Below are 144,179 nucleotides of genomic sequence, written 5' to 3'. Positions count from 1 at the left end.
CATATAAGTCTGAACAGCACCAAGATTTTTGTGAGATGCAGGTTTTGAGCCTGTTTAGGTAGTGATTTCAGTTTTTCTTCAATCCACTCCTCTTTTTTTTATCAATAACAAAGATTTCATTAAGAAACAGATAAAGATACAAGGGGAAGATAACCTTTCTTATCTCCCCCAACAAGAAACAAAACAAGCTAAAACATTACAGTTGTGCCCAAAACAATGTATCCCTGTTTACCCCTTGTTTTGCTAACCCATTAGCAAAGGAGTTAGCACACCTCTTGACCCAATTTACTTCAATTTCCATGTTTCTGGTTAACCACTTGAATCTCTTCTTTTCATTGTTGTACCTCCACATTCCATTTTTATCTTCTTTCAGCCACTCCACCACCAGCTTGGAGTCCGCTTCAATGATCAACTTTTGTAAGTTTAACTCCTTAGCTCTCTGAACACCTTCCAATGCCACCAAGATCTCAGCTCTAAGAGAGCCACCAGGTTCAATTGGACCAGAGAACAAGGCAATTATTGTCCCTTTCTCATCTCTTAGAACACCCCCAATACCCGATGGCCCGGGGTTGCCGAAACTGCTTCCATCAAAGTTCAGTTTGTAGCAGCCACTAGGAGGGGGGCCCAAAATGGAACTACTACTTGACCCAGGACTGAAAATGCAACTTCTCTCCATTTTCTTAACAGGTCATCCAATGACACTATTGAATAGCTCCTTAGATTTAAGCCAATGTATTACCCAGATACAAATTACCTCTAGAATAGCTTCCTTGCCCCTCTCCTTTCAAGAGAATATTCTGGAATTTCTTTCTTCCCAAATGGTCCGAATGACAGCAGCCCTTACACAACGCCACATCATTCTTCCCCTTTTCTTTGGCAGTCTGAAAAACAAATGTGCAAACAACCTTTTCATATCTGGTGGTGGGTTCCACCTGCATCCAAACAACGAGGGAAACCATTCTCATAAACCTTTAACTGAAGTACAGGAGATTAGTAAATGGTAGCAATTCTCACTGTCGACCTTACAGAGATAGCGCCAGTAAGGGGACAGACAGCTCTTTGGTCTTTTCTTTTGAAGTAAGTCACAAGGATTAATTTTTTCCAGGTATGCTTCCCAACAGAAACTTCCAATCTTAGGCAGGATAGGTTTACTCCACACCTCTTTAACAGGGAAGGATGGACCTCCGTTAGCTACCAGAAGGGTTAGGGCATTGAAAAAGGAAGAGCAAGTAAACAACCCATGAGTAGGAGTCCAGATTCTTTTATCAGGTTGAGAAGGGTCCAAATACACCCCATCAAGGATGCCCATCAAAGACAAGGTACTATTTAATTCAGAATCCCTAATAGCCCTCCTCAAACCCAGATTCCAATTAAACCCCATCCCATAATTAGTCCCATAATTAGAGGGTGTAGTGATACAGTGGACCAAACATGATGTTTCTTGTTTATGTGGTCCCATAAGTTCAGTCTTATTTCTTATTTCTTGTCTTTATACTTAGTTACTTGTACTATTATAGGTAGCAGGGCATTTTTTGTCCTTTAACCTAATGTTATGTTTAACATATAAATAATACTGCCTTGGGCAGCAGTAAGTGATTTTGCCCATCACTCTCTTGCTCTTCCTTTGCTCTCTTCTCCTTCTTTCTTCCTTTTCTCTTATTCTCTTCTCTCTTCTTCTTCTTTGATTTCTGTTTTTATTTTGAACCCAGAAGTTCTGCTAACAGCAGTAACTTCAAGTAAGGGAACCAACAAGGAAGAATTAGGCTCATTTTTGTACGAAGTTAATGCAAACAATGAAGGAAATTGATCCCTCAAGGGGGTGTCCCCTACCCATACTTGTTCCCAAAACTTAATAGAGTTTCCAGAGTGTCCCCTACCCATACTTCTTCAATCCACTCCTCAACAACCATATGTTATGGCTTGTTGTGTATGAAATCTGGGTTAATACCTATCTGGGCCGTAAGCCATACAGCTTGTGGCTTTTGAAGAACACATGTTCCCATGATTCCTCATATTGCTTACAGAAATAGAAAAATTTCTCCTCTTTATTAAGAGATTTTATCTTGGATTTTGTTTTTATCCCTGTCACGATGCCTTCCACATAAAGGTTTGGAATCTCATAGAGACTCTAGTCTTCCAGATGATTTTCCAGTCCATAGACTGATGGAATGATGAGGGTAAATGATTAGTGAACATTTTATAACCAGATTTGACATCGTATGTGGTCTTTTTGGATCTTTTCCATTGTAGAGTATCTGCTGTTATGTTAGATGAGATTATGATTTGAGAGATGTGTTGTACACATTCTTCATTAAAGAACAGGTTTAATTTGGGTAGATCCCAGCTTCCCGTAGGATCAATTAGTTCACAAACTTTCCTGGGAGGTTCCTCATTAACATAACCTCTGACTGTGGGAGAGCCACCATGAATAGTGGGAATCCATTTATCTGAGATGAATATTGAGGTCCCATCTTTAACTTGCCAGATCATGCTACCTTTAATCAGGTTCACAACTTCAACAACTTGCTTCCACCATGGGGAATCACTTGCTCTCTTTTTTACATAGAAAATCGAGGTATCCTTTATATATTTCTCCTTTAATATTTGTATCCACAGTCCTTTATCTCCCGTGAATAGTCACCATGCTTGCTTTGAAAATAAGGCTAACTTGAATTCTCTTAGCCTTCTGAAGCCTAAACCCCCTTCTGCTTTTGGTTTACATAGTTTATCCCAAGCTATGGTATGTAAGCATTTCCTTTCCTGTGCACCATTCCACCAGAAGTTATTTTGAATTTGCTCCAAGTTTTTAATAATGGTGAAAGGAAGTACAGGGATGCCCATCGAATAAGTTGGGATAGCTTGCATGACAGCTTTCACCATTGTGGTCCTACCTGCTTAGGATAACAACTTAGCCTTCCAAAGAGCTAGTCTTGCTTGCATTTCCATAATTTCTTGTTGTTTGTGGGCCATAGCTCTTTTGAAGTTAAGGCTAGCCCCTAGGTGTTTTTCTTTTTCTTTTTATTTTTTTTTTGAGAAAAATTTAACCAGATTTTATTAAAGAAAGAAGAAGTACATGAGAATTACAGAGGAGGAAGCTTGTCGCTATACAATTGATCCAAAAACATGCCACATTTGGCTAAACCATCTGCTATATGATTTAGTTCCCTAGGAATCAAGCTAATTTTACAATTAAACAGTCCAAAGAGTCCCTTGCCTCTGCTAAGTAGGGACTCAATCTCCAAGGTCCCCCTCTTTGTCCCTTAACCATTTTATAATATTTGCTAAATCACCTATAATGATTAAGTTCTGAATTCCCAGATTTCTTATTAATCTGATTCCTGTGAGAGAGCAGCCAGCACTTCAGCCTTTGTGGAATCAGCCAATCCAATTGGACCACTGAAAGTCTGGAAAGTGTTGCCCCTTTCATCCCTAACTATGCCTCCAAGGCTCCAATTCCAGCTAAACCAGGTGTTAAGATGTGCCGAATAGGGGTAGTTTAGTCTTCTTCTATTTATTAAGTAACTTGCTTATGTGGCAGTGTTATTAGAGTTACTCTGCCCCACACTTAAGTAAGGTCATTTCTGTCTTTGTAACCATGATTAGAATCTAATATAGATTAAGGGGGTCGACTGAATGGGTTAACCATCAGATTTTCGACAGACCCTTCTTCTTCTTCTTCTTCTTCTCCTCCTCTTCCTATTCGGACTACTGTAGCAACAGTCGAAACATGGTATCAGAGCCATGCTCCTGACCTAAGTCAGTTGGTAAAGCACCTCAGCATTGTTCGTGACTCTTCACCTTCGTTTCTGATCAGTCGATGGAGAGAACTGGTTTGCCCTAGGTCAGAAACATTACAGCTTGTCTCTCTGCTGCGCATAGCCTTCTTCAACAAGGAAAGTGACTCCAGCAGTGAATGGTTGATTGATATTCTCAAAGGAAGGTCGGTTCTCTCTTCTTCTAGTGTTACTTATATTTCTGGGTAGAAACCCTACAAGAAGCTGTTGTACTGAGTAGAACCTAGAGAACTAGGTTCATTGTTTCCCTAGAAGGGCTGTGTGTGCAGTAGCCGAATGGTGTAGGGCTGCTGTAAGTTGTTGAATGGTGTTAGGGCTGCTGTAAGTGGCCAAGTGGTGTAAGGTAGAATGCAGTGACCTTGCCGAACTCATTGTGGTTGTGTAATGCCCTCTTAAGTGTGTTAAACAAGTCTGAACTGGGTGCAGCAGATTTGGCTGTGTTGCGGTGCTTGAGTGGTTGTAAGAGGGCCTCTACTTGTGATTAGTGAATGGTAAACTGATGCTTATGTGGGACGTAAGTGTGTGAAGTCTGCAGTAGTGTGAATAAGAACAAGTGTGTGAAGTCAGCAGTGGTGTTTAGAGGCTGCAATAGGTGCTGAAATATCAAACTGTGAACAACATCAATAAGCTTGTAGCTTAGAAGTAAAGTTAGAGACAACTGTGAAAGGGTACAGTGGCAGCAATAGGAGATGGCTACAATGATCAGAAACCTAGAGTAGTAATTTCCTCCGACTACCTAGGAGTACAAATGACCTCAATTAAGCTAAATGGGGAGAACTATGTTCCATGGGCTAAATCAGTGGAAGTTTTTCTCAAGGCAAGGAAGAAAACAAAGCATGTTAGAGATGAGAAGCCACCGGTTGACTCTCCAGGGTTTGATGATTGGGAACAAGAAGATGCTCAAATCATGACTTGGCTGTGGAATAGTATGGAACCCAAAATCAGTGCCAACTTCATGTTCCTTGATACGGCTAAGGATATATGGGAGCATGCTAAGAAGCTATATTCTGGACAAGATAACACTACAAGAGTATATCAGCTGTATCGGGAGTACTTTGATTTACAACAAGGAACCAAAACACTAGAAGAGTACTATGCCTGTATGAAGAATATAAGGAATGAACTCAATGTCTATCATCCCCTTACTCCAGATATTCAAGTTCAGCAACAGCAAAGGGAGCAACTAGATGTTATAAGATTTTTAGTGGGGCTGAAGTCGGAATATGAACCAGTTAGAGCTCAAATATTGGGGGGCTCTACTCTTCCTACACTTGAGGAAATTTCTCAAGACTTCATAGAATCTCTTTGGGCCAGACAGAGAACTCCACACAGTATGATAGATCAACACTTGTGACAGCTAGAGGTGGTGGACATAGTACAAGAGGGGGAGGTCATTCCAGAGGGGGCCGTGGCAATTCCATGATTGGTAGGGGTGGCCGTGACTCAGGGGGAGGCCGTGGCAGAGGAAAAAATAACTCTACAAGGAAGTGTACTCATTGTGGTAGGGATGGACACACAGTGAATTTCTGTTATGATCTACATGGCCCTCCCTCTAAATGGGCTAATCATGCTGTAGCAGGCGAGGTTGCTATTAGTGACAGTAAACTGGCAGACCTAACACCTCCCACATCTACATCTACTTCTGGGAGGGAGATGGTGAGTGTTCCGCGTGATGAGTATGAACGGTTCCTTCAAAGTACTTCACAGCATACCACTGCCACATATGCCCAATCAGGTATCGCTTGCATGTCATCTAAAACTCCTTCCTGGATTTTCTCATTAATCGGATGCCCTCTTTTATTCTTCATGGTCGGTCCCCCTTCTCCATCTTGTTTTCCACTTTATCTCCGTTTCCATTAACTCCTCGTGTCTTTGGTTGTGTGTGCTTTGTTCATAATCTGAGTCCTGGAATAGACAAGCTAGATGCACGCTCAATTAAATGTGTCTTCCTTGGCTACTCTCAGACTCAAAAAGGGTACAAGTGTTATAATCCCATTGCCCGAAAGTGCTATGTCTGCCCTGATGTCACATTTTGAGTCTGTCCCCTTCTTCTCCAGTCATGAAGCACCCTTGTCCTCACCCTTACCTCCTCTTCCTCTTCCTGTCAGTGATTCAGTTCCAGAGGCTGTTGTTGGAGTAGACTCATCTCCTCATTCAGTGCAAGTCACCACTAAACGGCCACCGATCCGACAAGTGTATACACGTCGAACGACACCGGCCCCTCCTCCTGCTTCTACCTCATCTGCGGATCCTCTCATGGCTCCTATTGCTGAACCTTCAGATCTTGACCTACCCATTGCCTTACGGAAAGGTAAACGTAGTTCCACACTCCATCCCATTTCCAATTTTGTTTCATTATCTCGTCTTTCTACCTCACATCGCCAGTTTGTTTCACTTTTGTCTTCTATTTCCCTACCTAACAATGTTCAAGCTCTTAGTTCACCTGGATGGCGGCGGGCAATGGAGGAGGAACTTTCTGCTCTTCAACATACTCAAACGTGGGAACTTACTACTCTTCCACCTGGGAAGCATGCTGTGGGCTGTAAATGGGTGTATACTGTGAAATACTTGCCAGATGGTAGTGTGGAGCGTCTGAAGGCTAGACTTGTTGCTAAAGTCTCCGGTGGCTAAAATTGGTTCCGTTCGTGTCCTAATTTCCTTGGCAGTTATGTATGATTGGCCTCTCCTTCAACTTGACATAAAGAATGCCTTCCCCCATGGTGATCTAGTGGAGGAGGTATATATGGAGCAACCACCTGGGTTTGTTGCTCAGGGGGAGGGTGGTAAGGTGTGCAGGCTGAAGAAAGCAATTTATGGGTTGAAGCAATCTCCACGTGCTTGGTTTGGGAAGTTCAGCGAAGTGGTGAAGAGTTTTGGAATGAAGCAATGCCAGGTTGATCACTCAGTGTTCAGCTATGACTCAGAAGCTGGGAAGATTTTATTAGTGGTCTATGTGGATGATATTGTCATCACTGGTAGTGATAAATTGGGGATTGGCAAACTAAAGGTATTTCTGCAAAATCATTTTCAAACAAAGGACCTTGGAACATTAAAATATTTCTTGGGAATAGAGGTTGCCAGGTCAAAACAAGGTGTGAATCTGTGCCAAAGGAAATATGTCCTTGATCTATTGGAAGAAACAGGACTGTTAGGTGCAAAACCGGCTGAGACCCCTATGGAACCAAATGTTAAGTTGAGCAGTGATACAGGAGAAGTATTTGAAGATCCTGGAAGGTATAGACGACTAGTGGGAAAGCTGAACTATCTGACTATCACGAGACCCGGCATCTCCTTTGCAGTCAGTGTGGTGAGCCAATTCATGTAGAACCCTCGTATACCTCACTGGGATGCAGTCCTTAGAATTGTGAGGTATCTGAAAGGAGCTCCAGGCCGTGGGCTATTGTATAAACCAGGAGGAAAACTTGAAGTAGTTGGGTATACAGATGCAGACTGGGCATGCTCAGTGAGTGACAGAAGATCTACTACAGGCTATTGCACATTTCTGGGAGAAAATCTTGTGACATGAAAGAGTAAAAAAGCAGACGGTTGTAACTAGAAGCAGTGCTGAAGCTGAATATAGGGCCATGGCTCACACTACCTATGAATTAGTGTGGCTGAGGAATCTCCTACAAGAAATTGGGTTTCACATGGATAAACCTATGAAATTGTACTGTGACAACCAAGCTGCACTACATATCTCATCCAATCCTATCTTTCATGAGAGAACAAAGCACATAGAGGTTGATTGCCACTTAGTGAGAGAGAAGGTTCTTGCCAAAGAGATAAATACAGAACATGTGGGCTCCAATGACCAGTGGGCAGATTTGTTTACAAAAGCTCTAAGCTCAGGGAAAGTGAACTATCTATGTAACAAGCTGGGATTATATGTCATATATTCTCCAGCTTGAGGGGGAGTGTTAAGATGTGCCGAATAGGGGTAGTTTAGTCTTCTTCTATTTATTAAGTAACTTGCTTATGTGGCAGTGTTATTAGAGTTACTCTGCCCCACACTTAAGTAAGGTCATTTCTGACTTTGTAACCATGATTAGAATCTAATATAGATTAAGGGGGTCGACTGAATGGGTTAACCATCAGATTTTCGACAGACCCTTCTTCTTCTTCTTCTTCTTCTTCTTCGGACTACTGTAGCAACAGTCGAAACACCAAGGTTACCTAAAGCACTTCCATCGGAGTTTAAGGTCATCACTCCTTCACTGATAGGATCTGGATGTCTCAAGGTTGCTCGATAAGGGTGAGGGAGAAATAGGGAGGGGTGGGCATCTCTATTGAGGTCATTGATTGAGAGTCCTTTGAACAGATTTGAGTTAACAGTCCAAAGATTGTAGAGGTAAGTTATGTCTGAAATTAACTCCTCCAGGGGACTGAATTTGTTGTTGAAGAGATGTTTGCTTCTTTCATCCTAGATTCCCCACAACACTGCATGTAGCACAGATTGCCAATAAATTTTACCCCTTTTCCTTAAACTTGTTCCTTGCCACTGATGCAGAAAGTCCAGAATGCGCTCTGATATAACCCAGCTGTAACATGCCATTTTCAAGAAGTGGAACCAATTGTTTTGGGTGACCTTGCAATGAAGAAATATATGATCTGCTGATTCACCTTAGTAGAAATCTGCTGAATTAAAAAATATGAAAGAAAAGTAGTTTCTTGAAGAGAGAAGGAAAAGAAGATAAGAAGAGACCTTGAAAAGAAAAGAGAGCGGTGATCTGGCCGCCCCCTCACTTATTATTTATACTAAAAATAATAGAGCAGTACAAAGATGACTATGCCCTTATAGGGCAGCAAGACATAAAACAACATGTATAAGACTCAAAAACATAACAAAATTTGGACTCACATAAATACTGTGGCACCGACCTCCTATCTAACAACTAACATAGAACAACTACTCTGGAAAACATCATAAAACTGATTAATCTTCAACACTCCCCATCAAGTTGGGAGTAAATGTCACACATTCCCAACTTGTGTAGATAATGTTCAAGCTTGTTCTTTGCCACCCCTTTAGTGAGAACATCAGCCAGCTACAACTCCGAAGAGACATAAGGCAAACAGACTTCTCCGGTCGTTACCCTTTCTCTTATAAATTATCTATCAACTTCAATGTGTTTTGTCTATCATGCTGAATTGGATTGTGGGCAATATTGATTTTTGCTTGATTGTCACAGTACAACATCATAAGTTCCTCTGCTTTCACTTCGATCTCACTCAAAAGAGATCTAACCCAAAGAAGTTCTGAGACACCATGAGCCATGGATCTATACTCAACCTCTGCACTTGACCTTGCCACAACTGCTTGCTTCTTGCTCTTCCAGGAGATCAAGTTTCCACCTACAAAGGTACACACTCCTGATGTAGACCTCCTGTCATCTAAGCATCCTGTCCAGTCTGCATCTGTATAGGATTCTAGCTTCAGATTTTCATGATTTGAGAAAAGAGTGCCTCTGCTAGAGTGCTTTTTCAGATATGCAAGTAATCTCTCAATATCTTCCCAGTATTGAACCCAAGGTGCATGCATGTACTGACTCACAACACTGTCAACATAAGAAATATCTAGTCGTGTCATACACAAATACAGCAGTCGGCCTACCATTATTTGATATCTCCCCACATCTTTTACCAACTCACCATCCACACCATTAATTCTGTGATTTGGATCAATAGAAGTTTCTGCTAGTTTGGTCCCCAACTTCCTAGTCTCCCGTAGTAGGTCAAGTACATACTTTCTCTGTGAAATGAAGATCCCCTGCTTGAATCTTACAACTTCAATCCCCAAGAAGTAATTGAGCTCACCAAGATCTTTGATCTCAAATTCTTTCTGCAATGATTTTTTGAGATCATCAATCTCCTCCAAATCACTTCCTATCGCCACTATATCATCCACATACACAATCAAAATTGACACCAGAGAATCTCTCCTATTTGTGAAAAGGGTGTGATCAGACTGGGTCTGTGTGTATCCAAAACGGATGAGTGCCCCTCTGAACCTATCAAACTAAGCCCTAAGTGACTGTTTCAGTCCATACAGAGATTTTTTGAGTTTGCACACCTTTCCTTTACCAACATTTTCATAAAAGCCTGCTGGAATGTCCATATATACCTCCTGTAAATCACCACTGAGGAAAGCATTTTTGACATCAAGCTGAAACAAGGGCCATGAATAGGTGGTTGTTAGAGATAAAAGGATACGAACTGAACTCATCTTAGCAATTGGTGCAAAGGTTTCCATATAATCAACACCGTAGGTCTGAGTATACCCTTTTGTTACCAACCCTTCCTTGTACCTCTCTATCTTGCCATCGGCCCTATACTTCACTGTGAATACCCATCTACATCCGAATGTCTCCTTGTCTGGGGGGAGATCAACTATTTCCCAAGTTTGGTTTTTAACCAAAGCATCCATCTCATCTTGCATGGCTATTTTCCGCTCAAGTTTGGAGAGAGCCTCAGTAACATTCATGGGTATAGACACAAAATCCAGGAAAGAAAGAAAAGCATGGTAGGAGGGTGATAAGGCACTGTACGAAAGATGGTGTAAAATGCAATGGGTTGTACACTTTCTCTTCCCCTTACGAAGTGCAATGGGAAGATCAAGGTCAATAGGATCAGCTGCAACAATAGTGTTAGGGACAGGAACATTATCATTAGAAAACATAATAAACTCGGGCTCAAGAGGAATACCTGGAACTGTATCTACCAAATCTGGAATTTCGGAAGGACTGATAGAGAGTGGTGTGGGTTGATGATGTGTGGAGTCAAACATCGTCTGTCGGCGTTGATATTTCTGTGAGGCTGCTTGTAGTGGCTCAGATAATGAAATTGGATGTGCAGGTGCTGGCTGAACTGATGGAGGCACCAAAGAAATAGGAAGAGGAACAAATTGTGAGTTCTCCTCCCCAAAGCTCTCCCCTTGAGGAGAACCACTCAAGAAGAAGGTGGATTCAAAGAGGTAACATCCATGGTGACAAATCTGCTCCTCGACACTGGGTCATAACAGCAATACCCCTTATGCCTGCCCGGATAAGGAACAAGAAGGGAAATGCAAATCAGGCCACTATAGGAGACTCTTCGGCCCCTCTTTCCCAAATTGATTGGGAATCCATTGCAATAGTCACAGTGAGAAAAAAATTGGAGAGGTTTGGACAGTTTATGTGTAAGAAAGATTCACCTAGCTCTAGACTTCTAGATGGACAGCAGAATGCAGGAGCCAACTACACCAATTTCTTTGCACATACAGGTAGTTCATATGCAACTGCAAATCTTGCATCCACTTTAGGTAAGGAGGAACCTCCCCGGGTTATAGACTCAGGAGCATCTAAGCACATGACTAATGCCCCTACCCTTCTCAGTTCCTATTAGTTGTGCTCTGGTAGAGATAGTCTCTACAGCAGATGGTTCACATATTCCCATTGCTGGGAAGGGGACAGTTAGAGTGACCAAAGATATAACTCTATCTTCTGCTTTGCATGTCCCTAGACTTCATACCAACCTACTATTTGTTAGTTCTTTAACAAAAAATTTGAATTGTTCCGTGACCTTTCTTCCTAGTAATTGCATTTTACAGGATCTAGAGTCAAAGAAGATGATTGGGAGTGATCGTGAGGTGAATGGAGTCTACCTTTTGGATGAGATTCCGAGACATCGGGGCCATCATGTTAGCAGTAGCAGTAGTAGTAGGTCAGAGTCAGTGAACCAAATTATGCTTTGGCACAATCGCTTAAGACATCTCTCTTTTACTTCTTTGAAATGTCTTTTCCCAAAGCTGCTTGAGTTTGTTCAGTTATCTACTTTGGAGTGTGAGAGTTGCTAGTTAGGAAAGCATTGTAGACAGTCTTTTAAACCAAGTAATAAAAGAAGTATTTTTTCTTTTAATATTGTTTACATTGATGTATGGGGGCCATATCACATCCCTTCCATGGGAGGATTCCATTACATTCTCTTGTTTGTGGATGATTATACACGATATTCTTGGATATATTTGATGAGATCACATGATGAGGTTCCTAACTTGGTACGACAATTCCACCAGATGGTTCTCGCACAATTTGGAGTGAGAGCTAAGGTTTTTAGATCAGATAATGCCAGAGAGTACTTTGCGAAGGACCTGACCACGTATCTCTTAGAACATGGTGTAATTCATCAGAGTAGTTGTGCATATACACTGCAACAGAATGGAGTTGCTGAGAGGAAAAACACACACATTGTGGAGGTGGCAAGGAGTCTTATGGTGTGTGCTTCAGTTCCCATACCACAGTTTCTAAGTGATCTATTTCCTACCATAGGGTTTTCAGCATGGAGAAATACACAGCAAGAGGTTTTTCTCCCTGCTTCATACTTATCACCTGATTCCTTAACTAATAGGCTTTGGCTTCATTTTGCTTATGAGAGTAAGTTTCAGTCACTACATCCCAAATCTCCTTAGCAGTATTAGCCCATAGGAAATTTTTGCAATATGAGGTAACATAAAATTATACAGCTAGGACATTACCATGTAATTCTACTGCACCCATTGGGAAGAGTCTATATCAAGTTTCCTCTCCTCCCCAGTAATGTGCCCTAATTTTCTACAAGCACCAATAGCCATCTTGGCTGATTGTGCCTACACCAAATAATTTGTACTATCAAGTCTAACTGTAGTAATGATTCCAGACCCAAAGATATCACTACTACCAACACCTAGTCCCATAATATCGGTGGATTTCACCTTAGTATTCCAACTCTCCATGCAATCCAACAGTAAGATAAAAAAAAGACTGGAGACCTTTCAGAAACAATTTAATATCACACACATAGAAGCCAACTCTTTCGGAAGAAGAAAACCCTATTCGGAGATAAATCTCTCTCCTCCCCACGCCTCCCAACAGAGAGAAGAGTGAATCGATCACTCTAGGAGGCTCAGAAAATTCTAGAAACTTAACCGCCCTCTTCAGAAAATAAAAAAAAAAGGTAACAATACCTGGGCGCCCAAGATTTGATCAAAAACAAAGAGTCCAACTTTTTTGGAACTCTTCCCTGTACTCCAGTTCTTCCTGATTTTGATGTCGAACAGTAGATCACCTTTCTGATGACTAGATCCCACCAAAAAATCCAAGAACTGGGCAATCTATAGTAGATCGATCAGCCCTTTATTACTTCATGCAGTCGGCCGATCTAGGGCTGCATGAGTATGCTTCAAGAAACCCTACCCGATGCTCTGATACCAAGTAGAAATCTGCTGAATTAAAAAATATGAAAGAAAATTAGTTTCTTGAAGAGAGAAGAGAGAAAGAAAAGAAGAGAAGAGACCTTGAAACGAAAAGAGAGCAATGATCTGGTTGCCCCCTTCACTTATAGGGCAGTAAGACATAAAACAACATATATAAAACTCAAAAACATAATAAAATTTGGACTCACATAACTACTGTGGTCCCCACCTCTTATCTAACAACTAACTTAGAACAACTATTCAGAAAACATCATAAAATTGATTAATATTCAACAACCTTCACTGAGGCAATAAAATGCAAACATGAGGAGAGAGAGACAATCTTCCCAAATACTTCTTTTGTAAAAGATCACGAGTATTTAATTTTTGAATGCAAGCTTCCCAGACAAAGAAGTAGACTCTTGAAGAGATATGGCTGCACTAGATCTTCTTGAAGGGGAAGGAGTGATGTTCATCAGACTTGAAAGAATTAAACCAGAAAATAGATTTTTCTTGGTTCAATTTAGTAGAAAAAGAAGAGAAAAAGAGGGTCACGAATAGAAGAGGGAAGAGAGAGGAAGAGAAGAAGAAAAAGAAGAAAGGGTTCGGCTGAATAATAATCTCTAGCAGCCCATTAAGTCTTATTTATATTGAACCTTATTACAATGACTAGTTACCTTAATACCCTTACTTTAAAAAAAAAGACAAATAAGATTCTAATTTAAAAGAAGATAAACAACAAATATAAAATGTAGGGTTGGAACTCCACACACTCTAGTAGCCTATCAGCTATCTCTACACTCCCCCTCAAGTTGGGAGTAGATATTTGTCATACCCAACTTGCGTAAATCCATCTCCAACCTGAATTTTGTGACTGCTTTAGTAAAGAGATCAGCTAGCTGCATGTCGGAGGTAACATAGGAAGACACACTTCTTGAGATGCAACTCGCTCTTAGATAAAATGCCTGTCCACCTCGATATGTTTAGTCCTGGCATGTTGTATTGGGTTATGGGCAATGTTAATTGCTGCTTGATTATCACAATAAGCATCAAAGGTTTCTCATAGTCAATTCCAACTTCATCTAGCAAAGATTTCAGCCATAACACTTCTGCAACACCATTGGCCATGGACCTGTATTCAACTTCAGCACTAGAGCGAACAACAACATTTTGTTCCTTGCTTCTCCAAGAAACAAGGTTCCCCCCTACAAATGCACAATACCCAGAAGCAGATCTTCTGTCATCAATGGATCCAACCCAATCAGCATCTGTACACACCTCTATCTTCATGTGTCTACTGTTCTTGAAAAGTATGCCTCTCCCTAAGCATCTTTTCAAGTAAGCAAGTATCCTTTCCACCGCAAGAAGGTGAGTGGTCCTAGGAGAATGCATGTACTAACTGACAACACTAACAACATATGAAATGTCTGGTCATGTTAGGCAAAGATAAAAAAGTTTTCCAACCAACCTTTGATACATAGCCCTATCCTCAAAAGGTTCTCCTCCTTCTGCACTTATCTTATGGTTCAACTCAATGGGTGTGTCAGCAGGCTTTACTCCTAACTTTCCAGTTTCCTCCAATAAGTCCAGGACATACTTTCTTTGAAGATGAAAATGCCATGCTTAGATTGAGCTACCTCAGTTCCTAGGAAATAACGCAGTTCTCGTCACCAATATCACTTCCAATAAGTCCAGGACATACTCCTAACTTTGTGAAAATTCTGCTTAAGATCATCTATCTCACTAATATCACTTCCGGTCACCACAATGTCATCCACATAGATAGCAAGTAAGGTCAAAGAGGAGTTTGTCTTCTTAAAGAAGAGAGTGTGATCTGATTGAGCCTACATGTAACCAAACTTTTCCAAAGCCTGTCTAAACCTATCAAACAAAGCTCTCGAAGATTGTTTTAGCCCATGTAAAGCCTACTTTAGTCGACAAACTTTCTTTCTTGCTTTTGTACTGTAAAAGTCAGGAGGTAACTCCATGTACACCTCCTGCAAAGGTTTCTTCCCCATGTAGGACCTTGATAGTGTTCATTTTGGCAACTGGTGCAAAGGTTTCCATATAGTCTATGCCATAAGTTTGTGTGAAAATCTTTGCAACCAATCTGGCTTATATCTCTCTACAAAGCTATCAACATTATATTTCACTATAAATACCCATCTGCACCCAACAGGTTTCTTCCCCTTAGACAGGTCAACTAGTTCCCAAGTGTTGTTCTTAACAAGTGTATCCATCTCTACTTTCATTGCTTCCTTCCATTTAGGTATCAGAAGAGCTTCTTGCACTATTCTGCGTATAGGAATGGTAGTAATAGATGCTAGGAATGATCTACAAGATTCTGAGAGACGATCATAGGAGAAACTAGGAGATACAATGAGCAGTAGATGAAGTACAACGACGCTTCCCTTTACGAATTGCAATTGGGAGATCAAGGTCATCTGAAGGAAGAGACTGAGGCTCAACAGTGTTAGGCAAAGTATCTGCAACAGTGGGCTCAACAGTGGGTGTAATGCCTAGATCTGAAGTTGTAGGAGGTGTCGGGATCAGTTTGGACTGCTGAGAAGGAGAATCAACCTGCCTCCACCACTATTTGTGATACACTCTCAACTCCCTGCACTTCTGACAACCCTCTTCACGACACTCCCCCTCAATAATTGGGATAGGTAATGGAACTTTGGAGGCTGAAATCCCTTTCTCACAACTCTCCCCCTGAGGATAAGCCCTATGATAGTAGGGCATATCCTCAAAAAAGATGACATCCATGGACACGAAATGCCTTCCCGAAACATGCTCATAACAACAATACCCCTTTTGGTTTTGTGCATACCCAAGGAAAATACATTTAGCAACTTTGGGATCAAATTTGGAGCGATGAGGTCCCAAGATTTGAACAAAACAAGTACACCCAAAGGTTTTAAGGGGAATAGTGAACAAATCCTTGTTTGGATACAGAAGGTTAAATGGTCTTTTCATGTCTAAAACCCGTGAAGGAATTCGGTTAATAAGGTAAACAGCAATACGGATTGCACCCCCTTAGAAGCATATGGGAACACAAGAGTCGAGTGTAACGCTTCTTACTACTTCCAAAATATGTCTGTTTTTTCTCTCAGTAACCCCATTCTGCTAAGGTGTACGGGGACAAGTACTCTGATGAATAACTCCATGATCTAGGAGATATGATGCCAAAGGTTTTGCAAAGTACTCCTTGGCATTATTAGATTTGAGAATTTTCATCTTGATTTCAAATTGGGTTAGTACCATCTGATGAAAAGCTTGGGTCAGTGAAGGGACCTCATCTCGAGAGTGCATAAGGTAAATCCACGAGAAACAGGTAAAATCATCAACAAATAACAAGAAGTATTTGTACCCCCCCCCCCTAGCAGTGAGTATGATATGGCCCCCAAACATCAGTATGCACAATTTCAAAAGGAATATTGCTTCTTTTATTGCTCAAAGAATAAGTTGACCTGGAATGTTTTGCAAGTTCACAGCTTTCACACCTCAAACCAAACACTTGGACTGACTCAAACAAACTTGGAAACAGACACTTCAAAGACCCGAAAGACAAATGACCTAATTTGTTATGCCAAAGCATAATCTGACCCAAAGACTGAGAAACAAACAATCTCCCAATTTCACTCTCCTTCCCCTGTGAATGTTCAAGCAGGTAGACTCCATTCATCTCACGGCCAATCCCAATCACCTTCCTCGTTTCCAGATCCTAAAAAACACAATGGTTAGGAAAAAAAGTCACTAAACAGTTTTGATTCTTAGTAATAATACTAATTGAAAGCAAGTTAGCACTAAGCTTAGGGACATGCAAAACTGAGGACAAGGAGATGGCATCAGACAGTTTGATGTCTCCCTTGCTAGATATAGGCACAAGAGAGCCATCAGCAATAGATACTTTGTCTCTGCCAGAGGATAAATACTAAGTGGTAAACAAGGTGGATAAACTAGTCATATGGTCAGAAGCACCTGAGCCTATTACCTAGAAGGGTCTAGTGTTACTTGGGGTTGAAGTGTGATATGTTGTAGCTCTTGTACCTGAGGAAGCAAAAGTTGAAGTAGGATTGGCAAGAGTGGCGACTAAAGATTGAGATGATGACCCAGAAATACCACCTTCATTCTCTAATTGTGTCAAGGCGGCCCAGACAGCAGCTAAGGCATCTAGAGATGTAACTTCCTTTCTTATTTCTGAGTCTTGCTGGAACAAGATGATGATGCAACTTCTAACAAGTGTCCCTAGTATGCTTGGGTTTCTTACGATGATCACAAAACATCTCCTTTTTATCTTCCTTATTTATTTTTTTTCCTGATCTCTCCCAAATTTCTGTTTTTGTTGCTGCTAGGGCTGATTCCATGGGCTGAACATGTAACATCACTTTTCTCCTACTCTTTTCACTATGTACTAGTGAATAAGCCTGAGACAAGGTCACACTATCCCTGGTAATTAGTTGCTGTCTTACTATGTCAAATTCTGAATTCAGACCTGCTAAGAACTTAAAAACTCCGTTTGTTTCAATCAGCTTGCTATAAGTAGTTGCCTCTCTAACTCTCCCATTCAATAGTTTCCAAATGGTTGATTTCATGCCACAAAGATTTCAAGGTAGCAAAGTAAACGGAGACTGACTTCTCCCCTTGCTTGAGATTATTCACTTCACACTTCAATTCATAAGCCCTAGCAACATTAAGGGGTTGGGAGTAGGTCTCTTTCATATTATCCCAGATTTCCTTGGCCATTTTTGCCCATAAATAATTTCAGCTAATGTGGAGCTGCATTGAATTGCACAGCCATATCATCACCAAATAGTTCTCTTGAACCCATTTGGCAAGTTATGTGTCTTCTTTGGCTGGTTTCTTTATATCCCCAGTCACAGCCTAATTTGCCTCTACCTCCAATAGCCATCATGGCTGATTGTGCCCACTCCAAGTAATTTGTTCCATCGAACCTAACAGTTGTAATCTGAAAAGAACTTTCAGTCATGCTTCCAGCCCCCAAAATACCTTCCCCTTGAGTCTTGAATTCACTTCCAACCTTCTCCATTCTCCATTTTAAAGAAGATGTTAATAGTCACTACTTTGATTAAAGAAAGCTTGAGCTCCTTCCTATATACAAAAGAAACTTCTTTTTTGTAAACAGTCTTTGCTGAATTAGGAAAAAAAAAAAAACTCACAGCCGAGAATCACCACAAGAACCAACCACTCCTCAGTCGAGAAGTATTACCCAGAAATCAATTTCAGACTATTAATAACTTCCAAGAAATACTCCTCAGTCAACAAGGATCACCCAGAAATCAAAAATCTGATTACTGTAGTTGCCCAAGAACCAACCACAGTCACAGAAAAGATGTCGGAGCAAGAACTAACCGAGGGAATTCAAAAAAGCCTCAGAGAAACTAACAGAAAAATCAGAAAACTGTCAAAACCCTAAAGAAATGGCAAGGGAGACAGAATTCTATTAACTGCTGCTTCCAGAAGGTTAAAAAAACTGCTCTTTTTCAGGACGATCCCAATAAGGTTAGATCTTTTGCAGAAAGAATTTGATCGCCACCTTTAATCTTCAGATTAAGCCCTAATTGTTGACTTACCTGACTTCTCTGATCCTTCCTGGTCACCGGAAACTCTCCAAAGGTCAAGAAACCCCTTGGGCACAATTCAAAACTCCAGTGACCCTCTAAGAATAAGGCGAAGATGCAAAACTCCAGATTCAGTAACCTCTCATGCTGCCGACCGGATTACGCTCACATGAGATCCCTAAACTGCCCTAGTTTTGGCTCTGATACCAACTTGAAAGAATTAAATCAGAAAATAGACTTTTCTGGGTTCAATTCAGTAGAAAAAAAAAAGAGAAAAAGAGGGTCACAAATAGAAGAGGGAAGAGAGAGGAAGAGAAGAAGAAGAAAAAGAAGTAAGGGTTCGGCTGAATAATAATCTCTAGCCGCTCACCAAGTCTGATTTATATTTAATCTTATTACAATGACTAGTTACCTTAATACCGTTACTTAAAAAAAAAAAAAAAAAAGACAAATAAGGCCCAACTATTCTAATTTAAAAGAAGATAAACAGAAAATATTAAATGTGGGGTTGGAACCCCACACACTCTAGTAGCCTATCAGCTATCTCTACAGTCAGAAATCAAAACCTTGAACATAGACTTGGAAGAAAATTCGCCAATAGGGTGAAGGGTCCATATTCGGAGGAGGGGGGGATGTACACTTCTTTAAGGGACTGAATTTAAGTCTATTAGTTCAGAAATCTCCAGTCCCTTAGAAGAAACAGTGGCTTCTTGGTCAGGGGTGAGGTTGAGAAGTCTGGGGAATGAGGTTGCAAGGGTAGTTTCTCCCCACCATAGGTCTTTCCAAAACTTTATTTTTGAACCATTTCCCACTTTATATCTTATAAAAGGAAAGAAAGAAGTGTGGGCTGAGATGATACCTTTCCAAGGATTTGTTAGCTTTATCCTGTTCAAATGGAAATTGCTATCCCACCCGTTTGCATTTGATCCATATTTGCTTGAGATTATAGCTGTCCAAAGAGTATTGGATTCTTTAGGGAACCTCCACAGCCATTTACCTAAGAGGGAGGATTTTTTCTCTTTTAAGTGCCCAATTCCCAATTCCCCTTCCTCTTTAGGCTTGCAAACTTGTTCCCAACTAAGTGGCTTCTTTTCTCCCCACCTCCTTCCCAAAGAAAGTTCCTTCGAAGCTTCTCAATCTGATTTCTGACTTTGGTTGGGATTTGGAAGACTGAAAGGAAGTAGTAGACTAGCAGATTTGTTGAGGCCTTCAAAAGGGTAAGCCTTCCCCCTTTTGAAAGATAACACTTCTACACTAATTTTTTCTCACATTTCTCCAGCACCGACCTCCAGAAGTTGAGAGATTTGGATTCCCTCCAGGAGGTGTCCCTAGATAGGAAGCTTTCCAAAAGCTCCTCTTCCACTAAGTTAAGAGCTACTATGCTACTTTTGCAGAAGTTAATCCTCAAGCCAGTGATAAGCTCAAAACATTCAATTATCCTTTTTGTGCTTGTGATGTTGGCGCAGTACGGAAAAGAAACACGTTGAGAAAAGCTTCAAAGAAAAGAGCAGAAGTCGAACTACCAGGAAGAAGAATTCTTCATTGAATAATTAAGAGAAAATTCAATATGAAAAACTGTCTTAGCCTTCCCCTAGCTACTTTTTATATAGGCATACACCCTTATGGCTCCTACAAGAAAGTTTCCTAATCTATGAAAACACTCTGTAATAGAATCCTACTAAAACTCCTAAAAAAAAAAAGCCTTAACTGATCAATCCTAATCTAAGAAAACACTCCATAATAGAATCCTGCTAAAACTCTTCAAAAAGAAAGTCCATAATAGAATCCCATCTCTGCTTCTTATGTGTCTTGGAATGGTCCCAATTTGCATATAACTTATTACTTTCCTTCAGTGCTTTATCATCCTCTCCCTATATGTACTAAGATGGGTCTTCGAAAACCAACTTTGTAAATGTTTACTCAGTTGGTCCGAATCCCGTACTGCATCATCCTCCCCGGGTTGGAGAGAATCCATCATCGGATTCATGCTACTATGTGAGAGTTCTCCAACATTACATATTGTGCATCGTTTGTGCTTCCCTGCTTCCAACTTTCTAATAGACAACTAGTGGTGTAACCCTCCAATACGAATTGGAATATCTTCATTACATCTCTTAACTTTTGAATCATAGTTGCTGATCTTCAAATAAATTAGTTCTCCCTTTACTGACCATTCTGAACTTAGCAAAAATGATTGCCAATATGGATCCTCATAGACTTGTATGAAGACAATGCTATCAAAGCCTCCAGAATGATAAATATTGTCTTCATCTTCTTGAAAATCATGATGAAGGATAACATATTCTTCTTGAGCAATGGGTTCTTCATCATAGATTGGAGGTTTGCTCCAATCAACATGTTCTTCAATAGATGTTGTTGACGAGAATGGCCACGCAAGATTCTCGTAACAATCCTCAACAATATTAAAGCAATCAACAAAGTAATAAGATTTGATTTTACCTTCTGACTCTAAAACTAATAACTCCTCCATGGAACTCCAATCCATGAATTCATTTGAAGATATACTTCCATTAAACTCCGGGAACTCAAACTTGAGATCTGTTTCCCATCGTTTCTGCTCACTACTTGCAACTACAACCGGTTTGGTTGCTTGCCGAGTAGAGAAACCTTTATGAAACTTTGGGATCTCGATATTGAAACCCGTTTTCCACTGTTTCTGGTCACCACCTACAACTATAACTGTCTTGGATGCTTGTCTTGATGATGGAAAGGAACGAGTGGAGACACTTGCATCGGAGTCGGTGTCCCCTTGTAGTGGTTTCAACTCTTCAGCAAGTGTAATGACTTGTCTTCTCAACTTCGCGTTGTTGGGATCCAACTCCATGATGTGAACTACTTGTTTCTTCTTAGGAGCCATAATTCAAAGAAGGGTCAAACATGAGCTCTGATACCAAATGGTACAGTACGGAAATGAAACACGTTGAAAAAAGGTTCAAAGAAAAGAGCATAAGTCGAACTACCATGAAGAAGAATTCTTCACTGAATTCTTAAGAGAAAATTCAATATAAAAAACTGTCTTAGCCTTCCCCTAGTTGCTCTATATAGGTACACCCTTATGGCTCCTACAAGAAGATCCATATTGGCAATCATTTTTGCAAAGTTCAGAATGGTCATTAAAGGAGAACTAAATTATTTGAAGATCAACAATTGTGTTTCAAAAGTAAAGAGAGGTAATGAAGACATTCCAATTCGTATTGGAGGGTTACACCACTAGTTGTCTCTTAGAAAGTGGGACACAGAGAAGCATAAATGAAGCACAACACATAATGTTGGAGGATTCTCACATAGTAGCATGAATCTGAGGACGAATTCTCTCCAACCCAGGGAGGATGATGCAGTATGGGATTCGGACCAACTTAGTAAACATTTACAAAGTTGGTTTCCGAAGAACCCTCTTAATACATGTACGGAGAGGATGATGCAACACAAAAGGAAGCTAATAAGTTCTATGCAAGTTGGGACCATTCCAAGACAAATAAGAAGCAGAGTTGACACCACCAACCCAACTTAGTAAATATTTACTGTTGAGCAAGTGAGAGACAAGAGGAGAGAAGAGAGGGAGAGAGGAGAGGAGTGCCGAGAGGACTGAAAGCCCAACTTGTCACAAAGATCATGATGTCTGGAAAGGTTTAAACCCTTTGTAAAGATGTCTGCAAGCTGGTTCTCAAAAGTGACATAGGGGGTACACACTTCGCCTGTGATAACTTTATCTCTGATAAAATGCTTGTCAACTTCGATGTGTTTTGTTCTATCATGTAGCACCGGATTGGCAGCAATGCTTATAGCTGCTTTGTTATCACAAAATAGAGATATAGGTTTGGTCACTGGGAAACCCAACTCCCCCAACAAATTCTTTATCCACATGCCTTCAGCAACCCCGTGGGCCATAGCACGATATTCAGCTTCAGCACTAGATCTAGCTACCACATTTTGCTTTTTACTTCTCCATGTAACAAGGTTCCCTCCTATAAATGTGCAGTAGCCACTAGTAGACTTTCTGTCACTTTGGGATCCAGCCCAATCTGCATTTGTATAAATTTCAACTTTCAAATGTCTGTGCTTTTGAAACAACAAACCAGTACCCAGATACTTCTTCAAATATCGGAGGATTCTCTCTGCTGCTTCAAGATGAGAAGACCTAGGAGCATGCATGAATTGACTGAGAACACCAACAGCATATGCAATGTTTGGGCGAGTCATAGAAAGGTATAACAATCTCCCTACAAGCCTCTGAAACTGTTTCACATCCTCAAGTGATTCACCACTGTTGTCACCTAATTTATGGTTGGGGTCAATGGGAGAGTCAACTGGCTTCACCCCCATCTTTCTAGTGTCCTGAAGTAAATCTAGGACGTATTTCCTTTGAGAAATGAAGATACCCTTCTTTGATCGGGCAACTTCAATTCCAAGGAAGTATCTGGCGAGTCCTAGATCCTTCACTTCAAACTGAGTTGCAGGGAAAAGTTTCAATTTCTGAATTTCATCCTCCCAATCACCAGTAACAATTATGTCATCCACATAAACAATTAGAGCAGCAATTTTACCTTCTCCTTTTTTCACGAACAGTGTGTGATCTGATTGACATTGCTTGTATCCTTTCTGCTGAACTGCCACATGGAATCTACTGAACCAAGCTCTTGGTGATTGTTTCAGCCCGTATAAGGACTTCTTCAACTTGCACACTTTCTTTTCATTGCCTTGGGCTAGAAACCCAAAAGGTTTAATCATGTACATTTCCTCTTCAAGGTCACCATTCAAGAATGCATTCTTGATGTCCAGTTGGTGTAAAACCCAGTCCAGATTGGCTGCAAGAGAGAAAAGGATTCTAATGGAATTCATCTTGGCGACGAGGGCAAAAGTTTCAACATAATCAACTCCATACACTTGAATGAATCCCTTTGCCACTAAGCGAGCTTTATACCTTTCCACTGTTCCATCAGCCTTATGCTTGACTGTGAACACCCATTTACATCCAACTGGAACCTTTCCCTTGGGAAGATCAACAAGTTCCCATGTGCCATTTTTGTGAAGGGCATTAACTTCTTCCCTCATGGCATTTGTCCATTCAAGAACTGAAAGAGCTTCTGCCACATTTTTAGGGATAGGGACACTGTCAATAAAGGTAAGGAAGGCACGGAATGAGGGTGAAGTATTCTCATAGGAGACAAAGTTGGAAATGGGATGTTTTGTGGTGCACAATCTAACACCCTTCCTGTGAGCAATAGGACGGTCAAGATCATTAGTAGTAGAGGAATCATTTTCAATAGATTCAAGGACATCATTGGGAGCTAAAATACCTGAGTGAGAATGATCCTCCCTCGAGGAGTCTGGTGGCACTGGAGTTACAGCTTCCGGATTCTCTACAGCTCTTGGATTTGGCTGGCCTTTGCGACGACGAGAAAAAACACGAAAAGGTGGAGGATCAGGGAGAGAGAGAAGCTGAACTAGTTTCTCCTCATGTTTACACTCCCCCTGAGGAGAAACAGGATAGAAGGGTTCATCTTCAAAGAAAGAAACATCCATGGAGACATAGAATTTATGAGAAACATGATCAAAAACACGGTAGCCCTTTTGAGTGAAGGAGTAACCAAGAAATATGCAAGGTATAGCACGAGAGTCCAATTTCCCACGGGTGGGAGACAGATTTTGGACAAAACACCGACAACCAAAGACACGAGGAGGAATAGAAAGAAGGGGAGCCTTAGGAAAGAGAAGCTGATGTGGGGCTTTGTACTCTAACCGACGAGAGGGCATACAGTTTATAAGGTAAGTGGAACAAAGAACAGCTTCAAGTCAAAACCGTTTGGGAACATTCATATGAAGTAGTAGACCTCGAGCCACTTCAAGGAGATGTCGGTTCTTCCGTTCGGCCACACCATTTTGTTGTGGTGTGCGGGCACAAGAGCTACGGTGAAGGGAACCATGCGAAGCAAAAAATTCCGTGAGGTCACTATGAAAAAATTCTTTTGCATTATCTGATTGGAAAATTTGGATTTCAGTTTGAAATTGAGTGAAGACCATCCGCTGGAAATCTTGAATGATTTTTGGTACTTCTTCCTTGGTTCGCATGGGGTATACCCACATAAATCTAGAATAATCATCAATGAGGGTAATGAAATACTTGTAGCCACTCTCAGATGGTAAAGTAACAGAGCCCCACACATCAGAATGAACAATGTGAAATGGAGATTCAGATTTACTATGCCTTTGAAGAAAATGAGTTCTACAATGTTTACTCAACTAACACGTTTGACAAGAAAAGTCAGAGACAGACATTGACTTAAACAGTTCTGGGAATACAACTTTCAAAGACTCAAAAAACACATGACCAAGACAACAATGCCATAAATAGACTTTTTTCTTACAGGACTGACTCATAGACTCTGTAACATGAAGACCAGCCTTATTCTCCAGCATGTAAAGTCCATCAGCCATACGACCCCTACCAATCGTCCTCCCTGAGGCTAGATCCTGAATCACACAATGAGAAAGGAAAAAAGTCACTGAGCAATTCAAGGAATTAGTAACACTACTAACAGAGAACAAATTAATGGAAAAGTTTGGAACATGAAGAACATCAGAGAGGGTAAGGCCAAGAGGAAGAGAGATAGTTCCTTGACCAGCTATGGAAGAGTATGATCCATCGGCTAGTCACACCTTGTCTCTTCCAGAAAGAGGGTGATAGGTTTGAAAGTAAGAGGACGTACCAGTCATATGTTTTGATGCTCCAGAATCAATGACCCATGGAGAGTCACGGGTGTGAGAAGCAACATGAAAGGCAGTGGCAGGGTTACCTGACGTAGATGCAAATGAGGTTGAAGGAGGAGTATCCATCTGACGAATTGCTCTACCATAGAGCTCTAAATGGTCATGGAAGGAATTCATAATGTCCTCCCTCGGGTCAAGTCCAGTGAGATGTGTCTGAGTCACAGTAGAAATGGTAGGCTAATGCTCCCGGGTAGCCATGTTGGCCATGTGATGTTTCTTTGTATTTTGCTGCCCGTACTTCTTATTCACCTCTGAACTATGCTTCTTAGTCAAATCTTGAGACCATTTTGGTTTTCCATGAAGATCCGAACAGGTATCTTTGGTGTGTCGGGGTTTCTGGCAATGAGTGCACCACAATTTTTCCTTATCTTCTGTTTTTTTCTGGAGATCTCCTTTCCGGGAAGAAGATCCCCCACTAGTAGATACACCCCCTTTTGCAACTAACACAACAGCATCCCCACCAGGGTTGTTCATCAAATTTCTCCTACTTTCTTCTGATTGTACAAGAGCATAGACTTCCTGAACAGAAAGGAGATCCTTAGAGCTGAGAATTTGAACTCTGATAGATTCATACATAGGATTCAGACCATGTAAGAATGCAAACACCCTTTGCTGGGAGACAATCTGTTTGTACTTCTTAGCATCCTCATCACACTTCCAATCCACACTCTGGTAGTGATCCAACTCCTTCCAGGCAGATGTTAAGTCAGAGTAAAAGACCGATAAACACCTCTCCCCCTGTCTACAAGTAGAAGATGCTGCCTGCAGTTGATAAATTTTGGCATAGTGTCTCAATTCTGAATATGTAGACTTTGCTTGTTCCCATATTTCATTCGCAGTTTCAGCCCACATGAAATCCTTCCTGATTTGAGGTTGCATGGAAACCAAGAGCCAGGACATAACAATACTGTTCTCCTGATTCCATCTATCATATTCAGCACTCCTGGAGGATGGTTCTTTTATCCTCCCATTAATGTAGCCTATCTTCCCTCTTGCAGTGATGTATAACTTGATCCCTCTTGACCACTCTAGGTAATTTAAACCATCAAGAGGGACAACAGCCATAGGAAGGGATAGGTCACCCCCACCCATTCCATTCGGCATTGAGGAAACTCCAGATGAGGTTGAATCTTCACTACTCATGATTCCTGGTTTAAAAAAAAACAACCAAAGGAGTACTTCCGTACACAGCTATTATAGAAACAGGTCCTTCTGACCTATGGAACAGGTCTGTATAACCTACGGTCTTGTAGGAATCCAAGAAGAGAACACTGCAGTTGCAGTACACAATCAGGTCTGTATGACCTACAGTTGTATAGATGTCATATGACCCTCCAACAGAATAGAAAAAACAGGTGAAGATCACCACACTCCTAATCGGCAGGTCTGGTAGCCGAACAGTCAATGACTGAGATCAATACAAAAATCTGTTTTAGGACATCAACAGTCCATCGAAGGGGTAAAGGACTACAAAACAAAGTTGAATACAACTACTTTGTTAAAAAAACACAGTCCCTCAATAGTCCATCAATCGGCTGAATAGTCAATCAATAAACAACCAATCCGTAGGGCAGCCGAACAATAAATGAACAGTACCTCTTTTAACTTCAGATGATAGCCTCTCTGTAAGCCAAAAAACTCCCTCTACGAACCTCAGATGATAGCCTCTCTACAGTCGAATCGACAATGAATACCACTTCTGGGCTGGAAGATGAAAAGTGTCTACAACTTCTGGGTCGAACTGAATACAACTGATTAGCAGTTCGATGGATACAGCCTTGGGAGATGAAAGGACTATCTGCTACTGTTTGCTTGACACCACCCTTCAAGCATGGACGACTTGCTCTGATACCATGTTGAGCAAGAGCGAGAGCAAGTGAGAGACAAGAGGAGAGAAGAGAGGGAGAGAGGAGAGGAGTGCTGAGAGGACTGAAAGCCCCTATTGAACTTAGGGGGCGAAAGAATGATCTATTATTATTTATACTAGTACAGCCGAACAATGAAATCAAAGAGGAAATTACAACAGTACCCTTATGGCACTAAACCTGAATACATAAACATAAACAACTGACAACTAAGAAGCAGAGTTGGTTTTCGAAGACCCCTCTTAATACATGTATGGAGAGGATGATGCAGCACAAAAGGAAGCTAATAAGTTCTATGCAAGTTGGGACCATTCCAAGACAAATAAGAAGCAGAGTTGGCACCACCAACCCAACTTAGTAAAGATTTACCAATATAGCATCATCACAAAATTTCTATCTTAGTTCATTTTTACCAAGTTGGCGCCATCGCAAAGTTTCTATCTTAGTTCGTAATTACCAAGTTAGTGTTATAGCGAGATTTCAAATTTGTATTCAATTAGGACTTTCGTTTTGAAGAGCTTTAGTAGGATTCTATTATAGTGTGTTTTCTTAGATTAGGATTGCTCAATTAAGACTTTATTTTTGAGGAGTTTTAATAGGATTCTATTATGGAGTGTTTTCATAGATTAGGAAACTTTCTTTTAGGAGCTATAAGGGTGTATGCCTATATAAAGAGTGGTTAGGGAAGGCTAAGACATTTTTTTATATTGAATTTTCTCTTAATTAATCAGTGAAGAATTCTTCTTCCCGGTAGTTCGACTTTTGCTCTTTTCTTTGAAGCTTTTCTCAACGTGTTTTGTTTCCGTACTACGCCAATTTATCTTTGATCACCAACATCCGATTTGAACCCAATCACCAAAGACAAAGATTGATTTAATCTTAATCCAGGATAAGACTAGGTCTTCCGTAGGGGCAAAACCCATTGCTTTGTTTTTCTTTTCAAAAGGGCGTAGTTTCAATAGGGTTTTGAGTGTAGGTTCGCAAAAAACCCTAACTCAACTTCTTTCCAACTCAACGAGGGTGATTTTGAATACACAAAGGCCAGCTTCTAGTTTCTGAATGGAATGTCATAGGAACACAAAACCCCGAGTTTTAATTATCCTACTTTTGGTTTCCAATGAGGGGAAGAGGTCAAGCAAAAGGTATTCAAGACGGGGGTTCACTTTGGGAGGAAAAAAGCACTCCAATAGTTGGATGAAAGATTTCCAACCTCCGGTGGCTGGCTCTTCTGGGATACAAATGTTCCTTACCTTGTCTAATTTTTCCCATCTACTAAGACGAACGAATCTCCCCCATTTATTTTCTTTAAGTTGTAGGCACAGGATTCTTCCTTTGTTAACTCTCTTGTGGTCTGCTAACTGTCTTCACTTGTTTTCCAAAGCCTCCTAAGTGTAAGTTCTGGTCCAAAGAACGTCCTCTTGAGACAGGACTATTTGTGTCCAAGCTCCCTTACCTCTTTCCATTAATGCGAAATCGTCTTCATGGTTGAGGCGTCATTCTATTACAAAGGATTTTGATCCAACTGCCGCAAATCTCCTTTCCATGATCATCGACCTAGCAACTCCAAGGATTGTGAAGAGAGACTACCATGGTTTATAGGTATCTGCTTTCTGCATTAATGTTTATAGGTATCTGTATTTGGATATCTTAGCTTCTCTTTTCATGCTCGAATGAACAGGGGTCGGTGCTGGCTTGGATATCTCCCAATCGAAAGAAATTTTTCCCCTTCTTAAGCGAAGAACGAACAAAGGTTGATGCTGGTTTGGAGTCACACACCACTTGTAACCCTAGATTTCCTTCTCAATGCCTATTCGAACAATGATTCTCCCTATTATTCTTGTTCATCAAAAAAGCTATTCTTCCCCCTAGGTGTTATAGCAAAAACCAGGTTGGCCACCCTAATTTTACCATCGCCCCCTTTTTACTATTACAGATTACAACATTTCCCAAAATAAAGAGGATTTGTCCCTGTTTTGCTAGGACATCTGCCAGCCCATTTGCTGTTCTTTTTACCCATCCAAAGCTAGTGTTACAATTTTTGCGAGGAAGTCAATTTCCCTAAAGGCAATTTTATATTTCCAAGGATCTGAATTGATTTGAAATAACCAATAAGGAGTCTGATTCCACTTCAAGCTCTCTAACAACCAGCTGTGTTGCCAGTCTTAGTCCTTGTAAAAGAGACATTATCTCAGCCTTAACCGAATATCCAACTCCAATTGGCCTAGAGAATAAGGCCACTACTACACCTTGATGGTTTCTGAAGACTCCCCCTAGACCCGCCCTCCCCGGATTACTAAAGGAGCTCCCATCATAATTTAGTTTCAGTTTGTTTGGCCTTAGAGGTTTCCATTCCATTATCACTACTGCTCTGTGTATATCTGCTTGTACAACTTTGGAGGTGTAAAACGGGCCTGTGCAAAGTGCAATCCATGTCATGCTGGCCCACAGGCCGTCCTGAGTCATGCCACCCTCCCCATGGATAATTTGGGGGGTTGGCCCACAGCCCAAGCCCATGCGGACCCATGTCGTGTCATGCCACGCTATAGGCCTAGGCTGGGTGGGCTGCAAGCCGAGCCGATCTGGGCCATAGGATGGGCTTTGGCATGGGCCGAACAGAGCCAGACTATTTTTTTTTACATTTTTTATTTTTTTCTTTGCTAAGTAAAACTAAAATATTTAACTTTCCTTTGGGAACTATTTGAAAAAATAAGAAATCTAACAAAGAAATGAAAAAAAAAAAAAAACTTAACCAAATAAGAAGTGAATAGCAAATTAGAAGAAAAATAGGAATTTTATTTCATTTAAATTTGAATGATACAAAGCAAACAATGGTTGGATGAATGAAATATGAATATTGGAAAGTGGAACAAATTAATAAAATATAAAAAATACAATATAGTTACAAATTGAAAATAAAAAATTGTTATTAAAAAATATCGAATAAATTAAATAAAATTAAAACAAAATTTACAATAATTTGAAAAAATGCCATACAACTATTGGGAGGGGTATTTTAGTCATTGTAAATTTTTTATCACTTTACCCAAAATGCCCCCCAAACTAGCTGTTAGGGGCATTTGTGTCATTCTTTCTCCCCCCAAAACCAAAATACATAAATATCCCCTATATAGTTGTTTGTAGCTATTGGGGGTATTTCTGTAAAAAAACAAACCCTATATAGCTATGGGCCTGCAGGTTGGGCCGTGTTGGCACAGCACGCACAGTACGGCCCAAACCGGCTTGTGTACCATCATGCTTTGTCGTGCCGGCCTGTGGACCTGGAACCCTAGGCCCAACACGGCCCAGACCATCGTGTTGGGCCTGGCACAACCTGTGTGCAGATCTGATCCTTATGGATTCAATCACTTCCTCCACTGATCTACTCTTTTCATGGAAGATTCTTTGGTTTCTCTTTTCCCAAATGGTCCATACCAAGGCTTCTCTTGTTATTCTCCATAAACATCTTCCATTTTTCTTTTGTTGCCTCAAGGAACTGGAGTTGAATAGGCTAGCCCCTAGGTATTTTTCCTCACACTTTAGGAGTTTAAGCAGCAACTTCTTGTTACTCCTATGGATGCCCTTTCTGAAAACACCCCTGATTTAGAGTAAGTTATTTTCTGCCCCGAGAGCTCCTCAATTTTTTTTGAAAATATATTGGATCTTTTTTATTTGCTTGGGGACTGCTTGACACATTACTAGACAGTCGCCTGCAAATAGTGGGTGTGATATTGGAGTTCCCCTTCTACAAAGCTTGAATCCGTTGAGGCCATTCTCCATTTCAGCTTTATGAAACAAGCAGGACAAGATTTGCATTCCCAGAATAAATAGGTATGGCAATAGGGGATCCCCTTGTCTAATTCCATTTTCCAAACTGAAGAATTCTTTTTGTGTTCCATTAATTTTGATTGAAAATTTGGGGGTTCATATACACCAATTTATCATTTTGCACCACTTATCTGGGAACCCCATCTCCCTCAAGACTTCAATAATAAAATCTTTCCTCATTCTTTCATAAGCATTAGAAATGTCCATTTGTATCAGCAGCCATCCCTTGCCCTTTTTCATTTTTCTCATCTTATTTGTGATTTCATTGGCAATGATTACATTATCTGTGCATTGTCTGCCTTTGATAAAAGCTGATTGATTTGAGGCTACCAACTTATCCAATAAGTTCTACATTCTCATCACTAGGCATTTTGCTAGGATTCTGTAAATTACATTACAGACACTGATGGGCCAGAATTGGGTGATCTTTTTGGTTAGTTTAACTTTTGGGATAAACACCAGGTTTGTAGAATTGATCTCTTCAGAGAAGCTTCCAGATTCAAAAAATTCCCTGACTAGTTTACACATCATGTTTCACAAGGGGCCAAAATTTCTGATAAAAAAAAATGGGGGAAATCTGTCAGGTCCAGGGGTTGAGTGGGTTATCGTAGACTTCACTATTAATTCAATCTCCTTCTCTGTTGTAGACTTCACTATTAATTCAATCTCCTCCTCTGTTGGTGGAATAAGTAGTGAGCTGGATTCCTCATCAGACAGTTTGGAGTACACTAGCCCTTCTATTTCTACATCCCCTGCATAAGGGAAATCACTAACATTCTTGAGTTGTCTCTTGAAAGCCTCAGCCATTTCCTCAACCTTCATTAACTCTCCTTCCTCTGATTTCAAAAATTCTAGGGAGTTTCTCCTTCTATTGAATTTGGGGATTTGATAAAATATTTAGTGTTTCAGTCACCCTCCCGTAACCATAGCTCCCTAGATTTAAATTTCCAAGGTACCTCTTCTCTCAGCAACCATCTTTCATATCCCCTTCTCAGAAGTTCTTTTTTCCTATTGGCTTCATTAGTTCCCTCCTCTTCCAATTTCCTGATTTCTTCTTCAATCTGTATAACTTGTCTTGGATTTTCTCGATCTCTCGTGTTCCAGGTTTTGATTGAGTTCTTGCATTTTCTCAGCTTCATTGGGATAGAGGATTCACGGTTAGCATTCCATTGTTCCTTAATGATCTCTCTACATCCACTCTCATCTGCCCAAATAGGTAAGAAGTGGAATTATTTAGGGCCTGTGTTTTTGTTGGGGTTGGTATTTAGAATTAAGAGGGTATGGTCAGAGAATAAGGTTGGCATAGCGGTTATTTGGGCTTCAGGGAAATAGCTGAACCACCCCAGAGATGCCAGGCCTCTATCCAGTTTTTCTTTAACCTTCTTTCTTCCCCCTTTGTGATTAGACCATGTGTACTGGGAGCCTATAGAGGGTACTTCTAGAAGAGAGTGATTCATGACCAGTGAGTTAAGCAGTTTAGAAGTCTGAGGGCACCTTTCTTATGACCACAGTAATCCTCTGAGTCCACTAAGTCATTTAAATCACCAATTAAAAGCCATTCATTATGGATTCTCACAGATTCATCTAGTTCTTTCCAAATTTTAGCCCTTCATGTTTTTCATGATGACCATAACAAAAGCAAATAGCCCATGCTGGATCGGTAGGGGAGTGTTGAATTTGTAGTTTAATCCATCTACCAGACGAGTCAATGCTTTAATTGATAGATCTGTTTTCCAACAACAAAATAGTCCCCCCAATCTCCCCTTTGCAGGAACATAGCATGATTTTGTATAACCTAATTTAAGGGCTACACAATTGGATTTCTTATAGGTTAGTTTAGTTTCCGAGAGGAAAATTATCGCTGGGTTCATATTTCTGATATGTTTCCTAAGGAAACGGACAGTGTGAGGGTTGTTAATCCCCCAGGTGCTCCACACAAGAAATAATATGGCTGAAGTTGCTGAATTGAATGACTTATTGTATTATCTTTTAGTGGACAACATAATTAAATAATAAAATATTCAAGGGTAAAATAATCAACGCAACTCTAGCTTCAGCTCTTAAGGAGTTCATAACCTCCTTAAAATCTTATTCACTTAAAGCAATAAGTCTTTTCGTTCATCGACTTCAGCTATTATCAAACAGCTCCTTGGTGACATTTAGGCATGGTGTTGGATGTATCTAGTAAAAGCCTAAAACTGTCTTCCACAAGTTTTGCAGATTCTGCTATGCTGCTCTCCCTTCCACAAGGTTCTAGAATTTTGCTAGTTAGATAGTGTGAAATTGAGAAATTCAGGCCTCCTTATTCCACATTTTTCCTGAATTCAACATTTGATGGGCTCAGTATTCATTTAAATTCCATGGAACTAGGGAGGTATGGAATTCAGCTCCATTTCCACCTAGACATTATCTCACCCTTGCCAGGACAAGTATACTTAACTGGTCCAAGGCCAACCTACCTTTTATGTAGTTTGGAATTTTTCAAACCATTTTCACATTTTATGTAGGTGGAAATGGTTTAATTTTCAAACTACATAGATTATCAACTCCAAGCATGTCTAGGTGAAATTGAGCCTACAGACACACAACCCCACCCACAAAACCATCTCATAGACCTATAGATTCACAACCTATATAGTATCCAATAGATTGGATTTTCAGGACCAACCAATCAAATCAAATTGGTCTAACAAATCCATGTAGGACCTTTTTAATGGTTGCCCTTGTCCTGTTCTGATGGTAATTTCAGTACCCTAATATCAAACACCATAAATTATATAAAAGTTCATAACATGAAACGAAAATGAAACAGTAAAATATACAAATTCATACCGCAAGCTGCAAAATCTCATTGCGTTTCCTTTCACCACCACTAAACCCTTCATTAACATTTCGGTTCAGGAAGTCAATCTTCATATTCACAACATCAAGCTTGCGACTTATTACCTCATAGAACTGCAAGAACAAGATGGAGTCTTAAAGAAAGAGGATACATCAATTCGAACAAATTTTGTTAAGATAGAAAGCAAATAAATTGAATACATAAATGTTAATGTTCCTGAGTAGTTTAGTCAAATCACCACCCACCAAATTCAAAACTACTATGGCCAAGCCCATCATATAAATGAGGATAGGTTATCATAGCAGTCATGCCTTTCAATGATTGAAGTGTTCAACCAAGAGGATTGAGGACACCTTAGGCCAAAGATCAGCAAAGAGGGATGATCATAATCAATCCTATGGCTTTTTCACTCAAAGTTTTACCATGTCATTCTAATTATTTAAAGGAATGCACTGGACACAACCATTTTGATCATTTTCGGAAAGAATATAACCTAGGCAAGACAACGAAAACTACTTATCCTTGTTATCATCATAATATGGTTAAGAATACCATACCTTAGGCACTAAACAGCAAAATCCAATGCCACAAAATGAAATTACAATAGACTAGCCAAATTAACAGCTGTTGTTTTTTCAGTCAAACTAAAGAATTGAACAAAACAACTTATTAAAAAGAGGAAAAGGGAGAAAAAAAAAAGCACCCCTATCATTAGGATCAATACCTCTGAAACATTCATCAATGAAAAATGATGCTTCAATAAAAGGATACAAATATTAGGTTTCCAGTAGGGTGAAGTACAAAAATTGGAGAAACACTACCAAAACCCACTACTAGAAATAATAATAAAAAAAAAAAAAGAAAAGATGCCACAAATGGATCATACCTCAATAGGTCCAAGCTCTTTGCGACCAAGTTTTCGCATTCGAGCATTGTATGCCATATTCAGAAAGTCCATGTTGCTTACACCTGGGATCTCAATTGGGGATTGGAAGCTCATGAAAAGCCCAGAAAGAGACCTTTCTTCAGGATCCATGTCCAGCAGATTTTCTCCTTTAAAAATAACACTGCCTCCAGTAACCTCATAATCTGGATGGCCAACAAGAACCTGCAACAAATATGGACCAGACTCCACCTTTTAGGCAAGGAAGTGCAAACTAGCAAAAATAACTTTGGGTTGTGTTTGGAGTCAGGAGGTGCAACTGGAAACTCAAATAGAAGTGCAAAACCAATGGATTTTAAAATGCCCTCCCCCTGGACTTGACAGTCTGCTAAGAAGATGGGAAATTTTTCAGTAAGTCCCCTGCACCTCCTCCTCTATCTTTACAAATTACAAATAGTAGTATTTCTAGAACCGAACAGGGAAAACTGGGGAGTAGCAGATGAGCATCTCCTCTTTCTTTTATTTCTGTTCCCCTCCAATAGTCTAAGTTGGTTTTGGCATAATGATTTTTTTATCATTGTGTTTCAGCAATGGGCCCCCTTCCCCAACACAACCACCAAAAGAAATTATGCAATATTTCTGCCAAAACCATGTTTGGTAAGGAGCATGTGCTGACTAAGCACTTAAAAGTGCTTTAGTTTTCTATTAAAAAAATGGAATACAACAAATCAGATATTTTTAAGCATTTTAATGTGCCACATATAGAAGGCAATGTGGCAACACCCCAAATTATAAAAACATCCAAAGGGTGTTTCTGATAATAGCCCCTTGCAGAAAAATCTATTCACTGCCTTTGCATTGGAATTTTTACATAAACGAGGATCAACAAACACAATGTTTGCCTGATTATGCTAAAATCCTGGTGTAACAAGTCATTCAAATGCAACTGCCAACAAAAGTATGGATGCTAAAAGCCGTCTGATGGCATTTGGCATTGTGGTCATTTTAAAGTTAAGATTAAGCATAATTAGCAATACATCCCCCTCCCCCGATTAAGCCACCACTTCTGCCAGAAGAGTGTTTAGTAGAGACATATGTTAAGTGTTCAAGCATTTAGTAGAACCCGGCAACTAAGAAAAGTGTTCTGCTTTCATTTTTGTAATGTGTCAATTCATAGGGATATTGCAGCAACACCCCTAGGTGTTTCTGATCATCACCCAGTGTTTTAAAAGCACAAGGTGCAAAAAATGCACAAGGGCCATTTTGTGCCTGAGGCGCACGCCTTTCTGAGGCAAGAAGCACAATTTTAAAAAATGCAAAAAATAAAATAAAAAATGCAAAAAAATTAAAAAAAAACAAAAGATTATAAAACATAATATTAATAAAAATATTAACTTAAGTTTTAAAATAAATGTTTTAAAAAACCTATTATCTAAAATTAAAATACATATATATAATATGTAAGGCATATTCAAATGAGAATTTAAAAATGAAATCAAACATTGTCAAGCATATAAAACCCACAATCTCTTTTTTTTTCTCAATTGCATCAAGTAGCTAATGTGATATATTACATTCCTAATTCTATGAGCCGCCTTTGTGCCACGCCTCTCGAGGCAAGCCCAAACAAGTCCATGTTAGGGTCTTAAATTCTTAGATTTCTTGCCGAAGCTTCAAGAACCCCCTATTTGGTAAAGTTGTCCATTCATTCATTTTAATAAAATATCTTCTTAAAAGCAATTTAAACTATAAAATTATTACTTTTGTGTGAAATCTAAGAATTTAAGACCCAAACATGGACTTGTTTGGGCTGGCCTCGAGAGGCATGGCACGGGGGTCCAAGGGCAAAGCCCCCGGCCTAGCGGCCAAACTCAAAAAAAGGGAAAAAGCGGCAAATTTTCAAAAGGTGCACACCTGGGGCAAAGGGGCAAGGCGCACCAGGTGTGCGCCTTTTGAATGGGCTGTGCCTAGGACTTGGGCGAGGCGCCTACCCTAAAATGCACCTAGCGCGCCTTTTAAATCACTATCGTCACCACAACCGTTGTGTTGGCATTTTTGCATACATGGGCATCAAGCACGCCTTTTAAATCACTGTCATCTCCACAACCATTGTGTTGGCATTTTTGCATACATGGGCATCAACAAGCACCATCTTTGGTTGCTTATGCTAAACATTAATACGATAAGCCCTTTAAATGTAACTATGCCAAACACCGTCTTAGGTAACTAGAAGGAAATCAATATTCAATTAATTTACAATTGAGCATATTAAGTCCCATCTGCAAGGGTACAAGAACGAACAGAAACCTCAAAAGGACAAGAACACTGACCTTAGAAAATGTGCTCTTCCCTGAACCATTCTTCCCCATGATTGCATGTATCTACTAAAGAAAATAGTAGCAATGTTAGAATTAAGAAAGCAAAGGTCTCCACTGCGATGAAAACCAAAATAAGCAATTGAAATATCTCATTTCTGAAAAATTTAAATCTAACATCAAATGAAAATGTTTCAACTCAAAACGTGTTGATATGTGAGATAAGTATTGGAAGATTGGATTTAAAGGTGTTGGGTGTGGGTCCAGCCCATATGAGGGGCCGACCCCATCTTTTCGTGCTCCTAAAAAGGAGTCGTATTGTGGAAGCCAAAAAGGCTCCCACCTTTTTTGATCCGGTGTGCTTCCATTTCGTAACCATTGAAGTGAGAAAGATAGAAGAAAAACAGAGGGAACCAAGGGTTTTTCTGGGTTTTGAGTTTTGTGAAGAAGAGAAGAAAGAGTTGGATTCTATTCCATTCAAGGCCAAGCTCGGATGTGTTTTCAAGCCTGTTCTTGATGTAATTAAGTGTTGTTCAAAGAATCAATAATCTCACTCCAGTTCAGATTGGTTGTCTCTCCTTTTCTTTTTCTCAGTTTCATATTTACAACAACTTGGTGAGATCCAAACATTTGTTTTCGTCGAATCCACCTTATACTTGGTGATGTCAATGTTGTACTTGTGAGCCAAGAATTATTTTTTGATGTTTATAAACCTGTAGTTGTAACTAGAGAGGACTATTGTACCCATTAATTTCTGAATTAGTGGAAGACTTTTACGGAGCATAGGTCCCGTGGTTTTTCCCCAATTTTGGGGTTTTTCACATAAAAATTCTGGTGTTCTATCGTGTGGTGACTGTTATTTGTATTTTTTGTTACTTGGCTGAATTGTTTATCTGTTGTCATTGTTGTTGACAAACCCATTTTAACACACAAACTTAGGGGAAAGTTTCTTGTTATCCTGGGATTGCTTTTCACATTCATTTTTGCTATTGTAGTGTATCTTCCCCAATAGTGATATCAAAGTTGGTTAGCTTGAATTAATTGTTTGTGTTGATATAAATGGAGGAATTCTCACATGTTATGATAGAATTGACCTTATCGAACTATGTCATCTGAAAACCCAAAATGGAGGACATTCTTTATTGCAAGAATTTGTACCTACCCATAAGAGGTGATGAAGCAAAGCCAAGTGACAAGTCAAGTGATGAATGGGAATTATTCATAGGAAAAATGTAGGCCAAATCTGACAATGGATTGACCATAGTATTTTTCACTATGTTGCACAAGAAACTATGACTGATGTTTTATGGAAAAATTTAAGTCTATGTATCAAAGGAAAACAGGTTTAAATAAGTTGCCTTTATTAGGAAAATTGCACACTTAAGATATAAAGATGGGACTAATATGTCTAAAGATTTGAGTGACTTTCAAGCTTTGATAAATCAATTGACTACTATGAAATTGAATCTGGATGATGAAGTCTAGGCCTTGTTCTTACTTAGTCCCTTGTCTGACAGTTAGGAAACTTTGGTGGTTTCAATCAGCAACTCAGCCCCTAATGGACACAGTCAAAGATGCCTTGTTGAATGAAGAGTCCAAGAGGAAAGAACAAGGAACTTACTCAGAATCCCAAGCTCTTGTGACAAAAAAGAAAGAAAGATAGGGAAGAAGTAAGAGTAGAGGTCCCCGCAACAAATATGACAAAATCTAGAGGAAAATCCAGGTCCAAGAAAAATATTATCTGTCATCACTGTAATTTACAAGAATTAATGCAGGATTTAGAAAATAGAACAAGCCAAAGGAAAAGATGAAGGTAATAAAGAAAAAAGAGATACTACAGCAATTGCAACCGAGGGTGATGTCATTATTGTTTGTGATGATAACTATGTGAACTTTAGTTTAGAAACTTTAGTTTAGAAGAGATCAAGGAGGCTGTATTTTCTATGGATAGAACAAAAGCCCTGGGGTCGGATGGGTTCACTATGGGTTTTTATCAGGACTGTTGGGACATTTTGAAAGATGAATTGTCAATCCGGGTGTGAATTCCACATTTATAGCCTTAATTCCAAAAAAGAAAGATGCTTCCCACCCGAAGGATTTTAGGCCAATTAGCTTGGTTAATAGTTTGTATAAGATCATTGCAAAAGTGTTGCCTTTAAGGCTGAAGAAGGTTTTGCCAGATATTGTTGCACACTACCAAGGAGCTTTTGTGAATGGAAAACAAATCACTGATCAGATTTTAATTGCTAATGAGAGTGTGGAGAACTTTAAGAGGGATAAGAAGAAGGGAGTGGTTTGTAAGTTGGACTTGGAAAAGGCTTATGACTTGGTGGATTGGGAATTTTTTAGGAAAGTTTTGACTAAATTCAGGTTCGGGGCTAGATGGTGTAAGTGGATCATGGGTTGTGTCTGGAATTGTCATTACTCAGTGCTAGTGAATAGGACAGTGGTAGACTTCTTTCCAGCCAATAGGGATATAAGACAAGGAGACCCCCTTTCTCCTTTCTTGTTCATTCTAATTGCGGAGGTTTTGGGGAAATTGATTCACAGAGCAGATTCTAGGGGACTCATTAGAGGTTGGAGAGTTGAGAGGGCGGAAACCCCTCTTACTCACTTGCAGTTTGTTGACGATACGATTCTGTCTTATGAAGGCGGTAATGTGAGCTTTATTAGGAATTTGAAGTGGGTGATACAACTGTTTGAGCAAATATCCAACTTGAAACTTAACCTTGGGAAAAGTTGTGTTGTGGGGGTGAATTTGGAGGAGGGAGAGATCATGGAGAGTGCTGAAGTATTGGGGTGTGAAGTCTCGGGTTGGCCTTTGAACTACTTAGGGTTTCCTTTAGGGAATAATCCCATGAGAGAGAGCATTTGGAACCCGGTGGTGGAAAGGTTCGAAAAAAGACTGGTGTCTTGGAAAAAGAACTACCTCTCTCTTGGTGGGAGAATTACTCTTATTAAGGCCATGCTTGCTAATTTACCTATCTTTTTCCTGTTGGTGTTTAAAATCCCAGTGAAGGTTGCTAATAGATTGGAGAAGTTAATGAGAGGTTTCCTGTGGGAACCGGGAGAGGAAAAGAGGGATCATAGAGTGAGCTGGGAGATAGTTTGTAGGAGTAAGACTTGTGGTGGCTTGGGGCTTGGGAATATTAGGAGAAGGAATATGACTCTGTTGGGAAAGTGGTTGTGGAGATTCCCAGTGGAGAAGGAGAAGCTTTGGGGTAGAATAGTGGCAAGTATTCATGGGCTGGAGCATAATGGATGCGACACTGGAATCAGAGCTAGGACCACAGGCAATTCTCCTTGGAAAGCCATTCATGACCTACTTCCAGTTTTCTCCCCTAATATCAGGTATGATTTGAATTCCGGTAACTCCATAAAATTTTGGGAACAAACCTGGGTGGGGAGTGCCCCTCTAAAGGATCGGTTTCCTTCTTTGTTTGCTCTTTCTAATTTGAAAAATGAGCCAATCTCGTCTTTTACCACCCCGTCCTCTTCCGTTTCTAGGATTGGGTGGAACTTGGGTCTAAGAAGAGATTTGAGGGACTCAGACTTTGACACTATTTTGAGCCTTATTGCAACTCTTGATAACGTTGTCTTAGACCCCACTAGGGCGGACTCTAGAATTTGGACACCTCCCAATGGCATTTTTACTTGTGTTTCTTTCTTCAAAGCCTTAAGTCAGTCCACCAGTCCTACCTTCCCTCCTTTTCTTACTGATGAGGTTTGGTGTAGAGCAATACCTCCTAGGGTTGGTAGTTTTTGTTGGGAAGCCTATCTGGAAAGAATCAACACTAGTGATTTACTCCAAAAGAAGAGACCCAATACTTGTTTGTCACCTCAGTGGTGTGTTCTCTGTAAAGCGGATGGAGAGACTGGTCTTCACCTACTGGTGTCTTGCCATTTTGCGAGGTCAATTTGAGAATGGGCTTTGTCCCTATTTGGTTGTTGCTGGAAACCCCCATCAGACTTGCAAGGCCTTTTTTCCCCTTCTTTTTTTAGGTGGCGGATAAAAAGGGGAAGGACAATGCGGAAAGGACTAAGGGCTGCAGAATGTTGGACACTTTGGGAAGAAAGAAACTCCAGGATATTCTCAGAAACTCGGAGAGGAGTAGCAGATCTAAAGGCTATCATTCATATTAGGGCGGTACAGTGGCTGAAATCTTTGGAGCTTTTCACAGATTACACCGTGGATGACATGTTGAGGAAGTGGGGTGAAATTGCAAGTTGCACACAAACTAAGTCAGTAATGAGTGTGGCTTGAACCCCTCCACCTAGTGGATTCGTGAAACTAAACTTTGATGGGTGTAGTAGGGGAAATCCGGGACAATCAAGGATTGGGGGTGTTTTTAGAGATGGAAATGGGGTCATTTCTGCCATGTTCTCAGGCCCAATTGGAGTTGGTGACTCCCTTAGAGCTGAGATCTTTGCAGTTATGGAAAGAGTCCAAAAAGCTAAGGAGTTGAACATCAGGAAACTCTTAATTGAAGGGGATTCAGACGTGATGATAGGGTGGCTGCTTAAAGATCACAATGGCTTATGGAAGTACAATAATGAGAGAAGGAAATTCAAGTGGCTGGTGTGGGAGATGGAAGTTAAGATACGTCGGGTTAAAAGATCGTCTAATTCCCTAACTGACGGTTTAGCTAAACAAGGGGCAAAAAGGGATTCACTTTTGTGGGCCAAGCTGTAACTTTAGTGTGTTTTCTTTCTTTTCTCTTTCTTTTTTCCTTTTCTTGAGGTTTTTTGTTGCTCTTGGAAGATAAGCGTATTTGTCTTCCTTTTGTAAATCTTCTATTGATGAATTAATGAAAGTGTTACTGATAAAAAAAAAGATAACTATGTGAACTTTGCATGCCTAGACAGTGATTGGGTTATAGATTCGGATGTTTCCTTCCATGTTACTCCCCATGGTGAATTTTTCATATCTTATACTGCAGGTGATTTTAGACACGTGTTGTATGGGGAATGTTGGTGCATCCGAGATTGTTGGCATGAGAGATATTTGTCTAGATAGCAATACCGGTTGTAAATTGCTTTTGAAAAATGTTAGACATGTTCCTGATGTCCGCTTAAATCTTATTTCCACTAGCAAGTTAGATGATGAACCTTAAATGATGGAAAATGGAAGCTCAGTCGGGGTTCACTCATTGTGGCAAAGGGAAAGAAGCACAATACCATTTATGTGATGCAAGGTTGAACAAAAGAGAGGTGAATGCAGTTCATGATTCATCCATTAAGCTCTAGCACTGGAGGCTTGGACATTTGAGGAAAAAAAGGGCTTCAGATACTTTCTAGAGAAAATCTTCTTCCTGATGTGAAAGGTTTGCCTCTTAAAACTTGTGTACATTGCTTAATTGGCAAACAGAGTAGAATTGCATTTCATAAATTTCCTCCATCTAAAAGGCATCATGTTTTAGATTTAGTTCACACTAATATTTGTCATATGAAAGATAGATCACTTGGTGGTGCATTATATTTTGTAACATTCATTGATGACCACTCCAAAAAAGTGTAGACCTTTGCTTTGAAATCTAAGAATCAAGTATTGAATGTTTTCAAGTATTTTCATGCCAAAGTTGAAAGAAAAACAAGGAAAAAGTTAAAGTGAAGTTAAAGTGCATCCGAGCTGATAATGGTGATGAATATAGGGGTCCTTTTGAAGAATGTTGTAGAATCCATGGTATCAGGCTTGAGAAAAGTGTACCTAAGACTCCTTAACACAATGGAGTAGCAAATGTATGCTCTCTCATGCTAAGTTACCCAACTCTTTTTGGGGTGAGGCTATGAAAACTGTAATTGACCTTATCAATCTTTCTCTTTGAATGGAGATACTCCAGAGAGAGTTTGGATAGGGAAAGGCATATCATATAGTCATTTGAAAGAGTTTTGTTGTAGGGAATTTGTTCATATTCCTAGAGATGAAAGATCCAAGCTTGATGACAAGGCCAAACAGTGCATTTTCTTAGGCTAATGGGCATGAAGAGTTTAGGTACAGGTTATGGGATCCAGTGGACAAGAAAGTGATCAAAAGCAAAAATGTTGTATTTCTTGAGGATCAAACAATTGAAGATATAGAGAAAATTGAGAAACCAAAATCCTCTGTTGATGTTCTAGTTAACTTGGATCTAATTTTCCTACCTACAGTTTATAGTGATTACGGGGAAGCTATACCAAATGAACAAAATGATGTAGTTAATGATGAAATTCTTGTAAATAAAAATACAGAGGAAGTATAGGATAAACAAGTAACTCCAGCTTCTTCACCACAAGTTCAACCTAGAAAATCCACCAGAGAGAGAAGATCTTCCCCTAGGTATCCTCCACATGAGTACGTGATGTTGACAGGTGGAGGAAAGCCAGAGACTTATCAAGAGTATATGTCACTTGGCAAAAAAAATGAGTGGCTGAAAGCAATGCAAGAGGAATTAAAATCTTTGCATAAGAATTATACCCATGACTTGGTGAAATTACCAAAGGGGAAAAGAGCACTCAAAAATAAATGGGTTTACAAATAGAAATCTGATGAGTAGCTTATAACTAAAATACAAGAAAATGTTGGTTGTGAAGGGCTTTAGTCAAAAAAAAGTGTCGACTTTGAAGAAATATTTTCTCCTGTTGTGAGAATTTCCTATATTTGAATTGTACTTGGACTAGCTACAAGTCTAAATTTAGAAATTGAACAGCTTCATGTGAAGACTACCTTCCTTTATGGTGATTTGGAAGAAGGAAATTGTATGGAGCAACCAGAGGGATTCAAAGAGAAAGGCAAAGAACATTTTGTGTGCATATTAAAGAAAAGCTTGTATGGGTTTAAACAAGCACCAAAGCAATGGTACAATAAATTTGACTCCTTCATGGTTGATCATGGGTACACCAGGACCACTTCAAATCATTGTGTATTTGTAAAGAAATTTTCTAATGGTGATTTCATTATTCTCTTACTTTATGTTGATGGTATGTTGATAGTTGATCATGATTCTAACAAGATTGATAGGTTGAAAAAGAAGCTTAGAATTTTTTGCAATGAAGGACTTTGGGACTGGCTAAACAAATTATTGGTATGAAGATCTCTCGAGACACACAAAATGGGAAGTTATGGTTATCCCAAGAAAAATATGTTGAAAAGGTTCTTGAAAGATTCAACATGAGTAATGCAAAACTAGTTACTACTCCACTTGTAGGTCATTTCAAGTTCAACACTAAACAATGTCCTACAAGTGAGAAAGATAAAGAAGAAATGAAGAAAGTGTCTTACACATCAACAGTTGGAAGTTTAATGTATGCTATGGTATGCATGAGGCCAGACATTGCTCATGTTGTTGGTATAGTTGGCCGGTTTCTATCTAACCCCGACAAAGAATATTGGACATTAGTAAAATGGATACTCAGATATCTTAGAGGTACTTCTCAGATATGCTTATGCTTCATGAATGGTAAAGTCATGTTGGATGGGTATACAAATGCAGACATGGCTAGTGATGTTGACTACCGAAAGTCCACTTCAGAATATTTAATAACTTTTGCAAGAAGAGCAATTTCATGGCAATCCAAACTTCAAATGTATGTTGCATTGTCCACCATAGAAGTAGAACACATTGTAGCTACAAAAGCTTGTAAGAAGATCCTATGATTAAAGTAGTTCTTACAAGAATTAGGCATGAAGCAAGAAAGATATATTCTCTATTGTGATAGTCAAAGTGCTATCCATCTCTCTAAAAATCCAACTCTTCACTCAAGATCCAAACTCATTGATGTAAGGAACCATTGGATTCGAGATGTATTGGATATGAAGTTGTTGAATATTGAAAAAATCCATACTAATGAGAATGGTGTAGATATGTTAACAAAGTTCTTGCCTATAGACAAATTTGAATTTTACAAAGAAGTTAGAAGTTTGGTAAAGTGCCCCATATGAGCTGGAGAGGGAGAATTGTTGGGTGTGAGCCCAATCCATATGAGGGGCCCACCCCCCCCTTTTCATACTCCCAAAAAGGAGCCGTATTGTGGAAACCAAAAAGGCTCCCACCTTTTTTGATTTTGTGTGCTTCCATTTCGTAACCACCGAAGTGAGAAAGAGAGAAGAAAAGCAGAGGGAACATAGGGTTTTTGAGTTTTGTGAAGAAGAGAAGAAAGAGTTGGTTTCTATTCCATTCAAGGCCAAGCTCGAATATGTTTTGAAGCCCATTCTTGATGTGATTAAGTGTTGTTCAAAGAGTTAAGAATCTCACTATAGTTCAAATTGGTTATCTTTCCCTTTCTTTTTCTTAGTTTCATATTTATAGCAACTTGATGAAATCCAAACATTTGTTTTTATTGAATCCACATTATACTTGGTGATGTTAATGTTGTACTTGTGAGTCAAGGATTATTTTCTTAATATTTGTAAACCTGTGGGCCCGTGGGGTTTTCCACTTAAAAATTCCGATATTCTATTGTGTGGTGGAAAGTTTATCTACTGTCATTTAACACACAAACTTAGTGGAAAGTTTCTTGTTGTCCTACCATAGTATATGTAATCGTTCTCCATCCACTATATCGATATGTATGTATGTGGTAAATCAATACTTTTTCGCAAAAAAAAAAACAAAAAAAATCACGAATTTGGCGGAAGTAGTGCTAAAATAGTCTCTCGATTGGCGAAAACCAACTCTTGATGACATGAGCAGTAAATAAGCATGTGAGAACAGTTAACATCATAGTCCATGGTCTGTGAATCTGATTACCTCTCCCTCGCGGATTACGAGGTTTACGCCTTTGAGAATTTGTGCTTTTGATTCTGCTATGACAGCAGTCAGGTCCCTGACCTCAAGCAGAACCCTCGGAGAGTCTCCTTCCTCCGTTCTGCCTCTGCCGGAAGAAGTCGTCGGGGAATGGGAATCGACGGTAAGGCTCGCGGTCGGGGTGAGAGTTAGACGGGACTGGTTGAAACGGCAGCGTTGAGAGGACACACGGAGAGAATTAAGAGTGATTACTGAGAATGAAACAGGATTTTCCGCCGGCGAATTTCTCAAGGAAGTGAGACGAGAAGGGGAAGGAGGAGGAAGATGAAGGAGAGACATTATTCTTACTGGAATTCTGGAAGCACAGCTAAAAAAGAAAAGGAGAGAAATTGGGTGGTCTTCCCTCCCAGAAGTCCATTCCAGATATAAGAAACTTCTTAAAAATGCTTGTTTTGTACGGAATCTGCTCCTCACAAATAGGCGCCTCACATGCACATCCGGCATGCATTTGGGAGAATCTTCCGTGAATATTCATTTATAAACAGGATGTATTTGTGAGGCGCCAGTTGTGAGGAGCAGATTCGGTCCCCACGTTATTCCAACTGAATTTTCAACGTTGCATTAGGTATTATGGTCGATATGAACAACTTTGGGGCATTTTTATTAATAAAAATGATTTTTTAAATAGGATAATTTAAAAAAATATATCAAAAATATAATAAAAATATTGTTCATCTCATTCCTCCTTCAAACAAATCTCTCTCTTTCCTCTTTCTCATGACTATGAAAGAATTTTATTGCCACTTCCTAAACCCTTGGCCCTCCTTTCGGATCCACCTCCATGCCCAAAATTATCGGAACCCTCTGCTTTAAATACTTTGAAGATTTAGTTATTTCAATCAGTGCCTTGGACCGGAAGTAAAAGGCTTCGGATTCTATCAAAGCATTAACCGCAAGTTGGTTCTTCAGGCGGAGAAAACCGTCTGAATCTATAAGAAGGTAAAGATTTTCTACTCTGTGAGAAGCTTCCAAATTTGCTTGTATAACCAGCAGTAGCTTGCTGCTGTTCCGAATTCCTAGCCATTGATTCTTTCTTCGATTCGTCGAAGAAGCTCCCAACCTGTATCCACAATTCCAACATCTGGTGAGTGGTGAAAGTGTCTGGTTCTCGTGGTTGTCGAGATTCCTTCGATCAGATGGGCTTTTCTTCAAGGAATGGAGGTTAGACAGTTTACAGATGAGATTGTATTAGAGCTTGGGTTTTCCAGCTAGGTTTTTCTTGCCCAACTTAACGTGAACGGACAATTCCGCATCTTTCACTTGGTGGAAAACAAGATCTTGGAAGCAATATCCTCCGACTTCTGCCATGTCACAAGGCGAGGAAGCATACTTGCTTCGTTGGTGTGACTCACAATGGGTGTTCCACCTGGATGGTTCCATATGGCAAAGCCAAAACATCGTTAGAAGAATTGAGAACCGCCATAGGCGCAGTTCCACAAGTTTGGACAACCTCTACGTCATCTTTGCAAAGAATGGCAATGATCTTAATTTGGTGAGTAGCCAGGGACTCGAGTTGGCATCTCCGACTTCTGCCATGTCACAAGGCGAGGAAGCATACTTGCTTCGTTGGTGTGACTCACAATGGGTGTTCCACCTGGATGGTTCCATATGGCAAAGCCAAAACATCGTTAGAAGAATTGAGAACCGCCATAGGCGCAGTTCCACAAGTTTGGACAACCTCTACGTCATCTTTGCAAAGAATGGCAATGATCTTAATTTGGTGAGTAGCCAGGGACTCGAGTTGGCATCTCCACTCGTGCAAGCTGGTTTGAGAATGGACTCGTTCTTGTAGCCAGGGAACTCATTAGACGTCCATAGTTTGTTAAGCCTGGAAGGTGGACAAATTGTTCATAAGCCAAACAGGCAAATGAGGGAGAAGGAGATAAATTGCTAAGACGCTAACAACGAAACAAAGAGGAGGCGGTAGCCAACCACAAGAATTATTGATGTGGTGTTTCATGTGTTATTCAACAGAAGAATAATTCATTGCATCTCAAAAGAAGAGGAGGAGGAGGTGGGTTAGGAAAAGTTGCACTATTCTAAAAATTATGTTAAAAAATATTATTTTTATTGATAATAAGACCCAAAAATTGACTTTATCAGTTATAATATATCTCTCATGAAATAAAGTACATAGTACCCATATTATCAAATGCAAGGCTGATGGAATGGGCTTTACCCTAACTGAAGCCGAATTTAGACAGAAACGTTAAGCCCGTAAAGAGATAGATAAATGGATATGTGCAATATAAGCATAGGCTGCTGGGGCCTACTTTCTAGCCCAAGAAATTTGGTGCAAATCTACCCGTAAAGAGATTTCAAAATTATCATGGATAGTCTTTTCAAAAAAAAATGAAAAAAATGAAAAAAAAATGAAATTCAGAGAGGCCAATTCAAACGCAAATTGGCTTTCAAACTTAGGATATAGAGGTTTGGTACTCAATATTAGGGCCCATTTGGTTTGCAGGAATAAGGGTGGAATTAGATCATAATGGGTCATTTCAATTCTAATTGTTTGGTTGGATGAAATCAGAATTTCATTCCCATTTTCCATTGTAGAAATGGCCATTCCCTCCCTTTTCCTTGGGAATGAAATCCCATTCCAGCTGATTTCAATTCTCATTTTAGTTCTGATACCAAATAGATTATAAGAATAAACCATTCTGGTTCCAATTTTAAGGAATTTCGATTTCAATTCCACCTATAAACCAAATGGACTCTTAATAATTTAATAGTTAGACATGAATTAGAATAGATTAGTGATGGTTTGGATTTCTTAAAACTCTTACAATCAAAATTTCTAAATGCTCAATTTGGAAAGAGTACAAATATAAATACATACAAAATAACATAAAATGCAAGATTTTGTGAAAAAATAATACAAATACATATACCCAAAATACAAAATTTTACATTTTATATTATTTTGTATTTGTATTTGTACTATTTCCAAACTGAGCCAAAACAACGATTCGTATTTGCAAGGACTTCATATTGCTTCCAATGGAGAATCTCCCTTCATGTAAATATTAGATAGACATAATGGAAGTATTTGTTCCCCCCAAAAAAAAGAAAGAGTATTTGTTAGAATTTAAAGGGATTATTTGTTAACGTTTGAATGAACACATCCTGGGGCCCAGGCCCATCCTTCAATTGATAATTCAGGTTTGTTTTAGCATGGTTTTCAAAATTGGACTGGATGGTCAGACTGAAAAACTGGGAATCGGTTAGGTGATTGGTTTCGTTTTTCTTTAAAATCAATTTTTTTTTCAAAAATTGTTGATTTTGGTCAGCAAACCATTGACCAAAGTGGTTAATCATTCAAACCATTCGAATGGTTTTGACCATTTTTTACTTTTTAATTTTTTAATTTTTTTTGTCAGAATGGACCGACCGTTCGGTTCGAACAGTCAGGTTGTTCAACCCGATAAACAGACCCTTGACCGGTTCGATCTCCGGCTCGGTTTTAAAAACTAGGGTTGTTCATAAGAATGCCCAACCCGACCAAACCGACCAACCCGGACTGACCCAACCCGAGTCGGTCGGGTTTTCATCCATACCGGTCAATTTCGGGTTGGGCACATACATAAACCGAAATCCCGGGTCGGTTTCGGTTTTCTTGCGTGAAAACCGAAACCGACCCGACCCGACCCGAACCAACCCAAACTAGTATTCTACTAGTTTGGTAGTTCCTACTTCCTAGTTTTGAGTAGTTTCCTAATTCCTACTAGTCTTCTACTTTTAGACTTCTACTAGAACTAGAGCTTTAGAAGGCCCATTAGGCAATTACAATTAGAATTCAATTAGGTGTCCTTTTTTTAGTTTTTTACCTAGATTAGAATTTAGAAGGTTTCTAAATTTTTATTTTATTGATTTACCTACCTAGATTTACCTAGTTTTTTACTCTATAAGGCCCATTATTGACACTTGTTTTTACATGAAGAATTTATTGATTTTATTCTTTACCTGAATTAAATTTAGATTTATGTTGGACTCTTGAATATCAAATTATCAACTAATTCAAATTTTATTTGGCTTTATACAGGAGCAAAACCAAAACCGACCCAAACCGACCCAACCCGACTCAAACCGACTAGGTCGGTTTGGCCTGTCAGTGGGTCGGTTTCAGTTCCCACCTTAACTAACCCGACCAGGTTGGGTCGGTTGGAAAAATCCCAAGAAACCAACCCAACCCGATCCGTGAACACCCCTATTAAAAACCATGTGTTTTAGAATATAAAATACAATTGGGGTGAGATTTGGGATTGACACACATATCATGTCTTACCTAGGCCCTATTTGGTGTGTCTTTTCACGCGAGCTGTTTAGAATCCCAACACACCCATGTTTTGGTCTTTTCCGTTTGGTAGGGAAAAGATATAATCAAAAGATGATGCCCCAAAAAAATGCATGAAGTTTGTTTTTGGCTATTTTCAAGAAACTTCAAATGGAACGGTCTTTAAACTATTAAGATTTTAATGCAAAAAGCTTACATCATCTTTTAGCTATTAAGTCTGCTAGAAGGTCTTTCAAAAAATGCTTGCCAAACGGCACCCTAGTGGCAAACGGAAGAACATTCACGGTGTAGCCTATAGTTGGTTCATGTACCGACCCCTTAACACTATTCTGGGTGAAAATTATAAATGGTGGGATCGATTCATAAAGGGACAACTCTCTCTCTCCCCTTAGGCTGCAGCTTTTGGATTGGGCTTTTGTCAAAATTTAAATAGCCCAATAGGCCTAAATCCCAAACAATATAAAATGCTAAGTCGAACCTGAGTTGCACCTTGAACACCATTGAGTTTCATAAGCAAAATACCACAATCAAAGTCAATGATTTCTCAAAAAATCAAAACATTGTGCCTCAACCAAACACACTAGCAGATAGTGAAGAAGTCTGAGAAGATGCAATGCAAGTAATCTTTTGAAAAGAGCAGTCTTGTAAACACAGTAAGAGCCAATCTTTCAAGGACTTGCCCTTCCTTGAATCAACCAGAATGCAGAAGAATGGAGGCAAACCAAATAGGCTTGACTTCCTTTGCAATAAAGAATGGCGTGTTCAACTGTTTCTTGCTAGAATCAATGACTTTAAAATCAGACAGGACAAAGAACCGTTATGGGTACCAGTTTTCAGGTTGAATAGTGATCATCCAGTTTGAACAAATGGCCCATTCTGACTTAAAATAAATAAATAAATAATAGCTAAAAAATCATTATTCGAGTCAATGATTCGATCACTCGAATCAATGAATCGCTGATTAAATCAAGAGTTTTTGACCAAAAGAGATTTTATGGTAAATAACCGGTTAACTGATTTGTTCTCAGGTTTTCCGGTCTGAATGGTTTGGTCCGGTTTTGAAAACCATGGCCTCTTAGAAAGCCGCTGCTGATAACATTTCAAATTGAGGTTTTGATTTTTAGAAAAGTCTTTGAACCTCACGTTATTTTTCATCAAGGATTAAAATATGATACACCCGAGATCCAGAATTGGGTTTGATGGATAAATATTCTTTTTTTTTTGTTTTATTAATTTTAAATGCCTGAAAGAGGCCTAAGTATTATCCCCAAACTTTTAGAACCCCAAACCTTGAATGAATTGGTGTCTCTGTGCGTTTCCACAGCCAATGATACAAATGTATATCAATATTTTAGTCCTTGTTTCTCACAACAAAATAGACTCCGTATCCGATGAATCATCAATGGTTTTTGCTGCAAAATAGGCAGCCTCGAGGAAGAACTCACCATTCTTTCCTGAATGTAAATCTTCAAAATTTCCTTAGAAATGTGAGGAGAAAAAGACTTACTAATAGTATTTTCCTTTCAACACCTAAGGCTCCATTTGGTTTGTGGGATGGGAATGAGAAAAGGGGAATATTCTGAAAATATTCATTTTTCTCTCATTTGTTTGGAGGGATGGGATGAGAAAAATGCGGGATGTCAGATCTCAAAATAATGGATTTGGGGTCACATCAAACCTGTGCGACTCCGGTGGAAAAATGTGAGAGATGACTGTTCCCTCTCTCCTTCAGAAAAACCAGTGACAATAGCACCCCTTACCCATTCGAACCCAGAAACAGAGCAGTGGCAGCGGCAGCGGCACCCCCTCTCAGCCACTCCCTTTCTCCCTCTCTCCTCTCTTCTTCTCTTTCTTCTTTTGGGTTTGCATACAGTCGCAGATACAGATCTGGATTTGCAGACACAGATCTGAGTTCTGCCATGGTAGAACTTAGATATGAGTTCGCAGGCACAGATCGGAGCTCCCTCCATCTTTCTCTTCTCTCTTCTCCCTTAAAACAGTGTTTTCCTATTATTTTCCTATGTATAAAATCAAACAATGGAAGAATAAGTTTTTACACTTTCCCATCCTATCCAAATCTTCCCACAAACCAAATGAAACCACAGTTACTATAGATCAAATAAGTGACCTAACAACCACCAGGCTTTCTAGAGAAACCCAAAGGGCCCTTACGGTTCAAATTATGAACTTTGCCGAGATGGACCATGGAATCCATCACCTTTTCGAAGACAAACTAGAGTTCAAATCAGCCCCTCACAAGATTGCCCCCACAACAACTGAGGGCTGATTTGATGGACTGTCATCTAAAGCTTATTTTGATGAATAAAAATTTGTGGGCAGTGGGCTGCCCAATGGCCCACAAAAGATGCACATTGTTCTTACTATTTATGGGCCATGATTTGACCCATTTAAGTATTATGAGTTGATGACGGTTCAGTTTAATGTTTGGGTGTACTTATTTGAAGAAAAGAGACATCGATTGTAATGAATTGTATGTACTGCTGAATAACTTCTTGTGAACCTTTTACACAAACGGTTACTCTTAATCTCTTATGCAGGTAATGTAGCAGAAGAATTACGGACCCATGAAGTGACCTATATGCAGTAGGTATGGATGGGAATAATTTTTTTTCTTTTGAAATCGAAAGACAGCCCTATCTTACAAGCACTGATAAGTCTTACGCCCAACAGAAAATTTTGTTTGATTGTTTCATCAGAGAAAAGATTCAGCCACTGTGTTTGTCAAATAAGATAGGGTAAAAAAGAAAGGGAGAAAACAAAAATAAGAAATTGAAAAGCAAAATGGGAACCCATCACTTCACAACCCATAAAATCTTATGCCACCATTTCACAACCTATGGCCTCTCATACAGGATATCAAGGCTTAATTGTTGTTTTTTGATTCTGTGGTGTTTGTTTATGTTACAGATGTATATGAATACTGTTGCTCATTATCCTCCCAGCAGGGTCTGTTGTAAGGAGTCCTTCTCCCTGACCTATCAATGTTGTTGTCAAACTTTGTATACGGGTCTTTTTTTTGTTTACTGTTCTGTAATGAGTTTTGTGGTTTTTTATCAAAATAAATAAATAAATAAATGTCTTCTTGTGTAGGGTGGAGGAAACTTTGAAGAAGCCTAAGGCTATGTTTGGGAGTGTTTAAAAATAAATGCTTATCTGACCAAGAATACATTAATAAGCACTTTCTTCAGTTTGAACCCAAATTCTGGGCTTATTTTTAAGCACTTGTTTTCTTTTTGTCCTGTCTTGGCCTGTAATGTCATTTTGAAAATACCTATACTACCCCTGTTTGAAATAAGTGCTCTTAACTTCACTCATGAATGCTTATTAGAATGAGCACATATTTTTCAAATAGCCATTCCCAACCTCCCCCTAAATAAGTTCACCATTCCCACAAAATCTACACACCACTAGATTTAACTTTGATGTGAAAAGGAAAAGCATTCCTTTTAAGCTATGCTATTAAGGCCTCAACTGCATATTGATAAATCATTTATTTGGGCAAATGCACTTATCCTGGCAATTAAAAATACTTACTCTAATAAGTACAATTACCAGTATTCTTTTATTCCTAAGTTGTACAATGAATGCTTTATCCAAAAAAAGTGACATTACTAAAAGAGATAATATTATCTCATGACTCCCTTCAGCGTAAATAGATAAATAATCTACCCAAGTCTCAAGAGAGTATTGTTTGCCTAGGTAAATGAATTTCTTATAATCATTCTTTTTCATAGGACTTATTAATACCGAAATATAAATTCGGATTTATTTCTTTTTCCATAGGACCCACCAAGTTACTCACCCCCACTTTACGAAAAAACGTATGAAGCCTAAATCTTTAGTCATTTATAACATGTCATTTAGTGTAAACAAGTGGTTCTAATAGGTTGTATTTAATGTCATACACATGTTTGCTCTTGTGAAGTGGACTAGGGTCCTCCAATAAATGAACCAGCCAAAATTATAATTGAACCTTTGGCTTCATGGGCCAATTTCCTATTTAGGGGGTCTTTGGTTCATGCATAGTTGCATTCGTGTTTCATGTAGTTTGCACATTGTATACTATTTTCATGCTATTACTGGTTTTAGCCATGGTTCCAGAACCAGCAAGCAACCTTTTTTTTCCTTGCACATTGTAAAAAAATGAACAATGAACGGAACAACCTCTTTTGCATTAAGTGGTTCCAAAAAATGGATGCCACTTGAAAAAATAAAATAAAAAAAAAATGCTAATCACCCTTCTTTAAAACCATTAACTAAATACCACCTAATTTTGCCATGAAACTTTTGACTTGGTCTCTATTATTTTTACACTTACAGACATCAAATTCATTAGAGATCAAACGAGGTGATCATCAAGTTGAATTAGGTTAAGGTTATCACTACTACCATTTTTATTAATATTAAGAAATAACTTTTAATTTAAGAAACCATCTTGGATTAAAAAGAAAAAGAAAACAATTCATTTATTGTTAATAAATTGGTTGAAAAATAAAATTTAAAGAAGATCAATGCAAATAAGAATAAAATATAATGCAGATTCCACTAGCGAGATTTAAAAGTGTATAAAGTTTTAACCAAGGGTGATTATACAATGACTAGAAAGGTACACGCATAAAAAATGAAGCATGATGATCAATTAATATAGAGGTGGAAGAGCAAAGTTAAAGCCATCGACTTAAGTGACATTAAGGCTGTATTTAATCTGATAGAAAAAAACGAGAGAAACAAAAGTTGAGGGAAAATTGTCATGGAATTTTAAATTTTTAACAACTTTCTCTCAATTTTATGCTTCTCTTATATTTTTCTATCAAACCAAACACAACGAAATGACCAAAAACAGCCTAATCCTAGTCAAGCATTAGGTCAAATAGTTTAGAAGCAAGCTCCATCTCCTTAGATTAATTTGGTGTACAAGGCTATGTTTGGTTTGATAGAAAGTAAGAGAGAATTCTCTTATTTGGGATATGAAGCCAAACATAATTGATGAGGTGTAATTTGGTCCTTCAATGATATTACGACATGTGGCATTGCAGAATAGCAGAGTGACACATCGTCATCATGTAACCTGACCCCAGGAGCACTTCGAACACTTCACAACTACATTGATGACACCACCCGGGTAGGCCGAACTGTAAACATCTAGGCAAGACCTCAAGTCGGTAAGAGGTGACCTGCTTCCACCGATCTGACCTAACTTTGGTTAGCGACCTTCCTGATGTGCTGAGTGACCTCCCCCTTAAGCGGACTATCACTTCTGAATTCCCTGAGATCATGACACCACATTGGAAGAGTTGATTATCACCTTGCCCGCTTTGGGTAGGATTGGATGAATGTTACATTTTTACGTGGAGTCCACCTCTAGGTGTGAAACCACCTCCGAATCAAATGGGCCGAAGATCCTAAAAGCATTTTGAAAGGCTCGCAACAACTTGCTTATATAAGGACCTCACCTCCAACCTCATAAGGTACGCACGATTTAGCACTCAAGCTTTTTAGCTCTCTTTCTCACTTTCTACATCGGATAAAGCAGCATGGATACTCTGATCTTTTCTCTCTTTCTTTACAGCTCAGCCAAGCCAACTACCTAATCCAACATCCAACTATCTACCAACAACAAGCATCATCAATAACCTTAGATTTTGGCCATTAATATTGGATTATTGGCCTCCAAGGCTTCAACCCAAGTCCATGGATATAACCTACATTAAACTTCATATTGAAGTTTTTCCCAGTTTATAATAAACTTCCAAAGTCGTCAATTAATATCAGAAAAATGCACACGTAGAAGTAGAAGGGCTCCTTGGCTGGATTTCAACCCATTAGTTCTGGGTAATGGAACTATGTGGATGGATTTCAACCCAGTTTATAATAAACTTCCAAAATCGTCACTTATTGCCGCTTCTGTCCTCAAATTACTTATTGTCGCGTCTGTCCTCAAATTCTATGTGGAAGACTAATTTCATGGTGTGTATGAGATGAAGTGACCATCATTTTCAATTAATCATATTGATCAGCTAGTTGGGGATCAGTATTAATTTGTTGTTACGTATAATTTCAAGCAACTAGCTTGATAGAATCTGATCATCGAGCCAAGTATCATCAGAGAGAGAGAGATAGGAGCTTGAAATGAAAAGCGGGGAGCATGTTTACTTGGTTTGATGAAGTTGTTAAATGAGGAAGAAGGATTAGGTTTAAGACATTGAAGATTCTTTACTCACTGAAAGCCACATAGAAGTAATTGTTTTTATTGGAGACAAGCAAGAATTTGGTAAGAATGATTGAGAGCGATGGGCATCATCTTTGTCGGTGGCTTATCTTTCTTGCTATCATTTAAACGAAAAAGCATTTCACGACCAAAAGCTTAGCTTTGAAAGATTGCAGATAACAATTTGTATTTGTTAAAAGCTGAAATCTTCAGGTTTGGGACTCCTTGGTCTGGCAGCTTATTTGAGTTTGTAGATGTGTCGTCTCGAGCTCTCTTGAGAAACTAGTTGACGATAAAAGGGCACATGGTAGGGACTGGAGAGTGAGAAAGAACCCCCAGTTCATAATAATCACCAAACAGACCACAAATTTATCTTTTTGGATCTAATTAAACACTCTAGATTGGCCATATCTTTTCCACTTCTGTAGATTAGCCCATGGCTAGACCTGTTCATGGATCGGGCCGGGTCAGGCTCAGGTCGGGCTTTTACTCATCATTAATGGAAATATGCTAGGCCCGAGCCCGACCCAACCAATGGACCTATAACTTGGGCCCGAGCCCGGTCTGATAAAAAGCCCGAAGCCCGACCTAATAAAAAAAATTACAATTTTCCCTATTCAAATTAAAATTAAAAATTCAGATGGTTTTTTTTTACCTATTTAAATGAATAATGGGCCTATAAGATGGTTTTTTTCCCCTTTCTTTTACGTTTTAAACACAATTTTACATTCTTAAATAAAAAAAAGTATTCAAATGGACATAATCACATAACCCATTTTAAGTCTAATTTTAGGTCGGGCCGAGCCAAGCTATTTTGACAAAACTCGAGCCCGGCTTGAATTTATTACAGGCTGGGCTTTTTGGCCCGAGTTTAGGCCCACAGGCCTATAAACATGTTCAAGCCCGTCCAGGGGGCCAAACCGGCCCGTCGAGCCACCTGGCCCATGAACAGGTCTACCCATGGCCCATGACTACTTGAAATCTTCAGCTCTTTGTTTAATTTCAACCAGGAGACGCCCACGCTTAGATGAATAAATGAACTTGGCCTTAGGCCCTAGCAAATGTGTGCCACAGCCACACAAGTCCGAATCTGCTCCTCACGAAGCGTGCTTCACACCGACCTCAGAATTCGTTTAGCTGTGTATTTAGAACATCTCCGCACTTGAAAATATTTATTCATGGAAAGATGTTCTCGATGCATGAATTAAATGTACTGTAAGGTTGGTGTGAAGCATGCTCTTGAGGAGCAGATCTAAACTCCACACAGACAGATATTATTTTCCTTGGTAGTTGGCTTGTAATAGAATAAACAATCTCAACCACAATGCTGTTAAGGCTGCATTTAACGTTCCTTATTTTAAGGATTTATCTCTTTTTACCGTTAAAATACCCCTATGAAGTATGGACACTGACCTTGTAATCGTAAAAAGTAGATAAATCTTTAAATAATACCAAATACAGCCTAAATAGAGATCATACGACTTTATGTGTTCTTACCCTATAAAGAAATCTTAAAGTTAAAGTAAATGATTTCTCTGGTAATCTGGACTGAAAAAATATCTGCCTTGTTTTATAGTTTTGTTTCTTATGGTTGTGCAATTACACGGATTGTTTCTTATAGTTGTGCATTTACAAAGATATGCACTACACAACAACGTAACTAACTCAATATGAATGGTCCCTACTTCCTACTCAATCAGATGAGAGAGAGGATGAAGATAAGGATGAGAAAATTTGAAACAAAACCAATGCACAGTAGTTGAGTTTTGAGAAAGAAAAGAAAACTTGGGCGTATGATAAGAATTATTTTTGATAACAATTTTAGTATGAAGTTAAAAGACTTTCAACTTCAACCCCAAAATATGAATTTAAAAATTGGGATTTGGGGCTTTTAGACTTCAAAAGCACAAATGGTGAAATTTATCCAAACAACCTCAATTAGTTCATCTATCATATTTATTATTCTTTGACCTATCAATCTATGATGCTAATGAAGTGAACTTGATATGAGTCCACTTTTCTATGATGTGATTTTAGCCCTGGGCAAGTTGCTATCACGGCCTGGGCGTTCTCAGCAAAGTCATTTACAATCGATAGTGTGTGGTCTAGTTGCTCTTAGTTGGAGGGTAGTTTGAAAGTTGGTTGTTTAGCTGGTTGATCGAATTGCAAAAAAGGAAAGCTCAAAGAACCTAGGATGACTAACTTGGTGTGGTCACTCTTATGCTTAAGTTAGTACTCAATGAATGCGAGATGAAAACTCGTGAGTAAGATAGCTAGAATGCATAATTGCGCGTACCTGAGCTACAAGGGCTGGTGCCCTTATATAGATGAGCTGTCGTGGGTCTCACGAAACACCTCCAAGATCCTCGGCCCATGTTATTAGGAGTCCGTTCCACACCATTAAGTGGATATCGTGTTAGACGATAAGGCTTATCGTGTCCGTCTGATCTGGGCAGGATGAGGATAAGGCCTACAGTCGTGAGGTGTGATCCCAAAGAGCTCGGAGACAGTTGGTTGTTTCTAGAAATCTGCTACGTGTCACCTCGATGGTCGGACCATCCTGAGCTACTCCGACCTCAGTCTTGGCTGAGGTGGCCGAGACATCCAAAGTGACCTAGCCTACTAAGGTGGCAAAAAGCACTGAGTCACTGTCCAGTCATCAAGTCTCATCCGCGTGTCTGCTATTTAGTAGGTTGGGCCAAATCACCCATTATCAACAACCATATATTGAGAATATCTTTGTACTTACATATTTTTATTCATGGAGAGATATTCCAATTCACACTTACAAGTGATTGTAAAATTGGTGTAAACATAATCTTATAAAGATTGAACCCGAAAATTTTTTACTAATAAAATACATTCCAACCCTCTATCAATTTGATCTAACACCACACCTCTCATAAGACTGATTGCAAGGAGTCCTTAGATTGATCCCACCAATCCTTGTCAGTTGTCATATTACCCATCTTCTAATATATTTCCCCCCATAATTTCAATCGCAGAGATTCGCTTTATCGAGAAAAACAAAACAAAAAAAAAAAAAAACAGAAGAAAAGCATAAATTGGACAAAACTGGGGGGTGGATGGCCCTACTCGCCAGAGAATTGTCGTTTGGGGCAACTCGTTGGTTAGTTTATTTTTCAGGTCTTGATTATTGACTTGCTGGTTCGGACTCGTTGTCCAGTCGTCCCTGTCTTTGACTCACCAAGATGGAATGGACACCGGCAGAAGCGGAATTCGCAATTTGCTCTTCTAATTATACGTCACTCTTTACTTTGCCTTTTTTTTTTTTATAGAATAAAATCAAGGTACAATTCGAGGACTTTCCTAAGATTCATTCGTCCTAGTACTGCTCTCGGCCAAACATATTCTTCACTTTACCTTCAAGTTTTAATTTTAATGTATATATATATATATATTCAAAATTGATTTTTGAATAAATTTTATATATAATTTTTTTTTAAAATGTGTTTCCAAAACACCTATAGACAAGTATTCGAAACTCAAAAAATACAATATGATACATTCGACATTAAGAAATTTTCGTCCTTGCTAACATGTAATATAATTCCATATTTGATTTAACAATGAACTTTGACCAATAAGAAGTCAAAACCAACCTTTTTCCTCCACTTAAATGTGATGAACCCTTGATTGATTGATTTCCACTTTTCTAATATTGTTGATTGAGTGATTGATTATTTTAGACATTACATGCTTTTTAGGTATAATAGTAATCAAACTCTATTCCAATTATAGTCGATTTTAATTAATGGGGATTACGGGCCCACCCATTAAAGCCCCTTGTGAGAAATAGAAACCCACGTATCTAACGGCCACAAATGCTCGATCATTTTTATTTTTGGTAAAAAGTTTAGGATGGCAAAACAAAGAAAAACATAGATCGAAGGCCAAGATAGGGCCCTGCCTTTTCTTTTTTTATTTTGGTAATTAAGGATAAACAAAACAAAAAAGACTAAACAGAAACAAGCCTACTCAAAGCACGACCCCAAGAGTCTATAAACAAAATGAAACTATAAGTTGTCACGTAGGATCTTCTGAGATGTTAAATTCAGCTTTGGATCCTTTATTTTAGTGGACAGGGCCCGTCTTTCCCTATCCCTTTCCATCCTCTCTTTCTAAAAATCCCTCTTTTAGTAGTGTGGTGTGGTAGGTACCACAAAATACAAAAATTGCTCCAACAAATGGGCCGTAGCCCAGTAATGTTGGTAAAATAAAAAGGAACGAGCCCTACCACGTGATTAGGGCTCCTTTTCGGTTGAAAATTCTAAAAATGCATTTTATAAGATGGTTTCAAATATCGTAATCCCCAAGCAGTAAGAAAAAAAGAAGTTTTGCGCTATTACATTCCCTTGTCATTTTATATAGCATACCTAATATTTCTCAAAAAGCTTCTTCAGCAACTTCAAAATCAAAAATGAAAAAAAAATCCTACAAAGGTTTTCTAACCAACGAGAGACCTTAGAAACATCATTTACGCTATTTATTTTACAAAAAAAAAATTGCTATTTATGATAACCGTTGCATCAGAAAAAATCACTAGCTCGTTGATATTTTTGTTCACTGAGCCCCTGCTGCTTGAAAAGTAAGAATATTAAATAGGAGATCGGACTTACTCTTGTTCAGGGTAAATTTGCATTCTGATTCGTTTTTGTCTGTGTTTGACAATACTATATTTATGCATTAACAAATTACAAATCAATCTATATTTACATTGATAATAAAATATAAAAATACATCAATAAAAAAGAAGTAAATATGCATTAAACTGGGCTTTTGATAAAAAAAGCACATGTTTTATTGGAATTCCTGTTTATATCCATTACAGCTAAAACTCTGTTTAATAAGAAGATAAATTTATCGGTGCAAAACTAATACAATTTTACAATTTATATGAACCGTTTTTACACTCTACATATTTGCATTCACACTTATTTGCATCGTTTCCAGATGCAACCTTATGAAAATATGTCTCCAATGCACAGCTGTGATACATTGTAAGTTTGATGTGAGACTCATTTTGTAAGGAATAAATCCGAATTCATTAGAGAGCTCCTTCTGTTTCAATTTATCTTAACAAATCCCATACATGACATAATTTGATGCTGCTTTCCAGTTTCAGGGTTGAAAGATGCATCTACAAAGATATAAAATTTAAAATTTGTGTTACCGGAGTGCCTCTATGGTTGGTATTTTTTCTTATTTGAGCAGTGCCTTCTTAGTTAGTCCTGCCATTCATACATATTTGCCTTCTCTATTACATTACATGGGCTTAACAACATCTGTTTATAGATTTTTGAATTTCTTTCATTCCAAATTATTCGATGAATTTTCTCAAAAGCCAACTCTTTTCTTCTTTGTCAATACATATCAATCAACTTCTCATCCTGCCACTGTTTTATTATTTTGTAAATTATTCATTTCCTGTTGATTCTGGATTGATATGCACAACTTATGAAAACTAAAAGACTTCTGAAAACATTTGATTATTTCAAGGTGAAAAGTACATTCCACTGGATCGGCAAAAGCTGAGTGATATTAGCCACCCGAATCTCGAACATTTTGGTTAGGACCATGAGGCCAAAACCTTGGGCCTTCAATTAATGCTGACACATGGAAGATTCACAGCGAGAGGTAGTTTAGAGATAAGATTTGTTCTCTCAACAACTCTGGATGTGGGAAATAGTAATAAAAGTTATGTACACATGCAAACCAACTGTGAAAGTTGGAGGACCACATTCTGGTGCATAAATGTAAAGAGTGGTTAGAAAGTAGCCCACGTTGCCATTACTTGCCGCTAATACATTAATGAGATTTAAAAGTGCATAGGGATGGCAAATTTTCGACTCTGGTATCGTTAGGATGGAGATTTCCTTGGGGGGGAGGGGGGGGGAAGGGGATGGAGATGAATAGGATCCCATAAGGGATGCAAAGAGGCATGGGAGTGAGGTTCTTGCCCAATTGTCGTATCCCGACCCTAATTATATAATGTAAATAATATTTTATTATATAAATATATATATATATATATTTTTTAAGTAAATTTATCTTCTAAAAAATATTTTTAATTAAAAAATTTTGGGATTCAAGTCTTACAAGGAATCCATTTTCGTTGAGAATTGGGAATGGAAGGTAATTAGGATCGGGATGGGGAATATGATCCCCTCCTTGTTGTCATTCCTAAAGTTGCATTGCATCACATGATGATTGTATCGTCTTCGTCAAGATTAAATAAGGCTCAATTTGGAAGGAGTATGAATGCAAATATGAACAACATAAATACATACAAATAATACAAAATATAAGGTTTTGCACACTACATATTTGCATGTATATTCCTTCCAAACTCAGCCTAAGGGTCATTTACTGATACACCTCTCTATATAGTTGCAATAATTTCAAGTATTTATTAAAACCTTCTCAAGTTTTGCAGGAATAGGGGTTTGGAGTCTCATTTTGATTCCAACTATTTGGTTGAATAGAAATGGAATCCTATTTCTGTTCCTGCTCAAATAGTATTTTCCTATTTGAGGGAATAGTCACTCCCTCCCCCTTCCTTGGGAATGAAATCCCATTCCAGTTTATTCTAATTCTACTTCCAATTTCTATTTGAACAAAACAGGTTATGATAATAGATCATTTTGATTCCCATTCTAATTATGAAACAAATTAACCCTAACGCTATGTTTGGTTTAAAGGAAAATGTAGAGAAAAAAAGGACAATGTAGAAAAACCTTTACAAACCTTGTATAGGTGTCCCTACCTATACAATGGAAAACAATCCATCATGTAAAAATCCATTGGTTAAAACTGTCTAGAATGTTGGGAATTTTTTTTAGAGAGAATGGATGAAAAAGTACATTGATTTTATCAATGTATCATATGCATTAATTAATGATGTAAAATGTCAGCTAAAAAACAGGATTACATTGACTTTTGATGTAACTTTTACATGGGAAACAAACCACTGCAAAAATAGATCTCTATTTTTACACTAACAAAAAATTGTAAATGCAAACCGGTTGAATTTTACATTGATTCAGATTACACCTCAATCAAACCAGTCTAAATGTTTTGACCTTAATTAGCAGTTTAGTACAACCTCGGCTGTCTTCTATTTGCAATTTATCATGCTCCAACTGTCTATCATTCTAGTAAAATTTGGCTTAATTTGGCGACAATCCTGAGTGTTAACAGTTGTAGTACACCAGGTGGTTTGTTTAACATCGTTAGGATTAATATAAAACGGCTAACTGGCTGCTTAGGCTAGATTTATAGAATTGCGTAGTTGAATTAATTGTAATTAACAGGATATATTAGGCTCAATTTGAAAGGAGTACAAATACAAATATGCGGAGCGTAGACCTTGTATTTACTATGCATTTGCATTGAATATATTTGAATTTGTAACCGAACCATTGTGTTTGGTACCATTTCTTTTACTTCTTGAAGTGTTCGGGGTTGATCATTCAAATTGGAGAGACATTCGTCACATCACATCATAGAAAAGATTCACTTCAACTAAAATATGCATGTCATTTCCCCTTTTAAAGGCGAAACTCAATTAATCCTTACATGTTTTTTTTTTCTATAAAAATGACTCTTATGTGATGATGTAATATTATATTTTGTCACCAATTTGTATTAATCAACTCCAAATGTTTCAATGGTACCAAATACAATTTAAGTTGAAAACCTTGACCAAAATTATACATTTTGTTGGGCTAAGTTTGGGAAATAAGCACTTATTTAAGAAGCCCAAATTAGTGCTTATTTCCTTTTTGGCCTATAGTGGCCTATCACACCATTTTGAAAATATCTATTTTACCTCTGCTTAAAATAAGTGCTTTTTCATCAAATGCTCATAAGTGTTCATTTTCTAATAAATACTTATTTATCAAATAAGCAGTAATCCCAAACTTAGCCTTAGGCTATGTTTGGAAGTGCTTAAGTTAAAAATAAGTGCTTAATCAAATAAGTACTTATTTGCATTTGGCACCCAATTTTTTCAAGTACTTATTTTTTAAAATAAACATTTATTTTATATTGAGCGTTTAGTAGTATTTTTCTCTAATAAGCACTTAAATAAGCATTTGTGACTATTTTGTCCTTCATTTTCTTTCAAATTTTCAAAGTATACCCTTTTAAAGCACTTTTATAAAAGTATTTTTATAAAAGCACATTTAAGAAAGTACTTTTATGAAAGCATTTTTATAAAAACAATTTTGTAAGTATTTTTACGAAAGCACTTTTATGAAAGCACCTTATACTTTATAAAAGTGCTTTCATATAAGTTTTATAAAGTTCTTTCATAAAAGTACTTTCGTAAAAGTACTTTCGTAAAATACTTTCACAAAAGTGCTTTCGTAAATATACTTTTATAAAAGAGCTTTTCTAAAAATGCTTTCATAAAAGTACTTTCTTAAAAGTGCTTTCATAAAAAATACTTTTATAAAAATGCTTTTGTAAAAATGTTTTTGTAAAAGTGCTTTCATAAAAGTGCTTTCATAAAAGTAATTTTATAAAATTCAACTAGGGATAATTTTGAAAGACAAAAAATGAATAAATACTTGTTGTATAAGCACTTAAAAAAAGCTAGAAATTTGGACTTAAAGAATAAGTTCTTATTTTTAAAATAAGCACTTATTTCGAGCTTGTTTTCCAAATACCAATAAGTAGTTAATGGCCCAAATAAGCACTTATCTTTAAACACTCCCAAACATGGCTTTAGTTTGCTTTTTTTCCTTCTTCATTCAAAGCAACATGGTGTCTATTTCAATTTGTCGATGGGCATGCATAGGGGTGGATTTGAGTCGAGCCGAGCCAAATAGTACAGGGCTTGAGCTCAGCTTGCCAAGGTTGTACAAGGCTCGAGCTCAACTCGAGTCGAAAACTCATAAGCTCGAGCTTGATTATAGAAAAATGGTTTTATAAAAATAAAAAATTATATATAAAAAATATTTTTTATTTGATATTAAAAAAAATTAAGAATTATAATATTTTTATTATATATATATATATATATATATATATATATATATATATATGTTTGAGCTCGGCTCATTTATTAATCAAGCTTGTAAATTGGGCTCGAGCTCGACTCGAATCTCGATTTAAACCGAGATGAGCCGAGCTCGAGTAGCTCGTGAAGAGCTCGGCTCGTGGCCACCCCTAGGCATCACAACCCATGGGAGGCCAATGTAACTGGGAAGATCTTCTGGTAGCTCTGACATGCAAAAGACGCATTGAGCTTTTGCATGAAGATCTAAGAAGCCTGAAGCACGTTTGGCAAATGCACGTATTTTCATGCATTTTTTGTGTCTTTCCGTGCGCGAATAAAACACGAAAGACATGGAAAGCTTCATTTGAAGCTTCCTAAAATCAGCCCAAAGTGGGTTTCTCATGTCTTTTCGGTGCTCCGTCTTTTAGTGGCTAGATCTTTCACGAGTCAAATGGGAATAGACCAAAAATCAGTCTGTTCGACTTATAAACAACCAAAAGAAAGCATGGATAGACGCACCAAATGGGCCCTTTGTTTGTTTGCTATGCAGATTTTTTAATAAATAAATTAAAATAAAGCCTGATGCAAGGCAAAGTAAGAGCTGAAATAAAAGTAGAGCAGTACTTGCATTCTTTGCATTAAGCGCAAATGAAATTACGCTGCAAAGGACAAATAAAAGTGAATTGTAGTGGGAAATGAGAAGGAAAACAATGGACAGTCTCCACTCCACCCTTCTCGTCTAGAGTCTGAACTCAAAGTGATAGTCTTTGTCCATATAAAATTCAGGAAAGGCCTAATACAGAATTCTGAGTTCTGCTGTAATTCTATAAATATTCAAAAGGTCAAAAACTTATACCTTATGCACTTATATCCATTCATGAATTGACATCAATTTCAAGCTGGCACCTATTTCAACTGTATTTTAGGCCTATGAATTCTGATCCTGGGCTGAACGATCATTCTCCCTATAAAATTTGAGCTGACGCCAACGCTGCTACCATCAATTATTAGACTTAATGTTGAGTTGAGACAATATATTAGGTTGTATTTGGTACCGTTGCAATTTCAGGCTCAATCGTTTCGGGAGGCAATTGCAGTTCATGTCAAATGATACTTGCTTGTTTGGTTTTTATGCTGATCAGTCATTGAACAAGTGTTTTAAGCAATATTGTGTTTAATTAGTATTGACATTGCTACCTATAAAACTCTTGAAAGAGATACTTATATTCAATGTGAGACCAAACCACCTTACTACACTGACTCTTATCCACTAGTCAAAATTTAAAAACAAATGTTTTTTTTTATAAATATTGGTGCATTATTACACATAAATTAAAATCTAGATTCAAATCTAATGGTTCTTGAAAGCATCAAACCAAAAAAAACCTTTGTTTGGAGGTAGAGTTTATTGATATTAATGGTGCATTTCCATCTTAAGACATTAATTAAAAGCTAAGATATTGGATTGTTTCTTCAAATGAACAGCTGATGGAGGAAACTCAATTTGACATTTCTCCCAACGCCAGTACCCCCGTAATTTATGTTTCTAATATAAACGTTTTTGTGACTTTTAATTCAAAACAGTATCAATCAAATAAAAACTTCACATTTAAACTCAAAATGCCTACATGATGCTAATGGGCAGCAATATTTCAAATAGAAACAGCCACCGTACGTACTAAACATTGGCATTTAAATTTTAAAAAAATGCCAAGTGCCATTCATGTGGCAGCATTTTAAGTAGAAATAACTATGGTGTTCATGGTTTTCAAAATTGGGCTGTACTAAATAATCGGATCAGAAAACCCAGGAACCGGTTAGGTAATTGGTTTTGTTTCACCTTAAAACTGCTTTTTAACTAAAAATTATTGATTTGGTCAATGATTCATTAACCCAGGTGGTCAAACCATCAAACTGTTGACCCGAATAATAATTTTTGACATTTTTTATTATTTTTTATTTTTTAAGTCAAAACCGACTGTCCATTTGAACCAGATGGTTGGACCATTCGACCTGATTCCCTGTCTAATCCAGTTTTAAAAACCTTTGATACCAAACATCATCTTGATCAGATGTAGACAAGTATCCGCCATTTTGGAAATAGTTATGGACCATAAATTAAGAAAAGGTTTGTTGGGACACATGGCAACTTGGCAAGGTAGGTTTTGTGGGCCAAAAATTATTCCATGAATCTATATTTTACCATTTGACCTCATGTTGCCCGATTTGAAGAACTTCACCAACCCGACCCAAATGGAGTTCGGGCCCATTGACAATTTGACAATCCCCAAACCCAAGTCTCGTCTTGGCCAGTTGGCCGCCGTTTAGACTTCTTCATTTTTCGGTAAAACACGAATTCATTGCAAAACCAGGAAGAGATAATACAAGCAGGATACTTTATATACGAGTTCCCATGTGAAACCTTTCAATGGCAGCTACCAGTCTGATAAACTTTCAGCTCTTCCATTCCTCTTCAATTTATTTATGAGAGCCCCAAGGAGAAGGAAAATGCAGCTTGCATGTGTCTGGGGGAAGTTAGAATAGTTCCTTTTTTTAGGCAATCTGTATGGTGATCATTTATATCGGGTGACCCACACATTTCAACCGCATGCACCAACTCAAACACGAGCATTCAATTCAAGTGGATTAATGAGCCTTGCATCAAATTTTGTCAACTTTTAGTAGCTCAAAATACCCAAGCCCCGGAGAAATATTTTGACACATTTTGTTTCACAGCTATTGCCTATTATATATTATGGTTTTATTAGGGGCTATACAAGTGGCGTAGCTCGAGTTCACATTGCGCCCCACAAGGGGTGCCCCATAACGTCCCATGGCACCATGGTTTTTAAAATCGAATCGGTCAGTGGTTTAGTTATCGGTTTAAACAGTTTGACTGTTCGATTCAGTCTGTTTTGACAAAAATAAAAAATAAAAAAATTGGAAAACGGTTAAAATTGTTCAAATGATTAATCGGTCAGTTCAGTGGTTTGCTGACCAAAATCAATGGTTTTGAAGAAAAACGAAATCAGTCAGGTGATTGATTCCTGGTTTTTTCGGTCCGACGATGCGATTCGATTCGGTTTTGAAAATCATGCATAGCACATCCCCGCCGTGTATAGGGAACAACTCCCGATGATGACATCATCATTTCTGATATTATCATCGAGAGATGTTCCCAATACATAGTGGGAATGTGTTGTGTGTGACGTTGTGAGGCGCAGATCTGAACTCGCGTAGCTCATCCCCTTAATTAGGGGCAATCAAATGAGTAGGTTTTATCTAGAATTGAATGGAATCAAATATCAAATCAGTCTTGAACTGATCCTTGTTAGTAGGTAGGAATTAATTACAAATTCTTGGAACTGATTCTCACCCGGGCCAGTTTTAGGGTCTTGGGGTTTATCGTACTCGAACCAACTCAAAGAATTGGCCTTGGTTGAACTGGCCTTGGAATCGAATTTGCCTTTAAAATTTCCCAAAATACATTAACGATGTAAAGATTTAAACCCAAACACTCATGGTTATAAAGACTAAAGTTTCTCTTGACCGTTGACTCATTTAAGTGATTTGATCAATTTTCTTTAATTTAATATTTGTATATAACAAGTAATGTAAAAAGTAATATTTATAGAATTTAAATTATAAAGTTTTGAGTTATATATTAATATATTATGATAAACTATAGATTAAATTACTCGATTTAATCAATAAAGGTAATATAAGTTTTGAACTTTATTATAATTATTATTATTAAAAAATGATTTTTTAAAGACAAGTTCCTTTTTTTTGTGATAAAAAAGAACAAATTCCATGGAAAGATTCTAAAATCGCCAAGGCTAAAACCGTTATTGATAAGATAGGTTCAGTACATTCCAAAAAGATAGAAGACTTCATGTTTTGCCTTGGAACGGAACCAAACTCATTCATGCAAACCCCTTTCCCTTTACCCCCAACCTTGGTGAAAGTAAGATTTGATACTAGGTCTCTACTATGACTTGTCAAATTTCCTACTAACCAAGCTACGGTGAGATATGTTATTTATATTGGAAGTTGAAGGCTAGGCTTTTTATTTGATTTTTTTTTTATATTTAGGTTTCTATTTTGTTATTTAAGAGATTAAGTCACACTTTTATTTGATTTAAGATATTATAAAATCAAAATTTATTTGTAAATAATAACCCAATAAGTCCCACACCACTTAAAATGTAGTTTCTTTTAAAGGGAGAGAGATTGGAGAAAAAAGATTTTGTTGCGACTAGGGTCTTATGCGACCCCAATGAAATGTCAACATGTATTTTAAACCAAATACTAGTTGATGTGATGTTTTGGCTTTTCTTTTTAACAGGGGTATGTTCTCATTTTATTGAGGGGTCTCAGAATTGTTCTGCAACAAAAATGGGATATGGAGAGTGATTATGACTACCAACGTACCATACAAATGTTTGATGAAAAAGCCCTTTAATCTATTGTACAATAAGGGTATGGTAGTGGAAGAGCTTTGAATTTTGATGAATACTAAGTGATTGGTTACCACTTACCACTCATGATATCAATTCATTGGTTTTAAGACCCATTTGGTTCATAGGAATAGGGGTTCAGAACCGGAATCGAATGGATTATTTCGACTCCAACTGTTAAACTGGATTGAATCGGAATCCTATTTCCATTCATGTTGAAATGACATTCTCCCATTTGAGAGAATGATCATTCCTTACCCCTCTTTTAGGAATGAAATCTCATTCCTTATTAGTCTAATTTCCATTTTCATTTTTGTTTAAATCAAACAAACTATGAAAATAGACCATTCCAATTCCAAAGTTGAACGATTTTGATTTCAATTTCAATTACAAACCAAACGAATCCTAAGTTTTTCAAATATTATACATTTTCATTATCATAGTCAAATCCACACAGATTAGACAAGAGAGAGTAGAAGTTGATAAAAGTTATCAAATACTTATCTGAATTAATTCCTTGGAACTTTCTCTCGTTAACCATTTATATAAAATCTCTTAAGAAAATAGTCTTTTTATGAAGCAAACATAACAAAATAGTCTTTTGTCATTATGGAAATGAATACAAAAGAATGCGGTACGAACGTCTACTAATTTTCCATGTTATTAACTGGGAAAGAATCATATAATAGACAACGACATATTAACAACAGAAGCAGTGCTGTGCTGTAGATGTGTGAGCTTACAGTTGGATTGGTATCTTTTTGTCTCCTAACTAATCACTGCACAAACAGAAAACTAATCTTTCAAATAATAATAATAATAATAATAATAATAATAATAATAATAATAATAATAATAATAATAATAATAATGTAGATGTTAACAATTTGATTAAGCACCCAAGAAAGATACCGCATATAGCTGATTAGAGGCTGCTGATCGGGCGATTAAGAACTTGGTCCAAGATTTGGTTGATTGATCAATCCTTCTGAATGGTGAAGATAATGCTATAATCACTATTAGAGATGGGGGCCAATGGAGGGATAATTCTGAACCCTTTGATTGAATGGATTATTTTAAAAAATCTTGGTATTATCCACTGTCATCTTTCCAAATTTATTAATGAGGGAGTACTGAGTTTTAAAGAACGAGAGAGAAAGAGAGAGATAATTAATTCAAGCTCAAAACCCAAAGCCATGTGCTCCACAGTTCTAACTTCTAAGGTCTTCTTCCCCACAAACTAACTCCCCGAAAAGGAATTTTTATTAGTTTATATCTCCAACAGGGCTTGTAATATTATACTCAAAAAGATTTCCATTCACCTTCTTCCGAAGGATAATCAATGTAATTCCTATTTAATAACACCATTTTACCCTCCATCTGATCTTATTGTTAATCTGTTTCGACAGTTTTAAATACCCTCATTAAAAAAAGATTGGATTAGTTATCGAACCATCATCAATCGTTCAATCTAGTATCTTCTTCTGCGTTCCTCACACAAACCCCTCTTCCTTTACGGAAATTAAGAAAAAAATATGAAGATTATTTGAAAGGAAATTCTATCAGAACTTAACCCTCTTCTTTATAAATGTTCTTGTTCATAATCAAAATGGAAATCAGAATCAAAATTTATTGAAATCAGAATCAGAATAGTCTATTCTTATAATTTATTTGGTTTAAAGAGGAATCAGAATGAAAATTGAAATCAGCTAGAATGGGATTTCTTTTCTAAGAAAGAGATCAGGAATGATTATTCCTTCAAATAGGGAAAGAGAATACTCCGTTCCAATAGCAGGTACCTCTGAACTTTGGACTTTCCGGAGCCTGGCACAAATTCTTGATTTAAGTTATTTTCTTAGACTCAATTTGGAAAGAATACAAATTGAGCCTGAAAAATATAAATATAAATATCTATAATACAAACATATACAAAAATAACACAAAATACAAGGTTTTAAGCTATACATTTCTTTCAAACTGAGACTTAGGTGTTGGTGGAATTAAATAGAAAAGTTTGTCTGGGATTTAATTGATTAATTCATCAACTCTAAATTTTATTTTCGTGAGGAGGAAGGATCAACTCAAGTGCATCCAAACACTCCATTTTGGGACCACCGCAAAGCGAGAGTCTAGAGTCGGGACCCTCATACTGTGGTTGAGACACGTGGCAGAATACACGTAGTTGGAAAGTTATATATTCAACTACCTGTTCGGCAACCACGTGTGGGAGTTAATTAGCTGTCTAAAACAAGTAGAGCAAACAGCAAAGCCAACTTAACTTAAGGACATGTTCGCCATTTCGTACGAAGGAAGGTCTTTTTTTTGGGCAGAAAAAATGATTTATCACGACAACAGTGAAACAGGTATGCACTTGTCCAGCTGCTTGTTTATTCAAAAGAAGGTCGCGTTTCTCTACTCTTCTACTATTCGAGATTTGGGCCTCTCTCTCTCTCTCTCTCTCTCTCTGTTTGCGTGTGTGAGAAGACCCTGAGGCGAGGCGTCTCCTTCGGTTTCAGGTCGACTAAACTCTAAACGGAGCTCCAATGGCGGATCCTAACCTTTCAGTGAATGGATTTCGTAAAGAAATGCTGTTCAACTCTGGAAGGAATCTCATTATTTGAAGCATAACCACAGTTCATCTCTCAGATGTTGCCCGCATTGGTGCTTCGGCTTCAGCTAAGTGGGAATTCCGATGGCCGGTAGAGAGATCTCAAGAGAAGAACGTTCTTAGATGAAGCAGTGCAGGACTTGGAAGAAGCTCCAAGGTTTGAGCCTCCTCCTTCGTAAAGGTTAGCTTATAATCTAATGGCATATTTTTCCTTTTCCCGCCACGCTTGTATTTCAGCTGTTTGGAGATCAAATAGCAGATCTGAAGCCTCCAGAAGCTGATTTTTGAGGAATGTGTGTGGATTTTGAGATAAATTTCGAGTCCGAGCTAGGGTTTAGTCAAGACTGATGAAGAAGACCTTTAAGAGGTCAGTTTTTTTGGAGAGAAATCCATTATAGAGTATAATTTATTCTCTCCGCCCGCTTCGTTCTAGGATTATTAGTTCCTTTCTTATTCATGTTTAGACTTCAGGCTACAATTCTTTTCAGCTCTGTAGCAGCCGAACAGCCGCTGCCTTTTTTTATATCCGAGGTTTTCACAGTATCTTTATTTGCCTTATGCAACGATATTCCCCCATGATGTTTTCGCTATCTTCCTTCTTGTATTCCATTTACCGTACTATTTTTCCATCTTTCATTTACGTAAATCTCTTCTTCGAGTCATTGAAGTACTTTCGCTCCTTGCAGGGACCGTCGAAAGCTGTAATGGCAGATCCGAGACTTGAATCTGGGGAGAGTTGTCGGTTGTGAGACCAACGAGGGTTAGCGTTGTGGGGTGAGGTTCTTGAGTGGAAAACTTCATTCTCTTGCATTGCTTCTTATACTGCTCTACTGTTGTCAGATTTGCAGAGGTATTCAGCTCTAATGACATGGCGGGTCTGGTTTTGAAGCCCATGAAATGTTCTTAGAGAAAATCCATCAAGTTTCTCTCTGGTGAGTGACGATTCTTAATCTCTGTACAATCTCTTCATCTTGCCGCTGGAAAACCTGGAATTGTTAATGGGTGCTTAGCATTTGGTTTTTACTAGCTTGGAATTGTCAATTTGGTTTTTACTAACATGCGCATTTGGTGCTCCTTAGCAAACGTACGCATGCGGTGCGGGTAATCCCGTTCCGTCGTTTCTCCCGTACGGTATAGCGAATCTGTTCGTTGCCTATCTGGCAAGAGAACCGTGGGTGATAGAATTTCTTACCGCTCTGTCATGGTCGAGGGCCTCGAGGCTTGAATATTGGTTTAGGTGTCAAACCTCCGGCAAATAATTTTCTATTTCCTCACATTATGGAAAATCGGAGTTTCTCCTCCCCCCCCCCTGCTAAAAACCAGTATACTTCGCTTTTCTTTTCCTTCCAAAGAATCATCTTTCGGTGTTAATTATTTTTTGTAATTAACTTTTAATTACCAAAAAGTCAATATTTAGCTTTTAATAGTTGCGTTTCTGTAAAAGGGTGATAGCTAAAAACTTGTGACCAAAACCAATCAAACGGCATCATAAAAGTGTCAAAGTTCTTCCGGTATTGAAAGGTGAAATAAAATTGCTTTATAATTTTGTTTTAGTTTTTCTTGCTTTTTTACTTTCCTTTTATTAATTTTTCTGTTGTACGAATTTTGACTCTAGTTGACTATTGCATTGAATTTTGTAACTTTATTTTTGTTTATCCATCAAAAACAATTTTTTTTTGTGTTCATTCATTAGAAAAAAAAAACAAACTTTTTTGTGTTCGGCATTAAGACCTTAAACGACCAAAATACCCTCCACGGTGTAGAGCACAGTGAAGTGAAGTTTTCATTCTAAATTCTAATATTCTATAGTAAACAAGAAGGCCTTTTTGAACCTTTGTGTTTGTTTTGGATATACCAACGGATAATGGATTTTTACCGCGATCTATATCCAAAAGCATTATAGTGCATTAGTGCTACTCAGTCCCAGGATTTTGGATATCAACTGTCAAACGAGTTTGGAGGAAGAATATAAAAACAAAAACAAAAAAATTGAATAAGCTATTTAGCTATTATGGTGAAAGAGACTGGAAAAGACGGTCCCCCATTTTGTAATAATTCCAGTGTTGCTTTTTGTATTTGTATTTTAGTGGTTTTACGTTTGTGTAATTTTAGAGTTGGCTGCTTTGTGTTATGAAATTGTTTTTGTAGTTTTTTGTGGTAAAGAAACGTTTCGGTAGTTTACAGAACAGTACCTATGTGCTTGATTTATTGAGTAGCTCTTTCAAGTAAAGGTGTTTCCTGAAGAATATCTCTTCAGGAAAAAAAAAACTCCACATATTTGGGATTTTAATAAATTTTTTCCCTTATATCCTTTTCAATTGAGATTACACATTTTCGCTTCTTGCTATTTCTTGAGAAAATAATATAAATCGTGGGTGTTCTGCTCCTCTTGAAGCATGGAAAGCCTTTTTGTTACTTCCATTGAAATAATTAATGTTCACTGTCTTTTTGAAATTTGACCAACTAATATTCCCCCTTGTTTTTTTTTTGTTAGTGTATCAGGTGAAGAACCGTTTGATCACGATCTCATAGCCAGTCTCTTTCATACATCTCTTACCGGACTCCCTATGAAGCACCCAAAGGCTCTCATTTCTTTTGCACCTTTCCTTGCCTTGTTATTCCTCCTTACCCAGGTCATTGCTGACCTGGATACTGACAAGCAAGCACTCCTCGATTTTTCTGCTGCTGTTCCCCATGGTCGGAAGCTCAATTGGAATTCTACTAGCCCAATTTGTTCAACATGGGTTGGCGTCACTTGTAGTCAGGATGGCAATCATGTGGTGATGCTTCGACTCCCAGGAGTTGGATTATCTGGCCCCATCCCAGCCAACACTCTTGGAAGACTTGACGCTCTCAAGGTCCTCAGCCTCCGATCCAACCACCTAACTAGGAATCTTCCTTCAGACATCCCTTCCCTCCCATCTCTCCAGTATCTCTTCTTACAACACAACAACTTTTCTGGTAATGTCCCAGCATCTCTCTCCCGCAAACTTAACTTAATTGATCTCTCCTTCAACTCCTTTAAGGGCAACATTCCACCTACAATTCAGAATCTGACACGCTTGACCAGGTTAAACCTACAGAATAATTCTTTCTCAGGACCCATCCCTGATCTCAACCTTCCAAGGCTTAAGCATCTGAATTTAAGTTACAACAACCTGAATGGCTCAATTCCGTCTTCCCTCCAAAAGTTCCCTAACTCTTCATTTGTAGGAAATCCTCTTTTATGTGGGCCACCTTTGAGCAGTTGCTCTTCAGTTGTTCCATCACCTTCTCCCTCGCCTTCTTCCTTGCTACCCCCACCAACAGTCCCTACTACAGAGAGAAATGGATCAAAGAAGAAACTTACTACTGGAGCTATCATTGCCATTGCCATTGGTGGTTCTGCAGTGCTGTTTCTTCTAGCTATAATTATCTTGGTTTGCTGTCTGAAGAGTAAAAATAGTGAAGGAGATGGTGCCTCAAAGGGCAAGGGCTCTAGTGGTGGAAGAAGTGAAAAGCCCAAGGAGGAGTTTGGAAGTGGAATCCAGGAGGCTGAGAAGAACAAGCTGGTATTCTTTGAAGGCTGTTCTTATAATTTTGATCTTGAGGATCTACTGAGAGCTTCAGCTGAAGTGCTAGGAAAAGGGAGTTATGGGACAGCTTACAAGGCCGTCTTGGAGGAGGGAACAACAGTGGTGGTGAAGAGATTAAAGGAAGTAGTGGTGGGGAAGAAAGAGTTTGAACAGCAGATGGAGCTTGTAGGCAGAGTTGGTCAACACCCGAATGTTGTGCCACTCCGTGCTTATTACTACTCCAAGGATGAGAAGCTCCTAGTTTATGATTACATCACAGCTGGAAGCTTGTCCACACTCTTGCATGGTACGGTCTATCTGATGCTTATATTCCTTCCTAGTCATTCTGAGTTTGCTGCTTATTTAATTAAAAGGTAGTTTCTCGACTTATTTTCTCCTGAGTCCGGATTGTCTGGAGACAAAATCATAGACAGCAGGCTGGGCAACCTATCACATGGGGCCCACGTGGGACCCATACCTTATCGGTACAGAACACTAGCATGTCCAGTCATGATAGGTTTTGCCCAGCCGGTTGTGCATGATTTTGTCTTCAGCCCATCCAGTTCCACTTTACCTTCATTAACACCAAAAGCAGGAAAAAATGTACTTAGTTTGGGAGTGGGCACCGATTTTCTTTTCGTTTCTTTTTATTTATTTATTTTTTTTTGGGGGGGGGGTGGTGTTACAGGGGACAATAGTAAAGCATACATGAATTTTCTAGTCTGATTAGGGAACTGTCTTGTACAAGGATGTCATATTGTGTTGGATAATGAAATTTTTAGTCTAAATTCTGTATCTGATGCCATTCTCAGCTGAGTTTTTGCTGTATCTGGGTAGCATGGATGTCTCGTTGTCTATAATCCTCAGAAAGTGCTAATTGAATCAGTGTTATTGAAGTGTTGACCAATCATCAACTAGTCAGTTGAGGGCCAGGCTGACTGCATAACTAACTAGTCAGTCGATACCCATGGTACAGTCGCTTAGGACAACCATAGATTAGGTTGGGTTGACTAGCTGATTCACGACTAGTCAACTAATTATTTTAAATCTTTATTTGTTTGTTTGTATCTCTAATTATTTGAAATAATATAGAATCTGTCTGCATTTTACTATTGCTTTAAAATTTAAACATTTTTATGGAATACTAAACATGATTGCGTTATGGTATACAAAATAAGAAAAAGGCATAAAATAAGAGAAGGCACTGGAGGAGCTCTTTTTCTTCCTATTAGAGTATTAGTGATGTGTTGGTTAGGAGTTGCTGCAAACAAGAAGCGCACCAAGTAGTCGAAGTTAAACTCTTTCATTGGAAATTTTGTCTTTGTTTTCAAAACAAAGACCAAACTAAATGTTCAATGTCATTCTTTCATGCATAATTGTAGTTTTTATTAACTTAGTTTATGAGATTGCATCAATATTTTATATTTAGAATATGTCTTTTTTATCGACTAGTCAGTGCCTAGGCACCAACTGGGTCACTGCATCGACTAAACAGACCTAAACAACTATTCTTTTTTTTTTGAGGAAATTTAACCGCATTTCATTAAAGAAAGAAGTACATGAGAAGATTTACAAAACAGGGGAAGATCCCCAGAAGCTTACAGAGGAGGAAGCTTGTCACTATACAAATAATCAAAACACACACCACATTTGGCTAACCCATCTGCTATATGATTTAGTTCCCTAGGAATCCAAGTTAGTCTAGAGTTTAAACAGTCCAGGCCCTAGCCTCTGCCAAATAGTGGCTCAATCTCCAAGGCCCCTCTTCCTTGTTCCTTAACCATTTTATAGTATTTGCCGAGTCACTTGCAATGATTAATTTCTGAATTCCCAATTTTTTTCACTATTCTGATTCCTGTGAAAGCAGCCATCACTTCAGCGTTCAGCCAGTCCAAATAGTGGCTCAATCTCGAAGGTCCCTCTTCTTTGTCCCTTAACCACTTTATAGTATTTGCTGAGTCATTTGCAATGATTAATTTCTGAATTCCCAAATTTTTCACTATTCTGAATCCTGTGAGAGCAACCATCACTTCAGCATTCAGCCAGTCCAATTGGGCCACTGAAAGTCCAGCAGATGTTACCCCTTTCATCCCTTACTATGCATCCAATGCCAGCTAAACCAGGATTGCCTAAAGCACTTCCATCAAAGTTTAGAGTTACCACTTCACAACTGGAAACAGCCGGATGTCTCAATTTTGCTTGCTGAGGCCTAAACAACTAGTCATCACTTCACCACATTTTTTTGGTAACACTGATTTGTATTTTGCATTTCTTCCTCCAAAAGCAAGTTAGAGAAAAAGTGCTTCCAATAAACGATCTCACCTGACACTTGATGATAGGTCCAGAATCTAATTTATATCTGCAACTTATGCACAGATTGTACACTAACAGACATAAATTTCCATGTGGTACTTGAGTTTTTTGTGCTGCTTTCTTCAGAACAAAATCAGTAGATGAAGCTTCCTTAAACTAAATTCTAAAAAGTGGTATCCCAGTTTGACTTGACTATTGGTTTAGAAAAGCCTGAACAATTTCAGAGGTTAAGATTGAGAAATTACATAGTGAAGGAGCTAAAAAAAAATCTTGACTCCCTAATACATCAATGTACACCCAAACCGTAAATAAATTACAAAACAGCCCAAAAAATAAAGTTTCTGTTCACCCCTTGCCTAGCTAAACCATCTGCCAATGAGTTTGCACTTCTCTTTACCCATGTACAACTAACTTCAATGTCCTTAGTCATCCACTTAAATTTCAGAATCACCTTGTATGATCAATTGATTAATATGCATGTCCTTGACCCTTTGTACCCCTTCAAGAGCTCCTAGTATCACCTTCTATTGATCCTACTTACTGTAGTGCTGAATTAAACATGGTTGTCTTGGTCCAACAGTCCCAACCTAACTCTCGTAGGATGGGTAATAGAGAATGTGGTCTTACACAAGGGTGTCATGGTACATGGACAAGGGGAGTGAAGGATTTAATTTGCAAAAGAAAGAGATTCAGATCTGACATATAGAAGAAAAAGAAAAAGAAAAAGAAAAAGAAGAAAGCATACTTTTGTGGAAGAGAAGGTGAAGAAAGATGGACATGCTTCAAAATAACTCAATTCAAATTCTTATTACATAATCAAATTCTATACTAGCTGGTTTACAAAATCACATATATTTATAGATTCTAACAAGAGGGATTGACCAGCCCACTATCCCTTTTCAAACAAGTTGAAAAGAAAATAGACTGTAGATTCAATTCAATCACTAATTGATACCTTAACCCCGCAAATAAAATGGCATAACTTTCCTGATGCATATCAGGTTCACAAGATTTTGGTATCAAGCAAAACGGACAAGCTTTGACCTCTGAAAAATAATCCTACAAAAAAGAGAAATAATGCCAACTTAAAATCCAAGAAAATTTTGTGAACCCCATAAAAGACATCATAAAAACTCTTCACGCTAACTTAATTGAACCTTGGTCCCAACTCCCAATTACTTGGGGTCGGTTATACAAATCCTATCCCACCATTGTGCTCTATCAAGAGCCATGTTTTCTGTCAATTGGCAAGTCCTTAAATCATATTTAGCAAACTAAATCTTCTAGACACTCTAAAACGCATTCCTAAACTGATTGATACCTTCAAAAAACCAAAAAAACTTGATATATCAGAAAGTTGCAGAAAATTATAAAGATGCCTTTCTAGATCCAAAAAACTAGGAAATTAATTATTGTTCAAACTACTGGCTCTATCAATACCTCAATCTCCTAGCAAGAGTTTACTTTAGAGATTGCTTAGATCAGACAGTCCTAGAAGAGTCTTGTGGGCCCCACAGAGAAAGACCCAAATTTTCATTGGAACCTCTTGAGCTGCAGACCTGTCCCTGTTTATCTCCCTGCCCCTCCCCCTCCTTTTTTCTTTCTTACGATTTGTGCATCAAAGTTCAGTCACTCTAAGGGAAACTGATTTATTGTATCTCTCCATTAGCACTAGGTAGACAGTAGACATTACTAGGTAACTTAACATCAAATCAAGGTTTCTAGATCAACACAATCTAGAGCATCTAGAGCATTTGCTAAGATTCTAAATCTTCCTTCCTGTCTTTATTTCTTGAAACTTGAACAAGAATGATAGCTTGGTGGCCCTGGAGGAAGCCTATGGACTTGGAGTTCAATGACTTCAATCACCAGTCAGGTAAAGCACAGGGTAGGAAAACAAATACAAAGAGGATTAGTATTGTCGATGGGCAAGGATGACATGCACAAATTAAGATGGATAATCCCAGTCTAAACTCTTTAGTGATTCTTATGTTTACTGATAGATGTTTATGCAGTTGAAGTTAGTAAAAGCAGGACAATAATTCCTGCAATAACAGGGATATCTTTACCTCTCCATCTTTATATAATCAGTTCTGCACTCCAGAGTAAAGATATCCCTGATATGCAATAACAGGGATAAACTTGTACTTTTGTTCCTGACTCATTTTGCATGCAATAACAGGAAACAGAGGCACTGGAAGAACTCCATTGGACTGGAACTCCAGAATAAAGATATCCCTAGGAACTGCAAGGGGTATTGCCCATATCCATGCTGAGGGTGGTGGAAAATTTACCCATGGAAACATAAAGTCTTCCAATGTTCTCCTCAATCAAGACCAAGACGGCTGCATCTCAGATTTTGGGCTGGTGCCCCTTATGAATTTCCCAGTCACACCATCTCGAAGTGTAGGCTATCGCGCTCCTGAGGTGATTGAAACCCGGAAACCAACTCAGAAATCTGATGTGTACAGCTTCGGTGTTCTCCTCCTTGAACTGTTGACGGGGAAACCTCCAATCCAGTCACCGGGGCATGATGATGTGGTCGATCTCCCCAGGTGGGTCCAGTCAGTTGTAAGAGAGGAATGGACGGCAGAGGTATTTGACGTTGAGTTGATGAGGTACCAAAACATTGAAGAAGAGATGGTGCAGATGCTACAGATTGCCATGGCATGTGTAGCAAAGGTGCCAGATATGCGACCCAAGATGGAGGAAGTAGTCAGGATGATTGAGGAAATCCGGCAATCTGATTCGGAGAACCGCCCTTCTTCCGAGGAAAACAAATCCAAGGATTTGAATGTGCAAACCCCATGATTAACTTTGGGGTTGTGAAGTTGAAACGTTTAAACCAAATCCATGTATCATGTATGCGTTCGCTCATGAAATGCGCCAGAATTAACTGGATTTCTTTAGGTTTTTTAGCGTTTTAAAATATTTGTTGTCATTGGATGAGGTATGAGGGTTCTCATCATTCCATCCCATCATTTGTTGTAAAGACGTTTCTTTGTTATTTGTGAATTTGATTAATCTTTAATCAATTAATGTTTCTGTGTCAAGCGCCGATTGGCTTCAAGCCTTCAAGATGTAGGGCTTTCCTTACCTGCCTTGCCTAATACGATGCATACCAGGGGTCGGGATCTGCTCCTCAGTCACACTGACCTTACAGGTACATCTTACTATGCATTGAGAACATCTTCTAAATGCATGATGGGATGCGCCTGTGAGGTCGGTGTGAGGCGCCCTTTGTGATGAGCAGATCTGGACTCTGCTTTACCAGCGAAAGGGAACTGAACAATGTGAGTCTCCCCCACCTGGAGATCAGCTACAAAAACCGATCTTATTGAGCTGTCAAGAGTCAAATACCCTCAAATTCTAATAGAAACTTATAAAGCCATAAAGGTAGTAATCATCAATACCGTACTTGAAACCTATCAGACAGTGAACATTGACCAAACGACCCCAGCCCAACGCACCGAGGTAGATGTGGTAGTACAATCATATAGCACAACTGATAGTTCATGGTTGCCAAAGAGTTCTGAGTTCACTGCATACGTTCGTCCGGGAAGATCTCACACGGATAGAAGGCCCGGAATATGCCCTATCAGCTTTAACCCTTCAAAATCAATTTCCATTTCTATGCACCGGAACTTTCTATTTATACAAATTTTATAGCCTGTTTGGCAATGTTCTGCAGGAGTGTCTCTCTCGTTCCTGGTCTCCTGTGGAACAAATACATGTTTGACAAGAAAAACGTGAAAAGCAAAGTAATCCTCAAGTGAGAACAGCACCCAAAAAACGTGTTCTTGGGGAGTGACAAATCAACACTCTTAAAGAACACACTCAAAGAACGTGCGGTATCCACATTGTCCCAGTTTATTTACAACACACATTTGCCCTTTATACGTGAGAATGGGCAATGCATCATTTCGCATTGACGACATAAACTCTCCACTCCAAGCCTTAGTCCTTGAGCAATCTTCATCATTTGCTCCTAGTGCTCTTGCTACAAACCCACTGTGCAATCTTCATTTCTTCGTTGTTGGTGCTTCTGACTTTGTATACTCTATTTTTTCATCTTAAAACTTTTTTCATGCCCTGTTTTTTTTTTTTTTCTAAACGCATCTTCCTTTGTTGCTATCTTCACGAACTCAAACTTTTTCAATGCTCTATTGTCTTTACGAACTTAATTTCTAAAAGAATAGCAACAGGTGAAAACATTGCAAAATAGGACCCTAATTGCAGTCATTTGCCCAGGGATACTCCAGTTGGTTTTTTTGGTAAAAAAGTTATAGTGGGCCCGTTGCTCACGTATGCCTATCAAAACTAGATCCATACTTCCAATGACGTTCACAAAGAGACAAGATGATGAACGCTATATGCAAAAACCAATATTCTATGATTGATTTTTGTTTAAGAGAGTTGAACGGGTACATCTCTAAAGAGGGTATTACTATTACCCTCCAAATGTGGCGACATGTCCTAATTCTCAGATTTTAATCTTAATCTTATAACTAAAATTTGTCTTTTGTCTTCCCCCCTCGCCCCGGTTTTCAAATTTCATTTTTAGTTCCCTTTGGGTTGGGGGTGGAGGTGACTTGACTGGTGAGTAGTGGTTTGTTTGGCTCCCGAGTTGTCTAGACTGGAAAACGCATTAAGGGTACACTTAAAATACTTTTAATCCTAATTTATAAAGGGGAAAAAATAGGAACAGGAACAAGAACAACATGAAGCAAAAAAGAACGAACAGGAAAGAATTTATCGTCAAAATGCCAGCAGCTACCGAGTGGATCCTGAAGCATTATTGTTAACCAAATCTGCACCACTCACGTATTTAGCAACAAAAGATATTAGTCGGAAAGGAGCCCCAATGAGTGGAGCATCTGAGAGGGGAACATCAGCCTCTTCATCAGTATACACTGCTTGCACATCCCGCTCACGAACTTCATGCTCATCCAATGGAACCTGCATAATTTCTTCAGACTCACCAGCTTCAGAAGATCCTGGCAATTCTTCGATCTGGTTGGTGCTGGCAACACTATCCATGTTATTAATAGCAGGCTTCTCTTTTATTTGAATGTTTACCATAGGTTCCATTTCGCCTGAGTCAGGCATCTTCTCACTAAATTCAGATGCATCATTAGCAATGGGGGCAGTTTCAGAAACTATTAGTGGATCAAATCCCCCAGTTGAAGAATGCCTGGTTGTAGTATCTCCATGAAGCTCACTGTATAGTTCATTCACCTAGACAAAAACATACTGCAGCTCAAATCTAAAGAATTTTAAGTATAGATTTCACCATGCACAAGCAAAAAGCTGAATTATTGCTTATTGCTTAACTCAAACTCCAGTTTGGTTTTACATAACAGTAAACGCATTATGATCAAGCAATAATCTGAGCTTTACTGGTATATTTTGGATACGTTATGGTCAGGAAATAATCTATGAGCACAGTTCTAAATTACAGATCAAAGTGAATTCCTTGTGTAAAACTTTTAATGTTTTTGTTGCTTTCCTTTTGTAGAATTATGAGAATTTGACTAAAGTGATCATAACTTCAATTGAGCTCACACTTTCATTTTAGGCTTCTTTAGGCTCAGTTTGGAAGGAGTACAAATACATACAAAATAATATAAAATGTAAGGCTTTGTATTCTACAAATTTGTATTTGTACTCCTTCCAAATTGAGTCTTAGAAGCAAACCAACACTGCCAATGGATTGGAGTGCAGATCAGATCCAAATTCAGTTTAATTAAAGCCCAACTTAGATCCTAAAACATAGGTCCTATAACATCGAATACAAGTTACCAGTAAAATTGGTTTGAGCATCATGTTTCAACTAAGCAGTTACAGGTTCAAAGCCCATATATCAAGATATAGAAATTTTACCTGATCATTTTAAGGATGTGGAATATATAGATATAGCAAACATGTAATTACAACTACCTTTGATGATTTTGGCCAATTCTGTTTAAATCTTTTGAAACAAATAAAAACTGCGACTTTCCATTATTTGTTCCAAAAGATGTTTTGATTTTTTTATCAACCATTAAACATATCTTTTCTAAAATGCCCCAAAACCTAGCACTTCTTTCTCATTTTGTTCTTTTTTGTATATAAATATTTTATGCATTTTAAAAATGCAATCAAGAATTACTGATTTTTTATATAGTTTCCTAAGACTTTTTTTGAAGAAAAAATAGTCATCTTGATATTTTTACAAAAGATGCATTTAGAATTTTCTAAAATGTATACCAAAAAAGTTCAGCAAATAGTCAGAAAAACATAACAAAATATACAACTAAAAGTTCATCAAATGTATACCACTCTCTCATGTTTGTTTTATGAGACACATGGAAATGGGAAAGGAAAATAGTGGGATCCCCTTTCTCAAAAGTTGGGATTCGGGTCTCACTGTGGTCAAGATATAGATATTTTACCTATGTTGGCCTTCCAACCGTTTATAAATTTTACTTTTAGCCCAAGTGGTATTTGCCTATCACGTAAGACTCCAAATGCATCCCTCCATTTTTCCCATCCTGCTCTTTTTTCGTTTTTGGCTTTAATGATCCTGTTCTAATTCTATGGGCAACATCCTCCTCAATTGGGAATGGCAATAGAGCGGGGCAGGGACGGGGAGCCACTCCCCATCCCTGTCCCCGTGAAAATCCCCAGCTCCGTCCCCACAAGTGGGGACAAGGTTATCCCCATCCCCACAGTGGTCCCTACTCCCCATGATTTTTTATAACATCAACCATTTTGTTTTTGTTTTTATTTTATTTAAAAATTAAAAATAAAATAGTTAAAATTTATAGTCTTATAGAAAAGGTTCAAATATATTCAAACATATTCAACCATATTTTTAAAAATATTAATATATACATACATGCATACATATATAGACGTATAAATACATATATACATATATATTAGTGGGGATTCCCACAAGGCGGGGATCAGGGTCACCGCAGGGTGGGGAGTGCTCTCCCTGTCGCCACCCTGTCCCTACCAATGGGGATGAAAGTTTTCCTATCCCTGTCCCCACGGGAGAAAATCATCCCCATCCCCACCCCATTCGGGGCAGTCCCCACGGGAAACAAGGAAATGGGGAAAATTGCCATCCCTATCCTCAACCCCCCCTTGCTATGTTTTTTTTTATTTTTTTTAACTGTAAATTATAGTAATGTATTAGATATTCAAAAAATACAAAGAGAACCCCTGTACATTGAGACATTGTACATCATGGATATAAAACCAACCATGTAGATCAAGCCAACTCTACCAAATATTTGTGTACAAAAAGATTTTCCAAGACAAAAAAAGAAGAGCAGTTTCTTTGAATAATCTATGGTTTGCCAACCATGAAAATAGCACTCTCATTATCCTCTTCATTGCCTCTTCAACTGAGCCTTGCTTTCCTTCAATATTCTAGCATTTCTTCCCCCCACAACCCAAAATACTGCCACGGGTATGATGCTCTAAGCCACTCTTTCATTCTTACTTAAACTTTTCAAATCCCAGCCTCCAAGAAAAGGCATTATGTCCTCCAGAAAGCACATCTCAACTACAAACAGATTCATCATTTTTGTTCAGATTCTGTAAGAGAAATCACAGTGGATCAAGAAATGGCTGACTGTTTTCTTATTTCTGTTACATGATCCACACCAAAATCCTCAACCTGTATACTCCCCTCTTGCCAAGAAATCTCTAGTCAAAATTTTATTCAGAGATGAAGACCAAACAAATAATGCCACTTTGGATGGAAGTCTTGATCCAAATTTTTGAGCTTCAAAATTCAGAAGCTTCCCCTCCTATTAAAAATAAAGACCATTAGCCAATGTTTGTCCCAGTTAATTAGGGTCTCGGGTGGGGTGGACTGGAGGTAGTCCTAACCTTTTTTTTTTGGGGGCACAAAGTGGCCACTCTCAGACTCAAACTCACGTTCTCACACTTGACAGCACAATATTTTATCATTACCCTCCTGTCAACCAGTTCTAAAAAAAATTCACTGTGAATTTCCCTGATTTTTCCCAAGTCCAAACGCTCCTATCAATCCTTTCCCTCCTCATAGCTGGCATATATAGTTTCTGCAGTAACTTAATAAAAGATGCCATTTCCCAGTCATTTAAGATTTTGCGAAACTGAAGATTCCACACCCTCTCTGTGTCTGTCACTGTTCTCAATTTCCAAGTCAGCAACTGCTGCATCCTTGTTTTGAAATATTTCAACAAATTTGGGTGAATTTCCATGAGGGGCCTTCCATCACACCAGACACCCAAAAAAGAACCCTTTCACCATTCCCCACCTCATATTTTATATCCTTCATGAATTGCTGATGGCTTTTTGAATCCCCCTCCACATTGAACATCCATATGTTGAATTGATTGCACCTGCTTCCCAGCTAGACCTGCTCATGGGCCGGGTAGCCCGACAGCCCGGCCCAGCCCACTCCCTAGTAAGGCTTGGACATGTTCTTAAGCCCGCGGGCTTGACCTTGGACCAAAACACCAAGCCCGATTGTTTTTTCGGGCTGGACTCGGGATTTGTCAAAAAAGTCTGGCCCGGACCAACTATTTTATACAGTATAAATATATAATATTTATTATAATATATATTAACATACCTACTCCACCTTGTTTCTTACCCATGCAAACTCTTCTAACTAACCAAGTGGCACTTAGCTTCATCCTTCCATCCTCTCCACAAAAAATCCCGCATTTTAGTCTCTAACATTGCATCCATCCTTGCTGGGATTGGGAACAAAGATAGCTAATACATTGGGAGGGATGACAACACACTCTTAATGAGTGCAATCTGACCCCTTCCTGTTCACCCTTTCCAACATTGGTTCCCATATAGATTTTGAATTACACTTGGCTCCCAATGGCATTCCCAAATATTTTATTGGAAGTTTAACCACCTTGCATCCCCATTCATCAGCCCACTCCTCCAACAACAGCCTTAATGTTCCACAGCTCTCTTGTGGGGCATCACAAAATAAGAGTATCATAAGCAAACTGCAAAAGAACCACCTCTATCTCACCCTCTCCCATCTTGAAATCTTCAATTAGGCCCCCAAAGCAAGCTCTTTTCACCATTCTGTTAAGTGCCTCAGTTATGCAAATGAAAAAAACGAGTGACAAGGGATCACTTTGTCTAATGCCCCTACAACTTTTTTAAACTTCCCACAAGAAATTCCAATTTTTTTTTAATGATCAGCCACACTTTGATCCAATTTCTCCACCTTGTTCCAAAATTCATTCTTCTTAACATATATTCCAAGAACTTCCAGCTTGCATGATCATAGGCCTTTTCCATATCAGCTTTGCAAAGCAAACCTGCAACCCTACTTCCTTTCCTTGAGTGTATAACTTCATTTGCCACCAGCACTCTCCCTATAAAGGCTCCTTGGGACTCAAAAATTAAAGATTCCATCACCTTCCTATCCTCCTAGCCAATAAATTAACAATTATTTTGTGCACACTCCCCATGAGATTGATAGGCCCAAAATCAGCTAATTTTACTGCCCCCTTTTCTCTTGGAACCTACGTGATGAAAGTGTGATTTAGACTTCTTTCTAGAGCTCCCTGGTTATGAATTATTGAATCAAGGTAATAGAAGGTGTCACATTGAGTTATCTCTTACCATCCAATCCCAAGTATACCCCAATTTGCGCTCATGTTATTATTAAATTTACATTGCATACATTTTGTTTCTAAGTAATTGTCCATAAACTTAATTTTGTATTTAATCCTTTGTTAGTTTCATCAATTAATGCAATGTCATGAGCAAAAAAGAAACACCATTAGACCTCTTGTATATGTTTGGTCAATTCATCCACGACTAGTGCAAATAAATAAGGACCAAGTGCTGAACCTTGGTGAAGACCTATCACAACTATAAAATCTGGTCTCTCCCATAGGTGTTCTAACATTGGTTGTTGCACCATACATATCCTTAATAAGACCTGCATACCTATTTGGAACTCTAATTTAAAAGATAATGATTTAATTGATTAACCACTGTATAATCACATCTCACTCAGACAACAAAGTTACAATTCCCAAAGAACAACACATACTGAAAAGACACCTGTCTATGATTGCCATAGACAGGTGGTAATATTACCTTTTCAACAAGCTCAGCATTTTCTATGATCAATTTGTCTACTAATGCACGCGCTCCTTCCATCTGAGTGTTGAGATCCTGATTCGCTGATGCATGCTGCAACAGTTTGTGAAAACTTATCAGAAAATATCAATTTCTAAAGGTCCTCTATAAGTGCTAGTTCCAAATCAATTTTCTTGAACAAATCGTAGAGATAAAGCCTCCTCATCAGCTTTTATTATCTCTTTTCTTCCTGTGTGTGTGTGTTAGGGGAGGTGTTTAAGTGTTGTTATTATCTCTTCTCTTTTGGAAAGTAAGGTAGTATAGAATCAACTCGTTACCATCTTCACCAAATAAAAGAAAAATGAAAGAGGGGTTTCTAAGGAAACCTTAATCGACACAAGATTTTTTCTTTATGATAAAGGAAATTTCAGTCTAATTGCCAAGATGTCAATTCATTTCTTATAATCATTTACATATTCAAAAAGGGCCATACCAATTACCAAATGTTTATCTTGGCTATCCAGAGTATTAGGATAGGCAGAGTGGATATGGACCCATCTTCTGCTCTAAGGCTTTTTTTGTTTTTGATCAGCTCCTCTGCTCTAAGGCTTGAACTTGTGTTCTCACTCTTGTCAACTGAGATATTACCATTGTAAGTTTGTAACAAGCAATGGCCCCTAATCATTCAAATGTTTTTGTTCCCAATTAATTTAAATTAGTTAATACTGCATTCCCAAATATAGAATCATTTAACAATGGATATTGCACTGAATGGAGCAGAATAGCAGACTTTGGGACTAGGCTTTGTTAGGTTGGGTGAGGCATGTACCAAATATTTTTTCCCCTTGATCATTAGTTTAGTTATTACTCTTCTCCCTTCTCTAATCAATAATTATTGTAGAGGTTTTCCTCTAGTTGATTTGATTTAAGGGACACCTATCCTTTCTAATTCTGCCTTTATCGTGGATGGCAGTGCTTGGCAAATTCTTCACCATGGATAAGCTAGTTAACTTTAAGTAAGGATATCTATAAACTCTCCATTTTTCTCTTTCTTTTATCTTCTTTTATTAGCAAGTCTTTAAGTGATGCCAGAAAGGAAACATTATGCAAAGTGGCTTCCGAGGCACAAACTCCAAGCCAATCTTTGTTCAAGTTGTAAAATGTTCAAGAGCTTTGAAGATGTCTCTGATGGTGCTTTCACTGAAAAATGAAAGAATAGAGAAGAAGGAAAATGAGAGAAGACAAAAAAAAAAGTAATAACTAGCATAATTTCACTGCTATATTCCAAATCTCTGGTTACAGTCTAACTAACCAAGAGAAGAGTGAAACCTCACCACCTGGAGAAAGAAGAATCTTTCTTTTCCAAAGAAAATAAGTTGTTTAGACCAAATCACAAACTTTCATTAATTTGAAAAGGAATACATGAGTATTCATAGGCAGTAAAAGTTTCCTTTCAAAGGAAATTCCCTACTAAAAGACAAAGGTGCAAAATATCCCCCATCTTTGGAACATTCCCTTTGTAGACTCTTCATTAGTGACTCGTTATAGTAGCTTCAACTTTGTGCCATGAATTTAGGGCCAGACCTTGGATAGCGGGCTTATAAAATTTTATATTTGTCTGTTGTGCATTTTTATAACAAGAGTATTTTGGTCATTTTACTTGTTAACTATGGAGTCTGGCCTAAGGGTTAATTTTTTAGTTGTAAAAAGTTTCATTGTCATTATTGATGTACGCCAAACCCTACCAAATTCAGCCACCCTCTACATTATTTATTCAAACCCTACATAAAAAATTTCAATGAAAATTTTCAATCCTAGAACTGTTTTACTCATTTTGAAATTTCATCATTTTGGAACAAATCTACAATTCTTGCAGCTAAGCCCCAAGACCCTTCTTAACCTTACCAATCTCTACTTTTAGTCACAAAAATTGTCCCGATACTCTATTATAACTTCATAATCTCACATTTGGTTTTTTTTTTTTTTTTGAGAAAATTTAACCAGAATTCATTAAATGAAGAGGAGGTACATGAGAAGATGTACAAAGCAGGGGAAGAACCCCTACAAATTACAAAGGAGGAAGCTTGTCGCTATACAAATGCTCCAAATACATACCACATTTGGCTAAACCATCTGCAGTATGATTGTGTTCCCTAGGAATCCAAACTAAATTTACATTTAAACAGTCCAAAGAATCCCTAGCCTCTGTCGGATAGTGACTCAACCTCCAAGGCCCCCCTTCTTTGTCTCTTAACCATTTTATAGTATTTGCTGAATCACCTGCAATGTTTAAATTCTGGATTCCCAAATTTTGTATTATCCTGATTCCTGTGAGAGCAGCCATCACTTCAGCCTTTGTAGAATCAGCCAAACCAATTGGACCGCTAAAAGTCCAACATATATTGCCCCTTTCGTCCCTTACTGTACCTCCAATACCAGCTAATCCAGGGTTACCCAAGGCACTTCCGTCGAAGTTAAAGGTCATCACTCCTTCACTAATGGGGTCGGGATGCCTCAAGGATGTTTGATGGGGATGAGGGAGAAACAGAAAGGGGTAAGCATCTCTATTAAGATCATTGACTGAAAGTCCTTTGAACAGATCTGAGTTCACCGTCCAAAGGTTGCAAAGGTAAGTAATATATGAAATTAATTCCTCCAGGGTTCTGAATTTATTGTCAAAGAGGCGATGTTTCTTTCGTCCCAAACACCCCACAACACTGCATGTAGCACTGATTGCCAAAAAACTTTACCCCTTTTACTTAACTCTGTTCCTTGCCATTGATGCAAAGTGTACATAATGTGCTTTGGTATAACCCAGCTATAACCGGCCATTTTCAAGAAATGGAACCAGATCTTTTGAGTGAATTTGCAGTGAAGAAAAATGTGATCTGTTGATTCACCTTCACTCAAGCATAGAATACAAACATGAAGAGAGATGGACAGTCTTCCCAAATACTTTTTTTGCAAGAGATCACAAGTATTTAATTTTTGGAGACAAGCTTCCCAAACAAAGAAACAAACTCTTGAAGGGATGTGGCTACACCAGATCTTCTTACAAGAAAAGGAGGGATGCTGTTTATCAGCAATCAAAGCCCTGAACATAGACTTAGAAGAGAATTCGCCAGCAGGGTGCAGGGTCCAGATTCGGGTGTCAGAATAGGAGGGGGAGATGTAGGCTTATTTAAGGGTCTGAATTAGGTCTATTAATTCAGAAATCTCCGAATCCCTTAGGGGTCTTCTGAGATGGAGGTTTAGGGTGTTCTTGGCAGTTTGGTCTGTAAGGCAGGAAGAAATAGTGGCTTCTTGATCAAGGGTAAGGTTATAAAGCCTAGGGAAAGAGGCTTCAAGGGTAGTTTCCCCCCACCATAAATCTTTCCAGAATTTTATTTTAAAACCATTTCCCACTTCATACCTTATAAAGGAAAGAAAGAAGTGTGAATGGAGATCATAGTTGTCAAGGCGACGCCTAGGCGACCAGGCAGTATTCCATGGTCGCTTCGCCCAAACGCCCCGGATTTTGTATACTAGGTGCCCGCCCAAAGACTTAAGTGGGCGCCTAGGCGACTAGGCGGGTGCCTACATACATCTAATAGTTTTTTTTATTTGTTATTTTTATATTTTATTAGATGTTTTATTCTTTTAAAATAAAACCGGTTACATGCTATCATTTTATTATTAAGACAACAATACAAAGCCTTTTTCTTTTATTTATGCATAACATAAAGGTTTTTTCATTCGACTTGAGAGGGAGGAGAACCGAAGACTTCATGCCCCAACCCAACTCCATCGCACCTCAGCTTCAGCAGGTAAGTTCTTTTGCTTCTTCCAGCCCAGCTTCAGTCATTTTTTGCTTTTTTTTTTTCGAAAAAATAGGGGCTCCACCCAATACTCCATAGCTCCACAGCTTCTTCTTCTTCTTCTTCTTTCTTCCAGCCCAGCTTCAGTCATTTTTTGCTTTTTTTTCGAAAAAACAGGGGCTCCGCCCTATACTCCTCCCTTCCTCCACAGCTCCACTCATTCTTCTTCCGCACCTGGATGTTCTCAGTCACTAGTCCTAGTCTCGGTCCCTTTTTTTTTGGAAAAAACAGGGGCTCCGCCCCTGACTGTTATCAGTCGATAGTCTCAGTCCTTTTTTTTTTTCTTGAAAAAAATAGGGGCCTATACTCCTCCCTGCCCCTAATCCCCTATACTTCTTCTTCTGCCCCTATACTCCTCTCCTCCCTTCCTAGTTCCTACACTTTTTTTTTTCAGTTAATAGTCAGTGTACATGCTTGCTAGTTAGTGTAGAGTTAGTGTACATGCTTGCTAGTTATATGAAATTTATACCCATTTGAATGATTTATAGAGTTAATAGTTAGTGTACATGCATGCCAGTTAGCACACAAAACCAATAAAATAGCTTAGAAAAGCATAAATGAAGTAAAAACTCAAGAAAATTAACATTTTAAAATTCCAACGCCTAGGCACCCTGTGGTCGCCTAGCCCCGCCTTGGCACCTTGAAAACTATGATGGAGATGATAACTTTCCAAGGATTTGTGGACTTTATCCTGTTCAAATGAAAATTGCTATCCCACTCATTTGCATTTGATCCATATTTGCTTGAGATGACAGCTGTCCAATGAGCACTGGGTTGTTTAGGGAACCTCCATAGCCATTTGCCTAAGAGAGAAGAATTTTTCTCTTGTAAGTGTCTAATTCCCAAACCTCCTTCCTCTTTAGGCTTGCATGCTTGTTTCCAACTAAGTGGCTTCTCTTTTCCCCACCTCCTTCCCAAAGAAAGTTCCTTTGGAGCTTCTCAATCTGATTTCTGACTTTGGTTGGAATCTGGAAGACTAAAAGGAAGGAGACTGGCAGATTTTCTAAAGAGGCCTTCAAGAGAGTAAGCGTACCCCCTCTTGAGAGATAACACTTCTTCCAAGTTGATAGTTTCTTCTCACATTACTCCACCACTGGTCTCCAAAAGTTGAGAGATTTTGGATTTCCTCCAAGAGCCATCCCAAGATAGGAAATAGGAAGATTCTCCTCTTTGCACCCCAACAAAGATTTGAAATTTTCTAGAAGTTTCACTTCCACTGAGTTAAGAGCTACTATGCGACTTTTGCAAAAGTTAACCCTCAAACCAGTGATAAGTTTGAAACATTCAATTATCCTTTTAGTGTTTGTGATGTTGGTTATGGAGGCGTCCAAGAACAAAATTATGTCATCAGCAAATTGTAAATGTGAAATGTGAATCTTGTCCCGTCCCACTTCGAATCCTTTCACCAAGTTAAGAAGAATAGACTTATCAAATAGATAGTTAAAGATGTCCATCACCAAAGTGAATAGAAAGGGGGAAAGATGGCAACCTTGTTTGAGACCCCTACCAGCCTTGAAGTAACCTTTCGCTTCACCATTTATCAATATTGAAAACCAAGGAAAACCAATACAACGTTTAATCCACCTAATCCATTTTCTACTAAAGCCTCTCAGCTTAAAGCACTCTAAAATACAGTCCCAATCCACTTTATCGTACGCCTTTTCCAGATATAATTTCACAAGGACCCCCAGGTTCCCAAAAAATTTTGTCTTCCACACACTCGTTTGCAATTAGAATGTTGTCCACAATTTGCCTCCCTTTTACAAAAGCAAATTGGTTTGGGGAAATTAGGTCTTCTAGGACTTCTTTAAGTCTGTTGGCCAGAACCTTCGCCAAAATTTTATAGATGCTCCCTATCAGACTTATTGGTCTAAAATCTTTAACTTCCAAGACTCCCCCTTCTTTGGGATGAGGCAAAGAAAGGTTGAATTTAGGCCTTTGTTAACAATGGCAGAAGAGTGGAAATCCCTGAAAAAATCCATAAGATCTGACTTTGCTATTTCCCAACACTTCTGGAATAAAAAAATAGGGAAACCATCCGGTCCTGGAGACCTATCTGCATCCATGCTGAAGACAGTCATTTTAACTTCTTCCTCATCAAAGCTTCTTTCCAACCAATCCCTCTTTTCAGCTGATAGAGTTGTGCCTTCCCATCTGTTCAATGTGAACCGGTTAGTAAAGATTTTTGAAGAAGGAAAGGAAGGCTTCCATAATTTCCTCAGGATTCTCCGCTTCCCTCTAGTTCAGTTTCAGCTTAGAGGTAAAATTCTTCCTACTGCTTCCCGAAGCAGGAGTGTGAAAAAATCTGGAGTTATTGTCTCCTTCTTTCAACCATCTCACTCTTGATCTTTGTCTCTAGTAAATTTCTTCCCTTCTGACTAGTTGTTCCCATTCCTTTCTCAAATGTGCTCTTCTACTTCTGTCTAAAGCATTAAGGGTCCCATTTTGCTCTCTACTATCCAACTCCTCTAATTCCGTGAGGATTCTTTTCTTCTCTTCTTCAATAGCTTTGAATTCCTCTCTACCCTAAGCTTTAAGCACATGCCTGGTGCGTCTAGGCATGCACCTAATTCACCTTGCACCTCAGCTCAAGCATGCGCCTTTATAAAATTCTGTGCCTTTTGCTAATGTTGCTCATTCACTCATTCCAATAAAATATCTTCTTAAAAGGAAATTAAAGTTATAAAATCATTATTTTTTATGTGAGAAATAAGAATTTAAGACCTTAACATGGACTTGTTTGGGCTTGCCTTGAGGGGTGTGGTACAAAGGCGACTCGTAGAATCAAGAATGCAATATGCTTTACATCACATTAGCTACTTGAAAAAATGCAATTGAAAAAAAAAAAAAAGAGATTGTGGGTTTTACATGCTTGAAAATGCTTTATATGTTTGCTTTTATTTTTTAAATTTTCATTTGAATATGCTTTACATGTTATTTTATGCATTTTAATTTTAGATAATAGGTTTTTTAAAACATTTATTTTAAAATTTAAGTTTATATTTTTTATTAATATTATGTTTAATATTTTTTGAATGTTTGGCATTTTTTTAATTTTCTGACATTTTTATTTTTTAGCTTTTTTTTTTGTATTTTTGCACCTTGCTTCAAAAAGGCATGCCTTACCTTGCGCCTCAAGCGCAAATTGGCCCTTGCTCTTTTAAAACACTAGTCATCCCACAATATTTGGTTAAGCATTACGTGTTTAGCTTTGGCTTTGTGTGCGTATATGAGTGATATATATTCTTATTTATGGATAAGGAGTCATGACAAGAGGGGGGGTTCTTATGTAATCTACTTAATAGAACAGTGTACCACATCCAACATGAATCAACTGAACAAATGCCATCCCTTAGGGGCTCTTTTTGAATCATTAACATAAACATAAAAGCCATAATCTGCTGTAAATCTTTGGTTTCAGAAAGGAAATTGGATAGCCCAGCAAAATTTGAAAAGAAATGGAATTTGGATCATGGACTTTATGGTGTTAAGAAATGTTGGGGATAAATTGAGCCCATATTATTGAGCTTAGAGATGTGAAGCTTGAGTTGGGAATAGGTAATGGAAAGGATAGAGAAACACTTGGCGGCGTGGAGAAGAAATTATATCTCATTGGGGGGGGGGGGGGGGGGGAATAACCCTAATGAGGGAAATTGAAAAAATCATGAGGGATTTTCTCTGGGAGCTAGGGGGAAAAAAAGAATGATCATTTGGTTAGATGGGAAAAGGTGAGGAAATTGAAAGGGGGTTTGGAATAGGTAATGTTAGACTGAAGAATCAGGCTTTGCTTAGCAAATGGCTTTAGAGGTTTCCAAATGAAAATGAGAAATTATGGCACAAAGTGGTTGCAAGCATTCATGGCATGTAGAGCAACGGATGGGATGTTGGATGTCTCCATAGGGCTAACTTGGCTGCTCCCTGGAAGGGCATCCATGATGTTCTCCCTACATTCCTAAACTTTATCAGGTATTTGTCTTTTGGTAACAAGATCAGATTCTAGGAGGATTTGAGGATTGGGGATACTCCTTTAGGGGAGAAATTTCCTTCTCTTTGTGATCTGTCCAGGTTCAAGGGTAAGCCTATTTCCGATTTCCTAAGCCATCCTTCTCACCTTCCAGGGTTGAATTGGAACTTTGGATTTAATAGGAATCTTAGAGAGTCTGAACTTCTTGCAGTATCCGAGTTGTTAGGATTGTTGAAATCAGTTTTCTTGGGGGGAAGGTGGGTCAAATTCTAGAATTTAGGGTCCTAATTATGATGGATCTTTTTCTTGAAAATCCTTTCTACATTCGATAGTTGCCACACAATCTTCTCTTCATTTTCCAGTCAAATAAATTTGGTGCCCTCCTATTCCCCCTAAAATCAGTGTTTTTTGTTGGGAAGCTTTTCCTGGTTGTATTAATAGCTTTGATGTACTTCAAAGGAAAAGACCAAATTGGTGCTTGTCCCCTAATTAGTGTGTCTTGTGTAAGTTGAGTGGTGAGACTGTTTCCCACCTTCTTATATCTTGCCCTTTTGTCAGTTTTATTTGGAATTGGTTTACGTCCCTTTTTGGGTGCAGGTGGTATTCACCTGACAGGGTGGAAGGTTTATTCAACCCTAATGGTATCAGTGGTAAGACAAGGAGGGGAAGGATTCTTTGGAGGTGCACTAGAGCAGCAATACTTTGGACCATTTGGGAGGAAAGAAATGATAGAATATTTGAAAGTAAGGAAAAATGCAAGGAATCTTTAGTTGAAATAATAATATTGATGGTGGCACATTGGGTGAAAAGCTTAAAGATGTTTTCAGATTTTAAAGTCAAAGACTTTTTCAGGGTTTGGGGACTTATTGCTGCTTCATCATCTATGAGATGACAGTTTTGTGAGACCTGGTCCCCTCCAACAAATGGTTGGAAGAAGTTGAACTTTGATGGGAGTTGTGTGGGTAACCCAGGCCCTTCAGGTATTAGGGGAGCATTAGAGATGAAAATGGTTCCATTATTGCTCTGTTCTCTGGTCTTGTGGAGGAGGGTGACGGCAAGGGAAGAGTTTCTGGCTGCAGTATATGGGATTGAGAAGGCTAAAGAGTTGGGGATTAATAGACTGATCATCGAGGGAGACTCAAAAACTGTGATAAAATGGTTGCAGAAAGGGGAAGGAGTGACATGGCAGTTGAAGAATGATTTCAGAAGATTTAAATGGATGTCAAGGAATATGTCAATTCAGGTGGGTTGGGTTAAAAGATTGCCCAACAGTTTGGCAGATAGCTTAGCAAAGCAAGGGATTCAAAGAACATATATGTTTTGGGCACACTGTCCTGGGTCAGCTTCTATGCTGATTTCTTTTGCAACTTCTTGTTGTATCCTAAAGCATCTTAATTAATGAAAATTTTTCAGTTATCGATAAAAAAAAAGATATGTGAAGCCTGAGTTTTTTTAGCAAGATTGTTATCTTCTTTAGCACCATACTGGATGATGAACATAAAGATGAGTTAAAAGAATCATATTCACAAGTTGCAGTTGAACAGGTGGAATTAAGTTGAGGTTCAAGGAACTTCAGGAATATATGCAAACTTGGAGATATTATATTTAGTGTGTTCAGCAATACCAAAAAAAAATAAAAAAACCGACTGAAACTGAGTAATCTTGGTTTGATTATTCAGGGAACACTGGATCAAGTTAGACATTATCTCAGAACAAAAACACTCCCTGACGTGGCCCTGATATTAGTCCTTTTCATATATTCCAATACAAAAGAGAAAAATAGGTGGGGTTGGTTTGGTGGCTGAGTCAAGGATTAATATCCCAAGCAATACACCCAAAGCACTTCATGTTCACTTATTACACATGTGAAGAAAAAGAATTAAAACCCATTAAATGCAACTGTTTAGAAGATAAAATATACCTCTAGCATTCTAAGGACAGTAGCTAGAAGGGTTGAGGCAACAAACCTTCATCATCTCTTTTGTTGAGGATGCAGAAAGGGAAGTCTCCATCTCCAGGTGCTGAATCTCTGATTGTAAAATAGATATTTTTTCCATCAACTGTCGGTTTTCTTGTAAGAGACTGATCCTAGATTCTTCCAACTCCTTCACCTGCCAAGCTTTGTTTTTAATATTCTATCAGAAACATAACAAGTATAGAGGCTTCAGAGTAAGAAAATTATGATCATTTGTTTTATCCATAACAAAATTTTATTAATGATGAAAAGGCATGAAAGATGCCAATTGTGATGGTGGAGTGGTAAATTGTATTGATAGTAGCAGTGCCTTAATATTTTAAGCACTTAATATGCCACTGTAGTTATGAATGTGGACTGACTCAAGGAAGATTAAGCAGAAACCAACTACCTTTCACATCAGTTTTCTCCTTTCCTCTCACTAAGACGGTAAACAAACTCCTAGAGAACATGGATTTCTGGAAGAAAGAATGAATCCCAAAAAATATAAAACTTTTGCTATATCTGGGGTATTTGATGGGAGAGAAACAGAAAAATAATTAAGAATTAAGGGAGGCAACCTCCAAGAATTGGCAAATGCATATGTTCTTTCAATGTGGATTGGGTATTGATTCTGAAGGACTTTAAAGGTATAAGAAAGATTGATGCCAAAAATAATAATGGAGGAAGTTTTTACATTATTGATGACCAATGAAAACAGAAGTTGTCTTCATTGCGTGATAAAGGAATTGATTGATTAAACATTCATTGATTCATTGTTCCATCACATATGAGGTTTGAATCCACTTTTTGAAGCTCTTCAGTCACTTATGGGCACTCTTAGAAAACCTCCAAAACATAAATGCATAACCCCTTTATGGAAAGTGGCTGGCTTCAGTTCCATAGGGGACATTCTGTGGAATCTGTTCCCAATTTCCCATATGCTTTACAGAGAGAAAACAGAAAAATCTTGGAGTCCAAGGGATCTTAGACAAGAGAAATTATTAACAAAATAGAAAGGACTCTTATTTGATTGGTTGGAATTCTAAAGCAATTTGATAGGCACAAACCTCTCCCTCATTCCTCATTAACAAAATTTCATTCACCATTTATAAAAAAACTAGCTATCTTTTCTATCTTTAATACTTCTTATGCATTTCATTTATACTTTATTTGATTGTTGACCTCTAAGAATTCATATCTTATTACTTGTAACAGTTTCATTTTTCTTTATATATTTATTTATTTTTTCATCAGCAGCTTCACTTTTCTTTATTGAAAATTTTCCCTGTTGGCTACCAAGAAAATACATGAAAATTCTTTCAATAAGTGAATAAACTTTTATTAGAATACTTCAAAATATCATCAGTACAAAATGCCAAGGAGATGTGAGGTGCACCCTCACCCAAACAATACAATCAATAAAATTTTGGAGGTGTGCAGAGGTGACAGTAAAATTTTGGAGGGACCCCTGGTATTTGGATAGCCCCTTAGCTGAGGCCTTTCCCCATCTCTTTCAGTGTGCTACAAACCAAGAAGTTTCAGTGGCTGAGTCCTATGTCTTCTCCAACAGCACAGTGACTTGCAATCCCCAGTTTAGAAGAGCCCTGGTTGATTGGGAGCTAAATGAGGTGTTGGATCTGCTGGAACTATTACAGGGTCAGAGTATTGATGTAATTAGTGAGGACAAGTGGATCTGGAAATGGAGTAGGGATGGCTACTTCTCAGTCAAGTCCTTCACCTCTAAGCTTGGTAGCATAGGGCCTGTTAATTTTCCCTGTAAACAAATCTGGAATGCAGTTTCTCCCTCCAAATCCAACTTCCTGGTGTGGACTATGGTGCTTAACAAATGCCTTTTTAAAGTCAGCTTGGAAAGGATGGGTCTGCAGCTCTCAAACCTCTCTTGTGGACCATGTAGCCTGTTGCCTGCGTCTACAGATCACCTAAGCATCCACTGTTCGGTCTCTTCAAGAGTGTGGGAGCATTTTCTTAAATCTGCTGGAGCCTGCTGGGTCCTTCCGAGATCAGTCAAAGACCTCCTGTTTAGCTGGAAACTTGCAGGCTTGAAGAAAAAAGGAAAATTAGTCTGGAAAACAATTCCTGCAGCTATTCTTTGGTCCCTGTGGTCAGAAAGAAACAAGAGAGCCTTTTGTAACAAGCCAAAGAGCTCTAATGAGGTAGTGCAGCAGGCAGTCAGCAAGCTGATCTCCTGGGCGTCTGTAACTGATGAATGTAAGCACCTGAATGTGCCTGAGTTGTTCAGATCTCATTTGGAGTCTGTAATCTATCTTTGATTCTGGACTAGTCTTTCTATGTCCTGGAATCTGTTGTACCTTGTATTTTTTTATGAAATAAAATTTTACCTTACCTTTCAAAAAAAATTGCATTACAATTTTTCCCAAAACAAACAATCCCTATTAACCACTTGTTTTGCCAACAAAGCTGCCATCCCATTAGCTGATCTTCATAACCAATGTATAGTCAGCCAAATAAATATTTTCAGCCCATATAACCAGTAGAAATCTGCTGAATTAAGAAAAAAATATGAAAGAAAGTAGTTTCTTGAAGAGAGAAGGAAGAGAGAAGTTGAAAGAAAAGAGAGCAATCATCCGGCCGCCCCTTCACTTATTATTTATACTAAAATAATAGAACAATACAAAGACAACTATGCCCTTATAGGGCGGCAAAACATAAAACAGCATATATAACACTCAAAAAAATAATAAAATTTGGACTCACATAACTACTGTGGTACTCACCTCCTATCTAACAACTAACATAAAACATCTACTCAGAAAAACATCATAAAACTAATTAATCTTCAACACTCCCCCTCAAGTTGGGAGTAAATGTCACACATTCCCAACTTGCGTAGATCATGTTCAAGCTTGCTCCTTGCCACCCCTTTAGTGAGAACATCAGCCAGCTGCAACTCTGAAGAAACATAAGGCAAACACACTTCTCCGGTTGTTACCCTTTCTCTTATAAAGTGTCTATCAACTTCAATGTTTTTGTCCTATCATGTTGAATCGGATTGTGGGCAATATTGATTGCAGCCTGATTGTCACAGTATAACATCATAGGTTCCTCTACTTTCACCCCAATCTCACTCAAAAGAAAACTAACCCAAAGAAGTTCTGAGACACCATGAGCCATGGATCTATACTCAGCCTCTGCACTTGATCTTGCCACAACCGCTTGCTTCTTACTCTTCCAGGAGATCAAGTTTCTACCTACAAAGGTACACACTCCTGATGTAGACCTCCTGTCATCTAAGCATCCTGCCCAATCTGCATCCATATAGGATTCTAGCTTCAGATTCTCATGATTTGAGAAAAGAATGCCTTTGCCAGGGTGCTTTTTCAGATATGCAAGTATTCTCAATAGCTTCCCAGTGCTGAACCTGAGGTGCATGCATGTACTGACTCACAACACTGACAGCATAAGAAATATCTAGTCGTGCCATACACAAATACAGTAGTCGGCCCACCATTCTTTGATATCTCCCCACATCCTTTACCAATTCACCATCCACACCATTAATTTTGTGATTTGGAGCAATAGGAGTGTCTACTGGTTTGGTCCCCAGCTTCCCGGTCTCTCGCAATAGGTCAAGTACATACTTTCTCTGTGAAATGAAGATCTCATTCTTGGATCTTGCAACTTCAATCCCTAAGAAGTACTTGAGCTCACCAAGATCTTTGATCCCAAATTCTTTCTGCAGTGATTTTTTTAGATCATCAATCTCTTCCAGATCATTTTCCGTCACCACTATATCATCCACATACACAATCAGAATTAACACCAAAGCATCTCTTCTCTTCATAAAGAGGGTGTGATCAGACTGTGTCTGTGTGTATCCAAAACGGATGAGTGCCCCTCTGAACCTGTCAAACCAAGCCCTAGGTGACTGTTTCAGTCCATACAGAGATTTTTTGAGTCTGCACACCTTTCCTTTACCAACATTTTCACAAAAGCTTGCTGGAATGTTCATATATACCTTCTCCTGTAAGTCACCATTAAGGAAAGCATTTTTTTACATCAAGTTGGAACAAGGGCCATGAATAGGTGGATGCTAAAGATAAAAGAATACAAATTGAACTCATCTTAGCTACTGGTGCAAAGGTTTCCAGATAATCAACATCATAAGTCTGAGTATACCCTTTTGCTACCAACCTTGCCTTGTACCTCTCTATCTTGCCATCGACCTTATACTTCACAGTGAATACCCATTGACATCCAATTGTCTCCTTGTCTGGGGGGAGATCAACTATTTCCCAAGTTTAGTTTTTGACCAAAGCATCCATCTCATCTTGCATGGTTGTTTTCCACTCAGGTTTGGAGAGAGCCTTAGTAACATTCTTGGGTATAGACACAGAATCCAGGGAAGAAAGAAAAGCATGGTAGGAGGGTGATAAGGCATTGTAGGAAAGATGGTGTGAAATGTAGTGGGTTGTACACTTTCTCTTCCCCTTACGAAGTGCAATGGGAAGAACAAGGTCAGTGAGATCAGTTGCAACAATGGTGTTAGGGATAGAAACATTATCATTAGAAAACATAACAAGCTCAAGGGAAATACTTGGAACTGTATTTGCTGAATTTGGAGTTTCAGAAGGACTGACAGAGAGTGGTGTGGGTTGAGGATGTGTGGAGTCAACCATCATCTGCCGGCGTTGATATTGTTGTGAGGCTGCCCGTAGTGGCTCAGGTAATGAAATTGTGGGTGCAGGTGTTGGCTGAACCGATGCTAGCTGAACTGATGGTGCAGGTGGTGGATGAACTGATGTAGATGCTGGCTGAATTGATGGAGGTACCACAGAAATAGGAAGAGGAACAGATTGTGAGTTCTCCTCCCCATAACTCTCCCCCTGAGGAGAACCACTCGAGAAGAAGAATGTGGATTCAAAAAAGGTAACATCCACAGTGACAAATCTGCTCTTCGACACTGGGTCATAACAGCAATACCCCTTTTGGTTCTAAGCATACCCAAGAAAAACACATTTTTTGGCCTTGGGATCCAATTTCTTGCGATGAGGGCCAAGAATGTGAACAAAAGAAACACAGCCAAAAACCCTCAGAGGTATATGAAATATCTCTCCATTTGGAAAAAAATGAGGCTAAATGGCACCTTAAACCCCAAAGTCCGTAAAGGAACACGGTTAATCACATGTACGGCAGTAAGAACTGCATCTCCCCAGAACTGCACAAGAACTAAAGCACACACCATAAGGCTCCTTGCCACCTCCACAATGTGTCCGTTTTTCCTCTCAGCAACTCCATTCTGTTGCGGTGTATATGCACAACTGCTCTGATGAACTACACCATGTTCTAAGAGATACGTTGTTAGGTCCTTCTCAAAGTACTCTATGGCATTATCTGATCTAAAAACCTTAGTTCTCACTCCAAATTGTGTGAGAACCATCTGGTGGAATTGTCGTACTAAGTTAGGAACCTCATCACGTGATCTCATCAAATATATCCAAGAATATCGTGTATAATCATCCACAAACAAAAGAAAGTAACGGAATCCTCCCATGGAAGGGATTTGATATGGCCCCCATACATCAGTGTGAACAATATTAAAAGCAATACTTCTTTTATTACTTGGTTTAAAAGACTGTCTACAATGCTTTCCTAACTGACAACTCTCACACTCCAAAGTAGATAATCGAACAAACTCAAACAATTTTAGGAAAAGACATTTCAAATAACTAAAAGAAAGATGTCCCAAGCGATTTTGCCAAAGCATAATCTGGTTTACCGACTCTGACCCACTACTACTGCTGCTGCTAACATGATGGCCCTGATGTCTCGGAATCTCATCCAGAAAGTAAACTCCATTCATCTCACGACCACTCCCAATCATCTTCTTTGACTCCAGATCCTGCAAAACACAATTACCAAGAAGAAAGGTCACAGAACAATTCAAATTTTTTGTCAAAGAACTGACAGACAATAAGTTGGTATGAAGTCTAGGGACATGCAAAACAGAGGACAAAGTTATATCATTGATCACTCTAACTGTCCCCTTCCCAGCAATGGGCATATGTGAACCATCTGTTGTAGAGACTGTCTCTACCAGAGCACAACTGATAGGAACTGAAAATGGTAGGGGCATTAGTCATATGCTCAGATGCCCCTGAGTCTACAATCCAGGGAGATCCCTCCTTACCTGAAGTGGATGCAAAATTCGCAGTTGCATATGAACTACCTGTATGTGCAAAGGAAGTGATGTAATTGGCTCCTGCATTCTGTTGTCCATCTGGAAGGCTAGAGCTGGGTGAACCTTTCTTACTCATAAGCTGTCCAAACCTCTCCAATTCTGTTCTCACTGCTGCTATTGCAATGGATTCCCAATCGGTTTGGGAGAGAGGGGCTGAAGTGTCCCTGGTATGCTTAGGCTTCTTGCAATAATCACACACCAAGTCCTTATCTTCCCTTCTAGTCTCACTACTCCCCTTGTCTCCATTCGGCTTAGGTTTTGTTGTACCAATCATAGTCGACTGGTCAATCCCAGGCTGTCTCAGCATTACATTCCTCATACTCTCCTCTCTAGAGACAAAAGCATAGACCTGAGAGTGTCACACCCTCCCTAGAAAGAATCTACTGCCTAGCAATGTCAAATTCAGGGTTCAGCCCTGCCAAGAACTCAAAAACCCTATTCCTCTCTACCAGTTTGTGATAAGTTGTTGCATCATTTACACTTTCCCATACCACAGTTTCTAAGTGATCTATTTCCTGCCATAGGGTTTTCAGCATGGAGAAATACACAGTAAGAGGCTTTTCTACCTGTTTCATACTTATCACCTGATTTCTTAACCGATAGGCTCTAGCTTCATTTTGCTTATGAGATTAGATTTTAGTCACTCCATCCTAAATCTCCTTAGCAGTATTATCCCATAGGAAATTTTTTGCAATATGAGGTGACATAGAATTACACAGCCAAGACATTACCATGTAATTCTCTTGCACCCATCGGGAAGAGTCTGTATCAGGTTTCTTCTCCTCCCCAGTGAGATACTCTAATTTTCCACGGGCACCAATAGCCATCTTAAATGATTATGCCCACTCCAAATAATTTGTACCATCAAGTTTTACTGTAGTAATGATCCCAGACCCAAAATATCACTACTACCTCCAACACCCAATCCACAGTACCGGTAGATTTCATCTCGGTATTCCAACTCTCCATTTTCTTTCAAAAAAAAAAAGAGATTGGAGACCTTCAAAAAATAATTTAATACCACACACACAGAAACCAACCCTTCCAGAAGAAGAAAACCCTAGCTGGAGGGAAATCTCTCTCCGCCCCACGCCTCGCAACATAGAGAAAAGTGAATCGATCACTTCGAGAGGCCTAGAAATTTTCAGAAACCAAACCGCCCTCTTCAGAAAATCAAAAGAAAACTAACAATACCTAGGCACCCAAGATCAGATCAAAAACAAAGAGTCCAACTTTTCTGAGACTCTTCCCCGTACTCCAGCTCTTCTTGATTTTGATGTCGAACAGTAGATCACCTTCCTGATGTCTAGATCCCACCAAAAACTCCAAGAACGGGGCAATCTATAGAAGATCGATCATCCCTTTACTACTTCATGCAGTCGGCTGATCTAGGGCTGCATGAGAATGCTTCAAGAAACCCTAACCGATGCTCTGATACCAAGTAGAAATCTGCTGAATTAAAAATATATATATATATATATGAAAGAAAGTAGTTTCTTGAAGAGAGAAGGAGAAGAAGAGAAGAAGAAAAGTTGAAAGAAAAGAGAGCAATCATTTGGCCGCCCCCTTCACTTATTATTTATACTAAAATAATAGAACAGTACAAAGACAACTATGCCCTTATAGGGTGGCAAAACATAAAACAGCATATACAACACTCAAGAAACATAATAAAATTTGGACTCACATAACTACTGTGGTCCCCACCTCCTATCTAACAACTAACATAAAACATCTACTCAGAAAAACATTATAAAACTAATTAATCTTCAACATAACCCTCTAGTTTCTCTAACCATCCCACTACCAATTTAGAATCCCCTTCAATGAATAACTTCTCCAAATTTAAATCTTTTTCTATTCCAACCCCATTGGATAATAGCAAGAATCTCTGCTCCAACAGAATCCTCAGCCTATTGAACTGAAAAAAGGGCAATAATGTTGCCAAAGATATCCCTGAAAACTTCTCCTACCCCAAAAGGACCAGGATTTCCTTAACTGCACACATCAAAATTCAGTTCTATAAAATCTTCCATAGGGGGTAACCAAGTCACTTTTTTTTTATAAGTAAAACATGGATTTATTATTTATCAATAAATCGGAACAAGTACATAGAAGCATAACCAAATCACACTTACCAGCATATTTTAGGAATTTTTAGATAATTCAGCACAATTTCTCCAAATATCACCAAAGGAAACATGTTCAAAAGCTTCCATTATTTTTAACCAATGTATTGCTCTAGACATTGCACACTCCTTCACTGCCTCCCAATTTCTTTCCTTTCAAGAAAAACTCTTGCATTTCTTTCTTCCCACACAATTGCCCTTCTGCATGTCCACATAATTCTACCTCTCTTCTTCAGTTGATGGCTCAAACAGTTTATCCACCTCTGAGGGTAGAACTCACCTACACCCAAACAAAGAAAAACCACTCCTAAACACCTGCAACAAAAGGACAGGAGATTAAGAGATGGCAACAGATCTAACCATCAACCTTACATAGGATGCACTGGTTTGGGGAGATACAAAGAAAAGATCTTTTTTGCAACATATCCATGGTATTAACCTTCCCAAGAGCAATTGACTTTGGGGGGATGGACCTACACCAAATTTCTTTGCAATGAAAAGACAATGGGCTACCAGAGGAGCAAAGGGATTTGAAAAAAGAAGCACAAGAGAAGTGACCTTTGGGGTTTGGAGTCTACACCCACCTATCAAGCCTAAAAGGATTAGAGCAAACAGTTCCAAGGAGTTGTAAAAGGTCAACTACCAAAGCAGCCTCATTTTCCCTTGAAACTCTTCCCAAACCAAAGTCCCAATTCAAATCCAAAGGTTAACAGGGGGATGAGGAGGTTTAAAATAGGTTACCTTTTATACACAGAGAGGAAGTAGAGGGGCAAAAAAAAGATCCTTGAGAGGAGAGGCCCTTACCCAAGTATCCTCCCAAAACAACACCGAGACCCTTGAACAAACATCATACTTGACAAAATTGAGGAAAAGAGGAAGGGCACCATGAATTGCTTTCCACGGCGATGCCAATATAGTTCACAGGGAGAGGATAATGGTGATAACTTTCATAACAAGAGGATACAGTCAAAGTTGGGCATTGTAAAGGAGAAATACTAGAAAATACAAACTTTAACTCCTCAACCATGATGCCAAGGATTCTATTCCCTAGAACTAGTTCTTTTTAACATAATTCCATACTATGAATGAAATAAGAACTAGGAGATTCCAAAGGAAGTGTGACACCAGAAGTAGATAAGGTGTGCAGTTATACTACATGTGCATTGTAATTTGTAAACTCTCTCAACGAATTGGTTGAGACCATTCAATTTACAAAGGCCAAACTGAGCATGCCATTAAACTGATCGACACTTGGAATTAGATGGAGTCAGCTTCACTGACTTGTTTGTAAATAGATTACTGTTTGAAAATCTACTTAATCTAATGAATTAGTTCGAGGAATCAAGCCATTGGAAGTTACTTACCTGGGTTTGTAGCTCTATATTATCCTCATTTAACTTAGCAACAATTTCCTTTGTTGAATTCTGCAAAAACATAGAAGAAATGTAAGGTTCATAATCTTAATTTCTCTTGGTAGGCAATCACAATTTACTATTAGGGCTATTCACAGGTCGGGTTGGGTTGGTTTACTGGCGTTTTTCCAACTGACCCGACCCGGTCGGTTTACCTAGAAATGAAACCGAAACCGACCCTATACTAAGTAAAACCGGCTTGGTTGGTTTGAGTTGGTTTGGGTCAGTTTTGTGAATAATTCTCTCGGTGTGAACGGTAAAGGATTCAAGTCTAAGAAGTGAAGGCTGGGTGCCTGGAAATTAAAAATGATTTGATGGATTAAAGCTGAAATTTTATATATAATATGTATATTTCCGAAATAAAGATGAAATATATATATATATATATATATTATATACATATATATATTTCCACAAATATATATCTGAAATATATATATATATATAATATCTGAAAAAAAAAATATATATATATATATATATTAAAACTGAAATATATCAGATGTATATAATATATCTTAAACATTATATATATAATATATCTAAGTCGGTTCAGGTCGGTTCGGTTTCGGTTTTCACACATGAAAACCGAAACCGAACCGAATCACCGGTTTATGTTTTTTTGTAACCCGAAACTGACCGGTGTGAAGAAAAACCAATCAACTCGGGTTGGTCGGTTTGGTCAGTTTGGGTCTTGTTATGAACAGTCGTATTTACTATAATACACAAACCCCAAACTATAATACACAGACCCCTCCCTTTCAACTAGTGCTATGCATCTTCATTCTTCTTGATGTAAAAAGATTTTTATTTATTTAATTTTTTATCAGAAACAGTAACTTCCATTAGACAGATTAAGAGAATACACTGTCACCACCCAGTTAAGGGTGTTTATGCCAAGAAAAGTACTTTCTGATTACGGAACAGCCCAAAATAAGTTTTCCCTGAAAGTTCCTTGCTTAGCAAGGGTGTCGGCTAGTCCATTTGCTGACCTCCTTGTCCACTTGAACAGTGCCCCAACCTCCCTTGTTAAGCAGTTTATTTCCCTCATGAATTGTTGATGTACCAAAGCCCCCAAGTTATGTGACTGCAACCACCCAATTAATAGTTTAGAGTTCCCTTCTACCTCAATCTGGTGTAATCCCCATTGTTTAGCCAGCCTTAGACCTTGTAGCAAGGCCATAAATATCTGCTCTCAAAGAGTCTCCATCACCTATAGGACCTGAATACAGTGCAACCAGTCTGCCCTCCCTGTCTCTGAAGGCTCCTCACACCCCAGAGGGTTCAGGGTTTCCTAAGGAGCTCCCATCAAAGTTCAGCTTCACCCATTGATGGGCAGGAGGGATCCATTGCTCCTTTAACACAGACCTCAATGAAGAAGAGTTTGCCACGGTGTACCATCCTCTAAACAAATCATCAGCTGAATAATCTTTAAATATAAAAATATTTTTATTAAAAATAAAGAAAAATGAGTTTTTTCTTCCTCCCTCCTCATCCCCCCTTCTCTTAAGGAGGCTTACACCTCTTACGTTCTGAACCACGCCTCACACCTCTAGGTAGTGGAACACCTTGCATCACGCCTCCGTGTTTTAAAACATTGACATTGAAAACCCAAAACCTGCTATTGAACAAGACAAACTAGCAGGTTTTGATTTGTGCCATTTATTAGTAAATATTTAGTTTTTTTCCTACTTTAGTTAGGACCTCAGGTACATCATTGGGCTGTCAAAGACTCAAAGTCAGCCCACTGGTCCAACCAAATGGCACAAACCCATATCATCAATCAAGGTGACCTTGGTTCTATTACCCAAAGTACGAAACATGGAGCAGAAAAAATAAAGGAACACCTATGACCTAAATGAAGATATAAATAAAAAAATAAAGCATATAAAGTTGAATAAAAATTAGAAAAAAACAAGCATAGAAATAGAAATCCAGAGATGGAATTGCAACTTGGGCAAGGGTCAACCATAATTTAAGCAACCCAGACCAATAATAAGGTGGGGGATTAAGGCCTCAGGTGGAGGCAAAAAAAAGAACCCAATTGAATGATGTATTTAACTTCAGGGTTTTTGGCTTTAGTCATAAGAGTAGTGGCATGTTTTTGAGTCTCAGCCCCTATCAGCTGATTTCTACATGATCTACAAACCAATACTAACCTGATGAAACCTGATCCAACACTCTTTGTTTTGGACTTATCGGTTATTTACATAGAAACAGGCTGGTGTTGAGTTCACGGTTGTAAATAGTTTAGTTCCAAGGCTTTAGTCATAAGAGTAGTGGCATGTTTTTGAGTCTCAGCCCCTTTCAGCTGATTTCTACATGATCTACAAACCAATACTAACCTGATGAAACCTGATCCAACACTCTTTGTTTTGGACTTATCGGTTATTTACATGGAAACAGGCTGGTGTTGAGTTCACGGTTGTAAATAGTTTAGTTCCAAGGCCTACATTGGCCCCCCAACCCAACCTGCCTAATAGGGGCATATAGACACCTACTAAATTTTCTCAATGTTGAGTAGAGTACAAAGAGGAAAAGAACAATTGCTCACAACCTTTTCTAATGTAAACTAGTACACCAGTTTCAAACTTTTGCACCTAACCCTGTAAATCTGCATGTACAGATGCTAGAACGATTTAAGAAATCATGATTGTGAAATCCCTATTTGATTCTAGGTTAAAGTAGAGAAGAAGAAGAGGAGAAGAAGAAGAAGAGAAAGAAGAAGAGAATAAGAAGGGTTCGGCCAGATTAGGAAAAATCAGTCCACCTCTAGCCGACCCACTTGTATTTATCTCCAATAACATAGTTACAAGAAAGACCATATTGTCCCTCATAAGTGATGGGACACATAACTTATACTTAAACAAAATAGACCTTTCATTCTCAGATAGATAAACCCAAATGACCAAAATACCCCTGATTTGTGTATTCTAACACTTTCCCTCAAGCTGGAGAGTATATGTCATATAGTTCCAGCTTGTCACAAATATAATCTACTCTACCCCGAGACAATCCCTTTGTAAAGAGATATGCCCATTGATTTCCTGAGCTCACATGAGATGTGGTTCACTCCACTTTTCACTCTCTCTCACAAAATGACAATCGACCTCAATATGTTTGGTTCTTTCATGGATGATTGGGTTGGAAGAGATGTGAACAGCAACTTGGTTATCACGGTATAGTCTCATGGGTTTGTCAACTGAGAACCCTATCTCTTGTAGCAAGTTCTTCAACCATACTAGTTCACATGTGGTATGAGCCATAGCTCTATACTCGGCTTCTGCACTACTCCTTGCCACCACTGTTTGTTTCTTGCTCTTCCAAGTTACAAGATTGCCACCAAGGAAGGTACAATACCATGTAGTTGATCTCCTGTCTAATATAGAACCAGCCCAATCAGCATCTGTATACCCTACTATTTCAAGAGTCTCCACTTCGATATAGCAAACCACGACCTGGAGCACCCTTCAGGTACCTAACGATCCTTAGAACAGCTTCCCAATGAGGAATCCGAGGATGTTGCATAAATCGACTCACCATACTCACAGTAAATGATATATTTGGTCGGGTAATAGTCAGATACTTCAACTTTCCCACCAACCTCCTGTATCTCCTAGGATCATCAAACTCTTCACATGCATCAACACTCAATGACATTAAGTTCCATAGGAGTCTCTGTTGGTTTAGCACCTAACAGTCTTGTTTCTTCAAGTAGGTCAAGAACATATTTTCTTTGACATAAGTTAATTCCATGCCTTGACTTGCAACTTCTATTCCTAGGAAGTATTTCAGGCTACCCAAATCTTTCATATTGAAGTGGTCCTGTAGGAATTGCTTCAGCCTGTCAATCCCATTACTGTCACTACCAGTTATGAAAATATCATCCACATACACCACTAGCAAGATTTTCCCATCTTTTGAGTCATGGTTGAACACAGAATGGTCTACCTGACACTGTTTCATCCCAAATTCTTTCACTACTTCACTGAACCTCCCAAACCATGCACGTGGAGATTGTTTCAGTCCATAAATTGCCTTTTTGAGTCTACAAACCTTACCATCCTCCCCCTAAGCAACAAACCCTGGCGGTTGCTCCATATACACTTCCTCAACGAGATCACCATGTAGGAAAGCATTTTTGATGTCCAGTTGCACAAGAGGCCAATCATACATAGCAGCTACTGAAATCAACACCCGAACTGAACCAATTTTAGCCATAGGAGAAAATGTCTCCATATAGTCCACACCATACAGTTGAGAATAGCCCTTGGCCACTAACTTGGCCTTCAATCGCTACACACTGCCATTTGGAAGATACTTCACTGTGTAGACCCACTTACACCCAACAGCATGCTTACCAGGAGGAAGAGCAGTAAGTTCCCACATGTGATTGTGTTGTAGAGCAGAGAGTTCCTCTTCCATGGGTTGCCGCCACCCTGGGAGGTAAGGGCTTCCTGGACAGTCTTGGGAATGGAAACAAATGATAGCAATGATATAAAGTTGCGATGAGAAGCAGAAAGGTGAGTAGCTAAAACATAGTGTGAAATAGGATGAGAAGTACAAGTGCGTTTACCTTTCCGTAGGGCAATAGAAAGATCAAGGTCTAAGGGAGAAGAAGCAATGACAGGATCTGTCGACGAGGGCTGAATTGGAGGAGGGATCGGTTCTCTTCTGTGAGTATACACCTGTTTGATTGGTGGCCTCTCAGTAGTAACTGGCATGGGAGGTGAATCTGCAACTGGAACGGGAACCACGAGAAGGGGATCTGCAACAGGGACAGGAAGAGGAACTATGAAGGAAGGAGAAGAAACCACAGTATCCGAGAAAAAAGGAACTGATTCAAAGAAGGTGACATCGGAACACACAAATGACTTATGGAAGTTAGGGTTATAGCACCTATACCCTTTCTGAGTCCTTAAGTAGCCAAGGAAGATACACTTAGTAGCTCGTGCATCTAACTTGTCTAAACCAGGCCCCAAGTTTTGACCAAAACAAACACATCCAAAGACTCTTGGGGTGAAAGGAAACAGAGACAAAGTGGGAAACAACACCGAGAAGGGGGTTTGACTTCCAATGATGGACATGGGCATCCGATTGATGAGAAAACAAGATGTGAGGACAGCATCACTCCAAAAATGTTTTGGGACATTCATATTAAGCATCAAAGACCGAACAATTTCAAGGAGATGTCGATTTTTCTGTTCAGCCACACCATTCTGTTGTGGGGTGTATGCACAAAAAGTTTGATGAATTATCCCATGGTGCTCTAAGTATTGCTGAAATGGTATTGAGTAAAGAATTTTAATATGAACACCAAATTGGGTACGTGTTTCAGCATAAAATTTTTGAAAAATAAAAAACACTTCACTGCGATCTTTCATAAGATAAATCCATGTCATCCTTGAAAAGTCATCAACAAAAATTACAAAATACTTATAGCCATTGTATGACATCACTTTGATCGGACCCCAGACATCAGAATGAACTAAAGAAAAATGACTCGAGACACGACTATCAACTCTTGGACTAAAAGAGACTATGATGTTTCCCAAACTGACGTGACTCACAATCCAAAGATAAAAGATGACTCAAGGAAGGAACCATCAACTTCAGAGCCTTGAGAGAAGGATGACCAAGTCTGCAGTGCCATTGAATTGGTTATGGAACCATCAACTTCAGAGCCTGAAGGGCCACCACCATCAAGGTAATACAATCCACCTGCCTCATGCCCTCCACCAATCTTCATCCTCGTCTTGAGATCCTGAAACACACAAGAGGAGGGATAAAAGGTTATGGAACGATTAAGTGAATTGGTTAATCTACTAACAAACATAAGGTTAAAGGGGAACTTGGGAACATATAAAACAGATGATAAAGACAAGGGAGAGATCAACATCACCAACACCACAAATGGGAGATGTAGAACCATTAGCAAGAGTAACTGTTTTGAGATGTGGAGGACCGAGAAAGAGAAGAAAATACATTAGGAGTCCCAGACATTTGGTCCGAGGCTCCGGAGTCAATAATCCAGGGTGAAGGCTTGGAAGCCAAGTAAGCCATACCAGAATGGGCAAGGGTAGTTGTGTTTTGCTAAGATGTCTGAAGGAACTGCTCATATACTGCACGGGGTACACTCACCATCTCCTTCCCAGAAGCACCAACAGACATGGAGGGAATCGAGTGAGTTTGCTGACTTTTAGTAATTGTACCACTACCCTTAGTCACAGCATGGTCAGCCCAAGTGTTGGGTGGACCATGTAAATCATAGAAGAAATTAACCGTGTGCCCTCTAATCCACAGTGTCTACACTTCCTAGGGGCATAACTTCTTCCTTTACCACGACCTCCCTCGGAGTCTCGACCTCCACTCCGGCCACCAGCACGGTTAAACATGGGACCACCACGGTTACCTGGAAGTCCACGACCACCACCACCACCACCTCTATTTCCACGGCCTCCCCCTCTAGTCACCACAAAACCAGATCTGTCTGAGAGAGAAGAATGCTCTATAGACTCAATAGATGTCCTCCTAAGACGGGCAAAAACTTCTTCAAGTGAGGGAAGAGCAGACCCCCCCAATATTTGTGCACGGACAAGCTCATATTCAGCCTTCAAACCCACCAGAAACCTTGTCACATCAAGTTGCTCACGTTGTTGTTGTTGAATCTGAACATCCTGTGTCAGAGGATGATACACATTGAGCTCATTTCGGATATTCCTCAGACTTGCATAGTATTCCTCCAAACTTTGACTGCCTTGCTTCAGATTAAAATACTCTTGGTACAACTGATACACCCTAGTTGTATTGTCTTGTCCAGAGTACAGTTTCTTAGCATGATCCCATATTTCTTTAGTTGTATCTAGGAACATAAAGTTCACGCTAATTTTTTGTTCCATGCTATTCCACAACCATGTCATTATTTGTGCATCTTCCTATTCCCAGTCACTAAACCCCAAAGAATCAGAGGAGGGTTTCTCCTCTCTCACATGTTTTACTTTTTTCTTGGCCTTTAAAAACACCTCCACAGATTTTGCCCACAGCACATAATTCTCACCATTCAACCTAATTGATGTCATTTGAACATTTAGGTAATCTGGAGAAATCATAACACCTGTTTTATTGTCATTCCCATCTCCAATCGATGCCATCTTAACTAATTCACCTTCAAATATTCAACACAACTTCACACACTTCACAAAACTTATCTCACTCTTAGCACCACCAACTTCTTCAAATACACATTGCACATCAAATACAAAAACTGAAATCACTCAATCACTAAATCAAACACATGTATTGCACACTGCAGAACCATTCACACACCAAATACAAGGGCTGAAGTCACTTAGCCATTAAACCAAACACAGAAATCAGTATAAACACCACCACAAGACACAAGGTTTCACTTTCAACTATTCAGAATCACTCACATACCATTCAACACAGTACAACCACCACCACACCACTATTGTCGTGAACTTCAGCAGTCGAAAAACTCTACTTTCAGCACACATATGAGGTAAAAACAGTGAAGAACAAGGCTGATATGCATACTAATCACTTCAAACCTCCACAACAAAATATTTTGATCCAAAACACAGCATTTACAATCCACTATTTCGGCAAAAAACAGAACTGCTCATACCTGTCCACAAACAGCCCTCTTCGTATCACAGAATAGAGGGCATCTAATACACAACCTCAACGACCACCACCGTAGTAACTGGAGGCATACTCACCTCCAAAACCACAAAACGACCACTCCTTTTTGGCCTCTTGTTGAGCTTTCACTCAGGCTAGAAGAAAATCGAAGAAAGCTGAAATAGTTGGTAGCGAACCCAGGAAGAAGACAAACAGTGAGGAAAGAAAAAAAGGGAAAAGAGAACTAGGTTTTATTGCTCTGATACCATGTAAAATCCCTATTTGATTCTAGGTTAAAGTAGAGAAGAAGAAGAAGAGGAGAAGAAGAAGAGAAAAAAGAAGAGAAAGAAGAAGAAGAGAAGAAGGGTTCGGCCAGATTAGGAAAAATCAGTCCACCTCTAGCCAATCCACTTGTATTTATCTCCAATAACATAGTTACAAGAAAGACCATATTGTCCCTCATAAGTGATGGGACACATAACTTAAACTTAAACAAAATAGACCTTTCACTCTCAGATAGATAAACCCAAATGACCAAAATACCCCTGATTTGTGTATTCTAACAATGATAATATTGCAAGTTTCAGAATAACCACATACTATCTGGTAAGAGAACTACCAGCTACTCGGGCCTTATCCATCATAAAGCTCTTAAATGGTAAGAGCATAAAAAAACTAATGAACAGAGGTTTTGTGCAATGGGTGTTCTATTTTGTCCTTCTATGATTCAAAGGCTCCATGATGAACACTCCCATCATTATAGCATTGTTCATCTCATAAAATTCCGATGGCTGTGACAATAGAAACCCCAGAAAATCAGGTATAGGAGGGGTCATTCAGAATCATCTTGGCAAGATATTGATTGTCTTCTCCAGTCTTGCTAGCAAAGGAAACTCTATTCTGCCAGAAAATCATGCACTACTTTCAAGGCTGAGACTGGTAGACTGTTGGGATACAGACTAGAAAGGGTTTCTCAAGTTGACATCGTGTGCATGAGAGAAACCAAGTCAGGTCCAAGGATTGACTACAGAGGCTAGGTCCTACCTGGCATCTAGCATCAACACTTGATTTAGGTGGGTACATTGCAGTTGAAAAACAGTTCACTTGATGTATGAAACTGTTTGAAATTAGATGCAAAACAGCAAAACAGCAAACAAGAGAGGAAGAGAAGAGAGAGAGTTGCTTCAATGAGTGTTAGAGAGTGAGAGGTTTGAACATTACCTCACTCAAACACTCTAAACATTTTAATAAGGTGTGAATCTTTGATAAATTATAGAGAGGCCCTTGAGTGGGCAGAAAAATACAAAAAACAGAACATTACAGAATATGGGCCCAAAATAAGGCCCATAACAAAGAGAAACATAACATAACATGAAATGACAATCTATGGGCCATTTGGCCCATCTACACTCTCCCTCAAGCTGAGCATAGATGTTAATCATGCCCAGCTTGCCAGTGTCATGATGAAGCCTTGCCTTGGAAATTCCCTTGGTAAGAAAATCTACCAATTGTCCTTCAGAAGCAATGAATGGAAGACACTTCACCGGAGGAGACTCTTTCTCGAATAAAGTGTCGATCAACTTCAATATGTTTGGTTCGATCATGTTGTATCGGGTTGTGAGCAATGTTGATGGCAGCCTGATTATCACAGTACAACATCATGGGTTTGTCATGATCAATCCCAAGTTCTTCCATTACGGACCTTAGCAACAACAATTCCGAGACTCCATGTGCCATGGCTCTATACTCTGCTTCTGCGGAGGATCGGGCCACAACAGATTGTTTCTTACTCTTGCAAGAGACAACATTACCAACCACCAGACTGCAATACCCTAAAGTAGATCTTCTATCATCAATATTTCCAGCCCAATCAACATCAGTATAGGCTTCAAGTTTTAGATGACCATGCTTGGTAAATAGAATTCCTTTTCCTGGAGACCCTTTCAGATAGCACAAAATCCGTTCTGTTGCTGCCATATGAGTATCTCTAGAAGCATGCATGAACTGGCTAATGCAACTGACAACATACGCAATATCTGGCCTAGTCGTGCACAGGTACAGAAGCTTCCCAAGAAGTCTCTGAAAGACCCCTTTGTCTTCCAACAAAGTTCCATCCGAAGCTGAAAGTTTGTGACTCATATCAATGCGAGTTGCAGTTGGGTCTTGCACCCAGTTTTCCAATTTCAGACAACAAATCAAGGACATATTTCCTTTGGGAAATAAGAATCACATCCTTGGATCTGGCAACTTCTATGCCAAGGAAGAATGCCTGAGGCATCATCACCAGTCACTATAATGTCATCAACATACACATTAACATACACTGCTAGAGATCCACTTTTCTTCACAAACAGAGTATGATCTGACTGTGTCTGAACATAGCCGAATTTAACAAGTGCAGCTCTAAATCTCTCAAACCAGGCTATAGGAGATTGTTTGAGACCATAAAGTGATTTCTTCAATTTACATACCTTTCCTTGCATATATTTCCCATACATCCCTAGAGGAAGACACATGTAGACCTCCTCATGTAAGTCACCATTCAGAAATGCATTCTTTACATCTAACTGATAGAGAGGCCAATCAAAGTGAACTGCTAGAAATAAAAGAACCCTCACAGATGTCATCTTGGCAACAGGGGCAAAAGTCTCCAGGTAGTCAATCCCATATGTCTGTGTGTAGCCTTTTGCAACAAGTCTGGCCTTGTACCTCTCAATAGTTCCATCAGCCCTGTATTTAATGGTAAAAACCCACTTACACCCAACTAGATCCTTCCCTTCAGGCAAATCCACCACCTCCCAAGTACCATTTGCATGTAGAGCATCCATTTCAGTCTCCATGGCATCTCTCCATTCTGGAATCCCAAGGGCTTCTGAGACAAACCTAGGAATGGGGTTAGAAGCAACAGAAGAGAGATAGGCAAAGTATGAAGGAGAAAGCAGGTCATAAGAAAGGTGTTTGGAAATGCAATGTGCAGTATACTTCCGCTTCCCTTTCCTATAGCAATGGGGACATCAAGGTCTGGAAAGGATGATTCCAAAGGAGTTGAAGCAGCACCTGTTATCTCATCTGTGATTGGGAATGTATGAGCCTCATCTGTTGTAAGGGAACTACTTGCTCATTCCTGGATCTCTGCCTTTGATACACTTTGGGATTATGGGTAGGACGATGAGGTAAAGAAATAGGGGCACTAAGACAAGAGGTATGAAGTGATTGATCCTCCTTTGATTCATTTGGTGAGGATACAGGTTTGTCAAGAGACTCAACTGGGACAGGAAGAGGAAGAGCAAAAACTTGTGACAGACTCTCCCCCTGTGGACAATGTCCTTCCTGAGAGGAACCATAAAAATGAGAAAGTTCATCAAAGGTAACATCTATAGAGACATGTTGGGTGCCAGTCTTTGGATCAAAACAACAATAACCCTTTTATGTGGGGGAGTAACCAAGGAATATGCATTTGTGGGCTTTCGGTTCAAACTTATGTCTCTATACACTTGGAATGTGAACATAGCAGGTACATCCAAACACACGAAGAGGAATTGGGAAGAGATCATTGTCTGGATGAAGAAGACGGAAGGGGGATTTAAACCCTAAAACCCTGGATGGCATACGGTTTAGGAAATAGGTAGCAGTAAGTACAGCATTACCCCAAAATCTTGTGGGAACATGTGAGGCAAACAAAAGGCTCCTTGCAACTTCAACAATATGTCTATTTTTTCTCTCAGCAACTCCATTTTGTTCAAGGGTTCTAGTACAGGAGCTTTGATGAATAACCCCCATGTCAGAGAGATACAAGGATAAACTCTTCTCAAAATACTCTTTTGCATTGTCAGATCTGAAAACCTTAATTCTGGTATCAAATTGAGTTAAAACAAGCTTATGAAATTGCCTCACAAGTCTTGGGACTTTATCTCAGGATTTCATTAGGTATATCCAAGTGAATCTAGAAAGTCATCAATAAACAGGATAAAATATCTATAACCCCCCATAGAGGATAAGTGGTAAGGCTCCCACACATCAGAGTGCACAATATGAAAAGGAAAAGATGATCTTTTATTGCTCACAGGGTAATTTTTTCTACAATGCTTTGACAACTGACAGGACTCACAATTGAGACTGGACACACTGACTCCCTTAAACAGTTTTGGAAACAAATGACTTAAAGCAGAAAAAGGTAAATGATCCAACCGACAATGACTCAACATAATTTGACTGACAGACTCTGGAAAAGTAGAACCAAAAGCAACATTCTTGGGATGATCAAAGCATTGGCCAGGGGTGTCGAGCAAGTATATTTCATTCGCTTCATGACCACTCCCAATCACCTTCTGAGACTTCAGGTCCTGAAACACAGTGAGAAGGGAAAAAGGTTACACAACAATTCAAAGACTTGGTCAGGCTACTTACAGATAATAAGTTGGTATTTAATTTAGGTACATGAAGAATGGAAGATAAGAGTAAAGAGTCTGTAACCTTGACAGTTCCCTTGCCAGAAATAGAGGCAAGAGAACCATCAACTAAGGTGATTTTGTCACGACCAGGAAGTAAATCATATGAAACAAACAAAGTGGAAAGGTTGGTCATGTGATCAGAAGCACCTGAGTCTATGACCCAAGGGGTTTTGTGATTACCTGAGGTGGATGCATGGTTAGCAGAAGCCCTTATACCTGAGTGAGCAAGTGCAGTGGTGGCTGGACTTCCAGAAGGGTTGGATGATGAAGTTACACCTTCAAGTTGGCTGATCATCTTTCCAAACTTCTCATATTCAGATTTCATGGCTGCCAACTGTGCACTAGTAGACTCAACCTCTGTATCTGTGCTTGTGGCTGCATGTGCACTTCCTGTCTTTCTACTATCATTCTTCTTCTGGAATCTGATAGGTACAAGATTGGGATGCAATTTCCAACACTTGTCCTTTGTGTGTTTCGGCTTCTTACAATATTCACACACCACCTCCTTCCTTCCTGTGCCACTGTGAGCTCCTATAACCCCTTTAGGTTTAATTCCCATATTTGCAAAATGATCATTGATATTGACTCCTTGAACCTGCATTTGCCTCCTACTTTCTTTACTGCTGACCAAAGTATATGCTTGCGACAATGAAACATCTTCCTTGGACAAGATGTTTTGCTTTGTAATGTCATATTCAGAGTTCAGCCCTGTCAAGAACTCAAAGACCCTATTCCTTTCAACCAATTTCCTATATGTTTCAACATCCTTAGGGGTATCCCATGTCACAGCCTCTATCAAATCAATCTCTTGCCATAGAGATTTCAGGGTTGAGAAGTATGTTGCAAGTGACTTCTCCCCCTGCCTTAGATTCTTCACATCACTTCTCAGTTTGTAGGCTCTGGCAACATTCAACTTCTGGGAGTAAGTTTCTACAACACTATCCCAGATTTCTTTAGCCGAGTTCATCCACAGGTAATGTTGGCTAATCTGTGGTTGCATTGAGTTCACAAGCCACCCAATCACTGTATAATTCTCCTGCACCCATTTCTCATAAGAGGGATCCTCCTCTGGTGGAGCTTTCTTGCTCCCAGAGATAAACCCCCACTTTCCTCTACTGCAAATGTGAATTTTTATGGATTGTGACCAGGCCAAATAATTGGTTCCATCCAATTTAACTGTAGTTACAGCCAACAAGGAATCAGTTGTAGTTCCCGAATTATGTCCATATTCAGTAGTGCTCTTGTTCTCAATTTCTGAAAAGTCAATTATGTAACAGCTTCAATTAGGGTTTCGGCAAGCCTTTAAAAGTGATCTGATTTCAAATAACTCAGATTGAGTTGAAACAATAGCAAACACAGCAACACACAAACTCAGTTCAGAACTGACAGCCGTGAGAACCAAGTTCGGTGGCAGCACTTTCAAAGAGAAGAAACCCTGATTCAGCCTTCAAGGAACAATCAGCAGGCCTCCAAACAATATGTATTCTTGGTTCCCAACAATAATTTCCCAAGGAGAACAAAGAAAACAATCCACAGTACCTAAGAGGACTTTTTACAAACACTATGTATGCAACAATCAACACTTCACTGTTAACAAGCAGAAATCACTTCAATAACACTTTGTCTAGGTCCAAGAAGCAGCTGAACTAAAGTAGAGGCTTGTACCACTTAATTTAGATCAGTTTTCAGCAGTTTGGAAGCCCAATAACAGCCGAACCACACTTCCAGAATAACTTAGAAATTAGTCCAGCAACAGTGGGCCGAATGGAGGTGTGCTTTGAATGCTTTAACAGTCCTCCCAAATAACAAAAATAACTCAGCAAAGAACTAAGAAAACAACTTACAGTATCTCTGGTTTGAACTTCAAACCAGGCCGAACACTTTGCTCTCTGAGCTAGTTTCGAAATCCCTTTTCTCTGATTTCAAATCAGGCTGAAAAACTTGCTCTCTGATTCCTCCTGGTCACCAAACCCTTCTCCAAGTGTATAGAAACTTGGGCACCCTCCAATGACCTCCAAGAATCAGACGAATGACTATAAACATTCAGCCCTAGAACCTCCTCATGCAGTTGGCTGAACTAGAACCACATGAGAGACACGCCAAGCCATGACCGCTCTGATACCAAGTTGAAAAACAGTTCACTTGATGTATGGAACTATTTGAGATTAAATGCAAAATAGCAAAACAGCAAACAAGAGAGGAAGGGAAGAGAGAGATCTGCTTCAATGAGTGTTAGAGAGTGAGAGGTTCTAACATTACCTCACTCTAACACTCTAAACATTTTATTGAGGTGTTAATCTTTGATAAATTACAGAGAGGCCCTTGAGTGGGCAGAAAAATACAAAAAACAGAACATTACAAAGTATGGGCCCATAACAAAGAGAAACATAACATAACATGAAATGACAGTCTATGGGACATTCGGCCCATATCGTCTACAATTGCTATCCCAAACTCCTAATTGATTGTCTTACTAGGGAAACAGATGATAGAATTGATTTGTAGTGAGACCTGACACTACAATGAGATAGCCATTCCTGTCTAGCTCGGTTTTTCTTTCTTCATATATTTCTCTTCTATTTTCAAAATTAATAAAATCCCTTTGATCTGTAACTTATAAAAATATCTTAAAAATGTCCAAAGATGAGTAGATTTACTTGAGAACAAGATAAATAGCATGTAAGATTCAGAAAGAGATGTATTAAATACATAGAGAAAATTGACTTACTGACATGACAAATATTCATTTTTCCTTTTAAACAAAGAAAATCAATTATATAGATAAAAAATCAGAAATGTCCAAACAAGATAAACATGACAAGACAATTTAGGAAAAACAAAACCGCTTTGCTAAAGCACAAAACGTCCATTCCCCAAGCTATGTGAAAATTGTCCACAATATTTATTATCAACTGAATCATGACCAAGTAAAATACTTGCGTTCACCAGTGAGCTGCCATTTTTTGAAATGCCCCCCAAGGCACAGAAACAATACACATTAAACAAGCTGTTACCTCCTTTAGGATCAAAGAGTCTTTCTCACTCTTTAAACGCTTAATTGTATCCTCAATGCTGGCCTGTAGAGAATAGTGAATTAGTTAGTTTTGTGATGAAAAGCATCATGTATGTCTTTACAAGAATATGCACCAATACACACATTAATTCATAAAAACAAAACATAGCAAGAGTCAATATTCCTCTACCAGTACTTATTATCAATTTCAACAAAGCAGGGAGAAAGCTTACCCCTTTTAGAATCAAGAATGATTTCTCATCTAATAATTGTTTGATTTTCCCCTCGAAACTGAACTGAACATCATTAAATTTTCAACACAAATAGAAGCACATTATAAGAATATTAAAGTTCAATTTGCAAACACAGCAAGCACATTGGAAAAGAAATGAGTTGCAATCTAAAAAGCAAATGATCCATGCCTCTTATAAAACATGCACGGTAACTAGTCCAATGCAAACACAAACCATGATCCAGATAAAAGCAAAATGCAACTTAAAAATGACAGCAATTACCTCCTTTTGGAGCCAAGAATCCTTTTCACTCTGTAAGCACATTATCTTATTCTCTAAAACAACCTGTAGACAATCCAGATATCCAACTTTAAAAAAGAAGATGAAGAAGATGAAAACCCTACCTTTTTATTTGGATCCTCAGCTGAAAATACAAGTCTACCTTATTTTGTACGAACTCTAGAATTTTACCTCTCTCTGGATAAAGAAATCCTTTTCGATTTGTAATTGCCTGACTTTCTCTTCCAATCTAACCTGTAAACCACATCACTCAGTTAATTTTAAGTTGCATAATGACTACAATAAGTTTTTACATGTGTTCTTATCTTTAAATTGATCCTATAGGCTCCATTTGCTCTCAAGACATGGTTTTTAAATGTGGTAAATAAACCAAGATTAAGGTATGTAATTTCAGTTTCAAGGGAAATTTCAATCCTTCAAAAATGGGAAAGTTTGTATAAAATTTTAAAATGATTTACAATTCTTCTATTAACAAAATGAAGGTTTGTTGGGTGATGCCGAGGTCGGTAAAAGAGCTGTTGTGTTGCTGGCAGCTTATGGATTTGAGCAAGAAAAAGAAGACTGTCTGGAAGATGGTTCCAATTGCTGTAATTTGGTCCATCTGGACCAAGAGGAATAGAAGGATTTTCAGTAACAAGTTTCTAAGTCCGGAAGGGTTAATTCAGAAGTCAGTGGGCAAGCTGATATCTTGGTTGTCTGTGGCTGCAGATTTTAGAAACTGTAATGTGTCAGATGTATTTTTTTCTAGCTCTTGATGGATAGTGTATTTGCTGATTTGATCAGTCAGCCTGTTCCGGGACTGATCTCAGCCTCCTGTGTGTAATTCCTTATCAATAAATATTGCTTTACCTTTTCAAAAAAAAAATATGATGAGTATGACAAGTATAACAAATAAATATAGGAATAGAGTGACATATGAGATCAATGTCAACACAAATACAGTCTTGGCCGTAAAATCTCTCATTTTTATCAAAACCCTGTAAGTTTATAATGTAAATATTCAGTTATTTGTGATACTTCCCTAAAACATTAGCATATGTAATATTTTGGTAAAATTATTGCCAATATGTAATTGAGAGTTCCTTAGTAGATAATCCGGTACCCCCCCCCCTAAATGGAAGTTTTGTGGGAAATATTAGTGAATATATGAGGAAATTGTGAACCATAGGGAATCCTCTTTTTTTTCTTATTTTGATAAATAATAGAATTGATTGTATTAGCACCAAGCAAAGTAGCAAACTCTCCTCACTACCTAGAATCCTGACTGGCAAGACAAATATAAAAAGCCACCTATGGCCACAAAAGCAAACTTGAATAGAAATTACAAGTTCATTCCCAGAATAAGCAATCCCCAAACAAGGCTTTCCCTTAGGGCCCCTGCTTTTGCTAAGGTATCATCCAAGACATTCAAAGTCCTAGGCACCCATTTGAATCAGTTATTCAAATTGCTGCCTAAAGCTTGTGCCTGAACCACTAGGGGAATTTCCTTGCCTCCCTCCAAGAGATTATTGTTTGGCAGTCCACATCCACCACCATAGCAGTCCACCCCTTCCTTGCTATCAGCTTTAGACCCTGGATTAAAGCTAGCCTAAGAAGCTAAGAAGTATATTGCTGTTATGATCTCTTACTGCTCCTCCAATTCCTGATGCTCCGGATTTGCCAAGGAAGCACCCATCAAAATTGGATTTCAATCTGCCCCAATCAGGAGCTCTCCGTTCCACATTTCTTTGTTGAAATCTAGCTTCACAACCATTCACAATTCACCATCCTCTTAGGAGATCATTCATGGTAATCCCTATCATCATCACCAAGGCCCAATGTGCTATTCTTACCATCATGAGATCTGTCAACAAACTAATACTAAATGTTTTATCATCGAAGATTCTTGCATTCCTCTCCCCCAACAAGCCCCATAAAACAATTGCCCTTGTGCATTGTCATAATATTCTTTGCCTACTTATATGACAAGAAATTATGCTTGTAGCAAAAAGGTCCATGAGATTGGATGGAACAACTAAACTACTCCCAAAGAGAAGGAAAAAATACTTCCATACTTCAGTAGTAACTAGACAAATTAAGAGAAGATGGCTGGTGTTTTCTCCACTCCTCAAACAAAGAAATCACACATGAGAGGAGAGACAGCTAGCTTTTAGTTTCTTCTGGAGTCTCTCACAAGTGTTAATGGCCAAATTGGCTACTTCACAACGGAAGACCTTCACCTCTGGAGGAGCCTGTACAACAAAGGCTCTGATAGAGAAAGAGTTTGTCACAGTTGATTGGTAAAGAGTATTAAAAAGGATGCACACAAAAAACTGCCATTAAAATATGGGATCTAGACCCTCTAATCTGCCCCATAAGAGTATAAAGAAACGAGTAATAAACTCAACAATTTCTAAATTTCTCAAACCCCTCCTCATTCCCAGATTCCATCCATCCTACTATTTGGTAATGTTGTTCATTCACCTATCCTACTAAAATATCTTCTTAAAAAGGAATTGAAATTATAAAATCATTATTTTTTGTGTGAGAACTAAGAATTTAGGACCCTAAGTAATGCAATTGAAGAAAAAAAAGAGATTGTGGGTTTTACATGCTTGAAAATGTTTTATATGTTTGATTTTATTTTTAAATTCACATTTGAATATGCTTTACATGTTATGTTTATGTATTTTAATTTTAGATAATAGGTTTTTTAAAACATTTGTTTTAAAATTTATTATATTTTTTTATTAATATTATGTTTAATATTTTTATTTTGTCATTTTTTATTTTTCCGACTTTTTTTATTTTTTAGCATTTTTTCTTTTTTTCGCCTTGCTTCAAAAAGGTGCGCACCTCGCCTTGCACCTCGGGCGCAAATTGACCCCTGCACCTTTTTTGCGCCTTGTACTTTTAAAACACTGGATTTCAAGTTAGAGAACCGGCTCTAACAAACTGGTTAAGGCAGGGGAAGAAGTACCTTGGAAACTTAGTTTCTAGTGAGACAAGCTAGAGCTCTGGCCACCACCTTGAATGCATCATTCAGGTAGACACCTAGATCAATCAATAACCTAGCTGGCTGCTTAGCTAAATCAGGAGTCGCATGGGAAAATCTTGTATGGGGAATACTTGGGCAGGGTGTAGACTAAAGAAGGTTAGTCAGCAATGTTGCTGCTTTTCTTTGCACCTAGTTATACTAAATTTTGGAAGGGTCATGACTCCCTTTATAGCAATAAAGCATCTTCTACTGTCTTATCAGAAAAGGTCCTGGATAACCAGGAATAGCATTGGGTAATGGCCACTAATAGAACTGAATTGTATAAAGACCAGATAAAACCATTCAAACTGTCCAATTTTTCTTTAGAATTAAAGAATCATCTGGTTTTAAGAAAACCCATCTGGTTCTATGCAAAGGTGGAAAACATAAAAGATTTATTTCCTTTCTTGTTTTCATACTTATATGTTTTGATGTAATTTCTATGAATCATCTAAGTACAACAAACAAAAATAAATCATTTGAAGTACTTGGGTTTTAATGCCTTTCTGTGAATGAATAGGAAAAGTAAAAATTAAAAATAGGGGTTTGAGTCTTCTATCACCGGATCTAAAACCAAATAGCCGGATACTTCTGCAAGCATGTATATAGAAAGAATAAGGAAAGGAGAAAGAGGCTAGGGGAATTTTCATCATAGATCTGGAGAGATTTCATCAACCATGGCAGACACAGAGAGGGATATGCCATCTGCACTGACGCATAATATATCTGGAGAGCATTTTCCATCTCTTTAGGCCAACTTTAAAGAGAGGTTGACTTTATAAGTGTTTCCATCTTAGGTCAACCACCATAATATTTAGATCGAGCAGGTATAATGTTTCCTTCGTAAGTATTTTCTTTATAATAGTATAGCATTTTTTACTGGTCTCTTTAAATGTGATCAACTAGGTAGGCAGTACAGATATAAACATTTTAATGGGGGAAAATAAGTAGTTATGTCCATTTTTATACTTTGATATAAATGCATACAACCTATTCTGGATTAATGCCGGAGCATATAGTACTAAAAATTAGGGCTATCAATCCCTGTGTGTATGAAGAACCAAGGTTCAAAATATCAACACAGACCATTATGCCAGTAGGACATAGGGCGTATCGGCCTGTATCGAGACTCATTTGTCCCTTTTTTTAGGTTTTTTTTTTTTGTTCAATCTGGTTTCAAAGTCATGTGGAATTAAATAATTTTATTTTGTTTTCAACTTAACTACACAGACTAATAGTATGCTCTAAAGTGGAAATATTTCCCTGTTGTAATTGTTAATTAAATAAAGAGATGAGGTAAAGTCAGGATTTCAAGACAATGTAGTCATTTCTGATTTTTCTTAACCTTAAATAAACACATTTCAGGTGATAACTGTGTGAGCTCAAATTCTATCAGCAAACAGACTATAAACAATCGTGTCTATTAAGAGCCTGAGAAAATTTATCCAGTAAGGATCTACCAATGGAAATGAGTTTTTGTATGCTCGATTTTCTAACTTGACTGAGGAAATGAGTACATAAAATCAGCACAAAAATTTATATTTTCAAGTTCCCAAAATCAGTCAGAAGTCCAGTTGCATTGATGATAAATGTACATAAGCAACTAAGTGCAATTGCTCTAAAATACATTACAATAGGATCACCCAATTTGAGGTAAACATAATTTCTCCCAGCTGACAAGATGAATGAATCACAATGTTCAAAACAAAAACTTACGCCTTCTGGAGCATTGCTTTGACGTCTGTCCAGATTTACATCTTTCTCCATCATTCCAGATGTCTGATCATCTTCACTCCCTGATATTGGCAGACAATGACTCTGCTCAACGGGTGTGACATGATTATTTTCAAAAGAAGTTGTTTCTCTACTGGAGGCCACATCATCGGTTGTTTTATTTTGCTTGCTTTTCTTTTTCTTATTTTTCTTCTTCTTCTTCTCTTCGTCCATTTTTCAAGCTCGAATAATTGCAAATTGATTAAACCAAACGGGTGCCTTATTTTTAGCAAAGTATTGTATAACGACTGGTTCCTGCCACCACAATAAACAGTTATGTTGAAGATCCTTTCCTTATTCTTCGCCTATTGAAATATTAAGTGATTGCTTCTAGAAACAATCTCCAAAAGCAAGGATCTTGATATATAATCCAAACGAAAGAACGTCAAGCCAAAAAGAATAATAATACCAACAATTCTTGTGGATTTGTCAAATAAAAACAAACAAATCTTATCCAGCTTAATAACTTGTTGGACTATCGAATGTTTCTAATAAAAGTCGAAGCAGATTCCTAACCAATCTAACATCAGATAGAATGTTAACTATATCAAAGTGAAGTTCATAATTACAATATCCACGCTTAGAATATAGGAAAAAAAAGCACCAAATGCAGTGAAAGCTGGGCCTGGGAAAATATGGTTCCTCAGATCCGAAGCGAACCATCAAATTTGAAACCATTCGAGTTCAGTTTCCATGAAATTACACGGACGAGGAAAAGTATAAATAAGACGAATGAATCAAATCAAAGACATACCGACAAATGAAATTACAACGCTAGGCAGTCCAATTCAGCACTGAGTTCGAATAAATCTGGAATATTTTGTGTTCGAAGCGCAACTCTAAAAGGAAGACAGCAAATGAATAAAGAGAGGGAAATTTCAGGGAAAAAATGGAAATAAATATGAGCATATATAAATAATAAATGATAATACGGCAGGAGAGGAAGAGCTTAATTAAGACGCTGGAATAGTATTTTAGGAGAGATTCGACACACACCACCCGATCGGAATACCATGGTTGGTGAGCAGCAGGATTCAGAGGGTCCCAGATTCCCCGCCATCCCGCTCAGCTGTAAAGCTTAAACCTCCTTTTACCAGAAGGGCCCCGTGCGATACACGGAGTGGTGTTAAAAAGATAATCATGATTCATGAGTGATTAAGGGTGTTTACGGTTTGGTTCGAGGCGGTTTAAAGTAATTCGGATCAAACCGGTAAATTACGGTTCAAGAATTTTTTTTTAATCAAATCAAATCATTTTATTACAGTTTGATATGGCTTTTAATACTGTTTACACCATTCTAGGGTTTAAGTCAATTAGAATTAGGGATATTATATAAAACTCACCATAACTTTGTAAAACCTCCAGATAGCCTCCTATCAATGAGTTTTACTATCGAAAGCTCAATTTCCGTCCGTCAGGGTGCAAATAAATTTGAAGTGATGCAAAATTATGGTAGTGCAAATTTTGATTTATTTTTGTTCTAAATTTTACTTTATGTTGCTTGGTTGTAATACAAACGGAGTAAAATAAGAAGTGAAATAAAATCAAATTGAAATTTAACCAGAATTTATGGTCTTTTCAATTGCACTTCCATGCATTTGTACTAGTGCAAATAAGATTGCACTGCAACCAAATGCAGCTTTAGATTTAAGTATCACTGTTAGAAAGCATTAATAGAAAACGTCCATCTAATCATTTAAGTATTTTATATGACTACACTACCTCTAAAATGACTAGTCAATCTTATTAAATATTTTTATGATAAAATAACCCTTGATTATTCATATATAATAATTATGCATATGTACTTTGAATATAAACGGGTTGGGTCTGGCCTAGGTTGGCGTGAAATACTAGGCCCTGACTCTAAAATTTCCAGGCCTACCATGGGCCCAAACCCAAGTTAGGGGTAACTTTGTTATAAAAAATATTTAATAAATTTGGTTGGCCATTTTCAAGGCAGTTTGGATATGCAAAATGCTTAAATGGACATTTTCTATTAATGGTCACTAACAATTATTTAACGGAAATCTTAATGAAATGTGAATTTGTGACAATAAAACTCATTAACATGGGGCTCTCTAGAGGTTTTGAAAAGTCATGATGAATTTTAGATAATATCTCTTAAAATTATTATGATAGTAATGTGCATGATGTCCAAACACAAATTTGGTTAGAATGAGAGTGCTTATTTTATAATATATTGCAATGTCAATATAATAGATATTATATATTGTATAAAATATAACGTTATATATATATATATATATATATATATATATATATCGATTTATGGTTTACAGTTTGGTTTGAATTTTAAAATCCAAGAAACTGAACCAAACTGTCATAAGTATAGACCATATCGAACCTCAAATTACAGTTTGGTTTGGCAGCTTGTGAGTATTCCATGGTTAAAAAATAAAAACAAAATTCTAAAGGGAATAAGTAAGCAATAAAGATTAAGTTAATATAGGCAATTGTATTTTAGAACATACTAATACATAAAGATATATGTATGTATGTATGTATGTATGTATATATATATATATGTATGTATATATGTATTTGTATGTACATGTATAGTGTGTCCACATGTGGATACAATTAAATTGAGTTTGAGCTGTGCTAAGGTTGGGCTAGGATTGTTAGGTTCAAGCCAGGTACAAATTACCGAAAGATTAGGCCTAGGCCCAACTTAAGGACCAAAAATCCAAGCCCAAATTACCAATAATTTTAGGCCTTGGTTTGGGCTTAGTTTGGGCCTTTGTAAATGTAAATTGAACCCCTAACTTCATGTCGAGTCAATTCTAACCCCAATTCGGGTAATATTGAATTTTTTTAAATTATGACCCTAACTTTAACATTAATCCAATCTAATCATACTTGATTTGGGACTTTGGGTTTGGTATGGCACAATCTCTTTGCTTCTTTTTTTCAAAATTATATATTTATTTTTAGCAATTAAAGTTATTAACGAGTTCATGAGCTCCTTAATGGATGAAATTTAAGTTGTGGATTAATACATATTTATAAATTAAAACAAGGTTGCCCACACTACCTTGTTTTTAGTTAAAACATGATTAGTATTTTATATTTTAGTGATTAAAGTTATATGTTCATATTCAATACATTCATAGTTACATCAAATATGGATTCATGCATATCCAAATTGATACAATTGGATTGGATTCCAATTGTAGATTTGAATTTGATATTTATGTTGTTAGACAGTGTATGTCCTTAGCTCCAATCAAAATGATGTACATTATAACATTTTTTGTAAATGAATAAAGAATATATTTGATTCATGTTATTGTGGTGTGTTTCTGTGTGATACTCTTAAACTGTACACATATGAGACTCGTGTTAGTTTAGAATGTTCACAACCATTGGATGAGTCTGGGAAGATTTATCCTACCAATGCTGACATTGATGTACCGCTAAGTTGGTTGGGGTAGTCTGTCTCAGCTGCTAGGGTGATACCCAAGGTACATGCAATGTAGGTTTACTTGAAACCATACCAGATTTTCAGTATTGCCATAGACCTTGGATATTGATGGAAAAAATTGGAAAATTACACTTGACCCCTATACTCGATTATGATACTACACTAGGTGTCGGATTGAGTTGTCTTTGATATGCCAATCAATGAGATCCTTAGAGAGGGTCAAAACATGGGTATGTTAGGACAGTCTGAGAATTCATCTGAGTGGGTGATCATAGTGACAGGATCAGCCCCTTTGTCAGACAAAAGTAATGATCGGGGATGCACTCTCTCTGATGGAAACCAAAGTTGCCGGCACCCGATTTCAATCGTTGAAATTTGTTTTTGCAAAATATATTTATATAAAGATATTATATATATATAGTTTCAAAATGTTTGCAAAAGTTATTAATTCCCGGGATCCATGTGAGTAGAGAGTGTAACACTGTTTCTTGTAGCCGATGGAGAGATCCTCTCTTGTCGGGCAGTGTTTGATCATTATGGGCTGAGAGGTTAAGTGTAAGACCATTGAGGGTAATACCTGATGGGCTAATCTTGCATCTGCCAACAGTCCCTGGGTTTTTATAAGGTGGCTTGGCCCAATGACCACTTTGTGTAAATGTTGGGCCCGTTAAGAGCCCATGGTGATGGGCTCAGTGGTTCACTGTCCATAACAGTGTATTTGGCCAAGCCTTGTAACAAAGGCTGGGCTGAACCCATGTGGTTGATGTGTAGATCAATGTTTGGGTCCCACGCCATACAAAGAAGCCCAACTGGGTAGTAGTTTGGAGGGTTACTGAGCACATGGACTTATTGAGCCTAAAGCTCATTTTGAACTGGTTTAATTTGATTAGTTAAAGAATGGGCGGATTTGGGATTTGGATCAGTGGATAGGATAGGGAGTTATCCCTATCCACTCAGAGAGTCTAGATCCAAATAGAGATTTGGATTTTGAAACCTCCTAATGAGATTAGGAGAGTTGATCAATATGTAGATAAGATAGGGATCTATCCTTATCACTTAAAGAGAGTTCAGATTCAAATAAGGATTTGAATAAGGAAACTCCTAATTGGATTAGGAGATGATCTCTTTAAGTCTATAAAAGGAGGAGGGTGCAAACCATTCAGTACAGATCATCAGATCTTATATCACACTAAGAGATGACAGCAATGGTGTGACTGCGTCATCTTCTCCCTGTGTTCTCCTCCAGTTGCCGCAAATTATCACTTCAATCTCCATACTTGTAGGAGCAATCAAGAAAGGTTCTTGATATCAGTCTTTGGAGAAAGACTGATCTAAAGTTGTGCTCACAGCTTCCATCGAATTCTTGCTGAAGGATTCGGTTATTGGGAAGAACACTATTGATTCTGCCCCACCCTACACTGTGTCATCTTCAATGGGAGCAGTCTTTGGAGATTTCTTTTGGGTGTGAACACCTTTATTGGAGGATACTATTTCTTCGTATTAGGTATCTCCCTCTCTTATCTTTTGGTTTCAGATCTGGTCCGATTCTTAGTTCAAGATTGAACATTGAAAATGCAGATTTTCTAAAACAGTGAATGTGATTCCCAAATGGGAGATAGTAAAATTTTTGAAATTTCACCCAATCTACCTGCAAGGTTCGGCCATCCATATGATGGATCTCTCATCCCTTCATAGGTTTCATAAAAATAATTTTCAATTCAATTTGTTCATGCAATAGAATATTAACATCAATTTTATTCATTTTATCAATAATATATAATATTTTAACAATTTTAAATTCAATTTCTTTATACTATTCAATATGAGATTCCAACCCAAATTCTAGTACAACATTATACATATCTGACCGGTAAGATCCTATTCAAATTTAGGTATATATATACAATAAAGTCTTCATCCATTTGTAGCCCTACCCCAAATAAGTCTTCTTCATGTTTCGATCAATACCCCATGCATGCAAAATGTGATGTGGCCCTATCAAATTAAATCACACATGGTGTTGTGTGTGTGGAACAGGATGTGCCCCTCACACATGGGCGCCTTATAGGCACATCTATCATGCATTGGGAACATTTCCCGTGAATAATAACTTACAAGTACGAGAAATGTTCCCAATGCATAGTAAGATGTGCGTGTAAGGAGCAAATCTGGTCTCAGCGTGTGTTCCTATCAAATTAAGTTATCATTCCTAAGGTGACTATCCAAGAGAGGTGTTCGGATGGACTCTAGATCTCCTGTCCACATCTACCCACAACACACTATCCCTCGTGAATTGAGAACATCTTCCATGCATAATATTATGTAGAGGTTAAGATGTTCTCCATGTTTGACTGCGATAAATCTAGGCAGAGTTTGTGTGGACAATAGATCCGGACTCGTGCGAATGGGCTAGAGATGTTGTGGGGCATGTGTAGGGCACGCTCACTGGGGTGTAACTTTTCCCAAATAACTTGCCCCTTTTAATAATAGTGAATTTTTATAATTGAAATGGTCTTTGTCTTATTTAATTCTAAAATAAAAAAACATGGATAAATACTTACACAAATAAGTATTATTCCGATAAATGCATTATTACCTAGATAAATAACTTACCAAAAAGCAAACAGGCTGTTGATGCTCGGATTGGCCGAGGACAACACTGTCGATTCACTCCTGAGCCCAAGCAAGACCGAGGTGCCCGAGGTCCGAAGGCTGAGGCAACCGAGAATTAGAGACCGAGGTGGTGAGGATCCGAGGTCCGAAGTTCAAGGTGCACTATGTCTTATGTCCGAGGTAGCCGAGGGCCTGGGTGTCATTTCTGCAAAAGGGGTGAGAGGTGGATGAGGTTCGAGGCGCGAGCACCCAGACAAGGTCACTAGAGGAGTGGATATCAAGAGCTAGTGAGAAAGCTCAAGTATTTGATCCTTTACCTAGAGGGGAGTGTCTCATATTTATACCTGAAACCGACTGGAGGTAGGTGAGCTCGAAAAGTAGGGGTTGAATTCGTACGGGGGAGCGTGGCCATCTTGGGCCGCTAAGTGACCCCACACCACTAATTCCTTGAAATCCACCAAACTGGACAACGTGCATTAGCCGATTGGCTCTACTCTAGCATGCACCGTGCGACATGTGTGAATCCTATGATTGGACAGGGCTAGCTACATTACATCATAGGCTATAAAGGGAAACCTCCCAGTTGAACAATAACCAACTGGATGGATATGCATCAATATCGCTTCATTGTCCCTCTAGGCCAGAGCATTTCCCCCAAAGAGGAAACAATATGTGATAATAACTGCATTTTAAAACTCACCACAACTTTTCAAAATGTCTAAAACTCACAATATCACTAACTTGACGCTAAACAGACTAACAGGTGTTAATATATTACTATTTTAACATTCACAGAAAAATATAAAATATATACAAAATAAATTAACGGGTGTTAATATATTATCATTTTAATGTTTATACATGAAAAAAGGAAAAAAGTTCAAAAAATACTTTCAAATATAAAATACATAAAAACATAGAAATTACAAAAAATATAAAAAAATTATAAAAATTGCAAACAAAATAAAAAATTGTTTTCAAATTATAGAAACTATAGAAATTGAAAAAAAAAAAGAAAATAAAAATTGTAGAAAAAACACAAAAAATTCTAGAAAAACACAGAAATTACAAATAAATAACAAAAAATACAGGAAAATTTATAGATTGTAGAAAATAGAAAATGTAAAAAAAAACGAAAATTAAAAACTGAAAAGACAATTTTTCCTCTAACTTGTCATTCAAGGGTAATTTGGTCATGAAAATTATTATTTATGTTGACATGGACACCTCTATTAAGAAGCATTAACAGTGCACTAACAAATATGAATTTTGGAAAATAAAAGCTTACATGATGAGTTTGACATTTTGAAAAGTTGTGTTGAGTTTAAGGAAAATGTTGAAAACTGATGATGAATTTTAGACAATTTCCCTATTTTATATAATAGATATTGGAATATGTTTTTTTTTTTTTTGATAAATATGCTGTGCCAATAGATTTTCCATTTATGGAACGAATTGATGTGTGGCCGAGCTCGATCGTTGGTAAATATGTTTTTCTCCCTTCAAACATCTCATAAATAGCCGAGGAGAATAATGAAATCAATCCACCAAAAACACAGAACTAGGTAAGCAGGTAGGCTTGCCTAGGGATTCAATATTCATCATCGCCCTCCTCCACCGGGAGGTTGTGTTTGACAATGGCGGATCCGGAGATCGCTCAAGCCCAAAAGCAAACTCCGTTTTCTCCACTGTCGAAGCCTCCAGGGCCAGATGGTGAATATCATCATGATTCAGAAAAGCCAAAAGATCATTGTGTTTCTTTCTCCGAATCACTGGACGATCTCGACGAAGGCAAGCATAGCAGAGAAGTAAGCTGGCGGTGTTGTTGCACGTGTTGTGGAGGAGCATGCATCATCATCCTGCTTTGTCTCATCATCATCGTTATGTCCGCCGGACTCATTTTGAGATCCTATTTTTCAAATCTATTGCCGGAATTCCGCATCGATAAGGCTTCCGTCTCAGAACTGAACCTGATTACAACAATAGAGGGGAAATCATATCTGAGCGCTTCGACTGATTTGTCAATCGTAGCCAATAACAGAAATTCCAGGTTCTGGTTTTGTTACGAACCCCTCATCACCGTGGGTGTGTCATCCGACGATGTTGATCTCGGACAGGACACGCTTCAAGGATTTTCCCAACCCTCTGACAATGTTACGACGCTCAACGTCCACACAAGGGTTTCGAGATCCGTGATTGATGATAAAGATGGAACAATTTTGAAAGCAAATTTCGATGAGAAGAAGATGGTTTTGGACGTAGTGCTGCAAACCACGGTGAATGTAATCTTAGGTAGGGTAATCATGGATGAAATTCCGATTAAAATAGTCTGTGCGGAGGTGTCATTGTCCATGACCACGCCTAAACGTTGCGATGTCTTTCCAAATATTTTCGAGGTAAGCAATCAACAACCACCAGCTAACTGTTTCATCTTTTATATTATTGTTATTATTTTTATTATATATAAATCCCTTTTCATCACTTCGTATATCTAATATCCTACACTTTTTCTTGCATTTCCATCAATTCTATGTCAAATGTTCCCTTACACCTCTATAAATAATGATATATTAGAAAATAAGGGTCCGTTTGGTTTGTGTACAGTTGAAATAAAATTGGAATCAAAAAGCAAAATCCCTTGAATTGGACTTGGAGTGGTCTATTTAATTAATTTATTTAGTTCGGACAAAAATTGGAATAAGCTGGAATGGGATGTCATTCTCAAAGGAGGGGGAGAGAATGGCTGTTCCCGAGAACAAATAACTTAGAATTGGAATGATCCATTCCAATTCCGATTCCAAACCTCTATTCTCACAAACCAAACAGGCTCTAAATAAAAGGAAAGAGTGCAGGTGATTCATATCCTTTTCATATGCTATGATGTATATATTTTTTTTAAATAATATCAACTTGATATATTATAGAAATTTTATCTTCCTACCAAATAAGTGCTTCAAGTTTATTTTCTTTTTCTTTTTTTCCTTTTCTTTTTTTTTTTACGAGTCATACTTTCTCCCTTTGAACCCTCTACCTGTCCATAGATTCCTAAGCTTTCTTAGAAACATGGATCCTTGCCATTGGTCGAAACTTGAAATTCAAAGCTATATGAGGCCTCTTCTTTTAATGGAGAGAGAAATTAATGAAAGTGATTTTTTTTTTGTGAAAATGAAAGTGAAATTTCAAGTTGATAAGGAAGGGAACTTTCGGTACTAATGTATTGATAACATCGTTGATAACCTATTTATTAATTGATAAAACTATAGAAGGATTAAATGTAAAATTATATATGTGAATAAATAACTTAGAAATAAGAGGTTTAAAAATAAGTAAAAAATAATATATGTAAAGTAAAATATTTTGAAAAGTTAGTCTTTCCCAATACATTTTATAGTTTGTCATGAATAGATATTGCCTTTGAAAAGTTGTCCTAACAAGTAAGAAATTCTATATATTTTTCATAAGTAGTTCATCACGCCTACTGTAGTTGAAGCCCGTTAGTATCATCACAGTAATAATTGGCACAAGTAGATTAAATTTAACTTTTATGGCTTACACAAAACCCAAAACAAATATATGCTTTATATATTATAAACACATAATAATTGTATAAGCCTTTTTTTTTCGCTCTAGGAGGTTAATGGGGAATAGCCCATCCCCAAACTCATAACCCCTCAACCCTGGTGCAGGTGGGGTCTGATCCCATGTCTCTGTTACAACTAGCCTGAATTAATCCTAGATATTGAAATGTATTAATTTTGGTTTATTGACATGCAGGATGTAGGAGAAAGAGATCATTAATTTGGCATCCATGCAATCATCTGCCAATTTTGTCTTGCAAGGTTTTCTATTCCTCTTTCCTTTGTAATGGATGTATAATTCGAGAAAGAAAACACAAGGATATTTGGCTTTGGTCGTTTTACAGCAATAATCTCTCTCTCTCAAATTCTCTTGTATGGAGAAAGTTTGGTTGGATGCTTGGCAACCTAGTTGTCAATAGAGCTCCCCCTAATACATGACACATTAGATTACATACACTCAATGTAACGAGAGAGCTTTGGTTCCTATTAAATTGTAGGTACAACCACCTTTCCACGGTGGATTTGAAGTCACCTCATTCAGCATTCAAACATCTTAACAAAAAGAAGGAAGCGTGGATCCATCATCCACTGTTAAAAGTGATTGTACGTACAATCTAAAGGGATGGAAGTTTTTTCCAATGTAACACTATGCAGGATGCTTGGCTGTGTGAACTAATGTGTCACGCAAGGAGATCTCTATTGAGAGTTCAAGCCTTCAAATTTGAAGAGCCAAATTCTCCTCCTATATGTGTCTATCTGTTCCTCGTATACATATACTAAGATCACATATTCACATTGAGCCTTGTCATAAGGTCGCCTTGGTTGATAGACAGAAGATTCACAGGGCACTCATCTCTTTTTGCTTTGTCACCCTAGAAAAACTACTCATCCCATGTATATGGAAGAGAGTGGATATGTAGAGATCAAATATGCTTCGATTAGAATATACTTTTGCCTAATACATAGAGATGGCAATGGGAAGGGTATCCATGGAAATTGCCCTTTTTATTCACTTGAGAATCCATAATTCCAAATCCGTTTAACTTTTTTTTTCCCTCCCAATGATCATTACAAAGGCCAATCAATTTGAAATTCAACTAAATATTCAAATTCCAGCAATTAATTCAATTATCTAAATTTAGATAAGATTCGATATTTTTTAATCATTATATTTATATCTTATATAAAAGTGTGAATGAAATGTAAAACTTTTTTTTGGACTAAAATTATCATTTATTTCTTTGTTTGAGAAATGGCATAAAAATCACTTTATTATAGTTTTAGTGGTTACTAAAATACCTATAATCCATCTCTAATTGTAAGGGTTGAAAATGTAACATCAATTATTACTTTCTACCTCATTTAATCCCCTCTCATTAAGCCTTATATTTAAGGTATTAAATCCCATTTTCTCTTCTTAAATCCTATATTTTTAAGTTATTTTTCACTAAAAATACTATTAATTAGATCTATGTCAATATTTTTAACAATATAAACACATTTAAAAGACTCAAAAAAAAAACAAATTTTTATCTAAGTGGTGGCTAAGTAATTCAACCATCTGAATCAAATTATTGAACCTACAAAACCATAGTTAGGTACTAAAAATTTTAAAATATAAATAAATATAGAAAAAATTAGACACATTTATGATATTTTTATTAATCAAATTAAAAAAAAGTGTAATAAACAAGAATTATTTTTATTGACAATGAAAAATGAAATACATAATTTAGAACTAACCAAAAATGAAATATAAAAATTGATAATAAATAGTACAACTTTTTGGTTAAATGTGTTAACCCTTAGTGTCATAAATAAGTAATAAAAATTAATAAAATATAAAAATACATAATTGAAATAATTCATAAATTAAAAAAAACATTCAGGCACGTGTATAATATCACATATTTATCCTATTAAATAAAAATTAAGTGTGATGTATTACAATTATTTTTACACACAAAATACAAAAAATTGTAGAAATAATTGAACACATCTATAATTCTATATTTACACTATTATTAAAAATATGAATAAGATTGTGAAACTTTCTTTTGACTAAAATACTCATTTTTAAATTTAGCCCCTATTTAATTGTAAGGTTTTAAATTGTAAATTAAACTATTAATTTTCACATCATTTAATTCCCTCTGTTTAAATCTTACATTTTTTTTTATAAATGAGCATAAGAAAAAAAGATACACCAAAAAGAAAAACACTACAAAAAGAAGAGGCTAGCCAAGCAGGTAAGCTTGTCAATAATACTTGAAATTTCATAATTTGATCCGATTATCACATAATTGGATGAGGCATTTATGTAATTAGATTTAAATTTTGCAATTTACATTCGATTAATAATAAAAAACAAAAATAAAAAAAATAAAAAATAAAATACATAAAAATTTAAATAAAATTTTGGATATATTATTACTATCATTATTATCGTTTAGAATTACCATGTGTAAAGCACGTGCATGCTTACTAGTGCTTTATAAAATAAAGAAATAATTTATAATATCATATGTATATTAATACTGTTCATTTAGATATTTATCAAATCTAATCAAGTCATATCCAAATTCAATTTGATAAACTAAGCCTCAGTTTGCAAGGAGTATAAATATAGATATATACAGTACAAATACATACAAAGTAATACAAAATTCAAGGTTTTAAACTATACGTACTTGTATTTGTACTCCTTCCAAACTGAGCCTAAACAATATAAGTTTGATATCCAAATTGGCAAATTCAATTGATTATCATATTCAAATCATCTTATTTAGATTGGATTATGTCAAAACTTCCATCATTCCATCTGATGATGCGCGTTTTGGCAACTCCTAGTTGGCTGGTGACTCAGATGCCTAGCTGAATTATGACGAGTTGGGAGGTGGCTTTGATGCCTAGCTGAATGGTGACGAGATGGGAGGTAGCTCTGACACCTAGCTAAATAGTGACGAGCTAGGAGGTGTAGGGATGGCAATTTCCCCTATAAAACCGGGGCCCCGCCCCGAACAGGGTGGGTTTTCCCTGACCCTAAACAAGGATGTGGCAGGGACGGGGAAAATAAATTTTCCCCGAACCGGGCACGGGGCGAAGATCGATTTTGTATATAATTCCCCGAACCCGCCCTGAACCCGGGGTGGGCACTCCGATGCTTAAGTCAGCGAATCAAATATTTTTAAGATAGCTAAATGTGAGAGAGCTGGAGAGCTGCAAGAACTAAATTGTGCATCTACCTTTTGAGGTTGGAAGTAAGGCCTTTATATAGGCATTGTTTGGTGTGAGCATCACGCACTGCATCCGAGATCTCCGGGAAGATGTGCCTAACTGGTCCAAAGTCTTTAGAGGTAGTCGTAAACGTAAACTAGTCTTTGCGCCATATTCGGTTTCCTCCGGAACATTCTGTGTGAGAGTTGACTTCTGAGAGACCCGGGAGTAATGAGATGCATGCAGTATAGGTCGGTGAGCACGTCTTACAGGTCACCACCTGGACCTCAATCAGGTCGGCAAGCCTTCGAGGAAGGTCGCTCCTCATGTTGAGGTCACTTCGGCTGGTACTGATGAGGTACCACAGGTTGGCCCTGGACGAGGTGCTACCAGCCGCCCTAAGTTGTGGATGAGGTTGTCACCTAGACTTCCACCAAGTCGGTGGTAAAAGCAGGTTGCTAGGTCAATGGCAGAGGTAGGTCACCAGGTTGGTAGAAAAGGCATGTTGCTAGGTCAACAATGGAGGTAGGTTTCCAGGTCGCCAGCTGGGACTCCATCGTTTTGGCTAAGGCAAGTCATCGCTTAGGTGATGTTGGGATGTCATCTAGTTGTTCTGAGATGCCACGTGTCATGATGTCAGTGGAGGGACAAATTTGCCCTTATCAATTACCCCCCACTCCTGAGCTGAGATTAGCTCAGCGAAGGGAGTAGGTTTATTGTAGGTCATTTATCCTGTTACCAACATATTCTGAGGTCGGCTTAGGGGTCCTTGATGCTGAAAGCGGTTTGGCTTCCCCTAGTAATATGCGTGTCACTATAATAGGGGTTGGTGCCACGACTGCTCTATGTTAGTCCTCAGAGGTGTTGGTCGTTTACTCCTACAATAAGCCACAAGGAGCTCAACCTGCGAGGGCAACTCTACTAACTGCAAGTTGCCAACTCACACAGGAACCTTGAAATGCTCGCCCCGCAAGGGTGACTGCAGTCTGTTGGCTACCAACTCCCGCGAGAGCTACAAAGGGCTCAACCTGTAGGGGTGACCTCGCAAACAGGGTTGACAAGGCTCGTTTGTGCTAATTACGTGTGTCGTCAGGTTAGCGAAGTTAGGTCACCATGTTAGCGGCAAAGGCAGATTGCCAGGTCGGTGGAAGTAGGTTGTCACATCGGCGGAAGCAAGTCTCCAGGTCACCAGGTTAGTGAAATTTTGACAGCCTAGTTTTGCTCTCAGCACCTCGGCCTACAAACACCTCGTCACCTCGGTAGGCACATTTTGGCAGCTCTCGGCTGGTTGGTGACTCAGATTCCTAGTTGAATGGTGACGAGCTGGGACATGGCTCTGATGCCTAGATGAATGGTGATGAGCTGGGAGGTGGCTCTAATGCCTAGCTAAATGGTGACGAGCTGGGAGGTGGCTCTGACACCTAGCTGAATAGTGACAAGCTGGGAGGTGGCTCGGGCGCCTAGCTGAATGGTAACGAGCTGGGAGGTGGCTCTGATGCCTATCTGAATAGTGACGAGCTGGGAGGTGGCTCTGGCGCCTAGCTAAATTGTCCCTACATGAAGGTGGGGAGCTGCATAGTTTACTAGTGTGACCTGCAAGGAAACAGTGCCAGGGTGCCCGGGTTGCTTTTACTCGTGGTGGGCACTCCGATGCTTAAATCAGCGAATCAAAGATTTTTAAGATAGTTAAATGTGAGAGAGCTGGAGAGCTGCAAGAACTAAATTGCGCATCTACCTTGAGGTTGGAGGTAAGGCCTTTATATAGGCATTGTTTGGCGTGGGCATCACGCACCATGTCCGAGATCTTCGGGATGACGTGCCTAACTGTCCGAAGTCCTTGAAGGTAGTCGTGCACATAGACCAGTCTTTGTGCCTTATTCGGTTTCTTCTAGAACATTCGGTATGAGAGTTGACTTCTGAGAGATCCGAGAGTAACGAGACGCGTGCAATATAGGTCGGTGAGCACATCTCACAGGTCGCCACCTGGACCTCAATCAGGTCGGCAAGCCTTCGTGGGAGGTCGCTCCTAATGTCGAGGTCACTTCGACTAGTACTAATGAGGTACCACAGGTTGGCCCTGGACGAGGTGCTACTAGCCGCCCTGAGTTGTGGACAAGGTTGCCAACTAGACTTCGACCAGGTTGGTGGCAAAGGTATGTTGCTAGGTCGGTGGCAGAGGTATGTTGCTAGGTCGGTGGCAGAGGTATGTTGCCAGGTCGGCGGCGGAGGAAGGTCGCCAAGTTGCTAGTTGGGACTCCATCATTTTGGCTAAGGCAAGTCATCTTCTCGGTGATGTTGGGATGTCATGCAGCTGTTTTGAGTTGCCATGTGTCATGATGTCAGTGGAGGGCCAAACCTGCCCTCATCGCCATCCATTCGATGGGCATTTACTTAGGAGCAAGGTTCAAAGTATTGATACGTATTGGCCCGTATCGAACGATATGTATCGTACCGAGAGCTTCTCGATACGCCCCTACATGGTTTGTATAAGGTCAGACCATGGTTCAGAAAGTAGTAAGGACTTTAACCAATCCCTCTGAACCGGTTCTAAAAAAAATAAAACATAAAAAAAATATTTAGAACCTTGCTTAGCAGGCATTCTACAACATGGATTGTTTTTCTTATTATTGGTTCCAAAAACAAACCAGAATCTTCTTGTTTGAAAATAGATTGTTTCTTAAAACAAAGCACAAGAAAGTTATTGGTTGTGTATGTGTATTTTGTTTTTAAAACTAAAACCAAAAACATGTTCTTCAATCTGATTTTAAAATCATGTTTTCATTTGATTAATCAATATCATGTTCTGTAAATTATATAATTTCTATAATAGAAAATTTAACTTTATTTTTAAAACTTTGTTGGTTCCAAAAATATATATT

General features: G+C 38.3%; 4 protein-coding genes and 1 pseudogene across 22 annotated transcripts in view; 2 read left to right on the top strand and 3 right to left on the bottom strand.

Moving 5' to 3' along the window:
* The window catches only part of NAP7 (non-intrinsic ABC protein 7), a 49,536-nt gene extending 3,205 nt beyond the window's left edge, over positions 1-46,331 (bottom strand). The window contains exons 1-4 of the mRNA XM_088946836.1: positions 45,830-46,331; positions 37,119-37,169; positions 34,792-35,013; positions 33,896-34,018 (exon numbers count right to left, since the gene is read on the bottom strand). Coding sequence (XP_088802962.1) covers positions 33,896-34,018; positions 34,792-35,013; positions 37,119-37,169; positions 45,830-46,330 — 897 coding nt within the window. The 5' untranslated portion in view covers position 46,331. The remainder of the gene's footprint in view (positions 1-33,895; positions 34,019-34,791; positions 35,014-37,118; positions 37,170-45,829) is intronic.
* Positions 46,332-46,427: 96 nt separating this feature from the next.
* LOC148853207 (nematode resistance protein-like HSPRO2 pseudogene) lies at positions 46,428-47,537 on the bottom strand (annotated as a pseudogene).
* A 24,668-nt stretch (positions 47,538-72,205) lies between these two features.
* LOC148853206 (putative inactive receptor kinase At5g58300) lies at positions 72,206-81,407 on the top strand. Of its 14 annotated transcripts, none has more exons than XM_088944666.1 (6): positions 72,265-72,686; positions 72,765-72,872; positions 73,192-73,265; positions 73,346-73,437; positions 75,000-76,366; positions 80,555-81,407. In XM_088944666.1, exons 4-6 carry the CDS (start codon positions 73,403-73,405, stop codon positions 81,181-81,183), a joined length of 2,031 nt encoding a protein of 676 aa, XP_088800792.1. In that variant the 5' UTR covers positions 72,265-72,686; positions 72,765-72,872; positions 73,192-73,265; positions 73,346-73,402; the 3' UTR covers positions 81,184-81,407. The 14 variants fall into 14 exon arrangements, with proteins under 14 accessions (XP_088800787.1, XP_088800784.1, XP_088800792.1 ...); XM_088944662.1 differs by having other exon boundaries at positions 72,271-72,686; positions 73,192-73,279; XM_088944664.1 differs by having other exon boundaries at positions 72,323-72,662; positions 73,192-73,279.
* Positions 81,408-83,038: 1,631 nt separating this feature from the next.
* On the bottom strand, positions 83,039-129,551 carry LOC148853205 (uncharacterized). 6 transcript variants are annotated; one of them, XM_088943268.1, is made up of 12 exons: positions 129,442-129,551; positions 129,200-129,284; positions 128,389-128,700; positions 123,828-123,890; positions 123,639-123,701; positions 123,357-123,419; positions 123,125-123,187; positions 107,968-108,027; positions 104,013-104,135; positions 98,265-98,408; positions 88,495-88,590; positions 83,039-83,610 (listed from the first exon to the last, which is right to left on the bottom strand). In XM_088943268.1, exons 3-12 carry the CDS (start codon positions 128,617-128,619, stop codon positions 83,146-83,148), a joined length of 1,371 nt encoding a protein of 456 aa, XP_088799394.1. In that variant the 5' UTR covers positions 128,620-128,700; positions 129,200-129,284; positions 129,442-129,551; the 3' UTR covers positions 83,039-83,145. The 6 variants fall into 6 exon arrangements, with proteins under 6 accessions (XP_088799394.1, XP_088799396.1, XP_088799393.1 ...); XM_088943270.1 differs by lacking the exon at positions 104,013-104,135; XM_088943267.1 differs by lacking the exon at positions 129,442-129,551 and having other exon boundaries at positions 129,200-129,387.
* Positions 129,552-135,932: 6,381 nt separating this feature from the next.
* LOC148853204 (uncharacterized) lies at positions 135,933-138,434 on the top strand. Its single transcript, XM_088943266.1, has 2 exons — positions 135,933-136,902; positions 138,281-138,434. The coding sequence occupies exons 1-2, from the start codon at positions 136,144-136,146 to the stop codon at positions 138,302-138,304; spliced, it is 783 nt and encodes a 260-aa protein (XP_088799392.1). The 5' UTR covers positions 135,933-136,143; the 3' UTR covers positions 138,305-138,434.
* Positions 138,435-144,179: the final 5,745 nt, after the last annotated feature.

The sequence above is a fragment of the Nelumbo lutea genome, chromosome 5 (assembly GCF_056320005.1).
Source record: "Nelumbo lutea isolate HS-2025 chromosome 5, American lotus-T2T, whole genome shotgun sequence".
Lineage (NCBI taxonomy): Eukaryota > Viridiplantae > Streptophyta > Magnoliopsida > Proteales > Nelumbonaceae > Nelumbo > Nelumbo lutea.
This window is presented reverse-complemented; position numbering and strand designations above follow the sequence as displayed.

Coding starts and splice junctions, on each gene's coding strand:
- LOC148853206 (XM_088944661.1), top strand. CDS start 73,403: ATGTTCTTAGAGAAAATCCATCAAGTTTCTCTCTG. Junction 73,438..74,999: donor ATCCATCAAGTTTCTCTCTG/GTGAGTGACGAT, acceptor TTTTTTTGTTAG/TGTATCAGGTGAAGAACCGT. Junction 76,367..80,554: donor CTTGTCCACACTCTTGCATG/GTACGGTCTATC, acceptor ATGCAATAACAG/GAAACAGAGGCACTGGAAGA.
- LOC148853205 (XM_088943268.1), bottom strand. CDS start 128,619: ATGGACGAAGAGAAGAAGAAGAAGAAAAATAAGAAAAAGAAAAGCAAG. Junction 88,591..98,264: donor CAACAAAAGAGATGATGAAG/GTTTGTTGCCTC, acceptor AAACTGTTGCAG/CATGCATCAGCGAATCAGGA. Junction 83,611..88,494: donor ATGCTGAGCTTGTTGAAAAG/GTAATATTACCA, acceptor GTTTTTGTCTAG/GTGAATGAACTATACAGTGA.
- LOC148853204 (XM_088943266.1), top strand. CDS start 136,144: ATGGCGGATCCGGAGATCGCTCAAGCCCAAAAGCAAACTCCGTTTTCT. Junction 136,903..138,280: donor TCTTTCCAAATATTTTCGAG/GTAAGCAATCAA, acceptor ATTGACATGCAG/GATGTAGGAGAAAGAGATCA.